Source organism: Humulus lupulus, chromosome 4, assembly GCF_963169125.1.
Source record: "Humulus lupulus chromosome 4, drHumLupu1.1, whole genome shotgun sequence".
Lineage (NCBI taxonomy): Eukaryota > Viridiplantae > Streptophyta > Magnoliopsida > Rosales > Cannabaceae > Humulus > Humulus lupulus.
In genome coordinates this window covers 39,752,751-39,896,929 of record NC_084796.1, presented here as the reverse complement: position 1 = coordinate 39,896,929, position 144,179 = coordinate 39,752,751, and the positions used below count along the sequence as shown (strand labels likewise).

The 144,179-nt window shown below is 39.0% G+C and overlaps 4 protein-coding genes and 1 long non-coding RNA gene across 5 annotated transcripts; 2 read left to right on the top strand and 3 right to left on the bottom strand.

Moving 5' to 3' along the window:
• The first annotated feature begins 89,680 nt into the window (after window positions 1-89,680).
• Window positions 89,681-90,451, top strand: LOC133832103 (uncharacterized). The gene has a single exon (XM_062262487.1). It carries the CDS (start codon window positions 89,681-89,683, stop codon window positions 90,449-90,451), a length of 771 nt encoding a protein of 256 aa, XP_062118471.1.
• A 3,347-nt stretch (window positions 90,452-93,798) lies between these two features.
• Window positions 93,799-96,761, top strand: LOC133832102 (uncharacterized). Its single transcript, XM_062262486.1, has 4 exons — window positions 93,799-94,593; window positions 95,156-95,881; window positions 96,108-96,248; window positions 96,579-96,761. Exons 1-4 carry the CDS (start codon window positions 93,799-93,801, stop codon window positions 96,759-96,761), a joined length of 1,845 nt encoding a protein of 614 aa, XP_062118470.1.
• Window positions 96,762-96,836: 75 nt separating this feature from the next.
• Window positions 96,837-97,982, bottom strand: LOC133832101 (uncharacterized). Its single transcript, XM_062262485.1, has one exon. The coding sequence runs from the start codon at window positions 97,980-97,982 to the stop codon at window positions 96,837-96,839; it is 1,146 nt and encodes a 381-aa protein (XP_062118469.1).
• A 14,640-nt stretch (window positions 97,983-112,622) lies between these two features.
• Window positions 112,623-114,020, bottom strand: LOC133828933 (uncharacterized). Its single transcript, XR_009891400.1, has 4 exons — window positions 113,692-114,020; window positions 113,294-113,504; window positions 112,951-113,088; window positions 112,623-112,859 (listed from the first exon to the last, which is right to left on the bottom strand). It is a non-coding gene; the product is annotated as an uncharacterized LOC133828933 (long non-coding RNA).
• Window positions 114,021-141,971: 27,951 nt separating this feature from the next.
• LOC133832100 (uncharacterized) lies at window positions 141,972-142,586 on the bottom strand. Its single transcript, XM_062262483.1, has 2 exons — window positions 142,520-142,586; window positions 141,972-142,297 (listed from the first exon to the last, which is right to left on the bottom strand). Exons 1-2 carry the CDS (start codon window positions 142,584-142,586, stop codon window positions 141,972-141,974), a joined length of 393 nt encoding a protein of 130 aa, XP_062118467.1.
• Window positions 142,587-144,179: the final 1,593 nt, after the last annotated feature.

Sequence of the window (144,179 nt, the reverse complement as noted above, 5' to 3'; positions counted from 1 at the left end):
ATTTATCACCTTGAACCAAACTAAAAGGAAACCATCGTTTCACTTATTCATCAGAAGCTATAGATGTTCATATCTATGATTAACACTCCCACTCAATTATACTACCGAGTTCCCAAAATGTAAGTATGGGCTAGTCCGTAGGGTAAGCTGGTAACGAACAAGTCAAAGAACTCAAATAATACAATCAGTTAGAATACTAACCACTCAGAATTGAGATTGAATTGACCTATGGCCAACTATATGATATGACTAGAATAGATAATAACGGTATGTTTACTTATCTTATCAACTGTCAATATCGGTCCTGTCCGATGTAACAAATACATATGATCTTATCTACTTTGCTAATGTTCTGGAAAGAACATAACACTGTAATGTGTAAGTAGATCATATCGTAGATTGGCAAGTCAGTGTAAATCCGGTGCACTGACTAATCTTAGGACTAACTTATTTTTGAACATATAATCATATTTATATTCCACTGTGATTACGTCACTATAAATAAGATTAGCTATATGCTCGGGATTTAATAGAAGTTTATATTAAACAAATAATCATGAAAATAAAACATGTGAGCAAAGTGATTGACCAAGTCAAAAAATGATTTCTATTCTTTTATTGATAATAAAATGAGATTACAAAGAATTTGGGTTTTAATTAGGGCATAAAACCCCAACATGTAATGTGTAAGTAGATCATGTCGTAGATTGGCAAGACAGTGTAAATCCGGTGCGCTGACTAATCTTAGGACTAACTTATTTTGAACATATAATCATATTTATATTCCACTGTGATTACGTCACTATAAATAAGATTAGCTATATGCTCGGGATTTAATAGAAGTTTATATTAAACAAATAATCATGAAAATAAAAACATGTGAGCAAAGTGATTGACCAAGTCAAAAAATGATTTATATTCTTTTATCGATAATAAACTGAGATTACAAAGAATTTGGATTTTAATTAGGGCATAAAACCCCAATAGGTCGAAGGCAAGAGGATAAAGGTGGAGGCAGGACTCCACCTCCCAGAGAAAACAGGCCCGTTAGCCATAACATCGGGGGGCAACCCAGGCAGAATAATGTGTTCAGCCGATTGGGAGCTAGCGAGTAGCGGCCTCGCGATGATGATTTGAGGGATGTACTCAATGATCGACGTAAGAAGCATGATGAGTACGCCCCCCCCCCCCCCCCCCCGGCGCCAGCTGCACCGGCAATCCCAGAGGTCGTGCAGGCCCAAATAGATGCCCTTAACAAAGCAGTGCAACAGCTGGTCGGGGGAAGAACATCTCATATCGAGTACGACAAGAGAAGGGGCACCTCTTTCATACAAAGGATCGCCATGGTTGAAACCCCCAGTAAGTTTAAAATGCCCACACTTCCAAACTTTGATGGGTATGGTGACCCGGTATCTCATGTCAACAAGTTTGAGATACAAATGGACATTTAGAAGGTGTTTGAAGATGCTCGATGCAGGATCTTCCCTGCAACACTTTCTGATGCTGCACAGGAGTGGTTCTTTAATTTCCCTCCTGCAAGTATAGTATCTTGGGAGATGTTCGTAAAGGAGTTTTACGGACAATTCTACGCGTGTCGTGTGCACCCCACCGAGGCAAACCTGCTGGTTGAGATAAGCAAGCAAGAAGGAGAACCACTGAAAGACTATGTCCAGTGTTTCATGCGAGCGACAGCTGGGGCCAAAACAGTGGGAGACGAAGGCAAAATGATAGCCCTAACTGCAGGAGTTAGGCATCGTACGCCCCTTTGGAGTAGCCTCAGGAAGCATGGGGTTAAAACTACCCAAGCGTTTTTGGATCGAGTTGATCGATACATCAAGCTCGATGATGCAATTTCTAGCGAGGGAAAGCCCCCAAATAAGGACAAAGGGACTGAAGACACCACCAAAGCCGCCAATGGGTCAAAGCCCAACGACAACGACAACGACAACGACAAAGGCAACGGGAATGGCAATGGCAAAAATGGGGGGAAACGGCCCCATAACTAACCCTCTACCTCCGAGAGTAAGCGCCCTAAGGGCAACCGTTATGAGCCAAGGTTCACCAACTATACTGCCCTTGTTGAGTCTCGAGCAGAGGTGTATCAGGCCACAAGTTTCAATGTACCCTACAAAAGACCCGCTCCCATTTGAAAGGATATTTCGAAAAGGGATACAACCAAGTTTTGTCGCTTTCACAACGACTATGGACACGATACGAATGAGTGTAACCAGCTGAAGGATGAAATTAAGTTCCTTATTAGACAAGGACACTTGAGGAAATACGTGCGAGCCGCGGGAGCTTCCCAACGAGAGGCTTCGGGTGGCAATGAGCAGGTGCCTGCACGCCAACGCTCGCCACGTTTACAGCCTGATCCCGTGGCAAGCACCTTACTCACCATCTGCGGAGGCCCGCACCTCGCGGGAAACAGCGGAAAGGCAAGGGAACGATACGCTCGGACCCTAACCATGACTCAGGACATCGAGATGATGACTGTGGAGGATTGGGCAGAGAAAAAGGCTCGAACAGAGGACGATGTAATAACTTTCTCTGATAATGATGCCCAACATGTCCAGTTCCCACATTCCGATCTGCTGGTCGTGGATGTTCAGATTGCCAATATCATGGTGAAAAGAGTATTGGTCGATACAGGAAGTTCAGTTAACATCCTGTATAAATCTTCGTTGGAATAGATGAAGTTTTCCACAAAGGACTTGGAGCCTTGCAACCAAACAATTTATGGTTTCTCTGGTGAGGGACTCGCTCCAACGGGGTCAATCAGGCTTCCAGTGACAGCAGGTACTGCGCCCGCCAGTAGGACATTACTCACTACTTTTATAGTAGTTGACTGTCCTTTGGCCTATAATGCAGTGATTGGAAGGCCAATACTGGTCGACCTTCGGGCCGCCACCTCTATATGGCACTTAGCCATGAAATTCCCAACAGACGCAGGGGTAGGATGCATATTGGGAAACCAGAGGGAAGCAAGGGAGTGCTAGCATGCCTCAATCACTAAGACCAAGAAGGGTATGTCGAGGAGTGCTCCCCCAAAAGAGTTGCAAATGGCCATTGATGTACAAGCCCAATCAGGTGATGAAGTCACCAAATAGGGTGTTGCCCAAAGTGAGGATAGAGACTTAGATCCTCGCTTTGGGGATTTTGAAGAGGATATATGACCTATTGAGGACCTTGAAGAGGTCTAACTCGACGAAGAGTATCCAACCAGAGTTGTGAAGGTCGGAAAAAACTTAGAGACAACAACCAAATACACACTGGTGGAATTTTTGAGGAAGAACTAGGAAGTTTTCGCCTGGTCGCATAAAGACATGGTTGGGATAGATCCTGCAGTTATCAGCCATGTCCTGAATGTTGACAAAAGCTTTCCACCCGTGCAACAGAAAAGAAGGTTGCTCGATAATGACAGATCAAAAGCCTTAAAGGAAGAAGTTGAAAAACTGAAGGAGAATGGGTTCATCAGGGTGGCGTTTTATCCATCATGGGTCTCTAATCTAGTGCTGGTTCCCAAGCCGAATGGAAAATGGCGGACCTGCGTGGATTTCACAAACCTTAACAAAGCCTGCCCTAAAGATTGCTTCCCACTCCCAAGGATCGACCAGCTGGTCGATGCAACTGCAAGCCATGAGATCCTCTCCTTCATGGATGCATACTCAGGGTACAATCAGATTAGTATGCATCCCCCTGATGAGGATCACACTAACTTTCGGACCGATACAGGGCTATACTGTTACATAGTAATGCCTTTCGAATTGAAAAACGCTGGTGCGACTTACCAGCGACTAGTTAACCACATGTTTAAGGAGCTGATTGGGATAAACATGGAGGTGTACATTGATGACATGCTGGTGAAGCCAAAAAAGGCAGAAGGACATGTGAAGGATTTACAAGAGTGTTTCAATGTTCTGAACAAATACCAGATGAAGCTAAATCCTCTCAAATGTTCCTTTGGAGTAGGATCATGGAAGTTCTTGGGGTTCATTGTCAATTCGAGAGGAATCGAAGCTAATCCCGAGAAAATCAAGGCCCTGATCGATATGAAATCGCTAATAAAGATAAAAGATGTGCAAAGTTTGACTGGAAGGATTGCCACACTCATTAGATTTATTTCAAAATCAACAAGTGCGTTCCTTTCTTCAATCTACTTAGAGGCAACAAGAAGTTCGAGTGGCCTGAAAACTGCGAACAGGCTTTCCAAGCCTTAAAAGCCCACATGGCGCAGCCTCTCGTCTTATCAAAGCCTATAGATGGGGAAACTTTGTTCATATACCTGTCGATCACCGAATATGCTGCTAGTACGGTGTTGGTAAGAGAAGAAGAAGGCGTACAAAAGGCGGTATACTATGTGAGCAAGAGGTTGATCGGAGCCGAATTGAGGTATCCCCCCATTGAAAGGTTAGCCTATTGTCTAATTTTGGCCTCAAGGAAGTTACGTCCTTACTTCTAAGCCCATCCAATCACAGTCTTAACTGACCAGCCCCTTCGGCAAGTTTTGCAAAAGCCGGAGGCTGCAGGTCGTTTGTTGAAATGGGCAGTCGAACTTGGGCAATTCGATATAACATACTCACCGCGAGCAGAAATAAAAGGACAAGTCTTGGCTGACTTCATTGCTGAATTCACTGAACTCCCAGATAACGAGCGGGGTGAAAAGCCTAATGTACCTGAGCCTCAAGTTGAAGCTCCTTCGTGGAAACTATTCACAGACGAATCATCCAACGAATCCCACGCAGGAGCAGGAGTGATATTGATAACACCAGAAGGGCATCGATTTCACTATGCAATTAGGTTTGATTTCACCGCTTCGAACAATGAAGCTGAATATGAAGCCCTACTCGCTAGATTAAGATTAGCCAAAGACATGAACATAAAAGTGATGGATATCTACAGTGATTCACAGCTGGTAGTGAATCAGGTCTTAGGGGAGTACCAAGCACGAGGCCTAAAAATGGTGGCTTATCTGAACAAAACAAAGGATATGTTGGCACAATTTGAAAAATATACCCTCCAGCAAATACCTCGAGATCAGAATTCAAACACGGATGCCTTAGCCAAACTCGCGAGTGCAAAAGATGTTGACACTTTAAATATAGTGCCAGTTGAGCGGCTATGCGCACCAAGCATACGAGCAGACGAAATCAGTATGATGATCCAGTTAGCAGATACATGGATGGCACCATACTTAGAGTATCTCACGAACGACACACTACCAACAGATAGAAACAAATCCTGAACTCTTCAGAGACAATCTACAAGGTATATCCTGGTCGATGGTATTTTATACCGAAGAGGATACTCAATGCCACTGCTCAGATGTGTTACACCAGAAAAGGCTAAAGAGCTGATGAAGAAGGTACATGAAGGCTTCTACGGAGACCACGCTGGGGGGCAAAGCCTATCGAAAAAGATTCGAAGGCAGGGATATTTCTGGCCAACGATGAATGAGGACTTGATGGAGTTCGTGCGAAAGTGTGATAAGTGTCAGCGGTTTTCCAAGATCCCACGAGCAGCTCCCAACGAGTTAAAGCAAATGCAAAGTCCATGGCCCTTCATAGTATGGGGTATAGATTTAATCGGGTCCTTGCCTACAGGGAAAGGTGGTGTGAAATATGCAGTGGTAGCTGTCGACTACTTCACAAAATGGGCCGAGGCTGAGCCGCTCGCAACCATAACGACAAAGAAAGTACTTGATTTTGTTATCAAAAACATTGTTTGTCGATATGGATTGCAAAGAAAGATTGTCTCGGACAATGGTACCCAGTTTGATAGTGACTTGTTCACAAACTTCTGCAAGAAGCATGGCATCATCAAGAGCTTTTCTTCAGTTGCTCACCCCCAAGAAAACGGGCAGGTCGAAGCAGTAAATAAAACATTGAAAGATACCCTGAAGAAAAGGCTCGAGGAAGCTAAAGGAGCATGGCCAGAACAGTTGCCTGAAGTCCTCTGGTCGTATAGAAAATCCCACTGAACAGCAACAGGTCATACCCCATTTTCCTTAGCATACGGGTACAATGCCATGTTGCCTGTCGAGTTAGATCCGCCCTCACATCATAGAATAACATACGACCAAGACCAAAATAGCCAATTGTTGATGGAGTCCCTAGACCTAGTCGAGGAGAAACAAGAAAAAGCCCAGCTCCGAGTAGCTGCGTACCAGCAAAAAGTCACTCGGTATTTTAACTCTAAAGTAAAAGAAAGAAAGTTCAACATCGGGGACTTGGTACTTCGAAGAGTTTTCTTAAACACCCGCGACCAAGTTGCCGGAGTACTCGGACCAAACTGGGAAGGGCCTTACCAGATTGAAGAAGTCCTTCATCCAGGCACTTACAAACTTGCATGCTTGAATGGAGATCTCGTTCCACGTTATTGGAATGGAGAACACATGCGCAAATATTATCAGTAAACATTCTTTCTTAAAGGACTAGCTTGTATTAATTTTTCTTTTTACAAGTTTTTGAAAAAAAAAAGGTTGGTCATGAGATATGGCTAATCACTTATAAGTGTAAGATCTTTTTTAAGATCACTCGTAAAGACATGTTTAGTCCATTTAATATGAGAATTATAAGGGACTGTGCGCAGCCAGTCATTCTTGCCAAACTTTGTAATTTTTTACAAGTATTTGCTCATTACGTGTGTTGTTTTGCTGTATTACAATTTTCATGTTTTATACCGAGCAGTAATGGTCGTACAGGTTTTGGTCAAGGCAAGTGACCAAGGACCTAAAGCTCCTCAATCACTTGGGGGGCATATAAGGTACATAGGAAGCAAAATATACCAAAAGGTATGTAAACACATGAGCAAAATAAGTGAAAGCATGCTATGGTACTTAGAATATTTTTCAAAATTTTATATTTTGTTAAGTCAAACCAAAGTACTATGCTAAGTTCGGTCATGCGAACAGATGTTATAATAAAGCAAAAATATTATAATATCAAAAGAATTCTTTTACACCGTGAGCAGTACTGCTCGTATGTAAATGTTAAGTTTAAAAGAAAAAACTGCCCGTGCAGCAATAAAAAAAAATATATTGTCTTTACATCACGACCCGTGGGTCGTGTAAGAAAAAGAAAAAGAAAAAAACTAACTAAGGGGCAGCAGGAGGATCTTGGGGAACATCTTGGTTGACCGCTTCTTCTACAGCTTCCCCTCCATCCATCCCCGTGGCCAGCAAAATTTCAGGGGAAGCAGGAACTCTGGCCCTTTCTTCGACAGCCAGGCGAGCAGCGCAGTGAGCCAATTCAGCTTTCCTAGCATCCTCTGGAAGGTAGTCGAAGTTGGCACTTTGGTTATGCTTCTTGAAATTGTAGAAGCATCGAAGTGTCGCGTTCTTGTACCTTTCCAGGTCTTTGGCGTTCGTGAGCTTGAGTTGCTCCACTTGGCTCTTTAAGCTGGCAATGCTTTTGTCTTTCGCGAGCTGTTCCCCCTCGAGCCTTTTGATTTCATGCCAGTGGATTCAGCTGGCCTCCTGGTACTCCTCTCTCTGTTTTCTAGCACTTTCGAGAGAGGCCTGTTTCTCCACCAGATCTGCGGCCAAAGAGTCCTTCTGTTGGGTCACCACTTCCAGCTCCCCTGCATGCCTTGCCTTCGCGACTTGAAGCTCCTCCATCAACTTCAACTCCCAAGCACAGGACTGTTCGATGCTGGCACCCAAGCGCAGACGGGCATCCGTTAAAGTCATCATGGCCTACGCAAAAAACAAATGTTAGACAGACTTCAGAAAAATCAGATTATAAGTAAAGAAAAGTAAGATGCTTACACTGGCTGTCTCGTTCAGGGCCCTGTTGATGATCTGATCGACCCCCATTTCCTCTGTCCCTGCCATGGCCTCTTTGCAGCGGTCATGTTTGAGGATTTTGGCTAGGCGGTCCTTGGTAGACCTCAGGGCACGGTGTGACAGTTCTGCCTCGGGAGAAGCCCCCCCAGCCTGTTGTGTTTGTTCGGTAGAGGTTGCATCAGAAATTATGTTGCATCAGAAAAGAAATAAAGAAAAATTGTAAAGTCCAATACCCGAGCTATTACTACTGGTCGCTATACTATTGACTCTACTAGTCATACACTCACTCTCTGGCATGAAGAAGTCTGGCCCTAGGTTTGGAGTATATGTAAAATTGTCGTCCCCGTCAAATAAGTGACAAGGAAGTGGCAAGCTATCTAGGAATGAAATAACTGTACCATTTTCATCCGAGGACTCATCTAAGTCTATGACGGGCTCGGTTGCCTTTTGTTTTCCCTTTCCTTGGGTGGCAGAAGACCTTTCTGCTGGGGGGGGGGGGGTGCCAACAAGTTCTGTAATGCCCCGGATTCCCTAATGTGGTTTAACGGCTGGATTTGTAGGCCGGGATGGCCATAATTTTTTAATTTTGCCATTTAACGTGTTTATGTATGTTTATGAGAATTATATTATAATATAATGTTAATTGTATGCATGTCGGTGATATATGTTGAGACCACATTATGATGTGGGTTTGTTCGAGCTGTTCGACATGAGACGATCGTAGATTATTGATTAGCGGTTTAGTCACAACAGGTTTAAGTGCCGGGACTTGGGTTGAGTCTCGGGGTGATTTTGATGATTAGAGCGTTACCGGGAGATAAAGGGTAACGGGATGTGAATTATTGGTGTTTATGATTTTTGAGAATAGCGGGAATTGGAGAGCGTTAATTATGATTAACGAATTAGGAGGGAAGTACCAAAAATGCCCTTGGGAGTCTTTAGAAACCATTAATTGACCTAGGGGTAAAATGGACATTTCACCCCTAGGATAGATATAACCTTATTTAGCTGAAAAAGGTGATGGAAAAACAGAGTATGTTTTAGAGTTCTCCCGTACCTTCTTCTCCTCACTGTTCTTTGTGGTTTATGAACCAATTTCGAGGATTCAAGCTTAGGAAGCAAGCCTTGGGAGTTTGGGAGTGTGTTCCATCATTGAAGAGCTTCATAAGCCGAGCTTTGGGTAAGTTTCTAACCATAGTTTCTCTGGTTTGCTCTGTTTTGGTTTTGTTTTGCAGCTGAAATGTTTAGGGTGAATTCATGGGCTTTGTTGGGAGTTTTGGCTAGGGTTCCCATGCTTGTGATGTTTGGGGTGTGTTGGGATGGTTTTTGGGTTCATTTGGCATCAAGAATAGGCTTTGGAAGCTTGGGAATCGAGTTAGAATCGAAGAAGATGAAGAAGGTCGGTTCAGGGGTGTTTTGGGCTGGAGGTAGCGCTACAGCGCCCACCCTAGGGCGCTATAGCGCTCCTCAGGAGACTTTGTGGCTTTTGGGAGGTTCTGAGTAGAGCGCTGTGGCGCTAGGGGTTGAGCGCTGTAGCGCTACCCTGTTCCTTCCAAACCCCGTTTTGAGTGTTTTTAAGGGTTTTGACTTGGGGTTTCAATCCTTAAGGCCCGGGATCGATTCTACTCACTGTGTGGGCATGTTTCAAGGTCCCGAGGGTGGTGCTTAGGTTAAGACCCTATTATTGTGGATTCTCATTAATGGAGGTTATAATTGGTTGTGATTAGGTAACCGCTAAGGAACTAAAAGACCGATCGTTCTCAGGGGTCATCTTTATCATACTTCTCGCTCGAACTTGAGGTAAGAAAACAGTGTATGGATACAGTTGCACCCTGTACAGGTATATGACATGCATGGTTTGATATTGAGGCTTGTTGGTTGATATATGTGAACGTGGATTGCATATTAAATGCTAATGAATGCTGATTACCGGTTTAAGACACTGACTAGTCAGGGACCGACTTTAAAGTCGATGATCACGCATTGAATGGCTCTATGGCATTAATACGGGACCGACCCTAAGCTCGAAGAACTTATAAGCGCTTGCCTGGTCTACGACCAGATGACTATAGCCAAGGTATATGACCCCGGTGACCGTTTGTCACGTGGCTAAGGGACGTTGTCCATAGTTTCGACTCTAGAGTCGTGAGGAAGGTTATGTTGGTGACCAATCACCATGCACCTGTCCTGAACAAACTTATGAACGAAACATTTATCGATTAAGCCCTGGTGACCCTATTGTCACATGGCTAGAGGGAGCGATGCTCATCACTGTGACTTTTGGCTATTGTCACCTATTCGTTGGACTGATAGTCCTGGATGATTATTATGATCGTTGTTGATATTATATCGTATTCTATTGTGTTTTCTTGCTGGGCCTTGGCTCATGGGTGCTATGTGGTGCAGGTAAAGGAAAGGAAAAGCTTGGCCAGTCTTGAGTGGAGAGCTTGGGCGATGTGATGTACATACGGGGCCGCTTGACCGCCACGGTCAAGGAGTTCTCAGAGGGACTAGGGGTTTACCCTATTTTTGCCGCTTAGGCCGGCGGAGTTTGTAAAATTGGAACTGTAGCGACTCTTTTGTATTACGAACTACTTGTAAATATTTTGAAAGGCTCATGAGCAGTTTATTTACTTAATGAAATGTACCCTTTCCTTTTTACTGGTTTTCTACCTTAACCTAATAATAACACTTAGATCACGTTTTTAACCAAAGGACTCGGGTAGCGGGTCAAATTTCCGGTTCATCGTTCTCCGTAACTGTTATGGGGTAGCCAGGGCGTTACAAGTTCCCTGATTGTAACCCCAGTTGGTCTTCGTCAAGGAGGAGACGCTGGCGGTTGCTGCTTAGGTTCTACCTCAGCAGTGGCACTACCTGCTGCGGATTCCCTCACATCCTGGTGAGGGGCCAGGAGGCCAACTAGCCTCAAGTTGGCCTCGGTGACCAGAGATTTAACGCTCTTCTCAACGTCCGTCATGCTGGCCAACATGGCAGACCTCAACACCATGTCTAGTGTTGGGTCTGGTCGCAACCATGGGCCTGAAAAACACAAGAAATTTAAGAAAAAATGCAAGGAAAAATGCTAAATAAAAACAGCGACCAGTGGAAAAAAACTTTTACCTCCTCGAGTGAAGGCCAGGTTATTCGCGACCATGTCGGTCGTGAGGAAATACTCCTGACTGTATTTCCCCACGTTTGAAATGTGGGTCGTGTCACTCAGAAAGGTTCGGCTAGACTCCTGGTGACAAAAGTGAAAGAACCCCGTACCAGACTGTTGGGGGTTGGACTTAAGGTCAAAAAGGTAATTAACCTCGTGAGGGGTAGGCTCGGGCCATTTTTTGTGATTATAAAGGATATAGAGTGCAGCAAGCATTCTATATCCATTTGGTGTGATTTGAAATGGGGCGACTCCAAAATAGTTCGCCACCCCCTGGAAGAATGGATGAAGAGGAAGGGTAGCCCCAGCCTCTATGTGATATCTCGACCAGGCACTCAAAATGCCTCTAGGAAAATTCACCCGCTCGTTCGCAGTAGGGAGTTTGAGGGTTACCCCAGAAAGGCCATATTTTCTGAAGTAGTTAGCTAGCATCATAGGGGTTACATGACTGAGTGGGGCAAGATACCAGTCGACGTCAGGAAGAACTGAATACCGAGGACGGGCTATGACTTGGATGCGAGGGTCAGGAGCATTATTATCTCGACCACTGGTCGAGGGAACCCCAGCCTGTGAGCCAGGCTGGGCTGGAGGATTTGAAGGATTTTTCTTCTTTTTGACGGTAGACTTGGCACGACCCATGCTGACAGGAGTTGGTTGAGGTCTTGGAGGGGGAATTCGCGAAAAGAGAATCTCTTGAATTTGCTGAGCTGGCTGCTCTTCACCCTCGAGCAGCTGTACAAGCAAGTCATCGTCTATCGACCTCTCACATCCCCACAAGTCTGGCATTAAAAGCTGCGAACAGAAAAAGGGGGAGGTGAGGAGGAAGAGTCTAAGAAGTTGGTTAGAATAACGTTGTTCGTATATAAAAGTCTAAGTTTTATACGACCAGCAACATTCTAACGAAAAATTGAAATTTTTATACGAACAGTTTGAAAAACAGATCAAAAAGTGAAAGTAAAAAGTTTTTTCTGAAAAAGCTTTTTCAACTCCAGTAAGGGCGGGAAAAACCCAATTTTTCAACTAGCCTAAAAATTGAATTTTTACTTCGATTTTACGTCCTAAACCAATGATCTCGACTATCAAACTAATTCATAACCCCTACAAAGAAAGTATGCTTTACCATATCTAACATCAATCGGCAAACGTCCAATTTTCCTATATTTTTACCCAGGAACACGACACTGTTTCAGAGTCTAAAAAGCTAGCATAAACAGACATGCACAACAAAATAAAGGGTACAAAAGTTCTGAAATTTACCTATACGAAGATTGAGAAGTCCTAGAGAAACTTCGATTCTAGGCGTGCGAGCAGCAGATTCCTGGAACAACGAAGGATGATCTTCGGAGAAATTTATGGATTCTGTCTTGGGAGTTCTTGGAGTGTTCTTGACAAAGAGATAGCTAATAAAAGATGAAAAATTAATTTTGAAGGCTATATATATATTGTCTGAGATATGTTAAAAAGAGGCAATCATAAGTTACCCTTTTTCGAAGCATGGGGAAGCGTGATAGCCGTCAAAAGTTTACTTGGGAACCAAAAAGGCATGATTGGACATGATTAGGCACTTTTTTCAAGGAGGCACGAAATACTCTGACGGATTTGGTGGGGTAATTGAAGGGTCATTTTCCTAAAGTTTATTTATTGCTGGTCGTAATAAATAAACTTGGGGGCAAATGTTATCCAAAATGCAGGTGTGGATGACGTGGAAAATATTTTCAACACGTGGTTGACACCTGGCAGAGGTTCTGTTCGACCATCGATCAGGGATGTTCCCCTGACATAGTATTTGAGTTTTATATACGACCAGACTGCTCGTATACTCCGTATATTTTTTAGTAATCTTGTAAAGTTGTAATCATATCCGAGATTATTTCCCTTTGTACTTGATTATCTGATTAATTAGGTAAACATATCTTTGATTGATTCATGTAACCCACCTTGAGCCTATAAATAGAGAAGAAGTAGCTCAAGGGAGGGACTTTTTGGCTAATTTTTGTTTGTGTTTTATAAGAGAGAGCAAGAGAACTTTGGCTATTATCTTTCGGTTGTATTATTCATCCCTCTAAGGATTGTGAAACTCAAGAACCCTAGTTCTTTGATCACCCCTTTGAGAATCAAGATCAATAATAGCCTAAGTGGACGTAGGTCATTACCAATTCTTGGGGCTGAACCACTATAAATTGTTGTGTTGTCTATTTTTCTTTCCATTAGATCTTATTCAATACTTTCGATCACATCAAGCATTTGACTCCGTGTCAGTTGGCCAAAACGAGGGTCAACAATGTTCATTACCGAAAGCCAAAACCCATCTGAGGGACAGGGAAAGGCAAGATCCCGGCAAGTTTTGTCATTTTCATAACGATATAGGGCACTACACCAATGAGTGTTGCCTACTCAAGGATGAGATCGAGAACCTCATCAAGTTGGGGCACCTTCACCAATAAGCTCGAAGCGAGCCTTGCCAACCTCCAACCCAAGTAGCAGGAATGCCTGTGCAACCTACTGCTCTTATATCTTCGAGCCCGGTGCCCATAGTGTTGGGAATAGTTCCCTTAAAGCAATTGTAGTTGACAAATGTTTTAAATGAAATAAATAATTGAATTGAATTATTATATATATAGACTATGTCCGATATTATATGATAATATTAAGTGAATATTAGAAAATTCCAAAGTTTATCTATGTGGTCTTAATCTCATATTGATATGAGATGATCGAGATTAAGATAATAAACTTAAAATAGTTCGCAATAAAATAAAGTTATAGAATCTTTAGATTGATTACTGCTCGTACGGTCCACTAGTATTATGAATACATGTGACCTAGATCCAGGTTACTAGTGTAGTAGGACACTTTAGTAGAAGTACTTTGCATGCTGAGAGTATGTAGAACTGGACCAGATGTGATTTGTTAATACTTGTTTAATCATTGTTTTATAGTATTAATCAAACACATCAAATGATAATCATATACACGATGATCTTAATCCTGAGGTTGCTATTAACTTCTATATATGTCATTTGATTCTTTGATTCATGCGTTAATGTTTGTCAGAATGATCAGGCTAAGAACAATTGTTTTGGGGACTCAATGATGTATATGGCTGGGGATGTAGTTTAATAGATATGGAACCTATACCTTTTTATAGATTGAATAATGGTTCCCTATTAGGTTGGCTTTTGGAACTGAAAAGGTTATGAGCGCTCACATCGCAAACTTATTGTGACACAACCTTCACTAGTAAAGTCAATGGTACTCTAGGAAAAATATATAGCTAAAAGGGTAAAACGATAACTTTATTCCCTTTTAATTACGAACCATTAGTAGAGGAACTCAGTAAATATATGTCTGTAATTATCAAGAATTCAATCTCATATTTATAGTGGAGTAATCATGAGATTAATAAATATGATTATTTAATCAAAGAGCTTTGATTAATAATCTAATATTTATTGGAGCTTGATATTATAAGTCCATAGGTCCCCCAGAGTGGCTATATCAACACTATAACAAGGTAAGAGTTGATACAAGGGTATAACTGTAATTTGGGAATTTGAGAGAATATGATTCTTCGGGTCAAGTATGCAATTATATGATAATTGAAGTTGAATAATTAATTATTAATTTTAAAAAATATATTTATTAACTTAAATATATAAATTATTGAATTTCATATATATAAATAAATAAATAAATTTTTAAATTAATTATTTTATTTGAGTGTGAGAAAATGAAACGGGTAGGTCAAAAATAAATTTTGATTTAGCTAATTTTAAAAGAGGATGATAATGATGATCATCAATTAGAATTTAGAATTTAAATTTTGAATTATGGTTGTCATCTTTTCCTTAAAAAGATTAACACATTATTTTGTGGGAGATTGATTTTAATTAAATAAAAAAATACAAAATTCCTGAAAAGGGAATAGTGGGTCATGAATTACATAGTCTAGAGACTGTGCCATGCGTGTACCACATATACTGATTTTGTATGAGTGTAGTTTTTATTTTATTTATTTAATTATTTAATAATTAAAAAAAAATCAAATTTGGTAAGTTAGATATTTACCTAAATCAAATCCTATCATTATTATGATATTTTACTATATTACTATTATTATTAGGAATAATAAGGTAATATAAATATCTATACATATGCTATAGAAGAAGAACAGAAAATACATAGAAACAAAAAGAAAAGTACAATACAATACAAAATTCAAAATAGTTCTTAGAGTTTTTGTCAGACAAAAACTTTTTCTTTTTCTTCTTTATTCTAACCATTCTCAGACCATAATCCAAGTTCTCATGTGTTGAGAAATACTTGTGGTTCCTAAAATTGCTAACCCATGTTCTCTATGTGCCCACACACATCTTGAGGTGTAGAGAACACTCCAGAAGATCGTGGTTAGAGTGCTTAAAGTTTTGGATAGGAAGATCGAAAAATATACCAAAAGACTCAAGGACACTTGATAGGCTTCAAGATGTCAAAATTCATATTCTTGTATGTTTATAAATTTATATGTCATATATAAATATATTGTATATTTATATATATGTTGCATGATTAATAATATTGTATGTTAATATTTCTGGATTATATTCTTGGTCATATAAATTGTTTGTATGAGTGATGAAATTTTTTTATTGTTGTTGTTCCTATAAACAATGGGTCCACCACGCTAATTTCGCTGCATGCTCTAAATGTTTTTCCAAAAATTGGTACCACATCACATCATTAATCTATACATATTATTAATTACTCTGTGAGATTATATGTATTTTTATATTATATGTGATATATGTTTGAATGGATTGATGTTTTTTTTCATGATGATATATTATTATTAAGGGTTGTTTATTATGGTGCTTTTGGGTTTAGGAATTGTTCTTAAAATTTCTAGATGAAATATGTAAGCCATTTTGGGGCATAGAAATTTTGTAGTTTTTTGTTTAAAAGTTCTAGGTAAAAAAATTCTGTTGGACCCTAAGCCCCGAGCTGCTGCCCAGCCAGCATGCGCTAGCTAGCCGCACGCCTTGCCTACTACCCAGTTCGTCCCTACGCGCTCAGGCACCGCGCCCCTGGCGCGAGCCTCCTCCACCTAGCTGAGCCTCACCACTGGACCACCTACTGCTGTCGCACCATTGGGACACACCTAGTGTGTTGTTATCATAAATATTTTTTTAATTATTCATTTAATTAGAAATTAGAAATTGAATTTAAATTGTTTTAATTTGGAATTTTTTTTAATAGAAATAATGTTGAGTATTTACCTTAATTAAAAATATTTTAATTGTTATCTTCCATAATTAAAATTGTTTTAATTAAAATATCCAAAATTAAAATTTTCTTGAATTTTAATTTATTAAAATTAAATTGTTTAATTTTATTTTTTTGAATTGAATTACCCAAATTAAAATTGGGCTTTAGAAACTTTTGGGAGTAAAATCCCAAAGTTTAATAATTTTAAAAGTTTGTTTAAAATAATTAAAATGTTGTATAATTCAAAATTGATATGGAAAAGGGTGGCATTGGCTCAACAAGACTACATCTCAAGGTTCAAGAACAAAGTGTTCTTAATCAAGCCTTAGTTAGTCTAGGTTACATTTTCATGTATATTTTTGCAAGTGTTGTAATTTTTCTAGAAATACCGAAAAGTTACCATACCCATTTTTATTTTATTTACTTATTATAAATGTTTGAATGTGATTAAAATGTTTAATATTTTTTCATGCATTATAACATGCCATTCATATACCCACACAATATGCAACTAACATGCATTACATTCGTGTAGAAACATGTCATTAGGAACGTTCTATATTTTTGTTATATGTCTATATTTGATAATTCATATAATAATAAATTTAATCTTAATTAGTTAAGATGGTAAATCAAAATTAAAGTTGTTTAATTTGTTGTTTTAATGAAATTTTTTTATTAAAATAAAAATGATATTCTCTTAGTTAAAGAAAAATTTGAATTAGAATTAAGGGCACAATTTTGTTTTGTTTTACTTAATTGGATTAGTAATTATTAGAATATCATTTGGTAAAAATAATTAAAATTATTTTTACAACTAAATTAAAAAATATAGATTTTGTGAAAAATATACTTTTGCAAATTAGTGAGTGGGAGAGAGAGTTATGACAATAAGTCTCATGGTCTCCATTATTGGTTGAATACCGAGAGGCATAGGAAGGGCCTCGTGTCGCCTCTGTTTGCGGGCTCCCTAAGGAAAGGCTTCTGAATATGTTTATTTTATCTCAAGGTTGACTTATTTTATGAGAATATAATAGTGATGTATTTCAAGTTTGACTGACCCTAAGGCACACTCTTGAGTTAAGTCATTGATTGTGGGTTACACTCCAAAGGTGTATCTAGGTTTTCGAGCACGACTAGTGCATCTTGACCAAACTAGCAGTAGTTCATAAGTCAAAAGAGAAAATGACGTTTTTAAGTTTTCACTTATGAAATTGAGATTTGTCTCAAAATTAATTTGGAGTTAGTCTGACCTACCCTAAGGCGGTCCATTAACTTTTCAAATTAATTTATCGTGGATTAGTATATATATTTTTATGTGTTTTTATATGTTGCATTCATGCATCATATTTACTTTTCTAAATAAAATATGATATTATTATATGTTTTAATTCATTATAATTTATTTATTTCCAGCAACAATGGTTAATTCTCTTAATCCTGATCATGTTCTTGAAATTTTGGGAAATCAAACCTACCTCATTGACAAACTCTTGGAAAAGATTCTATTTAATCTTAACCACATGAGAAGATGGTACGATGGGATTCTCATTATCTTCAAAACACAAAACATGTATGGAGCGATCTATGTTCTACCACCAGAGGAACCAAGTTTTTCATCTTGCTTCAATGAACATGAAAAATAAGGTGAATGGATGAGATCAAATCACCTGCCACGTCAATGCATGTTATCGATCATGCATGACAACATTAAAGAAAGATATATGATTATTGAAACTGCATACAAGATGTGGGCCATGATAAAGGATGATGCTATAGCACATGCTCAATTTTTGAAATATGGGGTAAATTTGATTTACTCAAAAACTCTTCTTTAATATTTTTTGAATGCTTGATTCAAAATTATGCCACTAATAATACTTTTCATATGTTCTTGTTTTCAGGGATGCAGAAGTCTTTTGAGAAAAAGAGTAGTTGCATTGAAACCAAAGCGAAGAGGAAATGATGAAGGCAATTGAATAAAGAAAAGATTAGTTTAGAAATTTATTTTGTTTAATTTAAAAAAATTTAAATTTTGTCATTTTGAAATAGTTGATTTTCATTATGAAAGAAATTAATAAGTTCTTTTTCTTTAAAGTCGTTGTTGACGGCAAGAACGTCAACGATATATGGATGGAAAACTCAAAGCTTGTTAAGAAAACAGCGTAAGTAGGACTTAGGAAAAACTTAAGAAAGAGAGATGCAGAACAACAATGGAGGAAAATATCGTATATTGCCTAACTATCTCTATTTACAATTAATCTTTCAAAGCCCCTCATTTAAGGGGTCGAAGCCTATTTATAGATGGGCTCTAATGGCCTCTGATACAAGGTGGTCCCAAGGGACAAGATCGTATGTTGGTACCCTGTCAAAGTAGTGGTGCATGGTGTAGAGGAGTAGAGGGTCATGGTGTCGGTTATCGGTACAGGGTCAGAGGTATGCAGGTCATGCCACCACTTCATGTACTGATTCGTACCACCATTACTTGTCGGGCACTGATGTCGGAACCACGCCCTTGCCTCCCTCAGGGTCGTACACCTCGTACCTGTTCACATGCCCCGTACTTGAAGGTCCTTCTCACACTTCCAAAATATATATTCTCTCATTTCCTTCTAATATTTTGCAGTGTTGGACACATTTACTAGTTCTCCTTCTCTACTTGGGAGGCTTGGGACATATGGTATGTGATGAGGAAATGAAGCCCTCACTACATGTAGCTCTCCTCCATGCCCTGGCATCATGGCAATGAGGCCCTTTGCATATTTTACATACGGGAAAAGTGTCTTCAGCTCATAGGCGGTGTCACCACATTATGAGCAACACGGTGAGGCACTTGGGTGTCACAAGGGGTGTGCGAGGCACTCGGCTGGCTGCAGCATGTGGGGCCTCGCTGTGCGAGGCACTTAGCATCGCGAGGGGTGCGTGAGGCACTTGGCTGGCTGCAGCATGTGAAGCCTCGCTGTGCGAGGCACTTGTGCGTCGCGATTGGTGCGCGAGGCACTCGGCTAGCTGCAGCATGTGGGGCCTCGCTGTGCGAGGCACTTGGCATCGCGAGGGGTGCGCACGGCACTTGGCTGGCTATAGCATGTGGGGCCTCGATGCATGAGGCACTTGGACTCTGCAAAGAGCTACACAAGACGCTTGGCTGACATTTAGGCAAGGCCCTCTACGTAGGCGAGGCCCTCTTCTCGGGCACCTTGCTTCTTCAATGAATTTCCCGTATTCACAGTAGTTCTAGAATTCTTTCTAGAAACTATGTTTTAGATTCTTTTATTTGATGAATGAACAAGTTTATTATTTCTTTTGAATAATAAATTCAATTGTTGTTTTTTGAAATATATTTGTTCTACCTATTTCATCAATGAGTGTAAATGATAATTATGAATTATTGTGCAAATCATAGATTTAATAAGACATCTTATTCCAACCACAATTAAGTGAAACATATATGTGAATTAATTTTGAGATTGACTTCTAATTAATTAGACACAAAAAATAAATAAAAGACAATCTTTTATTGCAACCATTCAATGGTTCTCTCCCTATTTATATAGTTTGTTAATTAAAGTTAACCAAAAGACTTTTCTCTAATAAAGGTTAAAAACTCACTTAATCGTTTAGCTAATACATAGAGATGTATGGTGAACCTTTTAATGTTCAAAGCTAAAAGAGATAATAAATAGTAAGTCAATATTGATTGACATTTATTTAAGATATGTTTAACTTTGATCAAATGCAAAGAAAATTTCTAGAAATTTTCATGCAACATTCAAAGTAAAGTCACTTAGAGACTTGTTTGATCTGATCAAAAGGAAATCTAAACTCGAATTTGGAATTCAAGTAATTTGCATGTGAACTTGGAATTCAAACTCAACTCACATACAACTAGAATGCTAAACAAAATTAGTATTTTAGAAAGGGAATATAATCATATTAGATAAGATTATATTCATGATGAGTAATCATTATCGTCTTTATTTATTCTATAATTTTAACACTTGTTATATTTTGTACATGGTTGATTGTACAACATCAAAGACTTAGAAGTTGGGATTCACAAGTGGTTATGTGAATAAATTGAAATTTTTCCATGAAGTCATTTAGTGAAACAATTTAATAATCATAAAATACTACAAAAGATTTTGTATCTCTTTAATGCTACTTTAATGAAGCATGATTATTATAATCACTATATTTTCCAGTTAAGTTAAAGTAGAAATAATGACTGCAAGTCAAGTAAGCAAGTTACTGATAACTTCATTTTAGAATGTGTTTTTGTGGTAATCTTGAGTCTTTTTGTGTGTTTTGTGAAAGATTACACGTTTGTTTGTCTTTGTTGTAGGTTGGTGTGAAGAATCACAAGAAAAATGCAAATAGAAGTTAAATGGTGGAAAAGCGAGGCTTTTGGTGGTTATTGGACTAAAAACGATACCAAGGTTGATTAGAAGACAGTTTGTGAGGAAGAGATGAGTTGAAGGACCAAATCTGAGAAAAATTGAATTAAAGTCGTGACTTGGACTTTAGTGTCTCGACTTGAGGGGAAGTCAGAGACGTATATGTTGTTGGAAAGAATTACTGTCACGACTTCGGCTTACAAGTCGCGACTCAAGAGGAAACAGAGGCTAAGCTCAGGAGAAAAAGTAGACACGGGTCGCGACTTGCCTAAGCTGAGTCGCGGCACCTGAAGCCTTTATACGAGAAGAAAAGGGCCGAAAATAGACACGGGCCGAGACCCAAAAAAGGCTAAGTCACGGCCCGCACAAGGAAAAATTAAGAAACTTGTATTTTTTTTTACTATAAATTCGTGATTAAGGTTTAATTGGGTCATTAGGTAAGTTTTTAATTAGTTTTTTAGAGACTAACAGTAGTTCTTAGGTTAAATATTCTGCAGTTTCATATTTTTATTTCTTCTTAAAGTTTATGAATTTTATGTTTATGAATAATTATTTGGTTGATTTAGTCATGTCTAATATGAACTAAACAATTTTTATCTAGGGTTTTATGTAGTCACTTGGAATTCTATCTAATTGAATTATGATATTCTTTTGATTTTTTTTCTCTATTCTAATCTATATAATGTGTGTTTAATACTAGTAAATACTTTATCACTATTTGCTTGAATTAATGATTTTGATTCAAAATTCGAAAGATGAGAATTGAATATGCTATCATTATATAGACATAGGTTGCATATTGGACGAAAGTACTTGTATGACTTGTGTAGTAATTAATGTTTCTATACTTAATGCCTTCTATATGTTTAAGTTTATCACAGATATATAGAAAACCTGTATATAGGCTGAGATCTTATATCTTGAAAAAGAATAAGAATCAATTTATGTTAACCTGCTATTAGAATAGAAAGAAAGAAATCTAGAATTGATTAATACAATTAGTAGAATGAAAAGTTGATGAAATTAACACCTTAGGTCTTTTTCATAGTGATTTAAATATTTTATTTAGTTGTTTTCTTGTTTAAAGTATTTTCATATTTAAAATTAAATTTAAGAGTCAAATTCTTAGTTGCAAGATAGAAATTTAAAGAACAATTAGTGGTACTTGGAAGATAGTCTTCGAGGGAACGATACTTTACTTATCATATATTACATGAATCGATTGCGTGCACTTGCGTATATATATTTTCACGATCAAGTTTTTGGCGCTGTTGTTGGGGACTTAATTTCCAATATCACAGTTAATTGTTATTTGTTCTAATTTGGTTTTATTGTTTTATTTTATTTTATTTCTATTTAACATTTATTCGGATCAAGGCTATATTGTGTTTCAGGAGCTGTTGGTATATCCGATGAAATAGACAAAGGGAGATTATACCAATAGATCTAGAAATTGAAAAAACGTGTAGACATAACCAAAATATTAAGAAAATGTTGGAATTCACCATGGTTGAAAACGTGAATAATGGTATGAACAACAATGCAAATATGGGTAATGTAGCTGAGGCAGATCCACCACTAAGGAATTATGTACTCCCTATTGTTACATGGATACGTTCAAGTATTCGACCTCCTAGTGTAGAGGCGAATAATTTTGAAATAAAGCCCTCAATTATTCAGATGGTACAAAACTGTGTTCAATTTGGAGGGTTACCAAATGAGGATCCAAATCTACATATCACAAAAATTTTGGAGTTATGTGCTACATTTAAGATGAATGGGGTTAGTAATGATGCTGTAAGATTGAGACTCTGTAACACCCTGGATAGTCAAGACCGTTACACACTGTGTGTTTATAAAGGTGCAAGACTTGCTAATCAAGTCGTTTAATTTGAAACGTGTCACTGAAACTATAGTTGAACTAGGGTTAAAAGATTTTGGCCTCAAAAGCTTCATTTCTTATAAACAAACATTTTCTTTACATGGGATCCCAAAAGTAGTAAAGTTAAAAGACAGTCTTCAAAATTTTAGAACTAAAATACAGTTATTAGCCACTCCAAGGCAAAACAGACAATTAAGCTTTTCTCGTCCTGTATCACTCCTCGGCCATGGCAGCTGATCAGCTGACTATGTACATTTAGCCCCGTAGCTCTCCATCTTAGAATTGGTCCAACTTGCCCTTGCCTTTACCTGCACCACGCAACACCCGTGAGCCAAGGCCCAGCAAGAAAACACAATAGCAGAGCATAATCATTAAGCAAACAACCAGATAACTCATACAATATAAACATATACTCAACAGTTCATACATTCATGTTGGTCAAGTATTCAGCATACCAAGTACATCATCTCAAATTATTAATCAATTCACATATGATACCTAGGGTTAACGCCCTTAGGCCGCACCCTCTACTTATCCCACTGACTCCGGCCCGCTTAAACCGAGCTCAGTGAATATTAAGCTGTCCTCGGCTACCAGTGGCCGAGTCGCGCCCTGTGCGCAAGTATTATTTACGGCACCCTTAGGTCATTTGTCACATGTCCCATGGCATAATACCATCTATGACATTATACAGATATAGGGAGCTCTTAGTCCCATCACAAACACATAACCGGGTGCAGTTTTCTTACCTTTAGATTTCGCTAGCTTTGTTCAATTTGATCCTCAAGCACGATCCCATCTGAGCCCTAGCATACACCTAGTCATAGCCATAGATCAGAATCATCACCAAACCTCAAATCCAAAACCTAGCCTCGGGACCAATCCCGAGCCCTCGGGAATCCCTAATTCCACCAAACGAGGTGGTGGAATCAAACCCCGAACTTCTGGGAAAAAACCCTTAGAAATAACCCAAAAACCCCTTTCTGGAAACAGGGTAGCGCTACAGCACCCTAAGGAGAGCGCTATAGCACTATAAGCAGAGCAAAAAGGCTCTGGAACTTCAGGGCCTAGCGCTGTAGCGCTAGTCACAACACAGCCTAGCACAGCTTTTTCTCCTTCGAACTTTCCCGAGCCAAACCTTCCCAAAACTCAACCAAACCTCAACCAAACTTCAAAAAAATCCTCCCAACATCCTCAACTCATCCTATAAGTCCCAACCACAAGAAATTCAATCACATGCACCCCAAAACACAAAATTCACCATGGCTGATCTTAGAGCTCAAAACTCAACAGAAATCAACTAAAATCACAGAACTTGAACTAGAGTTTCTTACCTTTGATGGATGAGATCAACCTAAGCTATCTTCCACACTTGCTTATCCTTCACCTCCTCAAAGCTTCAGCCTCAATTCCCTAGAATTCCAACCAAAACTCAGCTCAAAATACATGTTTACATAAAGACCAAAAACTGAAAAACAACCTTAGACCTTACCTCAAGTGGATGGACCTACTCTTGCTAACTCCTTGATAACTCCTCAATCCATACCAAGGACCCTAGCCTCAAGCTCTTTCCCAGACTCTCCCTAAATTTCAGCTCCAAATTCCTTGAAGAGATGTGGAAAAACCTAAACCGAGGGAGAGAAACTTCTATCTCCTTTTTCCTTCTTTCCTTCAGACCTCTACTGCCTTCTACACATTCCACTAAGGTATTAAGCTAAATAATAATTATCCCTACTGAACTCAAATGACCAATTTGCCCTCCCATTTAAAACTAGGCCTTTAAACCTCCTAAGGGCATTTTAGACATTTCACCCAATTCCCGCTAATTCCTCAATGTCTCTAATATTTTCCACTTTTTTCCCAATGCTTAACTAATCACCAATTATACTCCTCAATATCAAAATAGACTCCAATATGCTTAGGAATATGATTTAGGTCATCATTTGGATCGTTTGAGCTTTTCTTGCCAACCCTAATGTAACGACCCCAAATTCGGTATTAAGGCTTAGGGCCTGAGATAGCGTGCCTGGAGGGCATAATGGAATTCTGTGTGGGTCTTTAATGGGTTTTATGCATGATTATGATTTAGTGCACGTTTTATGATTATGTGATTAATTGTGGTGCATGATTATGTGAATTAATATGCATGTAGACCTGATTGAGCATATTTGTAATTTGGCCATGTTGGGCATGACTATGTTGATACCTGTGATCTATGACTCGAGACGATCCTAGAACGAGCAGGTTAGCGGAAAGTCAAAGCGGGAACCTGTACCAGGCTTGGGTTAAGCCTGGGGAGTTAATCGAGAATTTGGGAATATATTTGGTGATTTATTAGGTATTGGGTAGCGAACGGGAATTATTAGGAACACTTGAGGAATTAGTGGGAATTTGGGTAATATGACTAAAATGCCCTTTATGGACATAAAGGCTTAGAATTAGTATGAGAGGGTATTTTGGTCATTAGGCTGCAAGAGATAAAATAAAGAAGGCCTTTATACTTAGTGGATTTGGTAGAGAAAAATTATAGGCTGAAAAGAAAGAAAGAAAGAAGAGAAAAGAAAGAGAGGGAAAGCTGAAGGGTTGGCTTTGAAGATTTGGTTTGTGGTTCTCCCACCCTTTTTTTTTTATTTTCTTGAGGTGAAGCTCAGTGGTAAGCTAGGGTTGTGGATTTGCAAGGGATTAGCAAGATCATATCAGAGATTTGAGGTAAGTTCTTGAGGTTTTCGGTTTTAGGGTTTTGCTGGTTTTGAACTGTGTTTTTGAGCTAAATGGATGGGGTTCTTGGGGAAAGCAGGTCAAGGTTGTGTAGGTGCAAGCCAAGGAGGTCTAGGGTTCAGTTCAAGGTCGAAATTCCACCCACGGTATGATTTCTAAGACCCTATCCTTGTTGTTTGATTGATTTTTCTGGTTTTTGGGGTTCATTGGGTTAGATTTTGAGTTGTGGGTTGCTTGAGCTTGGGATTGAGTTCTTGGGGTGCTTGGGGTGAGTGTGTGGTGTATATATGTTTGTTTTTGGGCTTGGGAAAGAGTTGGACAAGTTTGGGTTCGAAATGGGGGAAGAAAATCGCAAGATGCGATTTTTGGTTTTGGTCTGCTGCAACTAGCGCTACAGCGCTAGGCAGGGGGCGCTGTAGCGCTAGCCCCTGTCTGGTGAGGGTGGTTCTGCTTGTAGCGCTACAGCGCTACCTTTTGAGCGCTGTAGCGCTGCACTGTTCACAGAGGGGATTTTTGGGCTTTTGTGAAGGGATTTTGACCTAGGGTTCGGGGCTCGATTCCGCCACTTTGTTTTGGGGATCTAGGACTTCCCGGGGGCTCGGGATTAGTCCCGAGGCTAGGTTTTGGACTTGAGGATTGGTGATGACTTTGACTTGTGGATTTTTCTTAGGTAAGCGCTAGGGCTCGGGTAAGATCGTGCTCAAGGAGTCAGGTTGATCAAGGCTACTTAATCTAAAGGTAAGAAAACTGTAACACCCGAGTTTAGGGCATGGCCCCACTGTGTGATTGTAGGGCATGGCCCCGGATTGTATTACGTGCAAATGCTTAACCTTAAATGAATCGTGATGTGTGTGAATGTTTATTTTGGATGTACTATATGTGTGATTATGATGAAACGAACGGCAAAGGCCGAGTACGGCATAGGCCGGGGCGGCCGTGGGGCCGAAAGTAACACACAGCACATGGGATGCTTATATTCAGGGTGGGACCCAAGGGATACATGAGTTATCCTCGCGGTGAGAACTGAAACTCCAGGCTTTGGTAAGGCCTTGGGAGCGGCATGGCCGTACTTGTTTATTTTGATGGTTTTCCCTTGTGTCAGTGAAGTATTGCCAGCTATTTGTTTTGCTTATGTTATGTACTATTTGGGTTTTCTTGCTGGGCTTCGGCTCACGGGTGCTCCGTGTGGCAGGTAAAAGCAAGGAGTCAGTCAACCGGCCATGAGTATGGAGAGCGTGGGGGTGGCGCGTACATGTTCGGCCTGCCCGACTGCTTTGGTTGGGGGCATTTTGTATATGGCTGTATTAAATCATTCTTTTGATAACTGATCAAGTGTAAACCTATTTTTGAGGTTTAAATATTTTGTAAACCTTATTTTGGGATCCCAGATGTTTTATATTTAACGTTTTAATGAAGTTAAACATTTTCAAAGAGTACAGCCTTAAATTTTGATTTATCCACACTTTTGGTTTTAGAAACCACTTAGAGTCAGTCAAAAGCACGATTTCTAATTTAAACTCACTAAGTAACGGCTCTAAGGTAGTAGGGCGTTACAACTTGGTATCAGAGCGAGCCAAGGTTTATTGGTTCTGGAGATTGACCGAACATGTACGCACGCTGCCATTGAAAAGCTCGACTCAGGGTGGTTTGGTATGGTCGATTGATATATTCATGAATATGTGTTTAATGCTTTGTGTGCCTGCCTAGATTGTTATGAGCATGATGATTGAAATAACATATGCATGATGCCAGGGCGAGGCCCGTTGTATGCTGCATGATATTTGTATGTCATTCTGGTCGATTGATCTTGGTTGTTGTTGAGATTGAGAGGTGGAAATTGGACCTTGTTATCATGCCTAATGAGCGGTGTCATTGATTGTAGGAATTTAGTTGCAATGCCTCGCCAATCATCGAGACTCCGCGGCATTCAGGCCGAGGATGATAACCAGGGGCAGGACCCTCCACCTGCTCCTCAGAACTGGCAACAGATTTTAGCAGAGATGGAGGCTAGGTTGAAGAAAACAGAGGATGAGCTTAGTCAGTACAGGCAACCAGCTCCTCCATCGGCCACTGTGATACCACCACCGCTTACTGTGGTACCGGCTCCGGTTCAACCTGTGACTGGGAACAGGTTCGAACCTCTATATGAAAGATTCAGAAAACAACAACCTCCTACCTTTGAGGGGGGAGCAGACCCACTGCAGGCTGAGCAGTGGATGAGTACAATGTCGGTAATCCTGGACTTCATGAGGGTTGAAGGAAGGGATAGGGTTGATTGTGCCAGTTATATGCTTAGACATGATGCATGAATATGGTGGGAGGTAGTGGGGCAGCGAAGGGATACTGCTATTATGACCTGGGAGGAATTCAAGAGCATTTTCAACGAGAAATACTACAGCGTAGCCGTTCGAGCAGCGAAGGTGGATGAGTTTAACAGTCTGACTCAGGGCAGGTTATCTGTCACTGAGTACGCCTTGGTATTTGATAGATTGGCGAAGTTTGCGCCAGAGCTTGTGCCGACTGATACGGCCAGAAGGGACAGATTTGTACGGGGATTAGGTGCAATGATCGCCCGTGACGTGAGTATTACAATGGCTCCAGAGACTACCTATGCGCAAGTGGTAGACAAGGCCCTCACTGATCAGCTGGAAGGATAACGCTGCTAGGCGTGATACCAGGAGGGTAGTGCCTTCTTCTTCTGGGCCTAGTCGGGGCAGCGACCCCAGTGAGCAGAAGAGGAGAGTACCAGACTCATTTACTCCCTATGGTTCTGACAGGAGGGTTCGCGGTTCTGTGGGTGGCCGCTAGGGCGGTAATGACAACTGGAGGAGTTATCCATGGTGTCCTCGATGCAGGCGACGGCATCAGGGCGAGTGCCGGTCCGTCTCTGGAGTGGGTGCCGGCATCAGGGCATGTTTTGTTTGTGGAAGCACCAGTCACTTGAAGAAAGATTGCCCGCAGGCTAAGAAGGAGGAGCCTAGGCAGGGAGACAGCCTCGCACCTGCTAGGGTCTTCACCTTGACTCAGACTGAGGCAGAGGCCAGTCCATCAGTGGTTACAGGTCAGATTTTTAGCGCTGGATCCTTGTTTACTGCATTGATTAATTCTGGTGCTACACACTCATTTGTTTCTGCTAGGGTGATTGATCAGCTGTGTAGACCTAGTATTTTGTATGCTAGGGGTTTTCAGACTATATTGCCTACAGGAGAGCTGGTAGTCTCTAGGAGGTGGGTTAGAGCCTTACCAGTAGTGGTAGACGGTAGAGAATTGTTTGTTGACCTGATTCAACTAGATATGGACGATTTTGACATAATACTAGGGATGGATTGGTTGACGCGGTATGGAGCAACAATTGATTGTAGGCGACGAATGGTGACCTTTGAACCGGAGGGCGAGGCACCCTTTGTGTTCGTGGGAACGGTGGATGGACCGCGGGTACCTGTGATCTCGGCACTAAAGGCTAGGGACCTGATGCAAGAGGGTTGCATAGGATTCCTAGCAAATGTAGTGGATTCCTCTAAGGTGGCGGAAGTGGGACCGAATGAAACCAGAGTCGTCTGTGAGTTTTCAGACTTGTTTCCAGCGGATCTACCGGGATTGCCGCCACAGCGGGAGATTGAGTTTGTCATAGAGTTGGCTCCGGGAGCAGAGCCAGTTTCCAAGGCACCTTACAGAATGGCTCCAGTAGAATTAAAGGAATTCAAGATTCAGCTACAGGAACTACTTGATTTGGGGTTTGTCAGACCGAGTTTCTCGCCGTGGGGTGCTCCAGTTTTATTTGTTAAGAAAAAGGATGGATCGCTCAGGATGTGCATCGATTACAGGGAGTTGAATAAGTTGACCATCAAGAACAAGTATCCATTGCCTAGGATCGACGATTTATTTGATCAGCTTCAAGGGAGTACAGTGTTTTCGAAGATTGATCTCCGATCAGGCTACTATCAGTTGAGGATCAGAGAAGAGGACATACCAAAGACTACATTTCGGACACGGTATGGGCATTATGAATTTCTGGTTATGTCCTTTTGATTAACCAATGCCCCAGCGGCATTTATGGATTTGATGAACAGAATTTTCAAGGATTACTTGGATAAGTTCGTGATTGTGTTTATTGATGATATCCTAGTATACTCCCAGTCAGAGTCAGAGCATGAGCATCATCTGCACCTGGTGTTGCATCGGTTAAGAAAGCATAAGTTATATGCTAAGTTTAGCAAATGCGAGTTCTGGTTATCGCAAGTTTCATTTCTAGGCCACATTATCAGTAAGGATGGGTTACTAGTCGACCCAAGCAAGACGGAAGCATAAGAGATTGGCCTAGACCCAGCAATGTTCCTGAAGTTAGAAGTTTCCTTGGACTAGCAGGTTACTACCGGCGGTTTGTAGAAGGGTTCTCCAGAATTGCTACTCCGTTGACAGAATTGACAAGGAAGAAGACCAAGTTTGTGTGGACAGATCGATGCGAGAATAGCTTCAAAGAGCTGAAGCGGCGGTTGATTACTGCACTAGTGCTGAGCCTGCCAACAGATAATGAGAAGTTTGTGGTCTACTGTGACGCTTCCAGACAGGGTCTGGGATGCGTGTTGATGCAGGCTGGGAAAGTGATAGCGTACGCATCAAGGCAATTAAAGGAGTACGAGCAGAGGTATCCCACGCATGACCTGGAATTAGCTGCAGTGGTATTCGCACTTAAGGTTTGGAGACACTATCTGTATGGAGAGAGGTGCGAGATATACACTGATCACAAGAGTCTAAAGTATTTCTTTACCCAGAAGGACTTGAACATGCGCCAGAGACGGTGGCTAGAGCTGGTAAAGGATTACGATTGTGATATCCTATACCATCCTGGGAAGGCTAATGTAGTGGCTGATGCATTGAGCCGGAGGGACCCAGGACAGCTGTATAGTTCGAGGCAGATATCTGACAGATTAGCTGGAGAGATGACCAGAGCAGGTATAGAGCTAATGGTTGGCAGGTTAGCCAACATTACTCTTCAGTCAATGCTCCTCGAGAGGATTAAGGAAGCACAGGGAAAGGACCCCCGGTTAGTTGAACGTAGAGAGAATGCCCTATCGGGAGCAGCTAAGGACTTCTCTATTTCTGAGATGGGTTTGTTGAAGTACAAAGGACGGATTTGTGTTCCGATTGATCCAGACATTCGGCGAGAGATTCTAGACGAGTCTCATACGACTCCCTACTCTTTACACCCAGGTTCTACGAAGATGTACCATGACCTGAAGGTTTTGTATTGGTGGTCAGGCATGAAGAGGGACGTGGTGGATTATGTGGCTAGATGCCTAACCTGTCAGCAGATTAAGGCAGAACACCAGAGGCCAGCAGGATTATTACAGCCTCTTGGGATTCCCGAGTGGAAATGGGAAGATATTGCCATGGACTTTGTGGTAGGATTGCCAAAGACCGTGGGTCAGCATGACTCGGTATGGGTGATTGTGGACAGGTATACGAAGTCCGCCCACTTCTTACCTGTGAAGACGACTTATACTGTGGAGCAGTATGCAGAGCTTTATGTTAAGGAGATTGTTCGACTTCATGGGGCTCCGAGGTCGATAGTATCCGACAGAGACCCCACTTTCACTTCCAAGTTTTGGAAGAGCCTGCAGAAGGCTATGGGCACGCAGCTTCGGTTTAGTACCGCTTATCATCCTCAGACGGATGGACAGTCTGAGAGGACAATTCAGGTACTGGAGGACATGTTACGAGCGTGTGTGTTGGATTTTGAGGGATCTTGGAGTAAGTATCTCCCTCTGATTGAGTTCTCGTACAATAATAGTTATCAGGCGACTATCGGAGTGGCTCCGTATGAGATGCTGTATGGAAGAAAGTGCAGATCACCGATTCACTGGGAGGAGGCAGGGGAGAAAAGGTATTTAGGTCCTGAGATGGTTCAGAGGACCAATGAGGCACTTGAGAAAATTAGAGCTCGTATGCTCGCCTCCCAGAGTCGCCAGAAGAGTTATTCAGATCTGAAACGCAGGAACGTGGAATTTCAGGTTGGTGACCATGTATTCCTCAGGGTTTCACCCCTGAGAGGAGTAAAACGATTTGGCGTTCGGGGCAAGCTGAGTCCCAGGTTTGTTGGTCCATTTGAAGTTCTAGAGCGAGTTGGGGAGGTGGCTTACAAGTTAGCAATGCCTCCAGCTCTATCAGGGGTTCATGACGTGTTTCATGTATCCATGCTTCGGAAGTATGTTTCGGACACTACTCATGTGTTGAGCTATGAGAACTTGGAGTTGGATCGGGATTTATCGTACGAAGAAAAGCCTGTTCAGATCCTTGATAGGAAGGACAAGGTCTTGAGGAGCAAGACAATCGCCTTGGTTAAAGTACTGTGGAGGAATAGCAAGGTCGAAGAGGCGACGTGGGAACTGGAATCGGATATGCGGGAGCGGTATCCCGAGTTATTCAGGTAAATTTCGAGGACGAAATTTTCATGAGGAGGGGATAGTTGTAACGACCCCAAATTCGGTATTAAGGCTTAGGGCCTGAGATAGCGTGCCTGGAGGGCATAATGGAATTCTGTGTGGGTCTTTAATGGGTTTTATGCATGATTATGATTTAGTGCACGTTTTATGATTATGTGATTAATTGTGGTGCATGATTATGTGAATTAATATGCATGTAGACCTGATTGAGCATATTTTTAATTTGGCCATGTTGGGCATGACTATGTTGATACCTGTGATCTATGACTCGAGACGATCCTAGAACGAGCGGGTTAGCGGAAAGTCAAAGCGGGAACCTGTACCAGGCTTGGGTTAAGCCTGGGGAGTTAATCGAGAATTTGGGAATATATTTGGTGATTTATTAGGTATTGGGTAGCGAACGGGAATTATTAGGAACACTTGAGGAATTAGTGGGAATTTGGGTAATATGACTAAAATGCCCTTTATGGACATAAAGGCTTAGAATTAGTATGAGAGGGTATTTTGGTCATTAGGCTGCAAGAGATAAAATAAAGAAGGCCTTTATACTTAGTGGATTTGGTAGAGAAAAATTATAGGCTGAAAAGAAAGAAAGAAAGAAGAGAAAAGAAAGAGAGGGAAAGCTGAAGGGTTGGCTTTGAAGATTTGGTTTGTGGTTCTCCCACCCTTTTTCTTTGATTTTCTTGAGGTGAAGCTCAGTGGTAAGCTAGGGTTGTGGATTTGCAAGGGATTAGCAAGATCATATCAGAGATTTGAGGTAAGTTCTTGAGGTTTTCGGTTTTAGGGTTTTGCTGGTTTTGAACTGTGTTTTTGAGCTAAATGGATGGGGTTCTTGGGGAAAACAGGTCAAGGTTGTGTAGGTGCAAGCCAAGGAGGTCTAGGGTTCAGTTCAAGGTCGAAATTCCACCCACGGTATGATTTCTAAGACCCTATCCTTGTTGTTTGATTGATTTTTCTGGTTTTTGGGTTTCATTGGGTTAGATTTTGAGTTGTGGGTTGCTTGAGCTTGGGATTGAGTTCTTGGGGTGCTTGGGGTGAGTGTGTGGTGTATATATGTTTGTTTTTGGGCTTGGGAAAGAGTTGGACAAGTTTGGGTTCGAAATGGGGGAAGAAAATCGCAAGATGCGATTTTTGGTTTTGGTCTGCTGCAACTAGCGCTACAGCGCTAGGTAGGGGGCGCTGTAGCGCTAGCCCCTGTCTGGTGAGGGTGGTTCTGCTTGTAGCGCTACAGCGCTACCTTTTGAGCGTTGTAGCGCTGCACTGTTCACAGAGGGGATTTTTGGGCTTTTGTGAAGGGATTTTGACCTAGGGTTCGGGGCTCGATTCCGCCACTTTGTTTTTTGGATCTAGGACTTCCCGGGGGCTCGGGATTAGTCCCGAGGCTAGGTTTTGGACTTGAGGATTGGTGATGACTTTGACTTGTGGATTTTGCTTAGGTAAGCGCTAGGGCTCGGGTAAGATCGTGCTCAAGGTGTCAGGTTGATCAAGGCTATTTAATCTAAAGGTAAGAAAACCGTAACACCCGAGTTTAGGGCATGGCCCCACTGTGTGATTGTAGGGCATGGCCCCGGATTGTATTACGTGCAAATGCTTAACCTTAAATGAACCGTGATGTGTGTGAATGTTTATTTTGGATGTACTATATGTGTGATTATGATGAAACGAACGGCAAAGGCCGGGTACGGCGTAGGCCGGGGCGGCCGTGGGGCCGAAAGTAACACACAGCACATGGGATGCTTATATTCAGGGTGGGACCCAAGGGATACATGAGTTATCCTCGCGGTGAGAACCGAAACTCCAGGCTTTGGTAAGGCCTTGGGAGCGGCATGGCCGTACTTGTTTATTTTGATGGTTTTCCCTTGTGTCAGTGAATTATTGCCAGCTATTTGTTTTGCTTATGTTATGTACTATTTGGGTTTTCTTGCTGGGCTTCGGCTCACGGGTGCTCCGTGTGGCAGGTAAAAGCAAGGAGTCAGTCAACCGGCCATGAGTATGGAGAGCGTGGGGGTGGCGCGTACATGTTCGGCCTGCCCGACTGCTTTGGTTGGGGGCATTTTGTATATGGCTGTATTAAATCATTCTTTTGATAACTGATCAAGTGTAAACCTATTTTTGAGGTGTAAATATTTTGTAAACCTTATTTTGGGATCCCAGATGTTTTATATTTAACGTTTTAATGAAGTTAAACATTTTCAAAGAGTACAGCCTTAAATTCTGATTTATCCACACTTTTGGTTTTAGAAACCACTTAGAGTCAGTCAAAAGCACGATTTCTAATTTAAACTCACTAAGTAACGACTCTAAGGTAGTAGGGCGTTACACCTAAATTACTTAATCCTTTGGTTACTCTTTTTTAGCCTAATTTTGTATTTTTTTTGTTCTAAAGCCATCATTTAAGCCTAATACTTACCATTGGTTATATCCATCCCTAATATACTATGAGCATATAATTGAGAAATGGTGATGATGAGTGATGTGTAATGGGGTTTAATGGTGATTTGAGTGGGTTTAGAAAGTGAAAAAAAATATCTAGAGAGAATATATATTGAATATTTATATAAAGAAAAAAAAATGGTGAGCATAATTGATTTCAAATTCATTTATTTAATAATCATGAGTTGATAATCCAAAATGTTAGTAGACTAAGGTGTGTTGATGGAGTATTTTGATCAAAATTCTTGATTGAATAATTGTTGAGTAGTTTTCTGAAAAATTATATGATTAACATTCATGATTTTGAGGCATAATTGTTGTTGTTGGTATAGTTCATGTTGTTAGAGTTTAGGTTTGTTTTGAGTCCTTTGTTCAAGGTTGAACAAAGAGTAAGTTTGGAGGAGTTTGATAACTTCATTTTAGGTTCATTTTAGAATGTGTTTTTGTGGTAATCTTGAGTCTTCTGTGTGTTTTGTGCAAGATTACGCGTTTGTTTGTCTTCGTTGTAGGTTGGTGTGAAGAATCACGAGAAAAATGCAAATAGTAGTTAAATGGTGGAAAAGCTAGGCTTTTGGCAGTTATTGGACTAAAAATGATACCAATGTTGATTAGAAGACGGTTTGTGAGGAAGAGATGAGCTAAAGGATCAAATTTGAGAAAAACTGAATTAAAGTCGCGACTTGGACTTTAGAGTCGCGACTTGGACTTACAAGTCGTGACTCAAGAGGAAATAGAGGCTAAGCTTAGGAGAAAAAGAAGACACGGGCCGCGACTTGCCTAAGCTGAGTCACGGCGCCTGAAGTCTTTATACGAGAAGAAAAGGGCCAAAAATAGACACAGGCCGCGACCCGCACAAGGAAAAATTAAGAAAATTGTATTTTTTTTACTATAAATTCGTGTTTAAGGTTTAATTAGGTCATTAGGTCAATTTTTAATTACGTTTTTTAGAGACTAATAGTAGTTCTTAGGTTAAATATTTTGCAGTTTCATATTTTTATTGTTAGGAGTGTGTCCTAAAAGCATGTAAGGACATTTGTTTTTCTGTGAATAAATAAATACAATGGTTTATTATTATTGTCATATTTAGATTGTTAAATTATTGTTTTAATAATTTTGTAAATATCAGAAAAATTCCATATTCATTATTGAGGATGTGATCTTGTATTAGTACGAGAGAATTAAGATCACATGAATGAATAAAAATAGTCAACAACAACAAATTAAAGTTATGGAATTCTTTAATTGGAGTTGTAAGTATGGTTTACTGAGTATCATAATGATACAAATAATCTAGATTCAGATTATTGATGTGGAAAGACATCTCGGTAAATATGCTTGATATAATATGATTATATAAGACATGGACCGAAATGAATTAAAGTCTTTATCCAAAAATCATTTAATAATAAAGACTTGTAATTCATATCATAACTGGTGATCATTTATAGATCAACCTAAATCCTGAGTGTTCATGAACTCCTGTTCATGTTTATTAAATCTTTTGATTCATTCGTTAAGGTCTCTTCAAAGAATGAGGCTAATGACTGTTGTTTTGGAGATTTAATATCATGGATGGCTGGGAACATGTATCAACAATACGGAATCTAATCTTTCCTAACAGATCGTATATTAGTTCCCTTAAGGGTTAATTTTGGAACGGAATGATTTTGAGCTCAAATCTATAATTAGATTATAGATTAATTATTCACTAGTGAATTAATGGTACTTAAGGAATAAGAAGTAAATTAGAAAGGTAAAATGGTAATTCTTCCATTCTAATTTATGAACTAATTAATTAGAGGGTTGAACTATTGTAAGATGGTTATATCAATGGACGACTTAAGAAAAAGATTTCTGTAAAAGTATATCTATAACATAAAGAGTGCAATTCTGAATTTATAGTGGAGTAATATCAGAATTAATAAATTAACTATTATAATTAAAGAGTTTAATTATTTAGTTTCAATTTATTGGAGCTTAATGTTATAGGTCCATAGTCCCCGAAATGGCTCAAACAAACACTGACAAAGGTAAATACAAAAATGGGCGAAAAAGACTTATGTGATAAGTAAAATATTTTTCTATGTATCAAACATAATTATTGCTTAATTATGTGTAATTAATTAATTATTTGATTTAACAAAAATATAATTAATTTTGAATTAATTTATTTTTGGGATTTTTGGTATTTAAATAATAATAAAAAATAGGAAAAATCATATGCCATCACATGCATGTGGTACACGTGTGGCACAGTGCACAGGCACTGTGCTACACGCATAAGAGAGTGTACTCAGTCTCTTGATTCCACAAGTTTAGTTATTTAAATATTAAATAAATAATGAGATATTTTAATATGATTAAAATATTATTATTTAAACAAAAATCTGATAACTGATTAGTTATTTTGAATTTGTTTAAAATAACAAATATTTTAATATATAGGATATATTAAATATAGGATATCAGTTTTTTCAAAGAACGTAATTTTTTAGGGATAGAAAAATATCTAGGAATCTCTCTCAGAGAAAGAGAACAGTGACATAAACAAAAGTCATTGTTCTTCACAAAACCTAGGTCCAAAACTTTATCAGATCTCATGTGTTGAGAACATTTGATAAATAGTTTATTGCCTATTATTTGTATAGCGAGCCCACACTCGTTCTTTGTGTGCCTGAGAACATTTTGGAAGATCTTGGTGTGAGATCTCGAGGATTTAGCCATACGAAAAGATAGCAGCAAGGAAGGACTTGAGGTAATTTTTCTATTCATGTCCTTGATTCAATATATATATATATGCATGTGAAGAAATAGATCTAGAAATCTTATGGGATTAATCTAACAATTTGATTGTTGTTCCGCTGCGTATAATCTCTGATTTGATCAATAAAAACCAACAAATGGTACCAAAGCCATCTTCACAGATATATGTATTGAGTCTGTGTGGGTTTAATTTTATGCATTTATTTATTTTGATGAATGGATGGATAGCTTAATGTGATTGAATGCGTGGGAATGTTGAATCGTTAATTGTGTGGTGTTTTTGGGTTAGGATTTGTTTATGATTAGATCATTGTGTAAGTCATTAAAAGGCATAGGATTTATGTAATTTTATTTGGTTTTTGACACCATAAAATTGTAATTCCGATCACACAAAAGTCAGAACGGAGCCCGGTATTCAGATTTCAGGCACCGATCCTCCGAGGCCGACCTCCAAGCCGAAGCCGGGATGTCATACGGACGCCGCACGGACGGGTCCGTATGGATCCGTACAGTCCAGCCCCGACGACCTCGTTTTGACGCCACGTGTCCCCGCCTGACTGGTCTAGAATTTTTTTTATTTTTTTTCTGAAATTAATCTGTTATTTTTTTTAAAATTTTAAAATGTTCAAATATCTTATTTTTGAAATTTGATATTTAAATAATAAGATATTTTTGTTATCTTAACAATTTTTTTTTAATATCTTATTTAAAATTTATTTTTTCAAAATAACAGATTTTAATTTAAATTCATTTCAGTTTTAATTAAAAAGAAAAATATAAATAATGATTATTTAAAAGTTTGTTTTAATTAATCAAAATAATTTGAAAATTGTTTTTTTATTATTATTCTGGACCAACAATGTCACATATCCTACCGACAGTAAAGTAAAGAAGCCCGATGGAGATCAAGGCTGTTTTTATTTTATTATTTTTATTTTATAAACTGGTTGTAAAATTAGAAATACCCAAAAGCACCCGGTTCAACATTTATTGTTTATTTATTTATTTAAATAATTATTTTCATGTGGTTAATGTGATTGATAACATGTTCATGCATTGTATGCCATACATGAAAACCCACACAGTCATAATCATGCATCTCATTAGTAGAAACATGATTATTAGGATTGTCCTATATATTTATATGAATTGTTTTGTGAAATCAATTGCATGTAAATTACTTAGTTTTATTTTGAAAACTTGGTAAAATATCACACCAAATTTTAAGTCTTTATGACTTAATTTCTTTAAACCAACTTTATTTTAAACAGTGTTTTTTTAGTAAAGTCTAGATGAACATGATTGGTAATTTAAAATTGGATATGCACCTAGAAACTCGCTTTCTTTCCAATTTTAATTATGTTCATAAAGTTTAAAGAAACTGTAATTAATTTGGAATTAATTAGGTTTAAAACACTTATTTTAAAATAGTGAGTGGGAGAGGGTTGATATCTCAAACATAACCCATGGTCTACATTATTAATATAACATCGTGAGATATGAATAGCGCCTCGCGACGGCTTTGTTTTCGTCCCCCTAAGGAAGGTGTCTGGACATATCAATAGCAAGGTTGTATTTCTTACATAGATAGGAACTAATGATGTATTTTAGGCTTGACCGACCCTAAGGCGGCATGTCCTAAGTTAAGTCATGAACTCTGAAATAATGGGTTACACTCACAAAGTCATGATTAAGCTCGTGCAGTGGATAATCATAACTTGACCAAACTAAGCGGTACTTTAATGTTTAAAAGAGAAAATAAAGAGTTATTTTAAGTATTAAACAATAAAGATAAGAATGTCTTATAAATTCTCTAAAATTAATTTGATCGACCCTAAGGCGGCACTTTAATTGTTAGAAAATTTTATCGTGGAAATTAATCTTTATTTTATGTGTTTTAATTGTGCTCATGCATCACGTTTAATTTCCGAAAACGTTGATATTTATTTTTCTAAATATAATAATAATAATATATTTGTATCTTTTATTTTTTATTCAGAATATGTCTATCTCTGGAAATCCCAACACTGCTTTGATTGCACAAGAAAAATTAACTGGTGATAACTTCATAAAATGGAAATCAAATATGAATCTGTTGTTGGTTAGTGAAAACCACAAGTTTGTCCTAAATGAGGAATGTCATGAAGAACCTGGCGCCAATGCCCCGAAACATGTTCAGGAAAAATTTGATGCATGGATTCAATCCAATAACAAAGCCAAGTGCTATATGCTTGTAAGCATGAGTGATGTCTTACGAACAAAGCATGAATCCATGGAAACTACATTTGAGATACTAGAATCTCTTAAGGAAATGTTTGGGCGCCCATCTGATCAAAGTCGTCATGAGGCTACTAGAACCTACATGAATGCTAAGATGAAGAAAGGTCAATCTGTGCGTGAGCATGTTTTGAACATGCTTAGTGTACTTCATGAAGTTGAGACGCATGGAGCAGTAATGGATGAAAAAACACAAGTAAGCATTATACTTGAGTCTTTAACTCATGCCTTTTCTGCATTCACAACAAATTATGTCATGAACAAATTAGATTTTAACATGATACAATTGCTGAATGAATTATAAACTTTTGAGTCTTTGAATAAGACCATCTCAAGTCAGGCTGAAGAAAGTGTTGTTGAAGCAAATGTTGCTGAAGCAAAACCATCTTCTTCAAAGAAGAAAAGAAAAGGCAATAACAATGACAGCAAACCTAAAAAGGACAATCCGAAAAAGGCAAAGAAGTCATCCAAGGTGCCCGAGAACAAAAAGAACAATGACCCCAAACAAAAGGCACCAAAAGGAAAGTGTTTCCATTGTAATGTAAATGGTCATTGGAAGAGAAACTATCCAAAGTATCTCGCCGAGCTAAAAGAGAAAAAGAAAGGTAAATCAGATTTACTTGTACTCGAAGCTTGTATGGTGGAACAAGATAAATTATCATGGATAGTTGATTCTGGTTCCACTAACCATGTTTGTTCTTGTTTGCAGATGCATGAGTCCGCAAAGCAGTTGGAGCAAGGAGAGATGACTATGAGTGTGGGAAGTGGAGCGCTTGTTTCAGCTAAAGCATGTGGAACAGTCAGTTTAAATTTCAAGAACAATTTTCTAGTTTTGAATAATGTGTTATTTCTTCCTGAAATTACTAGAAACATTATTTCTTTTTCTTTGTTACATGAATTTTTTTTTAATATTTCTTTTAATAATAATATGATTTTTATTTCAAGGAATGGGAACAATATTTTTCATGCAAAACAAAAGAACAGACTGTACATGCTTAATCCAATAGAAAAATCGCTCAATAATTCTGAATTGTTTAAAGTAGCTGTTCTGCAAAGTAACAAAAGACAAAAGGTTTCTAAAGAAAATGGCACGTATCTATGGCACTTAAGAATAGGTCATATCAGTCTAGATAGGATAATCCGGTTAACTAAAAATGGACCTCTAAGGGAACTAACAGTTGGAACCCTACCAGTTTGTGAATCCTGTTTAGAAGGAAAATTGACTAAACGACCTTTCACTTCGAAGGGAAATAGAGCCATAGAACCACTAAAGCTAATACATAGTGATGTATGTGGTCCAATTAACATTCAAGCTTGAGGTGGTTATGAATATATTTTCACATTTACTGACGACTATTCTAGATACGGTCATGTGTACCTAATGCTTAAGAAGTCATAAACTTTTGATAGGTTTAAAGAATTCAAAGCTTTAGCTGAGAAGCAATTAGGAAAATCTTTAAAAACACTCCGATCTGATCGTGGTGGTGAATATTTGGATTCTGAATTCAAATATTTCTTGCTGGAGCATGGAATTCTATCCCAACTCACAGCACCTGGAACGCCACAACAAAACGAAGTTTCAGAGAGAAGAAACCGGACTCTGTTGGACATGGTCAGGTCTATGTTAAGCTACTCTTCACTTCCCTTATCGTTTTGGGGATATGCACTTCAAACAGATAACTACATTTTGAATGCAGTTCCATCCAAAGCTGTGAAAAAGACACCTCTGGAACTATGGAATGGAAATAAACCTAGTTTACGACATTTCCATATTTGGGGTTGTCCTGCTCATGTGCTAAGACCTAAATCTGGAAAACTGGACTCTAGGACTGAAGTGTGTATATTCGTGGGCTATGCTCTAGAAACAAGGGGTGGATATTTCTATAGCCCAAGTGATCAAAAGGTATTTGTTTCAACAAATGCAATCTTTTTAGAACACGACTATATGAATGATTTTAAACCTAGGAGCAAAGTAGTTTTAGAGGAACTAATGACAGATAATATTTCATCTCCATTCTCTTCATCAGTTAATGATAAAACAACCAAAGAAACCACATTTCCTAAAAAGGAAAAACCAGTGCAACATCGTAGTGGGAGGATTGTGAGACAACCTATTCGTTACGAACATGAGGCAGACGTTCTTGTATCAGATACTGAAAAGGACGATCCATTGACTTTTAAATAAGCAATGGAAGACCCTGATGTTGATAAATGGAAAGAAGCCATGAATCAAGAAATGGAATCAATGTATTCCAATTCAGTCTGGGAACTTGTAGATCTGCTTGACAATGTTAATGCCATTGGATGCAAATGGATCTAGAGAAGAAAAGGGGTGCAGATGGAAAGGTAGAAACCTATAAAGCAAGGCTTGTGGTCAAAGGCTACACACAAAGAGAGGATGTGGACTATGAAGAAACATTTTCTCATGTGGCCATGCTTAAGTCCATTCGCATACTCTTATCCATAGCTGCCATCTATAATTATGAGATATGGCAAATGGACGTCAAGACAACTTTTCTGAATGGCCACCTTGATGAAACCATTTATATGGAACAACTAGAAGGGTTTATAAAGAAGGATCGAGATCAAAAGGTATGCAAATTGTTGAAATCCATATACGGATTGAAACAAGCATCAAGATCTTGGAACTTAACATTTGATGAAACTATTAAAACATATGGTTTCGAACAAAATGTTGACGAAGCATGTGCATATAAATACATCAAAGGAAAAATTGTGGTTTTCTTAGTTCTTTACGTTGATGATATCCTACTCATTGGGAATGATGTAGAGACATTATCAAATGTAAAGAAATGGTTGGCTGACAAATTCCAAATGAAAGATTTGGGAGAAGCGAGCTATAACTAGGCATTAAATTCTAAGAGATAGAAAGAACAAGCTCCTAGCACTTTCACAAGCAAATTATATTGATAAAGTGCTTGAAAGATTCTCTATAGAGAATTCCAAATTCCAAAAAGGGTCAATTGCCGACCAGACATGGAATTACTCTTTGCAAAGATCAGTGTCCAAAGACACCACAAGAGCAAGAGGATATGAGAAAGTATCCCTATGCATCAGCTGTAGGGAGCCTAATGTATGCAATGTTATGTACTAGACCTGACATATGTTATGCAGTAGGGATTGTCAGTCGTTATCAATCAAATCCAGGTTTGGAACACTAGATTGCGGTGAAACATATTCTCAAGTATCTTAGGAGAACGAGAGACTATATGCTAGTATATTTGGGTAGTGACCTCGAACCTACTAGATACACTGACTCAGATTTTCAATCTGACAAGGATAGTAGAAAGTCTACTTCTAGGTCAGTATTCACTCTTGGTGGTGGAGCAGTTGTCTAGAGAAGCATTAAGCAATCCAGTATAGCTGATTCAACCATGGAAGCTGAATACATAGCAGCTTGTGAAGCAGCTAAGGAAGCAGTTTGGCTGAAAAATTTCTACACAGATTTGGAAGTAGTTCCAGAAGTGGAGAAACCACTTGTTCTTTACTATGACAACAGTGGAGCAGTGGCCAATTCTAAAGAACCAAGAAGCCATAAGAGGGGAAAACATATAGAGCACAAATACCACTTAGTCAGAGAAATCGTACATAGAGGAGAAGTGACCATTCTGAAAATCGTATCAGAACACAACCTGGCAGACTCATTCACAAAGACGCTTCCAGCAAAGCAATTCGAGGGTCATGTACGTAATATGGGATTGAGAGAAATGACTCACTTGCTTTAAGTACAAGTGGGAGATTGTTAGGAGTGTGTCTTAAAAGCATGTAAAGACATTTGTTTTTCTGTGAATAAATAAATACAATGGTTTATTATTATTGTCATATTTAGATTGTTAAATTATTGTTTGAATAATTTTGTAAATATCAGAAAATTCCATATTCATTATTGAGGATGTGATCTTGTATTAGTACGAGAGAATTAAGATCACATGAATGAATAAAAATAGTCAACAACAACAAATTAAATTTATGGAATTCTTTAATTGGAGTTGTAAGTACGATTTACTGAGTATCATAACGATACAAATAATCTAGATTCTAATTATTGATGTGGAAAGACATCTCGGTAAATGTGCTTTATATAATATGATTATATATGACATGGACCGATATGAATTATAGTCTTTATCCAAAAACCATTTAATAATAAAGACTTATAATTCATATCATAACTGATGATCATTTATAGATCAACCTAAATCATGAGTATTCATGAACTCCTGTTCATGTTTATTAAATCTTTTGATTCATTCGTTAAGGTCTCTTCAAAGAATGAGGCTAATGACTTTTGTTTTGGAGATTTAATATCATGGATGGCTGGGAACATGTATCAACAATACGGAATCTAATCTTTCCTAACGGATCGTATATTAGTTCCCTTAAGGGTTAGTTCTGGAATAGAATGATTTTGAGCTCAAATCTATAATTAGATTATAGATTAATTATTCACTAGTGAATTAATGGTACTTAAGGAATAAGAAGTAAATTAGAAAGGTAAAATGGTAATTCTTCCATTCTAATTTATGAACAAATTAATTAGAGGGTTGAACTATTGTAAGATGGTTATATCAATGGACGACTTAAGAAAAAGATTTCTGTAAAAGTATATCTATAACATAAAGAGTGCAATTCTGAATTTATAGTGGAGTAATATCAGAATTAATAAATTAACTATTATAATTAAAGAGTTTAACTATTTAGTTTCAATTTATTGGAGCTTAATGTTATAGGTCCATGGTCCCCGAAATGGCTCAAACAAACACTGAGAAAGGTAAATACAAAAATGGGCGAAAAGGACTTATGTGATAAGTAAAATATTTTTCTATGTATCAAACATAATTATTGCTTAATTATGTGTAATTAATTAATTATTTATTTTATTTAACAAAAATATAATTAATTTTGAATTAATTTATTTTTGGGATTTTTGGTATTTAAATAATAATAAAAATTGGGAAAAATCACATGCAATCACAGGCATGTGGTACACGTGTGGCACAGTGCACAGGCACTGTGCTACATGCATAAGAGAGTGTACTCAGTCTCTTGATTCCATAATTTTAGTTATTTAAATATTAAATAAATAATGAGATATTTTAATATGATTAAAATATTATTATTTAAACAAAAATCTCATAACTGATCAGTTATTTTGAATTTGTTTAAAATAACAAATATTTTAATATATAGGATATATTAAATATAGGATATCAATTTTTTCAAAGAACGTAATTTTTCAGGGATAGAAAAATATCTAGGAATCTCTCTCAGAGAAAGAGAACAGTGACATAAACAAAAGTCATTGTTCTTCACAAAACCTAGGTCCAAAACTTTATCAGATCTCATGTGTTGAGAACATATGATAAATAGTTTATTGCCTATTATTTGTATAGCGAGCCCACACTCATTCTTTGTGTGCCTGAGAACATTTTGGAAGATCTTGGTGTGAGATCTCGAGGATTTAGCCATACGAAAAGATAGCAGCAAGGAAGGACCTGAGGTAATTTTTCTATTCATGTCCTTGATTCAATATATATATGCATGTGAAGAAGTAGATCTAGAAATCTTATGGGATTAATCTAACAATTTGATTGTTGTTCCGTTGCGTATAATCTCTGATTTGATCAATAAAAACCAACATTTATTTCTTCTTCAAGTTTATGAATTTTAAGTTTATGAATAAGTATTTGGTTGATTTAGTCATGTCTCATGTGAACTAAACAATTTTTATCTAGGGTTTAATGTAGTCACTTGGATTTCTATCTAATTGAATTATGATATTCTTTTGATTTTTCTTCTCTGTTCTAATCTATATAATGTGTGTTTAATGCTAGTAAATAATTGATCGCTATTTTCTTGAATTAATGATTTTGATTCAAAATTCGAAAGAAGAGAACTGAATATGCTATCATTATATAGACATAGGTTGCACATTGGATGAAAGTACCTGTATAACTTGTGTAGTAATTAAGGTTTCTATACTTAATGTCTTCTATATGTTTAAGTTTATCACATATATGTAGAAAACCTGCATATAGGCTGAGATCTTATATCTTGAAAAAGAATAGGAATCGATTTATGTTAACCTGCTATTAGAATAGAAAGAAAGAAATCTATAATTGATTAATACAATTAGTAGAATGAAAAGTTGATGAAATTAACACCCTAGGTCTTTTTCATAGTGATTTAAATCTTTTATTTAGTTGTTTTCTTGTTTAAAGTATTTTTATATTTAAAATAAAATTTAAGAGTCAAATTCTTAGTTGTCAGAAAGAAATTTAAAGAACAATTAGTGGTACTTGGAAGATAGTCTTCGAGGGAACGATACTTTACTTATCATATATTACTTGAATCGATTGCGTGCACTTGCGTATATATATTTTCACGATCAGTTAGTGGTAATTAAACATTGATAAAACCAATGAATATCACAAATTCTGTAGAGTATTGTTGTAGTGGAAGCGTTAGTTAGTAATTACTCCATTACAAATGTAAAGATAGTTAAATTGTGTGTAACACAATTTAACAATACTTCATTCACATACTAGTATATGAAATGAAAAAGGTTTTTACAGAAAACCATGGTTGAAACACCATGAATCTAGAAATGAAATTCGGAATTCTATGTCATCTAGATTCTTGAACATCCAACTAAAGTTCATTGAACTTCAGTTTGAAATAGGATATTCAAGATGAAGAGGAGAACAGAGGAAAGTATAGACTTTTCAAAGTTAGGATTAATAGCCTAAGGCTATGAACAGAAAGAATAATTTATTACTTGAATAAACATCATCTACTGAAACAAAACTTGAATATGTTTACATACTCTTATCCATTGCTTTATGCATGGATTATGAGATTAATTTAAATGAATGTCTAAGTAGTTTTTGCAGAATGGCTGGCATGACAAAATCATTTGAAGATCTCTATCAGAAAGATTATTTTGTGATTCTTATTCTTAATGTTGACAATGTTTTAATCATTGGGAATGATGTAGAGAAATCCTCAATAGAAAAGAAATTGTTAGCTGAACATTTCTAAATATTAGATTTAAAAAAGTCGAGAATGTTCTGTACATTCAATTCTATAAAGATTGAAAGAACAATCCTTAGGCTCTGTCTGAAGCAACTTATATAGATAAGAAGCTTAAATTCTTAGTTTACAAAAATCCAAGAAAGGCTTTTTGCCTTCCTAGTAAGGAGGATATATTATCTAAATAATAAAAGTCCATTTAGTCTTTTACTAGAAAAGAGGACATGAGACAGTATTCCTACAACTCAGTGATAGGCTGTTTAATGTATCGAATGTTATATTTTCGAATTGACATTTGCTAAACGGTGGGAATAGTCAGCAGTTGTCAATCCATTATGGATTGAGTCATTGAATAATTATAAGGAATTAATTTTGATTATCTTAAATATAATAGAGATTATATGTATGTGCATTTAGGCAGAGACCTAAAATCCCAAAGGATGAACTTATTTTAAACCAGATATTAAATCTTCAAAGATTGATATCAGAATCAACTTCCATAATTGTGGAGAAGACACATTAATCTGGAAATGTACTAGACATTTCAGATTTGTGTGTTTCACCGCAAAAGTCAAAATGTAACAGCTACGAGCAGTTAAAAAGGCTATTTGATTTAGTTGAGTTCTTTGTCATTCTGGAAAGGGTTTCAAACTAGAATAAACAACTAGTGTCTCATTGCGAAAGCAATGAAGATACAACTATTCTAGAAGACGTAGAAATCTTGAGAGGGTAAAGCACATGAAATGAAGTGTCATTTAATACAAGACAATTTTACATAATTGATGTAATAATCTTAAAGATAACTTCAAAACAGTTTCTTACAAAACTGTTATAAAGAATATGTTATAAAATTCGGCCAAGAGAATATGATTGACATATGGTAAGAGATGCCTCAATTTGCTATAGGGAAAGAGGGAGATTATTGGGAATAGTGCCTTTAAAGCAATTGTAGTTCACAAATATTTTAAATGAAATAAATAATTGAATTGAATTATTATATATATATATAGACTATGTCCGATATTATATGATAATATTAAGTGAATATCATAAAATTTCAAAGTTTATCTATGTGGTCTTAATCTCATATTGGTATGAGAGGGTCGAGATTAAGATAATAAACTTAAAATAGTTCGCAGTAAAATAAAGTTATGGAATCTTTAGATTGATTATTGCGAGTACGGTCCACTAGTATTATGAATACATGTGACCTAGATCCAGGTTATTAGTGTAGTAGGAAACTTTAGTGGATGTACTTTGCATGCTGAGAGTAAGTAGAACTGGACCATACGTGATTAGTTAATACTTATTTAAACACAATTTCATATACACGATGATCTTAATTCTGAGATTGCTATGAACTCTTATATATGTCATTTGATCCTTTGATTCACGTGTTAAGGTTTGTTAGAATGACCAGGCTAAGAACAATTGTTTTGGAGACTCAATGATGTATATGGCTGTGGACATAATTTAACAGATATTGAACCTATACCTTCTTATATATTGAATAATGGTTCCCTATTGGGCTGGCTTATGGAACTGAAAAGGTTATGAGCGCTCATATCGCAAACTTTTTGTGACACAACCTTCACTAGTAAAGGCAATGATACTCTAGGAACAGGAAATAGCTAAAAGGGTAAAACAATAATTTTATTCCCTTTTAATTATGAACCATTAATAGAGGAACTCAGTAAATATATGTCTGTAATTATCAAGAGTTCAATCTCATAATTATAGTGGAGTAATCGTGAGATTAATAAATATTATTATTTAATCAAAGAGCTTTGATTAATAATCTAATATTTATTGGAGCTTGATATTATAGGTCCATAGGCCCCCAGGGTGGCTCTATCAACACCATACCATGTTAAGAGTTGATACAATGGTATAACTGTAATTTAGGAATTTGAGAAGAATTTTATTCTTCGGGTCAAGTATGCAATTATATGATGATTGAGGTTGAATAATTAATTATTAATTTTTGAAAACATATTTATTAACTTAAATATATAAATTTTCAAATTTCATACATATAAATAAATAAATAAAATTTTAAAATTAATTATTTTATTTGAGTGGGAGAAAATGAAATGGGTAAGTCAAAAATAGTTTTTGATTTATTTAATTTTAAAATATGATGATAATGATGATCATCAATTTGAATTTAGAATTTAAATTTAAAAGATTAACACCTTATTTTGTGGGAGATTGATTTTAATTAAATAATTAAATAAAAGAAAAATACAAAATTCTTGAAAAGGGAATAATGGGTCACGCATGACACAGTCCAGAGATTGTGCCATGTGTGTACCACATATACTCATATTTAATAATTCAAATTTTTTTCTTCAAATTTGGTAAGTTAGATATTTACCTAAATCAAATCCTATCATCATTATGATATTTTATGATATTACTATTATTATTAGGAATAATAAGGTAATATAAATTTATATATATATATATATATGATATAGAAGAAGAAGAAGAGAAAATACACAAAAACAGAAAGAACAATACAATACAATACAAAATTCTGAATAGTTCTTAGAGTTTTTGTCAGACAAATTTTTTTTTTTCTCTTTATTCTAGCCATTCTTAGACCATAATCAAAGTTCTCATGTGTTGAGAAATACTTGTGATTCCTAAAATTGCTAACCCATGTTCTCTATGTGCCCACACACATCTTGAGGTGTAGAGAACACTCTAGAAGATCGTTGTTTGAGTGCTAAAAGCTTTGGATAGGAAGCTCGAAAATTATACGAAAAGACTCATGGAGACTCGATAGGCTTCAACAGGTAAAAGTTCATGTTCTTGTATGTTTGTATATTTATATGTTATATATAAATATATTGTATATTTATATATATATGTTGCATGATTAATAATATTGTATGTTAATGTTTCTAGATTGTTTTCTTGGTCATATAAATTGTTTATATGAGTGATGACTTTTTTTTTATTGTTGTTGTTTCTATAAACAATGGGCCCACCACGCCAATTTCGTGTCATGCTGTGAATGTTTTCCCAACACATAGCTCCACTACAGCTGATAGCAAACAGGTGAATGACAGAGTGGGGACCATTTCGAGAGTACCCCACTTTGGGGGCACTTTTAGAGGCTCACAGGATAGGTATGTGTAGGCCTTAAACCACGATGATGAGGTGTTAGCCTTTACTCAACTGCTAGTCTAGATGCCGCGAATGACTGACCAAGTCATCACATTCTCCAAAGACGATGCTCGGAGAGTTCACTTCCCACACCACGACTCTTTAGTGATCGAGAGCTAGGTGTCCAAAAAGATGGTGGCTATGATCCTGGTGGACAGTGGGAGTTCAGTGAATCTCTTTTTTAAGTCCACTTTCGAGAAGATCGGGCTTACCACAAGCGACCTGTCCCCATGCACCTTGACTCTTTATGGATTCTCGGGAGATGATCTCATACTAATGGGCCAAATCAAGTTACTTGTGACACTGGGGGAAAGAGCCTCACCAGGCCTTCAAGTATTGCACTTTCATGGTGGTGGACTATCCCTCTGTGTATAATGCCATTTAGGGCGTCCGACCTTAGTGGAGTTTGGAGCTGTCACCTCAATTCAACATCTATGCCTGAAATTCCCACGGAGTCAGGATTGGTACTATCCGAGGAGACCAGAAGGAGGCAAGGAAATGCTATAAGGTCTCCCTTTGGCGGCTAGTAATGGTAGTCGAGACAATGGACCACGAATAGTCTCTTCTCGAGAATGCGGAAATGATAGCGGTACTAGATGAAGAGGCATATGAGCTAGACCCACGAGTTCAAGAGGAGAGGGCAGTTGGGCCGATGGAGGAAGTCGAGGAGTTGGCTCTTGACGCTGCTACTCTTGATAGAAGAACCAAGATTGGGAAGAATCTAGAGGAGAAAGTTTGAAACTTGCTCCTAGCCTTCCTTCGGGAAAACCAGGATGTCTTCATCTGGTCTCACTCCGACATGGCAGTCATTGATCCAAATATCATTTGCCATGCCTTGAATTTTGATCCAAAAGTCGCTCCAATCCAACAGAAGTAGAGGACATTTGACCAGACTAGAGCAGAAGCTCTAAAGGCAGAGGTTGACAAACTGCTTACGAACGGTTTCATGTGGAGTGCATAGTATCCCACGTGGGTATCCAATCCAGTCCTCATGCCTAAGCCAAATGACACCTGGAGGACTTGCATAGACTTCTCCGACCTGAATAAGGCCTGCCCTAAGGACTGCTTCACACTACCAAAGATCGATTAGATGGTCGATGCCACCTCCAGGTATGAGCTTTTGCCCTTCATGAATGCGTACTAGGGATATAACTAGATTTCCCTGCATGTCACGGACCAAGAGCACACCAGCTTCCAAATGGACAAGGGAATTTACTACTATAGGGTGATGCCCTTCGGGCTAAAGAATGTTGGTGCCATCAACCAAGGCTCGTGAACCAAATGTTCAAAGAGTAGTTGGGGCGGAATATGGAAGTATACATCGATGACATGCTTGTGAAGTCCCAAATAGCTCCCAGCCACATGAGGGACCTTGCGGAGGTGTTCTCGGTGCTTTGCAAGTTCGGGATGAAGCTAAGTCCCCAGAAGTGCACTTTTAGCATTGCCTTGGGAAAATTCTTGGGCTTCATCGTTAGTGCTCGGAGAATAGAGGAAAACCCAAAAAATATTAATGCCTTGATCGACATGCCATCCCCCAGAAGGCATAAGGATGTCCATAGCCTCACTGGAAGGAACGCCGATTTGAGTCGTTTTGTTTCCAAGGTGATGGACAAGTGCATCCCGTTCTTTAACATCCTCTGGGGAGGACAAAGGTTTGAATGGATGGAGGATGTGAGCAAGCATTCCAACAACCGAAGGTTGATATGGCAAACCCTCCTATCCTATCAAATCCCGTGGACAAGGAACCCCTATTACTCTAAATGGTTGTTTATGAGAATGCCATCAGTGTTGCCTTAGTCTGCGAGGAAGGTCATGTCCAGCATCCCGTGTATTATGTGAGCAAGAGGCTCCTCAGAGCAGAGTCCAAATACCCGCTCATGGAAAAGTTAACCATTTGTATGATGGTGGCTTCTCGGAAGCTAAGGCTCTACTTCCAGGCATATCCCATCAAAGTCCTCACGAACCACCCCTTGCGGCAAGTCCTTCAAAACTTGGAGTCATATGGGAGACTCCTGAAGAGGGCTGTCAAAATCAGCCAGTTTGACATCGCCCATCTCCCGAGGACGGTCGTAAAGGGGCAGGCACTGACAGATTTCATTGTCGAGTTCACGAGAAATCATGAGGGACCTATGGACGCCCTGATACAAGGGCACGTGGAAGCTGTATGTCGATGGGTTTTCGAATGAAAATGGGGTCGGGGCATGTCTCATTTTAGTATCCCCCGAAGGGCACATGGTCCACAACGCCCTAAGATTTGGGTTCAACGCCTCCAACAATGAAGCAGAGTATGAGGCGTTGATCCCTGGGCTTCGAGTTGCACTCAGGCTTAAAGCCGAGGGCCTCGAGTTTCAGTTACTCGCATCTAGTAGTTAATCAGGTACTCGGGGAGTACTCAGCCAGAGGAACGAAAATGGCAGCTTACCTAGGAACCGAAGAGATACTGGATGGCTTTAGAATTAACTACTTGACAAGTACCGCGGGAACAGAATTCAAACGCTGACACCTTGGCCAAGCTAACAACCACCAAGGACGCTTAACTGATCAATGTAGTCCCCATTGACTGGTTGTCTTCTTCGAGCATCTCAGCACTCGAGGAAGTGGAGGCAATCCAGCCTCAGGACAGGTGGATGGACCCCATAATTAAATATCTAGTCTCAAGTGAATTTCCACAGGACAAAAAAGTAGCTCGGAAGCTATTCTACCAGGCGCCCCGGTACATTATCATGGATGGCAAGTTGTACAGGCGAGGGTGTTCGTTGCCTCTTCTATGTTGCGTGTCCAAGCAAGAAGCTAGCATGATACTCTAAGAGATGTATGAGGGCTTTTGGGGTGACCACGCTGGGGGCAAAGCCTCGCCAAGAAAATCTTAAGGCAGGGATACTTCTGGCCCACCATGAACAGAGATGCGTCAAGAAATGTGACAAGTGCCAACGTTTTGTGAACATACCTCAAGCTCCTCCGAATGAGCTCACTCAGATGACGATTCCTTGGCCCTTCGTGGTCTGGGGGATTGACCTTATCGGGTCGCTGCCCACGGGAAAAGGAGTAATGAGGTATGCGATAGTGGCGGTCGACTACTTCAAGAAGTGGGTTGAGGCTGAGCCACTCGCTACTATCACTTCTTAGAAGGCTCTAGGTTTGGTCATCAAGAACATTGTTTGCCGCTATGGGCTCCCAAGGAAGACAGTCTTTGACAACGGTCTGCAGTTCAACAATGAGGTATTCATAAATTTTTTTCAGAGACACAGAGTCATGAAAAGTTTTTCTTCCGTCACCCACCTACAGGAAATCAAGCAGGTGGAAGCAGTCAACAAGACACTCAAAGCCACTTTAAAGAAAATTATTGAGCAGGTGAAAGGTGTTGGGCCTGAGGAACTGCCTAGGGCATTTTGGAGCTATCGCACCACTGCCAGGACCTCCACTGGCCACTCGCCATTCTCAATGGCCTATGGGTATGAGGCCATGCTCCTAGTTGAGGCAGCAATCTCCACGCACCAACGGGATACATATGACCTGAGCACAAACCACACTTTACTCTGAGAATCTTTGGACCTAGTGGAGGAGCTCCGTGAAGCTTCTCAGCTTCAAGTAGCATCCTACCAGCAAAAGGTGGCCAGGTATTTCAACTCTAAGGAGAAGGATATAAAGTTTGGGGTCGGAGATTTGGTGTTGCAAAGGGTTTTCTTAGGCACCCGAGACCCCAGTGTAGGAGTGTTAAGACCTAACTGAGAAGACCCATACCAAGTCAAGAGCGTTGTATGTCCAGGAACATACAAATTGGCCCAACTAAATGGGGATTTGATAACCCGTACTTGAACATCGAGCATCTTCGCCGATATTACCAGTAATATGAGTAGTGAAATTTGTTAATTTTTGTAATCTCCCTTGTAGCCTTCGGGCACATTTAATGGAAACCGTGTCTATAAAGCACAGTAAAAAATAAATTTGTTTATCTACCTATATTGTTTTGGTTTCCTTTATTCTATTAATGCTATGTATAAGAGCACCCGCTCGCTGACCTGGACAAGTGAACACAGACTAGTCTCTGATCACTTGGGGGGAATGGAGTTGGGGTAGCATCACGCCTTGAGGGGAACGACCTAGGAAACTAAACTTGTCAAAAGAAGAGTAAGCCTAGTGTCACTACCCCGATAATAGAAAAACCTGGGAAACCAGTCAAGTCTGGCCTAAGAGGCAGCTGGTTCCAAGTAAAGTAGGGCTTAGCATCTAGAGACTAGACAAAGAATCTTAGTAGTGCGAGAATGAACCTGCGCCACCTCCTGTGGACATTGCGCCCGAGGAGCTCTAATCAAGTCCTTTCATCTCGAGACGCGAACAAAAGACCGAGTACTCTATACTTGGTCCCAGGGTAGACTTGGGATGCCTCCCATGGCCATTGTGTCCGAGGAGTTATGCTTAAGTCCTCCATATGCCTTGAACATTGTAGTGTTGGGAAGTCCATGACATTGGGAGCTTGGCTAGTCGACCAGTGAAGCACCTCTAGTGTCATGGGATCCCATTGCTAAGTGGCCTGACAGAAATGCAATGCCAAAAACATCCAAGTAATGCAAGATTTGATTTAGCATATTCTCCTTAGGACAGCGCACGCGTAGGGAGAAGTAAACAAATCCCATTCCTCGAGATGTGAATGGAAGCTTGAGTCGTCGGTACTCGGGCACTGGCAGAAGTCACCATAAGACTTGAGCAGAATGCTCTGTGAATATAGACTGAGGTTACCTCCCGAGGACACTACGCCCGAGGAGCAGTGACTCAGTCCTATGATATCGAGATGCGAACAGAGGCTTGAGATGTTGGAACTCGGGGCTAGACCTCAAGCGCTTAAAATTGAGTCTCGGTAGACCTAGTCAAGTGACGGGAAACTCAACCTCCTAGGCTTGGGATAATGAGTTCACGACTTCTAAGTGATTAGGTTCCGAGTTGTGTACTCGGGGGGCAAATCAAGAATCCCCCCCTAAAGCCCTGAGTCATAAGGACTCGAGGATACGAGATGACATTAAAGTTACTTTCAAGGACATTGAGCCTAGAAGGCAACACTAAATGTCAAGCACTAAGGAATAAACCTACAATACATGACCTCCTAAAGCCCGAGTCGTTGGAACTCGAGGGTGTAGGATAGTCGAGTGCCCTCACTTGACACCACGTCAAAGTTACTCTTATGACCTCGAGCCTAAGATGATACACTAGATGCTCAAGTGTCTAAATACTAGCAGGAGAATTTGCAAGCTTTAAGTACCACAGGCAGCCCCCATCCTAAGCTGTTGGAACTCAGGGACGTAGGCCCGCATCAAGTAACAAATTAGCCTAGCATTAAAGTTACTCTCGAGGATTGTGAACCTATAAAGCAACAATAAACACATGAAAATTGTCTAAGTACTAAGAGAAGTCGATAAAAACTCAAATTTTCAAGTTGAGTTAGCGAAGTCCATGTTGCATATTTGTTAAAGGCTAAATTTGGCAATAATAATGCAATCACGGTAGTAAAGTACTGCAGGTTTCATAAGTTTAAATGGAAAATAGTTACAACAGTGCTCGGGGGCATGAGCATTGATTTTCTATACCCTAATAAACTATGGCATGCAGGCCTAATTATCTAAACAAAATTATACAGGACAAAATTACTGAGGCCCTTGGCCTGGGGGCACCTCCACCACCATCTCGATCACAGGATTGACTTCAGGAATGCGATCCTCGGACACGGTCTCCTTCTTCTAGGCTTCCCTGGCCTTTTCCGCCTCAAGATGCGCCTAGAGATTTGTCTTCATGTCGGGATCCTTGGTGAATGGGAGATCCATGTCTCTGTTGCTCTGCCATGCTATATAGATTGTATCATTGACCATCACATCAGGGTTCTTCTCTAGTTCTTCAGCTCGGTGATGATGGTCTTCAACAAATTTTCTTGGTTTTCTCCAGCTCCTTGGCATGGGCTAGAGACTCTGCCCGACTCAACTGAAGCTCTTCGCAGGCTTTGGTTAGCTCCTCCTCCATGGCCCGGGTGTGGCCTGCAGCATCTTCTAGTAACTTAGAGGAAGTTTCCTCCAAAGTGGATAGCTTCGACCGCTCGGTGGCCAATAGGTCATCCACCTCGCAGACACGAGCCCTTGTGTCCTCCACTTATTTTTGGAGCCACGAGTGTTCCTCCAAGGGGATCGCGGTATCTTGGAGCTGAGCTAGTTCTTCCTAGCCTTGGGCTAGCTCCTCCCAAGCCTTCTTTAGCTCAAAGGATTGCATCAGCACGATGTCCCCGAGCCGTTGGTTGAGGGTTGCAGTCTGTCAAATCAGAGTATCAAATTAGCCAAAAAGATAGAGAAATAAACACTTAATTGAGGTCAAAATTAGGAGACTTACCCTTGAGGAAGAATGGCGGCTGGTGGCTATTAGCAAAACCTCATTGTCATTACCACAGCGGGCATCTTGTATAAGGAGCCCACTAACCCTTGCAAGAGCTCTACGCCAAGCGGAACGACCCTATCTCCTATTCTCCATGCAAGGAGAAACTCCAACTCCTCGTGGCAAGGAGGAATTATGAGAACTTTTGGGCAGTCCTCGCACAGAAACTCAGCAAGGAATTTGAATTCCCTGTTGCCCTCCTCAATGTGGGCATTGTAGTACTCAACGAACTACATGTGAACCCTCGACTCCTCCCCGTCATAGTGTTCCATGAAGACTATCAACCAAGGTACGTTCACTGGAGGGAATTCGGGCACGTTGGAAGGGATTTCTTTACCCTTCCCAGAGAATCCACCATCTTCAGTGGAGGAAGCCTCAAGGTCAATGACCTCATCGGGAGTCATCGTGCTCAGGGTGAGGACTGGTGGAGAAGCCGCAGAGGATGCCTGGGCAAATATGTCTGGGGCTGCAGCAAACGTGGATGTGGGATCAGTGGTTGATGTCGTCGGGACGTCTATCAAAGAGGGTCCCGACATCCTCTGATGCTCCAACCTAACCAGGTCAGACAGGCCCATGCTTTCTTCATAAAGGAAACAAATTGATTAGTCCCTCATAAGGAAAGGAAAACAAAAAAAAAAAAAAAATACGTGCCAGACCAATTATAAATCTCCTTGGGAGCCCCGCCATGATAAGGTCCTAGAAGTGGAGGACAAAATGGGTGAATTTTCGGATGAGTTGACCCATCTCCTGCATCAGATTAGTCTCGTACTGACAAAACCACATGGCATGCATGGTCGTCATCTCGCCAAGAGGCACAAAACGTTGAGGATGTCTCTTCCTCTTCGGATTGTGGAGGAACACATCGTTGAGGTCCTAGTAGTCTTGATACTCCTCCTTGGACCAGCGACACCCCGAGACTTACTCTCACTAAAGAAACGAGGGAGAAACTGATGAATGGTCGAGACTAGTTCCCTCCCATACATGCTTAGCATAATGAAGGACAATTGGGGATTCACCCTGAGGCATGGAAGACAATTCAATCCCTGCCTCGAGCTCTTCATCTTCCTTCGCCTCTGCGGCTGCCTTGATGGAGAGGATGCTCTTTGCGTGCTCCTCAAGAAGGCGCTTCATATATTGAAATTGCGCCTTGGCTGCCACATAGTCTGTGTGGAGCCTCGCCACCTGCCGAGATTTCTTGGAGTCCCAACATTTGGTAAGGACCACTGGGCTTATGCTCTGCCCCGCCTGCAGTAGCCCATACTGTCGGATATGGGCATCGGTGACGAGGAAAGGGAGTTCAAACTCCTCATCAAAAAGGTTTTTCATTGCCCGAAGTCTTTCCTCAAAGGAGTCAACGAAAGGGGTGCAGCAATAGGGACCTGATAAGAGATGTTTTTAAAATCAAGGATCAGTTACGAACCGAATACTGTCATATGAAATCATGCGTGGAAAAAGGTTCTTACCAACTATGGCAAAGTCTAGGAGTAGGGTGGGATTGGTCCTCGTCGAGAACCCATTGGCCCAGAAGAATTGATCCTGGTAGTTCTGATCATGATTCTCGTTACTGCTCGGAGCTTTGTAGCTTCTCCTGGGCATCGTGTGCTTCATTAGGGTATAGTACCCACCTTTTCCCCCTTTCTTTGAACACTGCCGAAAGTTGTAGACGTACAATATTTCAGCGACAGATGGGGTGGGTCAATTCTACCTCTTGTACAAAATGTAGAGTCAAGCCAGTACCCGATATCCATTCTTGACAACTGAAAGGGAGCTATGCCGACGAACTTGAGGAAGTCGACATAGTACTGGTGCAATGGCAGGGTTGCACCAGCTAGGAGATGGGAGGCACTCCATGGCCCGAGCCTATGAATATTCTCGTACACCCTCTCATCCTCTCGGGATAGGTGCACTAGCATCTTACGGGCATTCACCTCGTAGTGGTCAAGAATCTTCTCCAAGGCACCTCGATGTCGTAGCTTGCTGGGGATGTCCTTCGCCTCAAACCCTGCGGTAGGGTAGGGTGTTGTCCAATGGCGTTGGTCCAACATTGGCCTCTTCCTCTGAGAGGCTGGCTCAAAGAGGTCTTGTCGACACTGAGTCGGAGCCCTCTCATACTACGGGGCTTAACTGCTACGAGCCACTTATTTCCCTTTCTCGGGGTGTTGTCCTTCTTCTCGGGCCATTTGGAGGACCTCAGCGTCAAAGGCGTAAATCCTTGTTTATGTAATTGGTGAAGTTCCTCATACATCTTAAAAAACAAACCAAGAATCTAGCACGTTGTCCTGAAGAAAGATGGTTCAAAGAGAGAATCCCTAAGACTATTGCTTGGGGATGAGAAGAAAGAATTTCTAAAGGCTTGGAATGTCCTCGGGGCTGAAAAATTAGCATCGAAGAACATGACCGGAACTTATGAACACTGCCAGAATCTGGAGATTTTCCAGATTCTGGTCAAGTGTCCAGAAAGGGAAAAGTTCCCCAAGGTGGGCAATAGGCCATTTTGGCCACTCCTAATGCCAAAATGTGCCTAAAAAGACTTGTAAATGGTCAAAAATCCCCATAAAAATACCACAAAAAGTCCATTCCTAAGCATGCATCTGAACTCCCAAATTAAACCCCATGAAAACACGAAACTGTTAAATACTTACTTTACATATAGTGATGGTAAGTGCTTAAACAGTTATGACTCTGAAGAATTACTTATCATTCGCTTAGAAGTACGATGACTCTTGCCAATTGTCCAAACTTGCAGAAGAAACTCTGGAACGGTTGAAGGAATGGGAAGATTAAGGATAAAGAGAGAGTGTTGGGGGTTTCAAATTTCGAATGGTAAATGTGTTTGCTAAAAGGCAGTTATCGAGTTTTATACTCAGAACTTAGAGGGGAAGCAGCTACACCCCGACCATCAAATTACCCATGACGTGGGCACTCGAGAGTAATCCAACGATCAGATCCTAAAAGGCATGGATCGTGATCATTGGCCCTGGGAAATAAAGTCTTGGGTATGGAGCGAAAAGACACCTATGGTACGGAGTAGACGTTTTGAGCAGTGGAATGGAGTTCTCATTAACTGCATGGATTGATGGGCCCAACAATAGGGACTCAACACGTGGCGTGTACTTTTCAGAAAATTCAGAAGAAGCCCAAACGTTACCTCCTGAAGACCTTCTTGAATTACTCATCAATCTAAGTCTCCACTGTCCGGGGATGAGTGAAGACTTAGGGGAAAATGTTGTCCATGTTTTGATCATCCAACACGTGGCAATTGGAAGTAATTAGCGACAGGCCATGGAGTCCTTGGGATGCAAGTTCCTTGATGTGATCCAGTCTGACCAAATTGAGGATATTTGTAGATGAGGCTATGTCCTGAGGTCTTCTCTCAGGTGAGAGTGTCTTCCAGTGAGACCACGTTTCAGGCTAGTCTCTGAAGCATGAATACCCATATGTGAGGCCATGACCCGAGGTCTTCCCTTGAGGAGAGGATGTCTCCAAGTGAGGTCACGCCCCGAGGGCCCCTTTTCTCTCGACCATTCTCCAAGTCAAGGACTTCGATCCTCGGGCCTAGGAGTAATGCTAGGTGTCAATCACTTCAGGTGTGGGCCTCAAAAGGTTCATGTGACAACTTTTGGTGATCCACGATTAATGGTGTCGAGTTTGTACACTCGACAATTGGTATTTCCCACAACGTCGCCTGACATGGGAAAACGTGCTCTGCACCCTGAAAGTCACAGATATGTTCCCCATAAAGTTGGTGTGTGACTTTCTGCAATGGACCCCATAGAATCCGCGTGGGCCATAGTCTTTATTGTAACACAACCGTTTGTTTATTAATTTAACATTAATACCCTAATATTTATGAGAGTTGATTAGCATTAATAACCCCAACCTCTATAAATAGGGATAGGGTATCTCCTTGTAAAATTTTGAAGAGAGAGAAACTGTGTACTCGGTGCAATATATATGCTGCCTGAGAATCACCATTGAAGCTTGCTATCACAAGCTTTAAGCTCACTAAATAATAGAGACTCGTGGACTAGGGTTCTTTTATAACCTGAACCACATAAAACCTTGTATCTTTCCTTGTTTATCCTTTAATCTCTCAGATTAAGTTGGCAGCGATAAAGGTAGTCAACAAAGTTCATATATTAAAAAAAAATGTTTACACGCCCTTGTTTCTTTTTATCACATTCAACACTATTAGTTTCACCTTTTGAATCACTAAGTGATGATTATTCATCAGTATATCTTCAATGTCTAATTCATGTTGAACATGATTATTATGATATTTTCGAAGGTCAATCAACAACCCATCACTTTCAACTAGTTCAATATCTTCTAAAATAGGAATATCATCAATGTTTGTTCAATTAAATATAATATGAACATCACTCGAAGCTCCTCTTTAACATGCTTCATGATCAATGATAGCATGGTTTGCATAACCAACTTTTTTGTCGTGTTAAAATAGATGTAATATATATACTTCTCAGATTCATCAATGACATTGTAAAAATCACAAAGGTTTTCATTATATTCTGCCTTAGCTTGAATTCCAAAACCTTGAGTAATGCATCTTCGATAAGGTTAGACCTGATATAGCTCATGCTTTAAGAATTTTAAGTAAGTATGTCAAAACCAAGTCTAGAGTTGTTGGTATAGATTTTCACCAATAAGGAAAATAAGATAGATTGTTGAATTGATGGTGATGTTTTAGGTGTTTGGAGAATAAAAGTGTGGCCAAAATAATATGACACACAATATTTTATAGTAATTTGGCCAATTATTTTGACCAATGTCCACTATGATTATTTTATTTCTCTCTAACTAAGTTTTGTTTCAGTACAAAAATGGTTCTCTCTGGAAGAAAAAATGATATGTGCATAATTGTTATATAAATTTTGTGATTTTCCCCTTATAATTATTCTTTATTTAATTCATAAACCGTTTATTAGTGTGATTTTGATATGTCAGGATGTTCGGAGACTAATCATGTGGTTGGAATCATTTGGAAAGAATTTGGAAGGTTTTCGTGGAATTTAGATGCTTCGAATGACCAAAAGAGCTGAAATATGCTGAAAAATAATCAGGCGCTAATGAAATTCTGGGTTGCAGACAAAAGTCCAAGTGCCTAGGCGCCATTCATTAAGCATCGTTGCTGAGGAATATTTTCATTTATATTTATTATTTAATTTTTTTATATACTAACTTATTATTTCATTTATTGTTTGCTCTCAGGATTACATGCCAAGAGAATTGGATGAAAGAATACGAAAGCTCAAATTATGCCATGAGTCGCTAATATTAAACCATCTCAACAAGATTTTACTTCTCCCAGAGTAAGCCAATCGTAACAATGAATTGTTTCGCAGCCAGTAAATTTAAAAATTGAAGACGATTTTGAGTATTCAATTGAATATCCAATAAACATGGCATAGTGGAATAGTACTCTAAAGGAGTTGGTCGCACCTGTCTTTGACCAACAAAATTTATGTATCCAGTATCTGACTCTTGAGGTGAGTTTTGAGTTGAAATCTAGTCTTATTCACCTATTTCAACTTTCCATGGACTTACCAGTGAATACCCTAACAAGCATCTCAAGGAAATTCATGTGGTTTTTTCTACATTGAAGCATCAAGGAATTTCAGAGGAATAAGTCAATTTGTGAGCCTTTCCTTTCTCTTTAGCATACTCTGCTAAGAAATGGATTTATTATCTACCTCTTGACACTATGGATACGTAGACTGAGATGAAGAGGTTATTTTTTGAGAGATACTTTCCAACATCTATGGTTGGGAGTATACGGAAGGAAATTTGTAGGATCGATCAGTGCAATGGTGAGACTCTTTATGAATATTGCAAGCGATTTAAGAGAATGTGTGCTAGTTACCCCCATCACCAAATAATTGACCAACTCATTATTTAATATTTTTATGAAGGATTGTTGCCAATGGAAAATAGTATGATTGATGCAACCAGTGGGGGGAACACTAGTAGATAAAACAGTTGATGCTGCAAGGACTTTGATATCTAACATGGCAGCCAATTCGCACCAATTCGAGGCAAGACAATAATCGTCACCACAATCTCCTCAAAATTTTAATGAAATGAGCACTCCGATAAAGCAATAATTAGCTCAACTCACTACCATGGTGCAAAAATTGTCTTTAGGACAATAGGTCCAACCATGTGGTATTTGTATGATGATAGGACATCCTACTGATATGTGTCCTACTTTGCAAGCAGGAGTCCAAGAACAGCTGATACAGAATTATGAACCTTACTACATGTGGAGCTCAAGCAAGGCCTTCTAAGGCCTAACGGTCAGATCCTAAGATCCACTTGAAGAGAAAAATGTCCAACATGAGCTTTAGGCTATTGATCTTCCACCAACATCACATCATCTAGCAAAATGAGTCTATTTATCGACATAATACACACATTGTAACGCCCTGTATAGCCAAGATCGTTACATTGTGTATTTTAAATAATGCTAGGCTCGCTAATCGAATCATTTGGCCATAAACGTGAAACTAAACGTGATTAACAACTTAGGGTTAAAATTTTTGGATGAAAGGAATAGTCTTTTCATTAAAATATTAAGTGCGTACATGTGATCCCAAAATAAATGTTTACAATGTTCCTTACAGTTCCAAAAAGGTAATTACAACCACAAACAGCCGACCTAAGCGGCAAAATAGTGTTTGACCCTAGTTCCTCTGAGAAACCCTGACTGTGGTGGTCAAGCAGGCGCATATGTACACATCGCCATCGAAGCTCTCCAAATTATGGCTGGTCCAGCTTTCCTTTCCCTTTACCTGCACCGCATAGCACCCGTGAGCCAAGGCTCAACAAGAAAACTTAAACATGCTCATAAGCAGTTAATAACATATTACAGAATCATCATAAGCATGCCTAGCAGTAATAACCCTACTCATGCATACGTTCTATGCAGATAAATGACTACAACATTATATCAGGGCACGTTGCCCTAAATAGCTGACTAATAAGTCATACTGGGGCCTAGTGCCCTAAGATATGGGACCATGGAGTCACCCCGGGGCCCATTTCCCTATCCCTGTATAACTAGCCTTGGAGCTGGACCAGTGTACCTGGCGCTTTAATTTTCCAAAGACTATAGGGTCGGTCAAGCGTATAATACGCTCCTGATTAGGCCTAACCATATCGACCAATGCTCAGCATGCTACTGCTGCCCTTGACTTATAAGTCAATTCTTTTCAATCAGATAATGCAAATAAGCAAACACCATTTAACAATCATCCAGATACAAATCATTCAAGCATGCATACAAATATACAATTACACCCTCAACGGGCCAAATTACCAAAATACCCTTGTCATGAAATGTGGACCCACATGCATGTTAGGAGTGTGTCCTAAAAGCATGTAAAAGACATTTGTTATTTCTATGAATAAGTAAATACAATGGTCTATTATTGTTATATTTAGATTATTAAATTATTGTTTGAATAATTTTGTAAATATCAGAAAAATTCCATATTCATTATTGAGGATGTGAACTTGTATTAGTACGAGAGAATTAAGATCATATGAATGAATAAAAATAGTTATGGAATTCTTTAATTGGGGTTGTAAGTACGGTTTGCTGAGTATCATGTTGATACAAATAATCTAGATTCGGATTATTGATGTGGTAAGACATCTCGGTAAAGGTGCTTTATATAATATGATTATATATGACATGGACAGATATGAATTAAAGTATTTATCCAAAAACCATTTAAAAATAAATACTTGTAATTCATATCATAACTGATGATCATTTATAGATCAACCTAAATCCTAAGTGTTCATGAACTCCTGTTCATGTTTATTAAATCTTTGATTCATTTGTTAAGGTCTCTTCATAGAATGAGGCGAATGACTTTTGTTTTGGAGATTTAATATCATGGATGGCTGGGAACATGCATCAACAATATGGAATCTAATCTTTCCTAATGGATCGTATATTAGTTCCCTTAAGGGTTAATTTTGGAACTCAATGATTTTGAGCACAAATCTATAATTGGATTATAGATTAATTATTCACTAGTGAATTAATGGTACTTAATAAGAAGTAAATTAGAAAGGGAAAATGGCATTTCTTCCATTCTAATTTATGAACTAATTAATTAGAGGGTTGAACTATTGTAAGATAGTTATATCTATGGACGACTTAAGATAAGATTTCTGTAAAAGTATATCTATAACATAAAGAGTGCAATTCTGAATTTATGGTGGAGAAATATCATAATTAATAAATTAACTATTATAATTAAAGAGTTTAATTAAATAGTTATAATTTATTGGAGCTTAATGTTATAGGACCATGGTCCACAAAATGGCTCAAACAAACACTGACAAAGGTAAATACAAAAATGTGCAAATTGTTAAACAAACATTGTGCTACACGCATAAGAGACTTTTGGTAATTTCTTGGTTCCACAATTTTAGTTAAATATTAAATAAATAATGAGATATTATAATATGATTAAAATATTATTATTTAAACATAATCTGATAACTGATTAGTTATTTTCAAATTGTTTAAAATAACTAATATTTTATTTTTAATATATTGGATATATTAAATATAGAATATCAGTTTTTCAAAATGATACTTTTAGGGATAGAAAAATATCATGAAATTTCTGTGAGAGAAAAAGATAGCAGCAAGGAAGGACCTGAGGTAATTTTCTATTCATGTCTTTGATCCAATATATATAAGTATGGGAAGAAGTAGATCTAGAAATCTTGTGGGATTAAATTAACAATTTTGATTGTTGTTCCGCTGCGTATAATCTTTGATTTGATCTATAAAAACCAACAAATGGTACCAAAGCCATCTTCACACACACATATATATATATTGAATTTGTGTGGATTTGATCTATGATTGAATGCATGGGAATGTTGAATCGTTACTTGTATGGTGTTTCAGGTTAGGATTTGTTTATGATTAGATCATTGTGTAAGCCATTAAAGGGCATAGGATTTATGTAATTTTATTTGGTTTTTGACACCATAAAATTGTAATTCCGATCACACAAAAGTCAGAACGGAGCCCGGGATTCAGAATTCAGCCACCGTTCCTCTGAGGCCGCCCTCTGAGCTGCTGCCAGGGATGTCGTACGGACTATACGAACGGGTCCGTACAGATCCGTACGATTCTGTACAAAACACCCCGGCAGCCCCATTTGACGCCATGTGTCCCTGTCTTGCTAGTCCATAATTTTTTTTTATTTTTCTGAAATTATCTTGTCATTTTTTTTAAAATTTGAAAATGTTAAATATCCTATTTATTAGAAATTTGATATTTAAATGATGTGATAATTTTTTTATCCTAACAAACTTTTTTGAAAATCTTATTTCAAAATTTAATTTTAAAAATAACAGATTTTAATTAAATATTTCAGTTTCTTGTTTTAATTAAAAGTTGTTTTAATTAAAAAGGAAAATAAAAATAATGATTATTTAAAAGCTTTGTTTTAATTAATAAAGATAATTAGAAATTTTTTTTCTTATTATTATTTTGGACCAACAACAAATCATATCCTGCCGAAAGTAAAGTAAAGAAGCCCGATGGAGATCAAGGCGGTTTTTTTTTTTTTTAATTTAATAAAGTGGTTGTAAAATTAGAAATACCCAAAAGCACCCAGTTCAACATTTATTGTTTATTTATTTAAATAATTATTTTCATGTGATTGATAACTTGTTAATGCATTTTGTGCCATACATAAAAACACACATAGTCATAATCATGCATCTCATTAGTAGAAACATGATTATTACGATTGTCCTATATGTTTATATGAATTGTTTTGCGAAACCAATTGCATATAAATTACATAGTTTTATTTTTGAAAACTTGGTAAAATATCACACCAAATTTTAAGTCTTTATGACTTAATTTCTTTAGACCAACTTTATTTAAAAAAAAATTAGTAAAGTTTAGATGAACATAATTGGTAATTTAAAATTGGATCTGGACCTAGAAACTCGCTTTCTTTCCAATTTTAATTATGTTCATAAGGTTTAAAGATATTATAATTTTGAATTAATTAGGTTAAAAACACTTCTTGCAAAATAGTGAGTGGGAGAGGGTTGATAACTCAACATAACCCATGGTCTCCATTATTAATATAACACTGTGAGATATGAATAACGCCTCGCGACGACTTTGTTTTCGTCCCCCTAAGGAAGGTGTCTAGACATATCAATAGCAAGGTTATATTTCTTACAAAGATAGGTACTAATGATGTATTTTAGGTTTGACCGACCCTAAGGCGGCATGTCCTAAGTTAAGTCATGAACTCCGAAATAATGGGTAACACTCACAAAGTTATGATTAAGCTTTTTCAATGGATAATCATAACTTGACCTAACTAAGCGGTACTTTAATGTTTAAAAGAGAAAATAAAGAGTTATTTTAAGTTTTAAACAATAAAGATAAGAATATCTTATAAATACTCTAAGATTAATTTGACCGACCTTAAGGCGGCACTTTAATTGTTAAAAATTTTATCGTGGAAATTAATCTTTATTTTATGTGTTTTAATTGTGCTCATGCATCACGTTTAGTTTCCAAAACTTTGATATTTATTATAAATATAATAATATTTGTATTTATTTATTCACGTCAAAGATGTCTATTGGTGAATTACACACCGATGCTTTACTCAAATCCTTTGTTTTTGAACCTAAAAATATGCAACACTGGTTTCGAGGCATGTTGACCATTTTTTCTTATAAGAAGTTGATGTCAAAGTCTATGAAAAACCTCCAACAGAACCACCTCTGGCTACTAGCTATGAAGCAAAAGAAAAATATGCAAACTGGATGAAATCTGATCTGTTGACACGTTATTGCATGCTTTCAACCATGCCTGATGAAACTAAGGAAAAATATATACACTATGACTCAACACATGAGATGTGGCGAACAATGACAAAGGAAGTCTTTTTTGAGTGTCATCGTTTATATCAAACGAAAAAGGTAAATAAGATTCACATATATTTTTTCAATTTTGAATAATAGATTCAAATACTATGAATATCATATTCAAATTTTTGGATAGTAGATTAAAAAATATATGCCACTAATCTATTTTTCTTTTTGTTTTTCCTTTACAAAATCAGAACCCTGAAAATGAGGAAGAGACTGATGAGGATTTGAATAGCGTAAAGAGCTGGAGAAGTTGGAGAGTAGTTTTAATTAAGTTTTTTTATTGTTAGTTGAACAATTTTAATTTCTTTATTTTTTTTTAGAAATTTTAGATTTCTTTAAATAAAGAAAACTACAGTCCAGAAACCTAGTTTATTATTAATAATTTTGATTATTAATGTTTGGAAACTTATTTCTAATTGTTTGCATAACATTTATTTCTTTTATTAATAAAGTAGTTATTATTTAAAGAAATTATCTATTTACTTGTTATGCAAATGCTTTGGGATAAACAAAGTTTACATACTTATAATGAATGACAAACTTTTATAATTCTGAATTATTTAAAAACAGCTAATCCTAAATCTATTAAACTGATTCTGATAGTGAAACATATCTGTAGCACTTGAGATTGGGTCATATTGGTCTAGACAGAATAAATAGGCTTGTAAAGGATAGTCCTTTAAGATAACTATCTATTGGATCTCTCCCTATTTATGAATCCTGTCTAGAAAAAAAATGACCAAGAGACCTTTCTCTACTAAAGGTTCAAGAGCCACAAAACCACTTCAGCTAGTACATATGGATGTTAGCGGTCCACTTAATGTACATGCAAGAGGAGGTTATGAATATTTCGTCACTTTCATTGACAATTATTCAAGATATGGTTACCTATACTTGATGCAAAGAAAATCTGAAACTTTTGGAAAGTTCAAAGAATTTCAAGCACAGGCTAAAAAGAAATTATGTAAATCACTAAAAGCACTTCGATCTGATCGAGGAGGAGAGTACTTGAATTTTGAATTTGAGGACCATTTACGTGAGCATGACATTCAATTCCAACTCACTGCATCTAAAAAGCCACAGTGAAATGGTGTTTCAGAAAGACGGAACAAAACGTTATTAGATATGGTTAGATCAATGATGAGTTTCTCATCATTACCATTGTCATTCTGGGGCTATGCGATTCAATGTGTTCTATACATATTGAATGTTGTTCCATCTAAGTCTATCCAAAAGACACCAATAGAATTATAAAGTGGTTATAAACCTAGTTTACACTATTTTTTAATTTAGGGGTGTCCTGCATGTGTCCTTAAAGGAAAAACCGGGAAGTTGGAATCATGTTCTAAAAGTGTGAATGTTTGTGGGATATTCCAAAGAGACTAGAGGTGGAATTTTATATAGTCCAAAAGAAAATAAAACATTTCTATCGACAAATGCAACTTTTCTTGAAAATGACTATGTTAATAATCACAAACCTCTCAGTAAGGTTGTTCTAGAGGAGAAGGTCTCAAATGAAGTCGCAAAGTCACCAGAAACAGTTAATGATAAAACAACCATAGAAACCACAATTCCTGAAAAGGAAAAACTAGTGCAACGTCGTAGTAAGAGGATTGTGAGACAACCTATTCGCTACGAACATGAGGCACACGTTCTTGTATTGGATACTGAAAAGGACGATCCATTGACTTTTCAAGAAGCAGTGGAAGACCCTGATGTTGATAAGTGGCAAGCTGCCATGAATCAAGAAATGGAATCAATGTATTCCAATTCAGTCTGGCAACTTGTAGATCTGCCTGACAATGTTAATGCCATTGGATGTAAATGGATCTACAAGAAGAAAAGGGGTACAGATGGAAAGGTAGAGACCTATAAAGCAAGGCTAGTGGCCAAAGGCTACACACAGAGAGAGGGTGTAGACTATGAAGAAACATTTTCTCCTATGACCATGCATAAGTCCATTCGCATAATTTTATCCATAGCTGCCATCTATGATTACGAGATATGGAAAATGGACGTCAAGACAACCTTTCTGAATGGCCACCTTGATGAAACCATTTATATGGATCAACCATAAGGGTTTATTAAGAATGATCAAGATCAAAAGGTATGCAAGTTGTTGAAATCCATATATGGATTGAAACAAGCATCAAGATCTTGGAACTTAACATTTGATGAAACTATTAAAACAAATGGTTTCGAACAAAATGTTGACAAAGCATGTGTTTATAAATACATCAAAGGGAAACTTGTGGTTTTCTTAGTTCTTTATGTTGATGATATCCTACTCATTGGGAATGATGTAGAGACATTATCAAATGTAAAGAAATGGTTGGCTGACAAATTCCAAATGAAAGATTTGGGAGAACCGAGCTATGTTCTAGGCATTAAAATTCTAAGAGATAGAAAGAACAAGCTCCTGGCACTTTCACAAGCAAATTATATTGATAAAGTGCTTGAAAGATTCTCTATGGAAAATTCCAAAAAGGGTCAATTTCCGACCAGACATGGAATTACTCTTTGCAAAGATCAGTGTCCAAAGACACCACAAGAGCAAGAGGACATGAGAAAGTATTCCTATGCATCAGCTGTAGGGAGCCTAATGTATGCAATGTTATGTACTAGACCTGACATATGTTATGAAGTAGGGATTGTTAGTCATCATCAATCAAATCCAGGTTTGAAACACTGGATTGCGGTAAAACATATTCTCAAGTATCTCTAGAGAACGAGGAACTATATGCTAGTATATTACGGGTAGTGACCTTGAACCTACTGGATACACTGACTCAGATTTTCAATCTGACAAGGATAGTAGAAAGTCTACTTTTGGGTCAGTATTCACTCTTGGTGGTGGAGCAGTTGTCTGGAGAAGCATTAAGCAATCCAATATAGTTGATTCAACCATGGAAGTTGAATACATAGCAGCATGTGAAGCAGCTAAAGAAGCAATTTGGCTGAAAAAGTTCTACAATGATTTGGAAGTGGTTCCAGAAGTGGAGAAACCACTTGTTCTTTACTGTGAAAACAGTGGAGCAGTGGCCAGTTGTAAAGAACCAAGAAGCCACAAGAGGGGAAATCATACAGAGCACAAATACCACTTGGTCAGAGAAATCCTACATAGAGGAGATGTGTCCATTCTGAAAATCGCATCAGAACACAACCTGGCAGACCCATTCACGAAGACGCTTCTGGCAAAGCAATTCGAGGGTCATGTACGTAATATGGGATTGAGAGAAATGCCACACTTTAAAAGCATGCAAAATACATTTGTTATTTCTATGAATAAATAAACATAGTGGTCTATTATTGTCATATTTATATTATTAAATTATTGTTTGAATAATTTTGTAATATCAGAAAAATTCCATATTCATTATTGAGGATGTGATCTTGTATTAGTACGAGAGAATTAAGATAACATAAATAAATAAAAATAGTCAACAACAACAAATTAAAGTTATGGAATTCTTTAATTGGGGTTGTAAGTACGGTTTGCTGAGTATCATGTTGATACAAATAATCTAGATTCAGATTATTGATGTGGTAAGACATCTCGGTAAAGGTGCTTTATATAATATGATTATATATGACATGGACCGATATGAATTAAAGTCTTTATCCAAAAACCATTTAACAATAAAGACTTGTAATTCATATCATAACTGATGATCATTTATAGATCAACCTAAATCCTAAGTGTTCATGAACTCCTGTTCATGTTTATTAAATCTTTTATTCATTTGTTAAGGTCTCTTAATAGAATGAGGCTAATGACTTTTGTTTTGGAGATTTAATATCATGGATGGCTGAGAATATGTATCAACAATATGGAATCTAATCTTTCCTAACGGATCCTATATTAGTTCCCTTAAGGGTTAATTCTGGAATTGAATGATTTTGAGCTCAAATCTATAATTGGATTATAGATTAATTATTCACTAGTGAATTAATGGTACTTAATTAGAAGTAAATTAGAAAGGTAAAATGGTAATTCTTCCATTCTAATTTATGAACTAATTAATTAGAGGGTTGAACTATTGTAAGATGGTTATATCAATGGACGACTTAAGATAAGATTTCTGTAAAAGTATATCTATAACAGAAAGAGTGCAATTCTGAATTTATAGTGGAGAAATATCATAATTAATAAATTAACTATTACAATTAAAGAGTTTAATTATTTAGTTACAATTTATTGGAGCTTAATGTTATAGGTCCATGGTCCCCAAAATGTCTCAAACAAACACTAACAAAGGTAAATAAAAAAATGGGCAAAATGACTTATTTGATAAGTAAAATATCTTTTTATGCATCAAACATAAGTATTGTATAATTATGTGTAATTAATTAATTCATTATTTGATTTAACAAAAATATAATTAATTTTCAATTGATTTATTTTTGGGAATTTTTTGTATTTAAATAATAATTTAAAATTTGGAAAAATCGCATGCCTTCCCTGGCATGTGGTACACGTGCAACACAGTGCACAGTCACTGTGCTACACGCATAAGAGACTCTTGGTAGTTTCTTGGTTCCACAATTTTAGTTATTTAAATATTAAATAAATAATGAGATATTGTAATATGATTAAAATATTATTATTTAAACATAATCTGATAACTTATTAGTTATTTTCAAATTGTTTAAAATAACCAATATTTTATTTTTAATATATTGGATATATTAAATATAGGATATCAGTTTTTCAGAACGATACTTTTAGGAATAGAAAAATATCGTGAAATCTCTCTAAGAGAAAAAAGAATAGTGATACAAGCATAGGTCACTGTTCTTCACAAACTTAGGTCCAAACTTTATCATATCTCATGTGTTGAGAACATCTGATAAATAGATTTTGCCTATTATTTTGTATAGCGAGCCCACACTCGTTCTTTGTGTGCTGAGAACATTTTGGAAGATCTTGGTGTGAAATCTCAACGATTTTTGCCATACAAAAAGATAGCAGCAAGGAAGGACGTGAGGTAATTTTCTATTCATGTCTTTGATTCAATATATATATATATGTATGTGAAGAAGTAGATCTAGAAATGTTGTGGGATTAAATTAACAATTTTGATTGTTGTTCTGCTGCGTATAATCTCTGATTTGATCTATAAAAACCAACAATGCATGCATTTAACATCATATTATAATATAATTCACATAAACATGCATATAATAGTTTAATGGCATAATAAGTCAATTATGGCCCTTCCGGCCTACTAATCTGACCATTAAAGCACATTTGGGATTTTGGGGCATTACAACTATCCCCTCCTTACAGAAATTTCGTCCTCGAAATTTACCTGAACAGCTCGGGATGTTGACTTCGCATATCTGACTCCAACTCCCAAGTCGTTTCCTCGACCTTGTTGTTCCTCCACAATACCTTAACCAAAGGTATCGTCTTATTTCTGAGGACCTTTCCTTCCTCTCAAGTATCTGGACTGGCTGTTCCTCATATCTACATAACTCAAAACATGAGTCACATCAGATACATACCTTCGAAGAGCTGAAATGTGAAACACGTTATGCACAGCTGACAATGTCGGAGGCAAGGCTAATCTGTAAGCCACCTGACCAATCCTCTCCAAGATCTCAAATAGACCTACAAATCTAGGGCTCAGCTTGCCCTTCTTCCTAAACCTTCTCACCCCTTTCCATGGTGAGACTCTAAGGAAGACGTAGTCCCCCACTTGGAACTCCACGTTCCTGCACTTAGGATCTGCATAGCTCTTCTGTCTACTCTGAGAAGCGAGCATCCGAGCTCTAATCTTCTCAATGGCCTCACTGTTCCTCTGCACTGCCTCGGGACCCAAGTATCTACTTTCACCTGTCTCATCGCAATGAATGGGAGATCTGCATTTCCTACCATACAACATCTCATAAGGTGCAACTCCAATGGTAGACCGATAACTGTTGTTGTAGGAAAATTCTATCAAAGGTAGGTAGAACTTACTCCAAGATCGACCAAAGTCTAGCACACATGCTCGCAGCATGTCTTCCAATATTTGGATCGTCCTCTCAGATTGCCCATCTGCCTGAGGATGATAAGCGGTATTGAATTTCAACTGTGTTCCCATGGCTTTTTGTAGACTCCCCCAGAACTTGGAAGTAAAAGTAGAGTCCCAATCTGACACGATTGACCTAGGCGCTACATGGAGGTGCACGATCTCTCTCACATAGAGATCTGCATACTGATCAACTATATATGTAGTCCTCACTGGCAAGAAGTGAGCTGACTTGGTATAGCAATCCACTATAACCCAGATAGAATCATGCTGACCAACAGTCCTGGGTAATCCCACCACAAAATCCATGGTGATGTCCTCCCATTTCCACTCTAGAATATCCAGAGGCTGTAATAACCCTACCGATCTCTGATGCTCAGCCTTGACCTGCTGACATGTCAGGCACTTAGCCACATATTCCACTACATCCCTCTTCATCCTCGACCACCAATACAATGATCTCACATCCTGATACATCTTCGTGGTGCCTGGATGCATAGTGTAAGGTGTATTATGAGATTCATCCAGAATCTCTCGTCTCAGAGAAGTGTCTAACGGAACACATATCCGCCCCTTGTATCTCAACAGGCCCAAATCAGACACTGTATAATCTCTATATGCTCCAGCCAAATCATCCTCTCTGATCAACTGTGGATCACTCAACTGACCCTCTTTGATCATTTCCAACAGTGTAGACTGTAGCGTAATATTGGCCAACTGGACCACCAGCAACTCTATACCAACTCTGGTCATATCATCTGCTAACTCTCTGGCTATCATCCTCGCACCATAAATCTGTCTCGGACCCTTCTGGCTTAAAGCATTAGCTACCACGTTGGCTTTTCCTGGATGATACAAAATCTCACAATCATAATCTTTTACTAACTCCAGCCAACACCTTTGTCTCATATTCAAATCTTTCTGGGTGAAGAAGTATTTTAGGCTCTTGTGGTCTATATACATCTCACACATCTCCCCATAAAGATAATGCCTCCATACCTTTAAAGCAAAGACCACAGCCGCCAACTCTAAATCATGAATGGGATATCTCTTTTCATACTCCTTCAACTGTCGTGAGGCATAAGCAATTAGCCTTTCTGACTGCTTCAAAACACAGCCCAAACCTTGATGTGAAGCATCACAGTAATTCTCCTGATCTGTTGAAAGACTCAGAATCAGAGCTGTAATCAATCTCTACTTCAGTTCCTGGAAGTTGTTGTCATACTTGTCTGACCACACAAATTTCTGATTCTTCCGTGTCAGCTCGGTCAATGCAGTAGTAATCTTTGAGAACCCTTCCACGAAATGCCTATAATAACCTGTCAATCCAAGGAAACTTCTAACCTCAAAAGCATTCTTTGGCCTTGGCCAATCTCTGACTACCTTAATCTTCGCTGGATCTACCTTAATCCCCTCCTTACCGACAATGTGCCTAAGAAAGGATACCTGAGATAACCATAACTCACATTTCTTGAACTTTGCAAACAATCTATGCTCCCTCAGTCTCTGTAGAACCAACCTCAGATGCTGCTCATGCTCTGACTCTGACTGAGAATAAACCAGGATGTCATCGATGAAGACAATCACAAACTGGTCTAGATAATCCTTGAACACTCTTTTCATCGGATCCATAAAAGCAGCTAGGGCATTAGTCAATCAAAAAGACATGACTAAGAACTCATAATGCCCATACCTGGTACGAAAAGCAGTCTTTGGTATGTATCCCTCCTTGACCCTCAACTGATGGTAACCACAACGAAGGTTAATCTTTGAGAATACATTTTTACGTTGCAACTGATCAAACAAATCATATATCCTTGGCAAAGGATACTTGTTCTTGATTGTTAACTTATTCAGTTCTCTGTAATCAATGCACATCCTTAGAGAACCATCTTTCTTCTTCACAAATAGAACTGGCGCACCCCAAGGTGAGAAACTAGGTCTGATAAAACCCAAATCCAACAGCTCTTGCAACTGTACTTTCAATTCTTTTAACTCAGCTGGGGCCATACTGTAAGGTGCTCTATACATTGGCTCTGTCCCTGGTGCCAGTTCTATCACGAACTCTATCTCTCTGTGTGGTGGCAAGCCTGACATATCTTTTGGAAATACATCTAGGAATTCATAGACTAATCTGGTATCTTTCGATCTCACCGGCACGACCTAAGTGGTGTCAACCACACCAGCTAAGAATCCAATGCAACCTCCATGCAGTAGATCTCTAGCCCTTAATACAGAAATCATAGGTATGCGAGGTCCATGCACAATACAAACAAACACAAAAGGATCCTCACCTTCAGGCTCAAAGGTGACCATCTTCCTTCTGCAATGAATGGTTGCCCCATACTTCACTAACTAGTCCATACCCAAAATCATGTCAGATCAATCATAACTAACTCTATCAAATCCACTGAAAACTCTCTGCCCTCCACTGTCACTGGCAAAGATCTGACCCATCTCCTGGATACCACTAATTCCCCGGTGGGTAACAAAGTTCCAAACCCCATAGCATAAAAATCAAAGGGTCTACACAGTCTATCAATAATTCTACTAGCAACAAAAGAATGTGTAGCACCAGAATCAATCAATACATTATAAGGGGTTCCATCACTAAGAAGCTGACCTGTAACCACTGAGGGAGAAGCATTAGCTTCTGCTTGAGTCAATGCGAACACTCGAGCTGGGGTTGAGCTGTCCGCTACCCTGGGGTCTTCTTTCCTTGCCTCAAGGCAATCCTTTCTAAGATGACCCACTGCTCCACATGAGAAGCAGGCCCTTGCGCTACACTCTCCCAAATGACACCTCTTGCATATAGGGCATTGAGGATAAGACTTCCAAGCCTCACTACCACCCTGACGACCCATTGAAATACCACGAGGTCGCCTATCAGGACTTGGAACTGGGAAGGTGTCAGGAACCTTCCTCTTTTGATCACTGAGGCCTCCATCCCTACCAGAACCCATAAATGGAGAACCTATTCTCTTGAACTCTTTTCTGGCTGCATTCTCTTGCCATATCTTATTCTCTGCACTCTCAGCTGTGAGTGCCTTCTCAACCACCTGTGCATAGGTAGTAACCCCTGCCAAAGTGGTAATGCGCACATCTCAGGCTAATCTAGGTTGTAGCCCCTGGAGAAATCTCTCCCTCCTGGTCACATCAGTGGGCACCAACTCAATGGAAAACTTGGCCAATCGATCAAACTTCAGGGCATACTCAGTCAGTGATAAAATTCCCTGAAGTAATTTGATAAACTCATCAACTTTTACTGCCTTGATGGCATCATTGTTGTACTTCTAATTAAACAGGGTCTGAAACTCTTCCCAACTCAGGGCATTAACATTTCTAGTCTGGGATATAACCTCCCACCAAATTCGAGCATCCTTCCGAAACATATATGTGGCACATGCCACCCTTTCATTACCAGTCACCCTCATTAAGTCCAGGATGGTGGTAATCATGCTCATCCACTGCTCAGTTTTTCAGGATCTGCACTGCCCTAAAATATTGGAGGTTGTTGTTTTCTGAACCTTTGATAGAGAGGCTCCCATTTGTTACCAACCTCTGCCAGCTTCTCAGCGGCTGTCACCGATGCAGGAGGTGCCTCAGATACAGTGTCCATGGCAGGAACCTACTGTTGTCTCAGGAGGCGGAGTTCTTCTCCCTATCTCAACATTGTTGCCTGCAAATCATTAAATAACTGCTGCCAGTTCGCAGGAGCTGGCTGTGGAATCTACCCCTGGTCATTCTCCTGACCTTGATTATTATTCTGGCCTTAATCACTCTGGCCAGCTGATGTATCTGTCTGTCCTGGATTCATTCTTATCAACTTATATTGTGCTGCAATAGTCAATACAGCCAGACAGGTAGTAATAGCTAAACCACTTGCCGCCTTATGGTACAAGAACAAGCAGATAATTATCATATTCCACAGTCATACAAATATACAAATAGATACATGGTCATAGCATTTAGAACCTAGCATGTATCAGATAATAGTTCATAATCCATAATACTAATAAGTATGGGCCAACAATATCAGTACTAATTAGCACACTGTTGCTGAAGATGCAATATTCAGGGCACAGGTTTAACATGGTGTCTCATGTATACAGGTAAAGCATTTATAATATATTTAAGCAATTAAATATATAACCACATAATACATTTAAGTCTATCATGACTTCAGTATCGAGTGTACATGCCCAGCCAGTCTACAGGAACCCTAAACCTAGCTTTGATACCAAGTTGTAACGCCTTGGTTACCCTAAGACAGTTACGGTGAACTTTGAACCGTGAATTTAACTCGCTAACTGAGTTCTTTAGTTAAAAACATGCTTCTAGGTGTTATTAATAGGTTAAGGTGGAAAACCAATCAAAAGGAAAGGATATATTTTATTTAAAACATAAAACTATTCATGGGCCCATAAAAACTTTTATAAGTCATTTACAATGTACAATGGTCATTATTGTATAAAATTTACAACCCGCCGGTCTAAGCGGCAAAAATAGGGTAAACCCCCTAGTTCCCTTGAGAACTCCTTGGTCGTGGTGGTCAAGCAGCCGCATATGTACACATCACCACCTAAGCTCTCCACTCAAGGTTGGGTGAGCTTTTCCTTCCCTTTACCTACACCACATAGCACCCATGAGCCAAAGCCCAGCAAGAAAAATCAATACTGCATGGATATAATATCAACAATGATCATAATAATCATTCAAGAATTTTATTCCAAAATAGAGGAGTGATAGTTGTAAGAGTCACTAAGGTGGGTTCTATACCCTTTACAGATAAGTGATCATTTCACTAGCTTAAACGAGGTAGGTATCTGATGAATAGTCACCAACATAAACCTACCGAGTGACCATAGAGTCACAACTGTGGGATTCCGCTCCCTTATCCATGTCACAAATAGTCACCTAGGCCTTTGGCCCTGGCTCTGAGTAACTAGTCATAGACTAGGCAAGCGCTTATAATTTTCATCAAACTCAGGGTCGGTCCAGCACTAATACCCCTTATGAGTCATTCAATGCTGATGTCGATTAGATCTAATCTTTTATCGGCTCTGCGTTCTTGACGCTTATGCCGTTTCTGACTCTTAGGTCAATAACACACGACCAGTGCCGATTCTGATTAGTCAGTGCCATACACAAGTAAACAAGATTTGCTAAGCATTTAATATGCAATCACTGTCCACATTTAACAATCAACATGACTCTATAATAACCACGCATGTCATAAACACAGGGTGCAGTTTTCTTACATTGGGTTTGAGCAAGAAATAATAAAAGAACGACTCTTGAGAATGATCTACCCTTTAGTCCCTTAGCGGTCACCTAGTCATAACCAATTGGAATCCATTAATAAAGTAGATCAATAAGAGGTTTACAATCTAAAACCTCACTCTCGGGACTCCCAATCCACCCAAATAGGGTAAAGGAACCCATCCCCGAGCCTTAAAAGTCACCCCGAGCCCTAAAATAGGCTTGCTGGAAAATGGACCAGCGTTGGGGCGTTGCTAGGTGGCGCTGGGGCGCTGTCCCAAGTAAATGAGACCCAACTCTCTGCCCTGCTTAGCACTGGGGCGCCATCTGCAGACCAGAATTTTTATGGTTTCCTTCCTTGCGACCTCCCCTCAAAACTAAGCTTCCAAACCAATCCCAAACATCACCCAAACATCAAATTCAACCCCTAAACTTCATTCATACCTCAACCTCATCAAAACCCAATCAACCCTACTCAAAAACTTCCATTGATTCCCAACTACACACTTCAAATTCCTCAACTGAAAAACCATAAGAAAAATAGAGTACAACTAAAATTCATGGATGAATTCTTACCTCAAGTGGGATTTGAGTCCTCTTCAAAGGATGAACTAAGGCTCTAAGCTCCAAACTTTGATTCCCTAGCTTGGTTCTTCAAATTGGGATCAAAAACTCCAAAGGAGGAAGGAGGAAAGTGATGAACGTGAGAAAGGAAACTTGCTCTATTTTTCTCCAGTTCTTTCTATAGCATACTAGAATCCCATATATCCCTTTCCAAATGACCATATTGCCCCTAGGTTAAATAAAACTCTATAAAGGCTAGCAAGGGCAAGAATGTCATTTATCCTCAAAACCCACTAATCATAACTAACATTCTCCAATTCTCGTTATTCTCAATATTCTCAAATACCAATAATTCATATCATGTTACCCTTTAATTCCCGGCAATGCTCTAATCATTAAATCACCCCGAGACTCACCCCGAGCCTCGAACTTAATCCCGTTATGACCAAACTGCTAATTACACTCAAAGATCATCTTATGCCGAATAGCTCACAAAAATCCACATTATAATGTGGCCTCAACAATAAATCACCGACATGCATACAAATAAACAATTGCATCCCTCAATGAGCCAAATTACCAAAATACCCCTGTCATGAAATGTGGACCCACATGCATGCATTTAACATCATATTATAATATAATTCACATAAACATGCATATAATAGTTTAATGGCATAATAAGTCAATTATGGCCCTTCCGGCCTACTAATATGACCATTAAACCACATTAGGGATTTTGCGGCATTACAACTATCCCCTCCTTACAGAAATTTCATCCTCAAAATTTACCTGAACATCTCAGGATGCTGACTTCGCATATCTGACTCTAACTCCCAGGTCACTTCCTCGACCTTGTTGTTCCTCCACAATACCTTAACCAAAGGTATCATCTTATTTCTGAGGACTTTGTCCTTCCTGTCAAGTATCTGGACTGGCTGTTTCTCATAGGAGAGATCTGCCTCGAGCTCCAGATCTTCATAACTCAAAACATGAGTCACATCAGACACATACCTCCGAAGAGCTGAAATGTGAAACACGTTATGCACAACTGACAATGCCGGAGGCAAGGCTAATCTGTAAACCACCTGACCAATCCTCTCCAAGATCTCAAATGGACCTACAAATCTAGGGCTCAGCTTGCCCTTCTTCCCAAACCTTCTCACCCCTTTCCATGGCGAGACTCTAAGGAAGACGTAGTCCCCCACTTGGAACTCCACGTTCCTGCGCTTGGGATCTGCATAGCTCTTCTGTCTACTCTGAGAAGCGAGCATCTGAGCTCTAATCTTCTCAATGGTCTCTCCTATGAGGTACACCAGGGGGTCATTGCACCAGATGGTCAGATAGGTACACTAGGGGGTCATTGGACCAGGGGGTCCGATAGGTACACCAGGGGAAAATGCACACCCCACGTGTCTTCTTCGTTGAAGGTTGCTGAGTCATTTTCCTTTTTAATGTTTTTTGGGGGTCGTTGTTCTAGACTTAGAATGCATGAGGGTGGGCTTTGTCTGGCTTCCTTGGCATACCTATCTCGCCCTTTTCCCGATTCTCCTCTGAATCCTGGTCCTCCAAAGATCATCCTCACCTCTCCTTGTACTTCTGGTGCTACATCTAGCGCTCGTGGAAAGGGTGGTCTATCATCTAGTCTTTCTTTATCTCTTCAGATGTATCTACCCTAGTGCCCCCTGCGTATGAGTTCCTCTATTTCCACTTTTAAATGAGTGCATTCCGCGGTGGTGTGTCCAATGTCTTTATGATACTGACAATACTTTCCAAGGTCTGTCTTTGACTGATCTCTCTTCATTGGCAGGGGCCTCCTAAAAGGGACCTGATTCTCATTTTCTATGAAGATATGCTCCCTAGCATGCGTCAGGTCGGTGTAGAAGGTGTGGGATGTTTGCCTAGGGTTGCCTCCGTGTTTGTGCTTCCTCTGGTGGTAGTCTCTTGGGCCTTCATATACCCTTTTCATTTTCTCGTCATTCGAACTTTCAGGGGCTGAGTACTTGACAAATGATGCCTTTAAGTTCTCATGGCCGTCTTCGACACGAATCTACTTTTGTGCCCGCTCGTAGAAATCATCTAAGTCTGTGACCACCCTTTTGAGCATGTTATCCCAAAGCTTACTGCCCAAGCGCACTCCGTCCACGATCGCCATCTTGAGTTTTCCCCTAGTCAGGCTTCCCACTTTAGCCGCCTCCATGTTGAACCTATGGATGTAGCTCTTCAAGCTCTCTCCTTCACCTTGATTTATATTAGCAAGGCTAGTGTCGGATAGGGCATAATCGTGTACGGCATGATGTTGTTGGAGAAACTCGTCGAAAAATTGTTGCCATGACCTAATAGATCCTGGTCAGAGTCTTTTGAACCATTTGTAAACAAGTCCTTTTAACGTGACAGCGAAGCAGTGGCACCTGGCCGTGCTATTAATTCCTCTCAGCTTCATTAGGTCATTGAACGCGTCTAGAAGGTATTTGGGGTTTGTATTTCCCTCATAAGGGGTCATATGAGGTTCTTTAAAGTTAGCCGGGAGTCTTTCTAGCTGGATTTCTCACGTGAAGGGTGACTCGTAGTTGAACTCTTCATCGGTAGTGCGCCCTCCAGACACCGTGACGATCTTGCTTTGAGGCTCCTCATCTCGGTGTCTAGCTCTTATCACCTCATATTCAAGGAGTCCCTCTGCTCGGTAAGGTCAGCCTTTCTCTTTTCTCTACCCTTCGGAGGGGCCACAGGAGGTGTTGTCCTTACTTTTGACCTCCTTCTATTGAGCTTTTCTCTTAGGTCAGGTGATGCTTCTCTAGAGGTGACTTCGGCTTCATTAGGAGGGTTAGCGTTGTTCTTTTGCTCTGGCATCTGGGGCTGCTTCACCTTCCCAAGATGTTCACATTGCTTTGTCCAAGGGGTATTACTGGTGGAGAGCCGAGTCCTCCCATCATCTACAGGGACCGTGGTTTCTCCACCCTCTGGTCCTTTTTCCTTTCGTCTAGGAAGGGTCACGCTTGATTTTCCTTGTAGTAGGCCATTCAACACCCCTTGTATATTTTCTAAGGTGGTTTATAGCCTTTGGTTCTTTCGGTGTAACTTGCGTATCTCCTTTTTGTAGAATTGAGACCTAGAGCTCGAGCTTATAGAATGCACTTGGTGACTCTTGTCCGACCTGTGTGTTGTTGGACCCGGATCTTGCTGGCCGAAGTTCGGCACCCGTGGTAGCCTTGGGGGTGGAAGCTCTCCGTCATCTCTAGGTGGAGCAACTGTGGAATGCGACTGGTTCTCATCAGGCTGGACAGCTAGGGATAAAGCCTCCATTTCATCCCTAGGAACCGTGGGCTCCTTTGGGGCATCCACACTTTTGGGTGGCAGAGGATTCTTCATGGAGGCTTTTAGCTGATCTCTGTCAAGGTGGACCTCCACCTCTTGTGGCTTTCTCAGTCGCTTAGAGCGTCTTGGCATCTTTTCCTGCCGGAATCAATGGAAGAATAGTGGCTTGTCACTTATCCTTCCCACAGACGGTGCCAAACCATTGACGATAAGAACTCATCAACGAAATATGGATGGAAAACTCAAAAACATAAATCAATATATAATGAACACAAATGAACTTATAGAAACATGAAGGAAAATTGCAAGTAGGAAATAGAAAGAAAACTCGTATTTTACTCTTAGATTAATCTGTTCTTACAAGAATTTTTCAACCCCTTCGTTTGAAGGGTCAAGATCAATTTATAGTGGGCTCTAATGGCTTATGATACTTGTGGTCCTGGGGAACCATATGGTACATAGGTACATCGTTAGTGTGGTGGCATAAGTAGTAGTGGTGTAGAAAGTTGTGGTGTCGGCTCTGGTACATAGTAAGGGTCTGTGGGGATGCCTCCACTACTTATTTAGTGTGAGTGTCAGAGAAGTGGCACCATACGTAGTGGCACAAGTGGTTGTGGTGTCGACTCTGATATATGGTCAGAGACATGCAGGCCATGACACCACTCCTCGTACTTCCACCACTTGCCATAGATGGATGTCAGGGTTACGCATATGTGCTCCCCATGGTCGTACAAACTGTTCCCGTACGCCTACCTTTTACGTGAAGGTTTCCCTCGTATATCCAAGATACACCCTTGTTCCAAGCCCATTTTTACTTTACTAAATATAAGAGGATTTATAGCCTTGAGTGAGATAAGCATGTGGAAGTCGCGCCCCGCTGGTGACACCTTAATTAGAAAATAAAGGAGGGCCACTTCAGTGGGGCATATACTTATATCATAGAGGTGTGGTCTCGTGAGAAGGGGCATGGGCCTGGGCACCTAGGCGCGGTCGAGGCGTGGCCTTGCAAAATGCGAGAGGGTGCGCGTCCCTGGGCACTTGGGGGAGACCTGCGAGGCATGGCCTCATGAGATGGGATGGTGCGCGAGGCCCTCCTACGAAGCATGCGAGCGAGGCACGCGGCTGGTGGTGCAATGCCCTTATGTGGAGCAGGCGAGCAAGGCACGCGGCTGGTGGCACGAGGCCCTCATGTGGAGCACGCGAGCGAGGCACGCGACTGGTGGCTCGAGGCCCTCATGTGGAGCATGCGAGGGAGGCACACGGCTGGTGGCGCAAGGCCCTCATTTGGAGCATGCGAGCGAGGCACACGGCTATTGGCACGAGGCCCTCATTTGGAGCATGCGAGCAAGGCACGCGACTGGTGGCGCGAGGCCCTCATTTGGAACACGCGAGCGAGGCACGCAGTTGGTGATCTGAGGCCCTCATGTGGAGCACGCGAGTGAGGAACGCGGCTGGTGGCACGAGGCCCTCATATGGAGCACACGAACGAGGCACGCGGTTGGCAGCGCGAGGCCCTCATTTGGAGCACGCGAGTGAGGCACGCGACTGGTGGCGCGAGGCCCTCATTTGGAGCTCGCGAACAAGACATGCGGCTGGTGGCGCGAGGCCCTCATGTGGAGCATGCGAGAAAGGCATGCAGCTGGTGGCGCCAGGCCCTCATTTGGAGCACGCGAGCGAGGCATGCAGATGGTGGTGCAAGTCCCTCAAGTGGGGCACGCGAGTGAGGCATGCAGCTGGTGGCACGAGGCCCTCATGTGGAGCAAGCGATCGAGGCACACGGATGGTGGCACGAGGCCCTCATTTGGAGCACGCGAGCGGGGCATGCGGCTGGTGGTGCGAGGCCCTCATTTGGAGCACACGAGGGAGGCACGCAGCTGGTGGCGCGAGGTCCTCATTTGGAGCACACGAGCGAGTCACGTGGCTGGTGGCGCGAGGCCCTCATTTGGTGCACACGAGCAAGGCATGCGGCTGGTGGCACGAGGCCCTCATGTGGAGCACGCGAGTGAGGCATATGGCTTATGGTGCGAGGCCCTCATTTGGAGCATGCGAGCGAGGCATGCGGCTGGTGGCACAAGGCCCTCATTTGGAGCACGCGAGTGAGGAACGCGGCTGGTGGCGCGAGGCCCTCATTTGCAGCACAGGAGAGAGGCAAGCGGCTTGTGGCACGAGGCCCTCCTTTGGAGCACGCGAGACAAAGTGTGCCTGGGCTTCACGTGGGGTGAGACGGGTCAGTCTTGCGAAGACCTTGTGTGAGGCTTGGGCCTTTCAGGATCATGTCCAATTTACGGTGTTCACATGTATTTATTGCTTAGATGCACCTATATATATTGAACTTGATGCTTTCATTAAATTAAATATTTGGTGTGTGTCTTTAGGTTGTTTAGTGAATAGATATAATTAGGAGTGTATTTTAATTAATTATATTAGAAGATTAGGTAATGACGATTTTTTATTATCTACTATTTGTAATTTCGTAGGGAATATTATTCAATTGGGTTATTAATTGATTAAATGATTGTTTAGTGGTGGTGAATGATCTCTTAACTACCTTAATCATTATATTTTTCATCCATTGTCTGTGTTGTTAATTTTATTTCTTTTTTCTTTATCACATCGTAAAACCCTTATTCGATAACTTTTTATTGAATTGGATAATAAACAAATTTGATAGTCCTCAAGAGTTTGACTCTTGCTATTGCTATACTGATGTAGGTGGTAAAATCTTAAATAAATAATTGTTAAATTTGATACGAAAAACGACACACATCAAAAAATAAAAATACGTTTTCTAAATTACCACAGGAAAATCCTCATTTTTTGTAGAGAAAAATGAGTGAAAGTTTCCTAAAAATCTAAGATAATCAATCTCTTGATTGGTGTAATTGATTCAGATTGTACAATAGAATCGATGGCTAATCTCCTAGAGTTTACAAGATGTATCTCCTTTTATAGATTGATTTTTGACAATTATTGCAATGATTCAAGTGAGATTCGTCTAAATTTTGACTTGGGTCAGTGAGTTGTCATTTCGTGAACTATACTTCACCTGGGCTGGACACTACTCATGGGGTGATTGTTTCTTTTCTGATAGGGAAATTTAACTATTTATTCTTAATAATCTCTACTAATACCAAAAAATACCATCATTATTCACTCTTTCATTTTGATGGAAACATTCCCCATCTACCCAAAATACCCCTCCCATTATATCAAGAGCACCAAAACCCTCTCCTCATCACTCTTCTCTCTCTCTCTCTCTCACACAAAACAATCACCAAAACCCACGGTTTGTGCCAAATTTCTTGCTGAAATTGTTGTTAAACATTTCTATAGTCTATATAAAGATCACAATATCAAATGCAACATCCATATAGAGGGATTTTGTAGGAGAAAAATCATAGGTAAGAAAATTTCTCTTTTTTTTGTGTTGGGTATTGTTTGTTTACTTTTTTTTTTGGATATTTCGAACAGATATGAGCACATATTAGTGTCTTTTTTTGGGTTTGTTAGAGATATTTCGTGATATGCGGTTTTCTTGGTTTTCTGCATTTTCTGCAACATTTTTGCTCGATAGAAGCTCGATAACAGCTCGAAATGTGCTCAATACTATGTAAAAGACGGTTAAGTTGTGAGATCGATGATGTTCGATAGTGGCTCGATGATAGCTCGATAGGTATAGAATTTATTTCTCAATGGTGCTCGATATGGGTTCGATTGGACCCTAGAATATTTGGTTTAGTAATTTCTCGATATGTGCTCGATAGGGGATTGATAATATGTAGATGGTGTAGGCTGCTTGATATATGGTGATCAATGGTGCTCAATTAGTGCTTGAAAGGGGCTCGATGAAATGTTTGGTTAGGGGTTATGAAACGTAACATACTTGCAACTTCTTGAAAAATTCCACAAGGAACGTCGTGTTGATAAAAAGATGTATGAATTGAAATTGGAGGTTTCTTACACATGCGACGACCAATCGTTTACACCCGTTCATGTTGAAAGTGATCTTGGTGTCTGTGCAATCTTAGGTGTAATAGCAAAAGAAAGGATTTCCTTGTGTGTCACTCCTGTTAAGAAGATTGTCATTCCAGATCCATATTCCACTCCCATTCCCAATGTTAATAAAGTTCGTAGTGAGGTGGGCACTTTTGTTCTAGAAAGAGGTCTTGTGGGAGATCCTATGGGTATTGTTGGTGTTGATCATGTGGGCAATGTTGGACCTGAGGGAAATCTTGTGGGAGGTCCTATTGGTGACCTGAGGGACAACCAGTATGAATACAACCCCTATGTGAATGACGATCCAGTAGTTGAGTTTGATGAGGGGTCGGGGTATGATTCTGAAGCATATTATAAGGCAGAAGTGTCGATTGACATGTCTGATAATTTGCAAGTTGAACAAGTACAAGAACGGGGCAGTACGTCCTATTGCACGGGCGAATCTACCAAGTCAAGGACTCCGGACACCTAGGACCATCTCTAGTCGTCCTGGTGGAACGTAAGATAACATTACAGGGAACGCTCTAATATTTTCAACAGAAGTTCACAGATTATGAAGTTCTCCCATGATTACGAAAAAAAAATATTATGGCCTCTGCTCGATCACATACCTCCTATTTTGGTGCACCGTTGGGAGAAATACACCTGGGGAAGACTTTTGAGAACAAGATGGATTTGAAAACCAAACAGGTTCTCTTTCCAATGAAGAATAATTTTGAGTTTGTGGTGAAGAAGTCTGGTACTGATGTGTGGTATATCACCTACAAGGATCCTGATTGTGGTTGGAGATTAAGGGGGAAAAAGTAGTGCGATTTTCCATGTTTGAGATCACTGTTTACAACAGTGTACATACGTGCTCATTAGAAGTGTGACCAAAAGACCACCGTCAAGCAGCACCTTGGGTCATTGGGCACCTTATCAAGAACAAATATGCTACTGATGGCACTAGCTACATGGAAAACAACATAAAGGAGGATATGACGAAATATTTTGGGATCGATATGAGTTATATGAAGGCATGGAGATGCAGAGAGAAGGCAATCGGTATGTCAGGGGGACACCTGAAGAATCCTACTCCAAGTTACCTTATTACTTGCACATGTTGCAGCAAAAGAATCCAGGTATAATAACTGATTTTATCACAGAGGATGATTGCTTTCTTTACTGCTTCTTCTCACTTAGAGTTTGTAGAAGGGGATTTACATCATGTTTTCCTGTGATATGTGTGGATGACACTTTCTTAAAGACTAGGTATGGTGGCCACATGTTGTGTGTTGTTGCATTGGATGCAAATAGGTGCATTTATCCAATTGCATTCGCGTTGGTGGCCAGTGAGAATCACAATTATTGGAAGTATTTCATGATGAAATTGAAGGAAGCCATTGGATTTGTTTATAATATGGCTTTTGTACCAAACAGGCGTGCTAGCATTATTCAACGCTTGAGGTCATCTTCCCTGATGCCTACCACAGTGCATGCTATCATCAAATAAGTATGAATGTAATTACTAAGCTCAAGACTAATCACTGTCACACGAAGATGTGGAATGCGGCATATGCATTTCAAAAGTCAAAATTTCACAGGTTCTTTAACAATATAAAGCAAATGGATCCTGCCGTAGGCCAATATCTCGAGGGTATTGGCTTCAATAAGTGGACTTGTGTTTACTTTCCTGGGAATCGATACAATATAATGACAAGCAACTACGCTGAAAGCTTCAACAACAATACCAGAGACACAAGAACCTTCGCAATCACTACTATTGTGGAATTCATTCGTTTCATACTTCAGTCATGGTTTGATGGGCATCGTGATGAGGTAGAGAAGTGCACATCCAAATTATCACCACTAATGGAGAAAGATGTGGCAGGTATTGAAGTTGGTGCAAGGTACTTGAAATTCCACGCTCTTGGACTATTCGAATTTCATGTGGTTGACCCAGATGGTGATGGTAAGGTGAATTTGATGACTAAATCATGCTCATGTAGCATGTTTCAGATTATTGGGATACCTTGTGTTCATGCAGTGCTTGCAACCATCAACTCTGTTGTTAACATTTACTCACTGCGTTCCCCATTCTACACTACTGAGATGTGGAGGGAGTCATATAAAGAAACAATCTACCCTACTGGAAACGAGGACGAGTGGACAGTTCCCGAGGACACAAATAATATGCAAGTTGGGGTACCCATTGAGAAACAACCAGTTGGTCAGACGAAGAAGAAAAAGGTAGGAAGAATGAAGAGAAAACGTTATCCATCGACAGGCAAAGTGTTTCACAAAGAGCGTAAGTGCAGTATGTGTGGTGGTCTTGGCCACAACAGAGCTTCATGCAAAGCTAGACAATAAACTATTTGTATCAAATTGGATGCGTTTTTATTATTAACTTTGCTTGGTTTCCCTTGTTTTTTCTTTTTCTTTTTTCAAAATTATGTGTAGCTCAATGTAAAATCGAGATGTTTCAATAATAGCTCGATATGGGCTCAATAGCAGCTCGATGACAAACTTGTTAAAATGAATTTTAAACCTGACTATTTTCTTAGCTCAATGGATTCTCGATATAAGCTCGATGGCTGCTTGATAATAGCGTATTAAATTAAATTTAAAGTTGAATATGTATGTTGCTCGATTACAGATCTATATAGCTCGATAACAGCTCGATAGAGTTCGATAACAACTATATAATACCTTTACAACAATTATATTTCTATAGTTATCACCAAAAAAAAAAAAAAACACAAACACAAACAGAACATGTAAAAAACCTATATATATATACAATCATCATAAAAAAATGAAGAGCCTATCACAATCGCTCTTGTAAAATATGTCCAATAAAAAAAAAATATACAAGTATCTGATGGTGTGGAAGCCAGTCAAGGTTACACATTCTGATACCACAAGTCTGTCGTCCACTTGTTCCTGAACAACTCTATATTTTCATGGCAAATGGTTTCCAATGGAAGGCCAGAAATGAGATGTTCCATATGCCTGATAGCATACACACCACAATCTCCACTGTAAAAAACTTATAAACATTAAATGTACAGTACTATAAATTTCCTTATAAATTGATATAGTATAAAGATGATGTTATTTAGAGGTTTTTTTTTTATTTCGACTGAATTTTATTTTAGGCGTACGGTTTCTCTCTAGCTGCTCCATGGCGAGACGTAAGAGAGTCCACCAGAAGCCTGCTTCGATTGACAAGGGTAGGGAAGAGTTAGGGTCTGAGGAAGTGGGTGGGGAATCGCTGGCGGCAGTTGATGATGAAGAACCTTCAACTGAGATGAAGGAAATTTTTAAGGACACGATGACTGACTTCCAAGAGATTGGAGGTTCGTTGAAAGGGGATCTGAACGTGGATAGGTTGGGCGTTTCTCAGTCCGGTTTGAAATGGAGTGAGCAAGAAGAATTCAACAACGATTTCATCAATCAAGCCAAGGATAAGTGGTCATCATTTAAAGATTTGTTGCCGAACCAAGGAGGTGCTCGTCTACAATTTGAGGAGCCATTAATTCAATATGGCCATCGGATTGCTCAAGTGGATTTGGAAGAAATTGTTGTTGAAGCTTCTATCTGGAACTCAGCCGTAGTATGTATGGTGTTAGGAGCTAATCCCCCTTTTGCAGTTTTTGAAGGATTCATAAAGAGAATGTGGGGAAAACTGGGTATCGAGAGGATTGCGAGATTAAATGCAGGCCATACTCTGGTTAAATTCAGAGATGAAGCGACTAGAGACTTGGTGTTAGAAAATGGGGTTTTGCATTTTGAGAGAAAACCAGTCATAGTAAGACCATGAACCACTGAATTAGATCATATGAGGATGATTAAATCGGTACCGGTGTGGGTGAGACTACCTGGATTGGGGTTACAGTATTGGGGAACCAAGTGTTTGAGTGCTTTATTTAGCATTCTTGGGAAACCAATTCTTGTTGATAAGGTTACAAAGGATAGATCTATGATGCAATTTGCAAGGGTTTTAGTGGAGATTGACATAGCTGATGAGGTCTCGAAATCTATTCAGTTTTTGAATGAAAGAGAGCAATTAATGGAGCAATTTGTTGAGTTTGAATGGCTGCCCACACAGTGTAAGATCTGCAAGGTGTTTGGCCATACTGAATCTTCTTGTAATAAGAAAAAAGAGGTGGTTTGGAGACCAAAAGAACAGAACGCTAATGGAGTTAACGTAGACAAATCTATTGAAGAAGCAAATCTGGGCAAATTTAAGATGCAGAAGGATGCAAGTTCTTCAGAGCAAAATAATGAAGCTGGTTTCAAGACTAAACCGTCTGACAGTACTATGGAGATTTCACATGTTCAGCCGAAAACAGATGTTATTGAGGTAGCTACTAATCAAGGATCTAAGGTTGATCAGGTGGCTGGTGACAGAGAAGTTTCAGACAGCAAATTAGATCATGAGGGGGAATGGGTCACACCTAGGAAAGTGGGTGGGAGGAAGTTGGTGGCTTCTAAGGCTCAGAACAAGTTGAAAAATGCATATAATGTCTTACTAGACAAGAGATTGGAGGGTTCGAAATTGGATTTCAATGCAAACAAAAAATCAAATGGGGGAGTTCCAAATTCTTAGCTGGAATGTTCGTGGTTTGAATAAGAGGGAAAAACAGAGGCCCCTTAGTGTTTTTTGTAGGATTAATAAAATTGGTTTGGGTGCTTTTCTTGAGACCAAATTACAGGGTGAGAAAGTGGAGGATATGATGGGCAGATTTTTTGATGGTTGGAGCTATTATAAGGGTTCTCATAATGAGGGTAGAATCTTGCTGGTTTGGAAGAGTAATATTTTGTTAGTGGATATTATTCAAGAGAGTGACCAATATTGTAATGCCCCAAATTTCCTAATAAGGTTTAGGACCTTGATTAGGAGGCCGGGAGGGCCATAATTGATTTATTATGGTATTTAATGATTATATGCATGATTACGTAAATTATATTATTATATGATGGTGAATGCATGCATATGGGAGTATTTATTATTATAAGGGTATTTTGGTAATTTGGCCGCTGTGGGCGTAATTGTGTATTTTGGGTGCATGGTTGTGATTAATTAATATAGCCACATTATATGGTGGATTGGTGCGAGCTATTCGGCATGAGACGATCATGAGATGTAAGTGTTCGGTCTAGTCATAACGGGTTTAAGTTCGGGGCTCGGGGTGAGTCTCGGGGTCATTTTGATGACTAGAACATTACCGGGAATTAAAGGGTAATGGGATATGATTTATTGGTATGTGAGAATATTGAGAATAGCGGGAATTGGAGAGCGTTAATTATAATTAACGAGACAGGCAGGAAATGACGATTTTACCCTCAGAAGCCTTTAGAGGGATTTATTTGGCCTAGGGGCATTATGGTCTTTTGAACTTAAGGATTTATATCAGCTCATTTAGTTTAGAAGGCTGTGAAAAGTGTAAAACAGAGCATCATCCTCATCTCTTTCTCTCCCTCCCGTACATGTTCTTCTCTCCATCTTCCTTTCAGTTTTTGAGAGCCAACTTGAGGTAACATGCTAGGAGATCAAAGGTGGGGGCTTAGGACTTTGGTTCAATCATTGAAGGGGGTCTAAATCCAACTTGAGGTAAGGTTTCATCCAAGAACTTAAGTTATACCCTATTTTTCTATTAAGTTTTCAGTTGATGATTTTGATGTGTTAGCTAAGAATTAATGGAAGTTCTTGAGTTTGGTTGCTTGGGTTTTGATGAGGGTGTGATGTAGATGAGGTTTGGGGGTTGAGTTTGATGTTTTGATGATGTTTGGGATTGATTTGGAGGTTTGTTTTTCAAGGGAAATCGCAGGGGAGAAGACCAGAAAAGTTTATGGTCTGCTGATGGCGCCCCAGTGCCATTCCTGGCGCCCCAGTGCTAGGCAGGGCTCTCTGACTTTGGGGTAGCGCCCCAGCGCCATTAGGTAGTGCCCCAGCGCTAGTGTATTTTCCAGCAAGCATATTTTAGGGCTCGGGAGGACTTTTAAGGCTCAGGGGTTGGTTCCTTTACCCGGTTTAGGTAGATTGAGAGTCCCGAGAGTGTGGGATGAACCCCGGGAGTGAGGTTTTAGATTATAAACCTTCTTATGATTTATTTTATTGATGGGATTCCATATTTGGTTATGATTAGGTGACCGCTAAAGGACTAAAAGTTGATCATTCTCAAGGGTCGTTCTTTTAATCATTCTAGCTCGACTTTGAGGTAAGAAAACTGCACCCCATGCATGACATGCATGGTTATGTTTGATGCATGTTGGATGTTTAAATGTAAACATTGATAGCATAATGAATGCTTGGAAATCTTGCCCATTTGCATATGATTGTCATTGAGGCATGCTGGGTGATTAAATGTGATGCATGTGATGCACGAGAAACATGTGATTAGGGCACGCCATGAACGAGGAATATGAGATTGGACAGGGCTTAAGTTTCTGTCTTTGTGCATGATCATGATTATGCTAGCAACTGTTTAGTAAGAATGTTGAATGCCCTATTCTTGGATAATTGGCATATGATACATATTGATAGCATTGCTTACTTGTGCATTGTACTGGCTAATTAGTCAGATTTGGCAAAGGTGCTAGTATCAACTGTGAAGCTGTGATTTATTAGTTAGGTTTGGCAGTGGTACTGGGCACTGGTCACGTTGCACTGACTTATTAGTCAGAACGGCCTTAGCGTGTATCACGCAAGCCAACAGAGATTAGATCTAATCGACTATCAGCATTGAATGACTAAAAGACCATTAAAGCCAGACCGACCCCGAGGGTTGATGATTGAAATAAGCGCTTGGAGGCTAGTGGCTTACCTAGCAGCCACTCTCCCACTTGAAACAGTGACATGCTTGTCAGTCACTCAATATGGTTTACCAGAACCTGTTGAAGGCTAGTGGCTTACCTAGCAGCCACTCTTCCATTTGAATTAGTGACTTGCTTGTCAGTCACTCAGTATGGTTTATCAGGACCTCGTGTGGTGTTCACTCATTGGTTTGAAAGCTTTATGCTCAGTGTGATTGTAATGATAATCATTTGATAATATTTATGTATAGTGTTATGTTTTCTTGCTGGGCTTCAGCTCACGGGTGCTGTGTGGTGCAGGTAAAGGCAAAAGAAAGCTGGACCATCCTTGAGTTGGAGAGCTTAGATGATGATGTGTACATATGCAGCTGCTCGTCCTCCACGACCGAGGTTTAAAGTGGAACTAGGGTTGAACCCTGTTTTGCCGCTTAGAACGGCCTGTTGTAAATAGTTTTCTGTAATAGACTCTGAAATTGTATTTTTGGGATCCCAATGTATATATTAAATATTCTAATGAAACGTTACATCTTAACCAAAAATTTTAATCCCTAAACCGCTAATCATACTTAGATCACGATTTTGGCCAAATGACTCGATTAGCAAGTTTAGCACTGTTTACAAGGCACACCGTAATGGTCCCTGGAGTTGGGGCGTTAAAAATATGTTCATACTCTTATTAAGGAGTCACAATCAAAAGGGGAGTATTGTGTGACATTTGTTTATGGGAGAAACACAGTTCTTGAAAGAGTTCAGTTATGGCATGATTTATCTTGCCTTAAATTTCCTGTTGCTCCTTGGTTAATGGCAGGAGACTTCAACTCAGTTTTTGAGTATGATCACAGATGTGGGGGTCGTCCAGTTGCTACCACTGAAGTGATCAATGCTCAAAGATTGAAAGCGTATGGGTTGGCTGATGAACTTAGATTGATTGGTTCTCACTTTACATGGACTAATAACCATTCTGATGGGGCTAGAATTTACTCCAAATTAGATCGTGTTTTTAAAAATGAAGAGTGAATTGACCTTTTTCCAGCCTCGGTTGTTGTTAAACAATGGGACATATTTTCAGATCATTGCTACTGCCTTATTAAGGGAATCCAGGAGGTAAATTTTGGATTTAAACCTTTTAGATTTTACAACATGTGGATGGAACATGAAAGGTTCAAAGTTACTGTTATGCAAAGTTGGACTAGACCAGTGGCTGTTCGGGGATTTGATGGTATTTTGGTGAAGCTTAAGAGACTTAGCCACATTTTGAGGCAATTTAATAAATCTGAAATTGGTGATGTTGAGCGTAATTTTCAGATGGCTAAGGAAAATTATAACCAGGCTCAAGTTCAACTTCAGCAAGATCCTCATTCTTCAGAATTTCAAGCTGAGGAAAAGCAAGCATTAGATAATCTTGTTCAGAATTCCAGATTGTATGATAGTTTCCTGAGGCAAAAAAGCAAAGTCAATTGGCTCAAATTTGGGGATGATAATACAACGTTTTTCCATGCTTGTTTGAAACAGCAGAAGGAAGTTAATCGAATAGCCTCGTTTGTTTCTGATAATGGCCAGTTAGTGGAGAATTATGAGGAGGCTGTGGCTCACTTTTTATTTCATTTTATAAGTGTTTTGGGCAGTCAAAGTAAGGCTTCGGGTTCTATTCATAAGGATTGCTTTGTTCATGGAAATATCCTTTCTTTAGAGCATCAGCTGGCTTTAATAAAACCATTCACTAAGAAGGATGTTAAGAATGCTATGTTTAGCATTGGGTCTATCAAGAGTCCGGGTCCCGATGGGTATGGTTCGGGTTTCTTCAAATCAATGTGGAATGAGATTGGTGATGATATTTCAGCTGCTGTTTTGAGTTTCTTTCAGCATGGTATTCTTCTTAAAGGCCTAAATAATTCTTTGTTGTCTTTGATTCCTAAAGTTGCAAATCCAACTAAGGCAATGGATTATAGGCCCATCGCTTGCTGCAATACATTGTATAAATGTATTTCTAAGATGATGTGTGAGAGATTAAAAGTGGTCCTTCCTTTGTTAATACGCCAAAATCAAGGGGCTTTTATTAAGGATAGACTTTTAGCTCATAACACACTTATTTTTCAGGATATTCTTAAAGGTTACAAGAGGAAGCATATTTCCCCTAGATGTGTGATGAAAATTGATCTAAGCAAGGCTTATGATTCCATTGATTGGCACTGTTTAGAGGAGATTCTTGCTACTTTTTGTGTCTCGAACCAGTTTATTAATTGGATTATGTTGTGTTTAAAAGATTCATCTTATTCAATTTTGATGAATGGTAGAGTGTAGGGCTGTTTTACTGGTAGGAGGGGGCTGAGACAAGGGGATGCGATTTCCCTTCTATTATTTGTTCTGGTTATGGAGTTTTTTACTAGGATGCTCATTCATGCCAATCAGAATAAAGATTTTAAATTTCATCCTAGGTGTAAAAAATTTGAATTTGGTGAGTCTTTGCTTTGCGGATGACTTGGTGATTTTTTGCAAGGGAAATAATACTTCTGTTCAGATTATTCAGCAGTGTTTTCAAGCATTTAGTGTTGTTTCTGGTTTAACAGCGAAATTGGAGAAATCCCGAGTGTACTTTGGTGGTTTAACTGAGACAGAGACCAAAGATATTCTAAAGGATTTGCATTTTGTTGAAGGTGAATTCCCTCTAAATCTTGGTATCCCACTGAGACCTCCAAAATGGAGAGCAGGGGACTACGCTAATATAATTCAGAAGATTCAATTGAAGCTACATCATTGGTCTAATCTTCATCTCTCATTTGCTGGAAAAACTCAACTTATACACTCTGTTTTGTTGGGAATTAGAGCGTTTTGGATGAGTATTTTTCTTCTCCCTAAGAGTGTAATTACTGAGATTGATCACTTATGCAGGAGATTTTTGTGGGGGACCAGCGGGTGGAATGAAAACAGAAGTAAACTTCACCTCACGGCTTGGGATCAAGTTTGCCTTCCTAAGCATTTGGGGGGGATTGGTTTTAGGGAAGGGGCCAAATGGAATATGGTGCTTCTTGCAAAATATATCTGGGCTGTTTCTACTAAACAGGATATTCTTTGGGTTAAATGGATTGATGCCATTTATCTTAAAGGGCAATCTATTTGGGAGTACAATCTTCAGACTGATGTGAGCTGGTATTGGCGTAAACTAATTAAATTGAAGTCAGTCATCAATGGTGAGATGTTAGATAAAGCAATGGTGAATAACAAGGTGAAGACCAGCAAACTTTATATTTAGTTGGTTAATAAGGAAAGAGTTCCTTTTGCTCATGTTGTTTGGTGCAATTTGACCCTGCCCAAGCATAGATTTGTACTTTGGCAAGCTTCTTTGAGGCATTTGTTAACTAGGGACAATTTATTAAGGTGTCATGAACACTTGTGAGTTACACCAGGAGTGTCATGAACACTTGTTTTTTCAGTGCCATTTTTCTCAACAGGTGAGAAATCGAGTAGCTGGTTGGCTGGGTAGAGATGTCTGGCCTGTGCATTATCATGGCTGGGTTGAGTGGATGGTGGGGAAGTCGAAGGGTATTCAGCAGAAAGTCTTAGCTGCTGGTTTAGCAGCTTCAGTTTATCTGGTATGGTGGAATAGAAACCAGTGTTTGTTTAATTACTTTTCTGTTTCTGTTAACAAGGCTGTTTTTTTTATGAATAAGCCATTGTATTACTCAAACAAACCAATACAGCCAAGTCTTGAACACCCAATACATATACAATAACCCAAAACTAACCCAAACCGGGTTATCAGACCAGGACAACTAACCCCTATAAAATCTGTACATTTCTGTTCAAATCAATCTAGTAAAAAAATCTCTATCTTCCCTAGAGGCTTTACAAGGAAACACACTAAGTAAGAGAAATTTACAATCATTTTGAATTCTACTAACTGTATGGTGAACTTGCCACAGCTTGTGGTTCCAAAGCGCATCATTTCTTACTCGCCAGAGATGGTACACTGTCACAGCAAGAAAGGAAAAAAACATGCTTTTATATGTATTCGACACATGCTTGGCATGAGAAATCCAATGCAGGAGACGATTAAGATTGATGGATTATGCATTCCAATGAATCCAGCTTTTGATAGCCTCTAAACACCTCTTACTGTATGTACACTTGAAAAAGAGATGGTCAATGTCTTCATTCTCTACCCCACACAGCAAACAGACCTAATCAATATTGGAATTATATCTAACTATTCGATCCTTTGTGTGCAGACGTTCCCACATGACTAACCACATGATAAATCGATGCTTGGGAATAATAAATCTATCCCAAACAAATTTCCTCCATGGCACTCTAGGTTCTTGAGAAACCAGCAGATTTACACCGATTTTGATATTATATCTCTGAGACAAGAAGGAATCATAAGAGATTTTTGCTTTAAAACAGTCCTTCACAGAAACTAAACGCTTCCAATACCAACTACAATCCGTGGGACACTTGTAATCCCACCAATTCTGATCCAGTAGATAGACACTATTAATCCACTTGAGAAAAATGTTATCTTTCTTCTTTGCAATTGCCCAAACATACTTTCCCATGGCAACCAAATTCCAGTCATGTAGTCTCCGAAAGCCCAAGCCACCAGCCGTCCTTAATGAACAAATATACTCCCAAGCAATCAACCCTGGTATATGAGAGTCTGAGATACCTTTCCAAAGAAAGGCCCTACAAATTGCTTCAACATCTTTGAGCAATTTCTTTGGTAGAATCATTATCTGAGCCCAATATGAATGTATCGAGATAAGGACTGAGTTGATCAAAGTCACTCTCCCCATATAAGATAGATTATGAGTGCTCCAAGTTCGAATCCTACTAGTCATCTTCTCCAAAATACATTTACAATCTGCAGTAGAAATTCTTTTTGAACAGATAGGTATACCGAGATACCTGAACGGGAGGTGGCTGCGAGAAAAACCAGAAGCTGCCAGAACTCGATCTACTATAGCATCAGGCATTCCATGACAGTAAATTGCAGATTTCTCAGAGTTAGGGAGCAAACCCGAAGAAGAAGAGAATAACTTCAAGCCCCTCAACATCAGCATAATTGAAACAAAATCTCCATTGCAAAAAATAAGCAGGTCGTCCGCAAAACATAAGTGATTCAACTTCAAATTTGAGCATTTATTATGGTACTTGAACCCAGGTAAAGACCCCACCTTACGCATAATTCGGGACAAGTATTCCAATCCAAGAACAAACAACAAGGGGGAAATGGGATCCCCTTGTCTAAGTCCTCTTTTTGATGCAAAGAACCCCTGTAACGAACCATTGAGAAGAAAGGAAAACATGGGAGTTGTTACACACGCCATTATTAAATCTGAAAAGGTTTGAGGAAAATCAAAAGCCTTGAGCATCTCTTCAATGAACCCCCATTCTATTGTGTCATATTCTTTCCTTAAGTCAATCTTTATCATACAGCTAGATTTGCAATTGCTCCGTCCATATAATCTCACCAAATCCTAACACACCATGATATTATGGGCAATGTATCTTCCATGTACAAAACCCCCTGGTTTTCAGCAATTAAATCAGGCAAAACTTGTCTCAATCTCGAGCAAATCACTTTCGATGCAGCCTTATAAATCACATTGCAACACGAGATGGGCCGAAAATCACTTACACTTCGCGGACAACTGCTCTTAGGAATAAGTGTAATGGTAGTCGTATTAATTGCCTTAAGAATTCTTCCTGAGCTCAGAAAAGACAGAACATCAGATACCACATCAGATCCAACCAAATCCCAGTTGTCTTGGTAAAAACAACTTCCAAAACCATCCGGGCCTGGAGACTTCAAATCAGGGATAGAGAATATAGCTTCTTTGATCTCCTGAGCTGTGTACTCGGTTTCAAGTCTGCTGGAATACAACTCAGAAATTTTTGGCCCAAGATTGATAATACATTTCTTCACCCGGTGTCTGTTCTGCATCTTAGAGCCAAGGAGCTGCTGGTAATACTGTAAAAAAGCTTGCTGAACAGTATGAGGTGTATCACACCAGATCCCCTGCGCATCTTCTATTGAATATATTATGTTCTGAAGTCTCCTTGCCCTCAGAGAAGCATGAAAGATTGCTGTGTTTTCATCACCATTTTTAGCCCAAGAAATCTTTGCTTTCTGAGCTAAGAAAAGAGAATAAGCCTTGTATACTTTAGCATATCTGTCCCGAGCCAATTGTTCCTCAATCAGTAAACGAGAATCCTGGGGGTCCTTATTCACTTTTTCCTGCAAAACCACCAGTTCCTCCTTAGCAATCATTTCTGCTTTGTGAATCTCATGAAATCCTTCTTTATTAATGCACTTAAGAATTTGCTTCAAACGCTTAAGTTTTACTGTCAGCTTATACATATTCGTGCCATAAGCTCCTTCCTGCCCACTCTTAGCAATTCGTTCACCAAATTCATCTGCATCCTTCCACATTCGAAAGTATCGAAAAGGTTTTCTGCCACTAATCACATCCTGGTATAGAGAGACCAAGATGGGACTGTGATCAAAGCATCCCTCAGGTAAGAAGTTGGCCTCCGAAAACTGAAAACAGTCTGTCCATTGAGAATTAACTAAGGCTCGATCTAGTTTAGAGAAAACTCGATCCTATGGCTTTTGCTTATTATTCCAGGTATAAAAAATCCCAGAATATTTCAGGTCTTCCAATTTGCACTTTTCCACACAATCTCGAAAATCTTGAGTAGGACTTTTAGTACATCTTTTCCCCACTCTTTCATTACTAAATAGAATATCATTAAAATCCCCCATAACTATCCAAGGCCCCTGTATTTGCATTGAAATCTCCTCCAACTCAATCCAAAGTTGAGCTCTCTTCTTATCTTCATTAAATCCATACACAAATGTAACATCAAATCTGTCTTGTTTCTGTCTTGGGTGCACAACACAGTGAATTAATTGAGCTGTACATAAGCTAATATTAACAGTAAACAAGCTTGGCAGCCATGCAACAACTATCCTCCCTTTATCAAGCCAAGGATTATTATTTGTAAAACACCAATTCGGAAAAAGATTAGAGTATAGAGTACCCATGCTTTTATTCTTTACCTTAGTTTCAAGGAGACTCACTAGCCCAACTTTTTTTGAAAAAATCAAATGCTTGATTTCTTGATGCTTTTCATGGCTATTGATCCCCCTAACATTCCAACACAGTATTTTATCCATTAGAAGTAGAGGGATCTCCCCCCTCTTCCCTATGACACATTAAAGTCTCCTGCTCCTGACTATTTAGCAGATCAAATCTATTAGCCACCTTAGTCATAACTGGAACAACTTCCTTTTCTACTCTTTTCCCTTTCTCAACTCTTTGAAAACCATCCTTATCCACAGTTGGTACCAATTTCTCCATCTTATTCACTTTTAATTTAGGAACCCATTGTTGCTTCTCTGTTTCCTTCTCTATGGGCTTGTTCCTACACAGCTTAGTCTCATGTCCCAAACCTGAACAACTTTAACAAACAAGAGGCAGCCATTCATATTTCACTTCCAAATCAATATCCCGATCAAACTCGTTTGTAAATGAAATTGAGGCAGGAAATTCTTGAGGAAAGTTAACCTATATTAACACACGAGGGTACAGCAGCCTATCCTTGTGCTTGGTGATATTGTCAAATTGTAGAGGTTTGCCAATCTGCCCAACAATCTTGAATAAGGATTTTTCCCCCCAATACTTGATGTCCAATCCTTTTAATTGTATCCAAGTCGGCACACTAGTAATCTCATCTTTAGAGAAATCATCTATCGGGTTCCAAGGTTTCATAACCACTGGTTTCTGATCAAAGAATATATATCATCCCTGTAAGACCTGATCTCTCTGCTCCATATTCTGGAATCTAATGATAAAGATCCCCCGAGCAATCAAACCCACCTTAACCACAGCCTCTTTCCACATTCTTCTAGCAAAACCATCAAGTATATGAAGTGGTGGATTGACTCCCATTACAAAACAGACTATTGATGGCTGCCAATAGTTTACCTCTTCAGCAATATCATCAAAGCTAATTTTCACTTTAGGGGCAGTACCTCGCTGCAGATCACCAACACTACCAGATAAATTCAGACAATCACCTTGTTTTTTCAGCGGCCCCATACCATTCTCACAAGCAATAAACTCTTGACCGTCACCCAGCTCCTTTGACGGTCCAACAAAGCAAGATTCCAAATTCTTAACAATGTTAGATCGCAAGATTGGAGGAGAGGCTTTCTTACCCGAATTTACATTCTGTGCCATGCGATTCGCTATTGTTACCCAGTCAGAGAAGTTTTGTCGAATCTAACTTCGTTTCCTGAAAATCTCCTCCGTCTCTTCTGGAGAGTATAGTGTTTCCACCCATTGTTCATCCGTCTCCTTCTCGTCATCAACTTCCAGCTCTTTCACTCCCAGTACGTCATCCATTGATCTTGTTTTGATGATCCTATCAGAAGAAGATGGACCAGTTTTCTTAGATTTCGGCTTCGATTTGGTTTTTCCAGCTGCCTTCGCTCCTTTCGCCATAGCTCCGGTGAAAAAACCGAAGGAGAGAGAGAGAGAAAGAAAAACCTTAACAAGGCTGTTACTCAGGTGCAAAAATTTTTAAAAGCTAGAGTTTCTAATGTGTCTAAAGCTAAGCTGAAAAGTACAGACTTAGTTTTTCTTGAAAATCTTAATCTCTTGTAATTCTCGGATTGAGTGGCTCTCTTTGAGATGGTTTTTGTAACTGTTTTTGTGTGTTAATATAATTCTTTGTTCATCAAAAAAAGATGATGTTGTTTACCTTCACTTGGACTGAGTGAGCTCGTGTCGCTGTAGGCAGCGCCGTATGAACTGATGTGGCTCAACATCAAGCTATATCCTTAAACAGTTTACTCTGTAGCAATAAATAAGGAAACAACATGCACCATGTATTTTTTATTTCCTCCATCGTTGCGTCACTAATCACTGAGATGTCTGAATCATATATGGTGAATGTCCAACTATAAATAGAACCCTCAATGGCAAACCAATGAGACTGTTGATAGTACTGGCACTAATATACATCCTGAGCTCCTGACCAAGACGCTAGAAACTGTTGCTCGAGGCCAGTCACCAAGGAAATGATGTCAGCATCCCAGAGGTACCTTTCTTTGTTAGTACTGTTCTTGTACTGATCATATCTGGTAGGTATCACTTGTAAGAACATCAAGTTCATCACAACAACACTCAAGCAATATGAAGCATGTGTTGTGCCGAATCCATATGCTACAAAGAGAAGACATAAGAAAAAACAATCAGCATAAAAGGCTGAAATGTAGTTTGAAAAGCATGCATCAAGCACATCTCGAGCAGCTATCGAACCCTATCGAGACATATCGAGCACCTATCAAGTTCATATCGAGCATATATTGTAACGCCCTACTACTCAGGGATCGTTACACTGTGTATTTTAAATAGTGCTAAACTCATGAAACGAGACATTTGTCCATATTCATGTAACTAAACGTGATTAACGGTTTAGGGTTAAAAAATTTGGTCAAATGTACCATCGTTTCACTAAAACGTTTACTTCATACATGGGATCCCAAAATACATTTAAAAGGTTAATTATATTGAAAAAGTTACAACCTGTCGACCTAAGCGGAAAAATAGGGTTTGACCCTAGTTCCTCTTTAAACCCTCGGCCATGATGGTCGAGCAACCGCATATGTACACATCGTCACCTAAGCTCTCAAACTCATGGATGGTCCAGCTTTCTTTTCCCTTTACCTGCACCACAAAGCACCCGTGAGCAAAAGCTCAGCAAGAAAACTTAAACATGCTCATAAGCATATAATAACATATTACCAAATCATAATAAGCATGCCTAGCAGTAATAACCCTACTCATGCATGCATACCATTCATATAAACGACTACAGTGCCATAAGGTCCAATAGCCCAGGATAAACGATCAATGAATCATGTCGGGGTCCAATGCTCAAAATACATGATTATGGAATCATACTAGGGCCAATGCCCTAATACATGATTAATAAATTATATTGGGGCTCGGCGCCCTAGGATATAGGACTAATGAGTCACCCCAGAGCCCTTTGCCCTATCCTCTATATAACCAGCCTTGAAGCTAGCCAAGCGTACTTGGTGCTCTAGTTTTCTCACGACGAAAAGGTCGTTCAAGCGTATATCACGCTCCTGATTAATTATAACCATATCGACCAACTCTTAGCACGCTATTGCCATCCTTGACTCATAAGTGAATGCTTTTCGACCAGCACTCAGCATGCTAACGTCGTCCTTGACTAATAAGTCATTGCTTTACTACTAGTACTCAACGTGCAAATGTCGTCCTTAACTAATAAGTCAATGCTTTACGAACAGCACTCAACGTGTTAAGGTCGTCCTTGACTAATAAGTCAATCCTTGGCCCAGCCGTAGCATATGAGACTAATAAGTCACCCCGGGGCCCATTGCCCCATCCTCTATATAACCAGCCTTGGAGCTGGCCCAGCGTACCTGGCACTGCATTTTCCATGACCATTGGGTCGGACAAGCGTATGATGCACTCCTGGTTAGCCTAACCAAAACAACCAGCGTTCAGCGCGCTACTGTCGTCCTTGACTCATAAGTCAAACCTTTCTCAATAAGATAATGCACACATGCATATATCATATATCAGATATCAAAATACAAAGCATTCAACATGCTTAATCAACAATCACAAGTATAATCACAATCATGCACATTCTCAGGTATTCATGCCTTATTCATATTCATGTTCAATAATTCGGGCCAAGCCATCATCACATGTATCACATACTGGGTGCGGTTTTCTTACATTTGGTACGAGCACAAGTTATATATAAACGACCCCTTGAACACGATCCTGCCCTGAGCCCTAGCGGTAATCTAATCACAACCATAAGCGGTGTTTCAATGAGTTTAATTTCCAAAATTCAATCCCAGAACCAATCTCGCGCTCTCGGGACCTCTAATCCCACAAAACACTGTGGTGGAATCGTCCCCCGAGCACTTGGGCCGAAACCCCAAAAGGTACAAAAATTCATGCCCTGAAAAACAGTACGACTCCAACTACCAGGCGCAACGACGCCAAAGTCAAAAACAAGAACCTGACAATCTGACTTGCGCTGTAGCGCCATCTACTGGGTGCTACAGCACCAATGACAAAGACCCAATGGCGTTGTAGCACCACCTACTGGGCACTATAGCATCAAAGACAGAGAACCCAATTTCTGGGTTTTCTCTTCGTGTTCTCCTAGTCTTAATCCTCAAAATGGTTCCCAAACCGTCCCAATCCCATAAACGGACCACATAGCAGCTATAGTACCTCAAACATAGCTCAAAAACTCAATCATCCAACAAAAATCATCACTAACACTCAAAATCACTACTTGAGTTTTTGAAACTCAAGAACACCAAGAACTTCAGCAACGAATAAGAGAACTCATAGAGAATTAAAGGTTGAAATCATTACATTTATAGCTAACAAGGCTTCCTAGCTTTACCCTGGCAATTTCCTAGCTTAATTCTTTCAAAAACCAAAGCTTTTCCTCAAAGAAATCCATAGAGGGGGAAGAGAGAGAGAGAGAGAGAGAGTAACCAAGAGATAAGAAAGAGAGAGAGTTTATGTTTGGGTTTCCTTTGGCTAAAGAAATCTATTAGTTAATTCATCATATTGGAATAATGACCAAAATGCCCCTTGGTCCAATATAACCTCTTAATTTGCCACTTAATGCCCTTAAGCCTATTTTAGTCTTTTACCACCACAATTCACCATTTCTTTAAATGAATCTCAACTATCTCTAAATAAAATTCCCATTACCCAAAAATTCTAGGTAATGCTCTAAATTACCCCTAGGCTCACGCCGAGCCCGATTTTTAACCCCGTTATGACCAAACCTCTACTTTGCTTAGTAGGACCATCTCGTGCCGAATAATCCAAATATATCCACATAATATTGTGGTCTCATCATTTATCACACATATATAATCATATATTCAAATACACCCCTAACGAGTCAAAATTACAAAAATGTCCTTCTAATAAGAAATGACCTACACGCATATTTAATATGCTTAAACATGCAATATTAGTCATATAATAATATAACTCACATAATCAAGCATATTATCACACAATAATACTATAAACCAATTATTGCCCTCCTGGCCCTCCAATTAAAGCACTAAGCCATATTAGGGGATTTGGGACGTTACAACTATCCCCTCCTTACATAAATTTTGTCCTCGAAATTTTATCTGACAAGCTCGGGATATAGATCCCACATATCTGGTTCCAATTCCCAGGTCGCTCCCTCGACCTTACTGTTTCTATATAATACCTTAACCAGAGGTATAGTTTTGTTCCTCAGAACATTATCCTTTGTGCCTCACATCTAGAATAGTTGTTCCTCACAGGATAACTCAGCGTCTAATTCCAGATCCTCATAACTCAACACACGAGTCTCATCTAATACAGTTTCCTCAACATGGAAATATGAAATACATTGTGTCCGGCCAACAATGCCGATAGTATGGCCAATCTATAGGCCACTTGACTGATCCTCTCCAGGATCTCAAACGGTCCTACAAATCTAGGGCTCAACTTGCCCTTTTTCCAAAATCTCCTCACCACTTACCATGGTGAGACTCTAAGGAAGACATAGTCTTCCACTAGGAATTCCATGTTCCTTCATTTCAAATTAACATAACTTTTCATTCTATTATGAGAAGCGAGCATCTGAGCTCTAATCTTTTCAATAGCCTTAGTGGTCCTCTGAAATACCTCAGGACCCAAACATTTCCTCTCACCCATCTCATCCCAGTGAATGAGTGATCTACACTTCCTACCATACAGCATCTCATAGGGTGCCACTCCAATAATCAACTGGTATCTATCAATATAAGAAGATCCTATTAGAGGAAAATATTTATTATAGGACCCTTCAAAGTCCAATACACATGCTCTCAGCATTTTCTCTAATATTATGATAATTCTCTTTAATTTACCATCAGTCTGAGGATGATAAGCAGTACTGAATTTTACCTGTGTACTCATCACCTTCTGTAACCTTCCCCAAAACTTGGAAGTAAAGATAGGTCCCTATCCAATAGGATATATCTTGAAGTCCCATGAAGGTGTGCTATCTCTCTCACACAGAGATCTGCATACTGGTCAACTATATTGCTCGTCTTGACTGATAATAGTGAACTGACTTTGTATACCGGTCCATAAAGACCCAGACTGAATCATACTGGCCCACTATCCTGGCAATCCCACTAAGAAATCCATCGTGAGGTCCTCTTACTTTCACTATGGAATATACAAAGGCTTTAATGGCCTTACTGGTTTCTGATACTCTACCTTGACCTGCTAACATGTTAGGCACTTTGTCACGTGCTCAATTATGTCCCTCTCCATCCCAGACCACCAATATAAAGCTTTTAGATCCTGGTACACATTCATGGTGCCTAGATGAAGAGAATAAGGGGTTGTATGAGATTCATCCATCTAATCCCAAGTCCATCGGTACATAATTCCGATCTTTATACCTTAATAAACGCATGCCTGACACTGTATAGTACTTAGCTAATCCAGCTAAGACATCCCCTCTAATCTTTCTCATCTATGGGTCACTCAATTGTTTTTTTTTCTTTACTCCTCTCTAAAAGAGTAAACCACAACATAATGTTGGCCAACTGGCCCACCAGTAACTTTACTCTAGTTCTGGTCATATCCTTCAACTAACATGATGCGTAGGAAATCACCTTTTATATCTGTATAAGGACACAATTTACATCATAAAATTATTCTGATCTGTAGGAAGACTCAGAACTTGAGTTATCATCAATCATTATCTCAGTTCCTGGAAGTTGTTCTCACTCTTATCTGACCATGCAAACTTCTGATTTTGTGTGTCAACTCTATCAATGAAATAGCAATCATTGAGAAATCTTCCACAACATGGATGTAATATTCTGTCAATCCAAGGTAACTCCTGATCTCTAAGGCACTCCTTGGCCTTGGCCAATCTCTGACTAAGAGTATACCAAACTATTGTCAATAAAGACGATCACAAACCAGTTTAGATAATCTTTGAACACCCTGTTCATCTGATCCATAAAAACAACTGGGGCATTAGTCAAACCAAAAGACATGACTAAGAACTCATAATCCCCATATCTGATACAAAAAGCAGTCTTCTGCGTAATCCTTCTTTCCGATCCTCAACTGGTGATAAGCAGATCAAAGATCTACCTTGGAGAATACCATCTTATCCTATAACTGAACATTTAGTTCCTTTATTTTATGCTGAAGCCGTTCCATACGGTGCCCTAAATACTGGTTCCATCCCTAGCACCAAAATAATCACCATTCCATCTCTAAGGGTAGAGATAACCCTGACAAATCCTCTGGAAACACATCCAGAAACTCACAGACTATTTTAATCTGTTCTGGTCCCACTGGCACAACCTGAGTGGTATCCACCACACTAGCTAAGAATCCTATGCATCCTTCCTGCAATAGGTCTTTAGTTCTAAATACAGATGTCATAAATATATGGGATTCATGCATAGTGCCAACAAATACAAAGGGTTTCTCACCCTCAAGCTCAAGGGTTACCATCTTTTTCCTGAAACCTATCATTGCCCCATACTTGGCTAACCAATCCATAACCAAGATCATATCAAAGTCAGTCATAACCAACTCTATCATGTCAACTGATGAATATTTTTCCACAATAATCCAACCCATCTCTTAAAATTACCAATAGGGTACCAAATTATCATCACATCATAACCACATAATCTTCATATCAAATCTATGCCTCTCTAGATGCAACAAACAAGGAACAACACGACACCAAAACCAATCAGCATAATACAAGAATCAGAACTAGGAAGCTGACCTGCCACTACTGAGGAACCAACCTCAGTCTCAGTCTCTGAGTTGGAGTCGAGCTATCCACCCCCTTTAGTTCATCCTTCCTTAGCCCTAGGCAATCCCTCCTGAGGTGCCCAACCATCCCACATAAGAAACATGTCGTTTCTCAGCATTCTCCCAAATGGCGCCTCCTGCACCAATTGCATTCCAGGTAGAGTTTCCAATCCTTATCCTCGCCTTGATGTCCTATCTCAACATTTCGGAACCCCTTATCTAGTCCAGGGGTACTGAGAATGATTTCAACTTTTCTTTTCTGATCACTAGGGCCTCTTCCCCTGGTTGATCCAATAAATGAAGGTATCACTACATGAACTCCGCGCTCTCTGGCACTCTCCCTCCAAGTCTCATTTCCTGTGGTCTCAACAACAAGAGCCTTACCTACCACCTGAGCATAGGTAGAGATCTCATGTACTAGGGCAATTCTAACTGCCTGAGCTATTTTGGAATTCAATCCCTGAATAAATCGCTCCTTCCGAGCCACATCTGTGGGTATCGTATCAGAAGCAAACTTGGCCAACCCATTGAATTTGTTAACATACTCTATTACTATTGTATTTCCCTGAACCAGGTTCAGAAACTAATTTGTCTTTGCAGTCTTAACTACATCACAATAATATCTCTAATTAAAAAACTGCCTAATTTTTTCCTAATTCATTGCAGTGGTATTCTCAACCATAGGCTAAGCCAATATTGGTGCCACTCCTGGCATAACAAAGGAAGAGGTGTTCCTTGACAGAACCTACTGTTTTAAACACCTAATCTCTTCCTCTTGTCTCTGCAATCATAATGGCATATATGTAAACACATGTTGGCAATTCTGAGGGGAAGGTGGAGGGCTCAGGCCCTAGCTGTAATTCTCAGCCTCAATATAAACACCATCGAGTCACATAAACTGCCTTGGGTACAAAACCTCTGATTTAGTCTGCAGTCAATAACTTGACCCATTAAGCATGATGAGCACATTCAAAAGCCTTCCCCATGAGAAAAATCACACAACACCACATTCGTATACCACTACAGTGCTAAATACATGCCTATAAAATCCATGCATCAATCAATAACCCCTGCTCTTGCCAAAAAAATATCATGCTCTTTACTCTAGCATGAACATAGCACATTCATATATTCACTGAGCAGGTAATCACATAATCATATCAATAGTCAAGGGCCAGGCCCTATCAGAATATCTCATGCTTCCTAATAAGGCATGTAGGTAAAATATTTATATCTTATTTAAGCAGTTAAACACATAACCACATAAATAGTCACCATACCCTAAGTGGAGCTTGTCTTTGGTGACGAGTGTACATGCCCAACTTGTCTTCGGGAACCCTTAACATTGGCATGCTCTGATACCAAGTTGTAATTCCCTACTACTCGAGGACCGTTACAATGTGTATTTTAAATAGTGCTAAACTCGCTAAACGAGTCATTTGGCCATAATCGTGTAACTAAACATGATTAATGGTTTAGGGTTAAAAATTTTGGTCAAAGGTACAATCGTTTCACTAAAACGTTTACTTCATACATGGGATCCCAAAATACATTTAAAAGGTTAATTATATTGAAAAAGTTACATCGTGCCGACCTAAGTGGCAAAATAGGGTTTGACCCTAGTTCCGCTTTAAACCCTTAGCCGTGGTGGTTGGACAGCCGCATATGTACACATCGTCACCTAAGCTCTCCCACTCAAGGACGGTCCAGCTTTCTTTTCCCTTTACCTGCACCACAAAGCACCCGTGAGCCAAAGCTTAGGAAGAAAACATACACATGCTCATAAGCAGTTAATAAAATATTAACAAATCATAATGAGCATGCCTAGAAGTAATAACCCTAATCATGCATGCATACCATTCATATAAATGACTACAGTGTGACCACTATAAAAACGGGCTTTCCCGAAAAATTTAACTGTCTCTATTGAGCCATGACGATAGTCAACTAACTATCGTATTTTCTTATGCTGTCGTAGGGGTAGCTACGCCAACAGTTGATAAGTGTCGTCGTTATTGGCTACGCCGACAGTTAATAGGTGTCGCTGTTGATGGCAACGCCGACAGTTAATATGTGTTGCCGCTGCTGGCAACACTGACAGTTAATACGTGTCGCTGTTGCTGGCAACGCCGACAGTTAATACGTGTCACCGTTGCTGGCAAAGCCGGCAGTCAATAGATGTCGCCGTAACATTAAATTTATATATATAAATTATAATTTTTTGATAAATATATTTTTTTAAAACTTTTAATTATATTTCTAAAAATTGAAGTTTGCTATAAATTTAAATAAAAAAATTACTCACATAATTAATTATTATTACCATAACTTGTAAAAAAAATTATATTTATCATAATAAAAATTCATATACATACAACATTTATTTATATAATTGAAATGTAAATAATACATCAAATCCTTAAGAGACTAAATAATTCTTAATAAAAATTCATTATTCTCAATAGAAATAATACATCAAATGCTCACTATACATAATTCTTACAAGCAAGAAAGAAAATAATACCCAACAACTTGAAGAAGAATTTCTCGTTGTCTTGGTTCTCTTAAATATCCAAGTAAAGTTTTAGCCTACAATACAGAATAAACACAATTAAAGTCGAACCAAAACTAAAATAATACTCAACAACATATATATACACATATAAAGACATGCACTGTGTAGATAATATGCATCAGATTCTAAATCCATAGTACTTAGCAAGAAAAGAAAAGGTAATATAGTTATAAATAAGAGCACCGAGAACATAAATATAATAGATCATTAATATGTAACACAAGCATACCAGATGACATTTTTTAAAGTAACACAACGAGCATACCAGACAAAGTTGTTAAAGTAACACAACGAGTTGTGAATAAACCTAATCCAAATTTCTAAATCTTCATGTAAGGACCTATATAGTTTGAAGTCACCCAGGACCATGAGAGCTTTTGAGATACAGATATAATTAAATGATGAACTCTATAAACAGTGACATTCAACCTTGGTTTGTAGCACATTAATACATTTTTACAAGTTAAACAAGATCAAAATCCCATGTTTTTTTTTTCCAAGTTAACAGTTTGGACTTGACTTTGCCATGTTTGATGTGCCTTATTGAATACTCCCAATTGGTAAAGAGAAGAAGAAAGGCAACTCCACAAGCCACAACGGGATTTGATGTTGTTCGCCAAAAGCAAAATTGAAAGACCAAAGAGTGAAAGACATCATAAGACTGAAGAGCAAAGTCGAGAAGGATTCCAATGAAGGCAACACCAGCATCAAGAGATAAAGAAGTTGAACTGAAAAATACCAACTGCACCCTATGTGTTGATGTAGTTCTCTGCTCTAAGAACATATAGACAGAAAAATATAAGAAAAATAGATGATCGATGCAAATGTATTTAGTAGCAGCAAAACCTTAAGTAGGTATGAGTCATTCAAAGAAAAGTATACATATTATACCCCTTATATATGGTTTTATCTTATGCATGACTACATCTATGAGGATTGGTTTATATGTAGAAATTTAGAAAGATTACAAAAATACTGCCTTTCTCATTGGCCAAATACTCTACAAACCAAAAATAAATATTTTTCATATTTCCTTGTAAGAAAAGTAAAACTAAACAACAAGGATCATAATATTTTCATCTCATAAATAATGCCTTTCTCATTGGCCAAATATTTGTTACCAAGATATTCCTCTGCCATAAGTGAGGGCTCTCAATGTTATTGAGCAGAGGTCAGTCTTTGACCTCTGTCTCTTTTTCAAAAAAAAAAAATATATTTGGTCAAGAAAAGACTTTATGATAATTAAAAAAAGACTTTCGTCAAAATTGTATTTTCATAACAAAATTATGTTAAAGAACCATATATAACATTCTCATCTCATTCATAATGTAAAATTATCAGTCATTTCTACATCTTGGATGATAAATTAGGAAAGAAAATCTTAGGGGAAACTAGTAAAAGGATTACTCCTTTGTCAAACGTATTATATAGTAATATACATATATAAAACAATTGAAGAGGTTTGTTTACAAAGCCATCTCTGTGTCAACAGACAAAATATTGTCATTAGAAAACTTTAGAATTATAGCAAAATAAATCAGCATAACTATGTTTACAATAGAATACTATTGCATCTCTAAAAGAAAACTATGGAAACACTAACACATTTAAGTTATAGGTTTTCAGATACAATAAATGAAATGATCATAAAGATTACAACACTCACATTCTCACCCACAAAACATTATGAAATTAAGAAAGATAATTCCAAGCTATTATGTTCTACAGCCAATCTCAGTCACAAGTCATAACTCTGTTATAGTAGCAGCAAAGGAAGAAATACCAACCAAATTAAAGAAGGATCACTTGTATATAATATATATATATATATATATATATATAGGCCACAATGTTGAGAGATGGAATTGATCCATTTGTTGAAATCCTTGAGACTCAATCACAATTGTCACTTATCGTTGCATGATGTATCCATCCTCCTCTGCAAGTATATTTGTTAGTATTATTTAGAATATAATCTCAGAAAATCAGTGATAAAGAATAACTTTTCAAAATTAAAAGAAAGTAATATATTTATTTGTACAATTGCAAGTACATAAGTTTCAAATGCTCATATTAAATTGAAATCTGAAAAAAAAAAAAAAAAAAAAAAGCTATACCTCACAGAGACGTTAGCCCCACTTAATATTCTGAGTGAATCAATTTTAACCCCAGAATGTGGTAGCATGTGATGAGTGAATCAATTGTTCCATATGTGTGCTTTTCTTGGAACAGCTTAACATCAAGAAATATATATATGTAATTATATGATGTATTACATTAATTAATTTATCTAGTATTTTGATCAATCATTAGCCAATTCATATTCAAGTAGGTAAGTTTCATAATGCCTTTTCAGTGTATTTCCTATACCCTACAATAACAATGGTGATAGTTAGAGGAGATTCATTGTCCAGATTCAAATTTATTGCAATAAATAATCTTTTCATTCTTGCCCACATTATAAATGTTTCCCATAATCTCTCTAATGCATATTTTATAATCTAAATATCACCTCTTCCAAGGCCATAATCACACTTATTTTGGTCATCCTTATTGTCATAAGATAACTAAAGTGGTATTACATCAAAGAGTTCTGTACATACAGTCATTCTATTGGTCATGGTGTAATTGCTCATCTTAGAGAATATCTGTCCTTTCCAGTTAATGCCATTACCAACATGAAAGCCACCTCTGGTAACCACCTAAAAGGCATCAGTACCAAAAAAAATCAATTCAAGAGTTCCTACACTTAAATTGAATGAAACAAGTCAGAGCCCAAGAAAAAGAGCTCACCTCTTTGAACAAATTGTAGAGGTCAACACGCTTTCCATTGAGTATGGCATCCAGAAACTCAGTAATCCCACTTTGAGGGATAAGTCGGGTATGTCCTCGAAGCATTAGAAACTGCATCACATCCTTCAAAAACTCCTCCTGCAGGTGAATGAGTGATTATGGGAGAAACAAGATAACCAAACACTTACCACTGGGGGAAAATTCGGGTATGTAAATTAATTCATTAATAATAAAATGAAAACCATATACTTGTACAGTAATAGAAGGTGACACCCAAGCTTTTCGTTGTCCATATTTTAAATACCAAAAACTCAATTCAAACTCTGAGCAGAACATAACTAACCTCTGAACAAGCATGTATTGGGCTTCTACCACAGCCATGTTTCTTCAAAGGCAAAGGATTCAAGGAAATAATTTGTTAGCCTGTGATGAGCTTGAGAATGATTTACGCTAAGTGGAAGGAGTTAATCCTACTATGCTGAGCTTAGTGGGGGGAGCAATTGGAATATTTGCCTTAACTTGGCTTCCATCCTGCCCATCTGCCTCAGAAGTTCCTGAAAAGGGTGCCATTTTTGGCCGACGAACATGAACAAATATATTCTGTCATTTTTCTCTGTGTTCTCTCAATCTAAAACAATTCCAACATAAACAAATATATACATACTGATTATGTTCAAAACATTTTCTTGATATTAATTTGAAATCTGAAAAGAAAAAATATAAATATACGAGCGGGGTTACCTGGTTCTTGCTTCGGCAGTGTTGTGGTCGTGTGCGCTTCAACGGCTCAACAGAAGAGAGTGGTGAGAAACTAAAGACTTCAGTAGGCCTGCTTATGGTGTTCTTCGGTCGGATTTCAGTATACATAGAGAGAGAGAGAGCGGATGTCATAGAGAGAGATTAGGGATTCAATTTTTTTTTCATTTTTTTTTATTTTCTCACTTTTATTTGGTGCCTAATTACTTTCATTTGCCGCTTAATAATCTTTCTTTGTTTTGGACTTACAAAATGTCGTGTCCTTTGTTTTTAATGTAATATTATATGTAATATTTTGCTTTTTTTTTAATGAAATAACTCAATTTTATTTAATTCTAATGTTATAAATATGTTACAAATAAATTATTATTGTTTCTATCATAATTTGAATTTAAACATATACATTATTATATAAACATATAAATACAAAAGTATATAACATTACAAAAATAAAAGAAAATCATGTTTTAAAAGTTCTTAATTAATAATATGAAAATTTTAGAAAAAAATATGTACTTTTAAAAGTATTTAATAAATACATAATTTTAATAAATACATATTTACATAATTTAGTTTATTTTTAAAATTTTATTATTCATTAATTGTAATTTTTTAATATAAAAATTGTTATAAATACAAAAGTTAATAATATAAAAATTTTAAGATTTTAATAAATACATAATTTTTATAAATATATATTTACATAAATAATTTTATTTTAAAAATTAAATTATTCAATAATTATATTTTAGATTTTTTTTATTTGAGTTTTTGCGACATTTTAATAAATACATAATTTATATATATATTTATATAATTTAGTTTATTTTTAAAATTGTAATATTCATTAATTTTTTTCCAATATTTTTCCAATTAATAAAACAACTCTTTTTTAACTAATACAAATTTTATAAATGTGTTAAAGAATAATATAGTTAATTTTATAAATATGTTAAAGAATAATAAATTTAAATTTTGATATAAAAATTTATATGAATACAAAAGTTAATAATATAAAAAATTTAGAAACAAAAAAAAATCTAGTTTTAAAAGTTTTTAGTAAATACATAATTTTTATAAATATATATTTACATAATTTAGTTTATTTTTAAGATTATACTATTCATTAATTTTCTTACAATATTTTTTCAATTAATAAAACAACTATGTTTTAACTAATACAAATTTTATAAATATGTTAAAGAATAATGTAGTTAATTTTATAAATATGTTAAAGAATAATAAATTTAAATTTTGATTTAATAATTATTATAAATACAAAAGTTAATAATATGAAAATTTTAGAAACAAAAAAAAATATAGTTTTAAAAATTTTTAATAAATACATAATTTAGTTTATTTTTAAAATTATAGTATTCATTAATTATAATTTTTTATTTGAATTTTGGCGACAATTTATGACTGTCGGCATTGGGGTCAATAGCGACACATTTTAACTGTCGGCATTGGTCTCGAATTAACTATCAGCGTTGGGGTCAATAACGACACATTTTAGCTGTTGGCATTGGTCTCGAATTAATTGTCGACGTTGGGGTCAATAGCGACACATTTTAACTGTCGGCATTGGTCTAGAATTAACTGTCGACGTTGGGGTCAATAGCGACAGTCAAAAGCAACAGTGACAGTTATTAGCTATCGGCATTGGTTTATATGCCTATAATTTTTAACTGTCGGCGTAGAGTCCCGCTAAGCAATTATGATAGTCAACAGAGTTGACTGTCGTGCTTGGGTGTCGGGAAAGCCCAATTTTGTAGTAGTGTGTCATAAAGGCCAATAGCCCAGGATAAATGATCAATGAATGATGTCGGGGGCCATTGCTCAAATTACATGATTACAGAATCATACTAGGGCTCAACGCCCTAATACATGATTAATAAATCATACTGGGGCTTGGCCCCCTTGGATATAGGACAAATGAGTCACCCCGGGGCCCTTTGCCTTATCCTCTATATAACTAGCCTTGGAGCTGACCCAGTGTACCTGGCACTCTAGTTTTCTCATGACTAATAGGTAGGTCAAATGTATATCACGCTCTAGATTAATTATAACCATACCAACCATCGCTCAACCTGCTATTGCCATCCTTGACTCATAAGTCAATGCATTTCGACCAGCACTCACCGTGCTAAGGTCGTCCTTGACTAATAAGTCAATGCTTTACTTCCAACATTCAGTGTGCTAAGGTCGTCCTTGACTAATAGGTCGATTCTTTACGACCAGCACTTAACTTGCTAAGGTTGTCCTTGACAAATAACTCAATGCTGGGCCCAGCCCTAGAATATGAGACTAATAAGTCACACATGGGCTCATTGCCCTATCCTCTATATAACCAGCCTTGGAGCTGGCCCAGTGTACATGGCGCTGCATTTTCCATGACCATTGGGTCGGACAAGCATATGATGCGCTCCTGGTTAGCCTAACCAAAATGACCAGTGCTCAGCGCACTATTGTCGTCCTTGACTCATAAATCAAGCCTTTCTCAATAAGATAATGCAGACATGAATATATCATATATCAAATATCCAAATAAGAAACATTCAACATGCTTAATCAACAATCAAAAGCATAATCATAATCATGCACATTCTCAGGCGTTCATGCCCTATTCATATTCCTGTTCAATAATTCAGGCCAAGCCATAATCACATGTATCACATATTGGGCGGAGTTTTCTTACCTTTGGTCTGAGCACAAGTTATATATAAACGACCCCTTGAGCACGATCTTGTCCCGAGCCCTAGCAGTAACCTAGTCACAACCATAAACGGTGTTTCAATGAGTTTAATTTCCAAATTCAATCCTAGGACCAATCCCACGCTCTCGAGACCTCCAAATCCACCAAACAGGGTGGTGGAATCGTCCCCCAAGCCCTTTGGACAAAACCCCTAAAAGTACAAAAATTTATGCCCTGAAAAATAGTACGGCGCTACAGCGCCAAAGTGAAAAACGCCAACCTGACAGCTCAACCCGCGCTGTAGCACCATCTACTGGGCGCTATAGCGCCAATGACAGAGACCAAATGGCGTTGTAGCGCCACCTACTGGGCGCTATAGCGCCAAAGACAGAGAACCCAATTTCTGGGCTTTACTCTTCGTGTTCTCTGAGTCTCAAAACTCAAAATGGTTCCCAAATCTGTCCCAATCCCAGAAACAGACCACAAAGCAGATATAGAACATCAAACATAGCTCAAAAACACAACCATCCAACAAAAATCATTACTAACACTCAAAATCACTACTTGGGGTTTTGAAACTCAAGAACACCAAGAACTTTAGCAGAGAATCAGAGAACTCAGAGAGAATTAAAGGTTGGAATCATTACCTTTATAGCTAACAAGGCTTCCTAGATTTACCCTAGCAATTTCCTAGCCTAATTCTTCTAAAAACCAAAGCTTTTCCTCAAAAAATCCAAAGAGAGGGAAAAGAGAGAGAAAGAGAGTAACCGAGAGGTAAGAAAGAGAGAGCTTATGTTTGGGGTTCCTTTGGCTAAAGAAATCTATTAGTTAAGTCATCATATTGGAATAATGACCAAAATGCCCCTTGGTCTAATATAACCCCTTAATTTGCTACTTAATGCCTTTAAGGTTATTTTGGTCTTTTACCCCCAAAATTCACCATTTCTTTAAATAAATCTCAACTACCTCCAAATAAAATTCCCATTACCCAAAAATTCTTAGTAATGCGCTACATTACCAAATTACCCCTAGGCTTGCCCCGAGCCCGGTTTTTAACCGCGTTATGGCTAAACTGCTACTTTGCTCACTAGGATCGTCTCATGCCGAATAATCCAAATATATCTACATAATAATTTTGTCTCATCATATATCACAAATATATAATCATATATTCAAATATACCTCTAACGGGTCAAAATTACAAAAATGCCCTTCTAATAAGAAACGACCCACACGCGAATACACTTAAACATGCAATATTAGTCATATAATAATATAACTCACATAACCATGCACATTATCACATAATAATACCATAAACCAATTATTGCCCTCTTGTCCCTCTAATCAAGGCATTAAGACATATTAGGGAATTTGGGACATTACACATATCTAGCCAGTTCAGAAATTTAACCTCAAAACCTACCTTGTTACCCCATCGAACCCCTATCGAGCTCCCATCAAGCTCATATCGAGCTCATACAACCCCCCATCAAGCTCATATGCCAATTCACACATTTAACCTCAAAACCTACCTTGTTCCCCCATCAAGCCCCTATCAAGCTCATACAACCACCCATCGAGCTGATATCGAGCTCATACAACCACCCATAGAGCTCATATCGAGCCATATCGAGCCATGTCGAGCTCATATCTATACAGCTCACACATTTAACCTAAAAACTGACCTTGTACCCCCATTAAGCCCCTATCAAGCTCATATCCAGCTCATACAACTCCCCATCGAGCTCTTATTGAACCATATCGAGCTAGTCAAAACAGAACTAATTTTTTTTAAAACATGATAGAATTTGTTAACATTTTAAATAAATAACTTACCCCATCATCGAGCCACAACAAGGGTGTCTTCCACGTTAGAAACCATGCTGGATCGAGACACCTTGTCTTCACATCCCTCAGAGTCTTATTGGGGATGTCTCCAAGCATCCACTTGCAAAGTGTCCTATATTGTTTGACATCTAGCTTCTTGAAAGGGTCGAGCACCAATGCCTCCTCTCTATCTGCAGCTGCATGAGTGTGAGGTCTTTTCCTCGTTGGATCAGTGTAGTCCTCAATCCATTCTGGCCTGCATCTTCTCCTCTTAAAACCTCATGCACCTCCTCAAGGTTGACAATAGAGACTCCCGGAGTCACAGCATCAGGTGTCACAACAATGGTGGGACACCTGATTGGATCAAGTTCAAAGTCATCTGGAATATCCAGTGACTTTGAGTCTGAATCTGTCGTGGAGTCCCTTGGTCGTTCCTTAATAAATGTCAGGATTTGACTGACTGCGTCCATGATCACTGACTGCTAATTCAGGAGGGTCTCCTTTTGACCCTCGACTCTCTCCAACCGCTACATCACCTTTTTTATATAGGCTAGAACGGGGGTAGGGACTGTAGAAGGGGCAGCAGGAGGGGTGGGACCTACAACCTTCTCCGTCTCGGCCACTTTCTAAAAATCCATGGCCGCCTCCTCCTCCCCATTAAACTCCTGAGGATCCTTGCCGAGCCTGAGATATAGGGGAACATCTCCCGGAGTCAAGGAGCTGTAATAATCGACCTCTGATGGTTAGAGCTTCAACAATATAAGGACAATCAATTGCAAACAACATAAAGCAATGATTTAGCTTAAATAATCATAAAAGATAAACATATAGCTAAACATAATTGCTTAACATCAATCAAATATAACCTATAGTGCTCTTCGGTAACATCAGCGAGAGGACAGACTTGGTGAAATTTCTATTCTTCTGGTGCGACCAACTAAGCATCCTCGGGACCATATTTCCCAAGCTCACAATAAACTCCATCGCAAGCTGTTGAATGGCCTCTTCTTCTCAATACTGCAACATTGTGGCATAACCTTAAAAATTGTACTTTGACTCCTATTGCACCTTGGCATCCTTCTTCTTTTCATAGTTAGTATTCTGGCGCTGGGTGTCTTTCTTAAAAGAATTTAAAAGCCTCTTGTAAGAGAACTTCCCCCATGGATAGTTGAAGAAGTAGTATGTGTCCTCAACCATCTTTAGTATATCTCACCATATATTCAAATTTCCCTCAATGATATTTAAACCCCCCTCAACGAATAAACAGAGACCCAACTTGTACACATCTTCGACCACAATACATGTTTTGAAAGCATCTCCAATTGTAGGAGCTTTACTTTCTGAGCATCATTCAAATACTCATTTATCAAGCGGTCACTAGTCAGACACTCATCCAAATCTTCTTGTGATGGTGCAGAATTGAAATTCAACCATGTCATCAAAGCAAACTCTCCCACGCCGAATCTACATGAATTCGAGCCCAAAAAGAAATGCACCTCATCTTCTTTTTTACTAGCGATTTTCCTCAACATTAGCTCATGTACCAAAACTCCTGAAAAATGAAACTCTGGAGCCAAGAAGAACTGCTTGAAAGGGGATTCCTTAGCCCTTTCTATCAGTTCGAGCTCCACAAACCTTCTCTTAATATCAACCAAAGTCTGGTCACCCCTATATGTGACTCAACCAAGAAAGTGATCTTGAAGCAGAACAATCAACTTCAGCATCTGCATTGACACGGGAAATCAATTGGTAAAAAAAATGTTAAACATAATCGGGCAAAAAAAAAAAAAAACTGAAGTAAACACTGTCATCGAGCTCTATCATGCTCTATCGAGCTATCCTCGAGCTACAACATAACCTTATCTAGCCACTATCGAGAAACTACCAAGCCTATCGAGAAAATCATAATTTTTCTACATAAAGAACCATCGAGCTACAATCGAGCCTATATAGCAAAATCATCCCTAAAATTATCGAGACTATCAAGCCACTGTCGAGCCTATAGAGAAAAGCATAATTTGTCTCCATGAAGAACCATCAAGCATGCATCGAGCTACAATTGAGCCCATCAAGTAACAATATCCCTAAAACTATAGAGACTATCAAACCCATTTTATCTAAGACCACAAACCCATCGAGAAATTTATACTCATCCTATCAAGCTCATATCGAGCTCCTATCGAGCTTCTATCCAAGCATCCATACTAGCCTATCAAGCATACTATCGAGCTACCATCAAACCTATCGATCCACTGGTTCAAACCCGCAAAAAAACCACAAAATTGATGAACCCATTCCACATATCACAAATTCAACATGCATTTCGCTTAATATAGATTTGGGTTCGAGATCTAACCTTTTCTTGTCTCTGTGGGAGGAAAAATGCAACGTGGGTCTTGGGTTCGAAGGGAATGAGTCACCGTGGGTGGGGCTCTTCGGAAAAGGGATTTCTTGTTAGGTCCAAGAGAGAGAAAGAGAGAAACCATGAGTGTAGTGAGAGAAATGAGAGGTTCAATTTTTGGGGGGTGTAAAAATGAGAGGGGTATTTTTGGTAGTTGGAGAATGTTAGCATCAAATTAAAAGAGTGAATAGTGGTGGTATTTTTTTGTAATAAGAGAGACTAGTATGCATAATATGTGACATTTCCCTTCTGATATTTATCCTCGTAAATTTATTCGGTCTTTACTTTTTCTCCTAGCTAATTCCTTCTTCTGACTTGAAGTTGACGTGATTCTTGTGCACTTTTAGTTTATTGTTTTATTTTCCTTTTTCAAAGCAACCAAGTTTTTGCCTTTATTGTTCTTAGTTTTTTTATGCGTGTTGTCCTCTAATGAAAAGGTTCTGCCTGAGAAGGTGTCGTAAGTTGTCGTTTTGCTCAGGATTTGAATATAACAAGAGCATTGACAAGCTCTAAAACGGTTATTAAGATACATTAAAGGAACTGCCACTTACGATCTCATCTATGAAAAGCAAACTGAAAAAGTAATGTTGGAAGGCTATGTAGACTCGGACTATGCTTCAAGCAAACAATGATAGAGGGGTGTTATCATGAGTGGATGATAAAGCCCCACCTAAAATGTTTACTTATTTAAAATATTAATAAAATTTTAATTAAATATTGCAATAAAATTAAAGAAAATAGCATATAAACCCTCACTCAAAGAATAATTACATACAAGCCCCACCTCAAACAAAAAGTTGGCTCCATCACTTCAAGCAGGGATACAAGAAGATCAACTACCTCATATGTTTCATGACAAATCAAAATTGTGTGTGTTGGAATTCTCAACTGCAGTAAATTGTGGCTTTGTCCACCATAAAAGTTGAGTTTATGGCAACTATAGAAGCATTCAAGAAAGCCATTAGGATCCCAGGGTTGCTTCAATAATTAAAAATGATTAGAGGGAATTCAACTGTGTATTTGGATAGCCAATCATCTATATATTTGTGCAAGAACCCCATTTACCATGAGAAAAGTAAACACATAGACATTGCCTATTTTGGATTATAGAGAAGATAGAAGACAAAGTATTGGAGCTAGAAAAGGTGGCAATTAAGGAAAATCATGCTGGCTTCAGAACTAAAGCCTTGACCTTCAGCAGGCCAAAACATTGTCTAAGGTTGTTGAGCATTAGTGATCACTAATGCATATAGTATACCAGCACAAGTTCAGTTTGTAGGTTTTTTGGTCAAGATTTAAAGAAATAAGGTAGAATTTGTATAGGTGTCATTTCTCCAAACCCTAACCTTTTTCTTTATTTAGTAAACTAACAATCTTTTCATATGTCAGTTAGCCTTCTATTGTAAAGAGTCTATACTTATATGTAGAGGATGTTATTCCATTCGTGACACATTATATTGCTTTTTTTAAGATGTGAGTAACCTAGAGGAAAAAGAGAACAATTGTGATAGAGAGCTTTCAAGACTGGGAGAAATTGAGAGATTTGGGTGTTACGAGTACAAGAGCAAGTAAGTTTGAGTGAGCTTTGTCAAGAGAGATTGTCTTGTTTTTCTCAACTATTGTGAGGGTGCACATTCTTGGTGTTAATTCATTAATGGAAGCTTGTGGTGGTGCTCTAAATTGGAAGTAGGACATATTGGTCCGAACCAGCATAAAATTCCTGTGTCATCTTTATTCTCTGTGTTCTTAGTTTTATACTTGAGTTGTGCTATTGATTTCATTATTCTATTGCAGCTGCATTTTCTGTTCTAGCCATCTTTGCATGTGAATTTTGAAGGGTGGTGTTGATGACAACAAAATTGCACTTAATCAAATTTTGAGAAAACACATTTCCTTGTCTTGTTTGTATACATCAATATATATTTATTCTTTCGTATGTAAACTATTTTAGTTTAAAATTAGAAAGTTAAAGATCTACTAAATAAATATCTAAATTAATTAAGGTCATTTTACTAATAGCCCTTACCATCTCCGGCCCCAACTTGTGGTTTATAAGCAAAGCTTTAATCCTTAATCTGTGTTTTCATATGATATATATAATTGACCCTACGGACTATTACAAAAGTGAAAAAGTATTGCACTAGTCGTTCACTACTATAGTTTTAAATGCATTTGCTTTGTCATGCATTGAAGATCTTGTTTAGACATGCATTTGCATGTTATCATACTAGAAACTCAGTTTGATAAACTTGTCTATTTCGTATTCTTTTCTGAATCTTGTGTTAAGACATGCTTTTGAATGATGAGACATCAGAAACACTGAACGCGTGATTTTAATTTAGCACATGACTTGATGAGCTGTCTTTCCTTTTTTGTGCCCTAGCATTTATAATTTCTTTGTCTGAGTTTTCCCTACCTTTTTTTAGCAGCCAAAAAGTGTCTTCTCCAAGAAATATTCTCTGCAAAAAGATCTGAAGCATTCAAAGCTTCATTGTACATTGGCCCATGAAGTTTTGATGATTTTCCACCATTCATCTTTAAAATTCGGGTGCAAAGCTTGAAGGGAGTTCAAGCTAAGTCTCAAGGGGAGCTTGAGCAGTAGCTGGAGGGAGTCCAGCAAGAACATAATACCAGTGGGAGGTTGATTGCTTGAAGATCTTCACAAAAATAGGGAGTTATTTGTTGTTTGTAAAACAAATTAAAAAGGAGTTTTAAATTGTTTTACTGTTTTGTAACGTGTAACAACTATGAGTATTTTTAGTGAATTTGCTTCACCTCTGGACTAGGTCCCATGAAGTAGGTTGTGAGAAATCATGGTTGAACCATGTAAAAATGATTGTGTTATTTTCATTTTTCTGCTCTCATCCTTGAACTAAATCTGAGTTTTATTTGTTAATCTAAATGGGTAATTAAGTGTTTGTGGTAAACTAACTTTCATTTGGTACCAGAGCTTGTGTAGTGATCCTTGCTTGTCTTTTATTAGTTTATTTTCTCCTACTCTAGTTAACATGACTGGTTGGTTCCCTAGGGGCTGAGTGTGTTTGTTTTTTTTGTATATTTCTTGTTTTTTTTTCTGCTGCTACTTTTTTTTCTTATTTTTGATGGATTGCTTCAAAGAAAAGGGTCAACTACTAGACCCCCAATGCTTGATGGAACCAACTATTCTTGTTGGAATGCTCGGATGAGAGCTTTTCTCAAAGCTATGGATGAACGTGTTTGGAGTGTCATGGTTGACGACTGAACCCCACCTACCATCAAGGATGGTGAGGACACTAAACAAAAGGTTATGTCGGAATGGACTACGACTGAGATTGAAAAGGCTAATTGGAACTCTAAAGGAGTTCATGCTCTCTTTAATGCAGTTTCTGCAAGTCAAATGAAGCTGTAGAAAATTTTGAAATAGCCAAGGATGCTTGAGAGAAGTTGCAAACTAAAAATGAAGGAACAAAAAATGTCAAAAAATCTAGATTGAGATCTCTCGCTACTAAATTTGAAAATTTAACGATGAGAGATGATGAATTTATTATTCAGTTTCATGCTAGATTATGTGAAATTACTAATAAATCGTTTACTATAGGTGAAACTTATTCAGACTCCATGCTTGTGAGGAAGGTGCTCAGAGCTATCTCGAGAAAGTTCAAGTCAAAAGTAACTTCCATTGAGGAATGTCATGATGTTGATACCCTTGATTTGGATGAGCTAATTGGATCATTGCAGAACTATGAACTCACTATGAAAAGCTAGTCCAAAGAAGAGAAAGATAAGAAAGTTTCTAGAGGAGTTGCCTTGTCTCACAAAGTTGCCAAAAATCTTTTTGTTGGACATTCTCTTGAGAATTTAGATGAGGAGAAGGTTGCACTGCTCGCCAAAAATTATGCTAAGTTTCTGAGGAACAATATGACTAAGCTCTTGTCAAAGACGACCAATCTCTTCAGCTTGTGCTTGATTAATTCCCAACAGCGTAGCTGGATCCATGGTTGCATTTCTTAGGTTTAAGTTATCTGGTGCCTGAGCCCTATTTACTCCTCCTCGTCCAGCTCTTCATGGCGGCATTGCAAATCGTTCGAAATCCTAGAGCCAAACAGTTTAAACCACGAACAATAAATCTTCTAAGTATTCAGAAAAAGACCTAACACATTCTAATCAGAACTCAAAAGAAAATAACAATAATATAAACTGAGTTTCAAACCTAACATACTTCATAACAATGTATAATAAAATGAAAAGGCCAGAACAACTTGTCATTAATATTACTTCAAGCTTAATACATGATTTTGATACATAAGTAATCAACTGCAAATAAATGAAATACAACAATCTAACATTATAAAAACCATGCAAACATAAATTAGAATAAGGACAGGACCCCCCATTCACTCACTGACTGAAAATGTATGGGAATAACTTTTAAACCCTAATTCTAGTCCTAGGCTGACTTCTGTTGGTGTCATAGACTATTACATGAACTGGGAATGAATCCACATATTCTTTATTAATTTCTGGAGGTAACCCCCTAATCACTATCCTAGGTAGTTTAGGGGTTCCTTATAACCGTCCTTTCTTACTATGGTTTACTTTCTTGATCCCTATAGGGTTAAACCTAACTCTCTTGGCAATGTTCTCAACATAGATCCTAAGAAATCTCTCCCCCATAGCGAAATATCGGTCTGGGGCTTGACCTTCCAAGTGAGCTACCTCGCTCAAAGCTCGGTTAAGAGCATCCCTAACACTCTGCCAAGAGATTCAGCTCATTAGCACCTCAAAACACTCTGGACACTTAAGTAAACCCCCCATCCACTTAATCTTCTGGATGGCATAATTTACTACCATGATGTGCCTAATCAGCCTTTCGAAGTCATCATAGCTAACCTCAGGGCTCATTTTCAGCTCCCTAGTCTTTTGGACCCAATACTCTCAGTTTTCCTTAGCCCCTCGTCCACAGCCGGACCTTACTCTTCTCTTCATCACCACCATTATCTGGTCATCATGAAACCCACAATTCTGGTTAGAATCAAAAGTACTCATAAAACTTGGAAATAAACTTGCAATGTAGTAGTTGGGTCCCTACTGATCTTCATATGCTTATTGTGAGGGTCTATAGGAGCCTAAGCAACCTGGCTCAGATACCAAGTGTAGCTTCCCAAATTTTCTTAACTAGACCCATTGAAAAACGACTATGACTTTCCGGAGTCCACTGGACCCTTACGGTCAACTTTTGTAAAAAATTGAACGTTAAAAACTAAATAAACTTAAAGCAAACTTTAGAAAATCTTACATTAGAGTACTTTGAAATAAAACAGTGTTGGGATGGGATCCCATAGTTTTAAAAACAAAACATAGTTAAACGTAACTTTAAGAAATTGTTTGTGGCCATGGGAGCTTCTTTAAATAAAACTAGTAAACATAGAGTTTATAAACTGTTACTGGACTCAGCGAAAGACTTAAGAGAACCCAGAAAACCCTACAGGTCGGTTGTTTCACAATATGCATACTTCAGACAGATTCTCCTCCAGCTCATTGCACTGCTCCTTAAGCTTTACCCTTACCTACACACACAAAGTAACTGATGAGCTACAACGCTCAATAAGGAGGGTAGCTACAACTTATAATTTTTCTAACCAAACAACTTTGCACACAGTAATGCACATCTGAACACTATAAAATGAGAAACACGTCTAGAACACTCATATAAGTCAAAGTATTGCGTAATATACTATAAACATATAACAGAGACATCGAATTATCTATGGGGTCATGATCCCCGTGTGGCCTCCATGGCCTAGAGAATACTTACCTCCCGTACCAAAGGGGTACACTCTGCTAAATCATGATAACTTTACCGGCTTGGTGGTTAACCCTACTGTACGACCATGTGGGACCCACTCTCACAAGGTTTCCCTTAGCAAACACAAATATCTCACATTTGCATTCACGATAACTTTACTGTACTAAGTGCATTCAACCCCGACAGATGGGTACTATTATGCTCATCCAGCCATATAATCATAAGTATATAGCAACTAGAATTTTACTGGCAACACACAAACATGCAAGCAATTCACTAAAATCACAAACAAACTAAGTTACTCTAGGTGTATACTTCCTTACCTCTTGTCCTTAGCTTTTGTGAATTATGTCTTTGTAAGTATTTCTGATCGCGTTTAGACCCTATAATCATATTGGGACAATATGTCTTAGTTAATGCTTTACTAAGATTTTAAATATATATAAGGGAATTTAAAATCAAAAACTGAAATTTCTGACCCTTGCCCAAACCCGAGCCCTTGGAGTAAAATGACCATAATACCCCTCTCAAAATCTCAAACTCGATTTAGAAAATTATTATTTCCAATAATAATTTTATCCTGGACTACACCTGAAATTTCAAGTCAAAACTCTAATTATTTCTTAAATTCCATTTTCCGATGCTGAAGTCCAATTTATGAGCCCCGACCCCACTTCTTGATCTTAAGACTTAAAAGAGGTAATGTTGTACTTCCTAAAATATTTTCTAAGTCCTTGAAAATATTTCGTAGGTTCTAAGCCATCAAATATAAACTTTGGAACTAATTCTTGAGCCTAGAATTTTCTTGAAGCATATGTAATAATTTCCGAGCCTTGCTCATAAATTATTAAACTTGGATATTACTTAGATAAATTTTCTAACCCCGACTCTCAAAATCAAATCCTAGGCTTTGGTGTACCTAATCTCGAGCCTCGCGACAAAATTCTAAACTTTTGGGACCAACTAACATTTTGGTCCCTTTGGTTACCAACTTGTAACCATTAGTAACCAACTGATTGCATGCATGAGCATGCACGTGACCACCTAAATATTGTCTCCCTCACACATGGCCAGCCTCCATAGACCAACCCGAACCTTTCTTGGACCCAAGGTTCCTTACCATGGCAGCCATGGTGTCACCCCCTACACCACCACTTCGGCCACCACTACCACCACCATCACCACCACCGGCCTTCCCCACCCAACGCCAACCATGAAGCCTACCTTCCATAACCACCCTTACCAATCATTAACCACCACCAAAACAACCCAAACCTCAAAACCTATCATATTAAACCATCCCCAACACCTTAATGAGTGTTTCTAGTCCCAAAACACTGATTAAAACCGTGCAAAACAGCCCAAATTTTTTAACCAATCCTAAGAAACGAAAATGAGAAATCGGAACTGTAAAACTACGAAGGAAATGTACGGGTTTGTACCTCTTACTTTTGCTGGTTCTTTGTGGTTTCTTCTTCTCTTTCCTTTAGTCCCCAATGCCATGAACACAACCAAACTATTCCACATGAGTTTCACAATCAAAATATAAGAGAAAAACAACAGGACAGTAAACACCTACACACATTTTTTGTTCGGACCACTCTTGCTGAAACTTCCAAGAACAACACCAGTTTCCTTTGCTTCCTTCTACAAGAGATTGAGAGACTCTAAGAACTTGTTCAAGGGTTGTAACTCAATGGAAACCCAAAGAAATCACTCACCTTGCTCCCTTCTCCTTGGACCTGAACTGTACGAACACCTCAAGAACACCAAGTGTTCTTCTTCTTCTCTCTCTCGGTCTCTCTCTCAAGTTTGGATATAGCTGATGCAAATGAGAGAAAATGGCTCTAACTCCCTCTCATCCAACCCCTAATAACTACCCATGATCATTCAAAATATTTTCCCACCAAGTATGTGTGTGTGTGTAGCCTGACACACTAAACACTTATCCAAAATAATGTATTAGACCATAGCTAAAAATGATTAAATATAAGCTATGGTGAAAACACCAAATAGTGCCACTTTAGTTTAAACTTATGTTTATGATTTTATATGAGTCATTTCAACATAAAATAATGACTTTAATCTCATAAAATTCCACCTGAATTATTTATAATTTATTAGTGAATAAATTACAAAATCATAGTCTAAAATGATTCTATGATTTTATGTGGGTCCCAAACACATAAAATCATATACTAAAATTCATTAAAAAAATTCAAAATTCTTTTGTGGCCCAAATTAAAATTCTAAGATTATTCTAGGTTTTTTCTATAATTATTCTACCCAAATCTAGATAGTAAAATAAATATTTCTCACTTTATATTTATTTCACATATTAGTCCCCAAACTATGATCTAAAGCGATCAACTCACATTTCGTTAATTAAAAAAAAATTCACCAATTAATATTTTAATTATTTCTTTTACCCTTAAATAAAATTAATTCACAAATAATTTTACATAAAATAAACTAAATAAAATATTTTAAAAAAAATTCTGGGTTATTACACCCTTCCCACCTTAAAAGAATTTCGTCTTCAAAATTTACTTACCCAAATATCCCAGGATACTTCTCGCGAATGTCATCCTTTAGCTCCCAAGTTGCATCTTCAACCGCATTGTTGCTCCATAAGACTTTAACTGCGGGTATCATTTTAGTTCTCAACTCTGTGAAACCCATTCCAGTATTTTAACTGGTTTAACTTCATAACTTAAGTCTGGTTGTAGCTCCAGGTTCTTAACTAAGTACGTGGGACTGATCGGACACATACTTTCTGAGCATGGAGATATGAAACACATTGTGGGTACTGGCCAATGCGGCAGGTAATGCTAAGTGGTAAGCCACTGATCCTCTTCTCTTAAGAATCTCAAAAGGACCTACATATCTAGGGCTTTTTCCCAAACCTCTTGACACCTTTCGTTGGCAAGACTTTGAAGAAAACTTTGTCTCCCACCTCGAACAAGATGTCCTACCTCCTGGCATTGGCATAGCTTTGTTGTTTGCTTTGCACTGTGAGCATATGCTTCCTTATCCTTTCTATAGCACCTGTAGCCTCAAGCACCAGTTCTGGCCCAGCTAGTCACATTTCTCCTATCTCATCCCAATGTAAAGGAAAGTGACACTTCCTGCCATAGAGCATCTCATATGGGACAATTTTGATGGTTTCTTGGTAACTATTGTTGTACGCAAATTCCATATGCTACAATTACTCTTTCCAAGAACATTTAAATTCTAAGGCGTACGCTCGCAACATATCTTCCAGTATCTGGATGGTTCTTTATGACTGTCCATCAGTTTGCGGGTGAAAGGTTGTGCTGAGCTTCAACTATGTACCCATTGCCTCTTGCAGGCTTTCCCAAAAACCTGATGTGAACCTCGGGTCTCTGTATGAAACTATTGATACTGGTACACCATGGAGTTTGATTATCTTTTTCATGTATATCTTTGCAAACTGATCCATAGTGTACGTCATTTTCACAAGAATAAAATGAGTTGACTTAGTAAGGCAATCCACTACCACCCAAATTGCATCGTCACGCTCTGTAGTCACTGGTAGGCCAACCACGAGGTCCATAGCGATCTCTTCCCATTTCCATACTGATATTGATAGCGGTTGCAGTAAACCACCAGGTTTTTGGTGTTTTTCTTTCACCTGTTGACACACCAAGCATTTGGCTACGTACTCGGCTATGTCCCTCTTCATTCCCGGCCACCAATACATGGACTTAACATATTGGTACATCTTTGTTGTACCTGGATGCAACAAATAAGGCATTGTGTGCGCTTCTTCAAGAATCCTATCCTTGATCTCCTAATCACTAGGCACACAAACCCTGCCTTTGTACTTTAATATTTGGCCTACTGACATTGTGAAATTTCTATTTTTCTCCTCTTGTAGTAAGGCTTCTTGATTAACTATATTGTTATCCAATTTATGCTATTCTTTAATTGCTTCCAAGAAATTTGACTGCAATGTGAGACTGGCAAGCTTGCCTGTAACTATTTCTATCCCGACTCTCACTATCTATTTCTGTAATGGCACTTCCATCAATCCTAGAGCTGCAACGATGCCATGACTTCGCCTGCTTAAAACATCAGCTACCACGTTTTCCTTTCTAAATGATATAGTATCTCGCAATCATAATCTTTAACGAGCTCGAGCCACCTCTTTTGCCTCATGTTTAACTCATTCTGAGTGTAGAAGTACTTAAGGCTTTTGTGATCCGTGTATATTTCACATTTGTCCCCGTAGAGAGAATGTCTCCATATTTTCAAGTCATAAACCACAGCAGCCAACTCCAAGTCGTGTGTTGGGTATCTCTGTTCGAAATCTTGTAGTTGTCTAGACGCATAAACCACCACCTTCCCGGCTTGCATCTGTACACATCCTAACCCCATCTTGGAGACGTCACAGTAGACTACGAAATTTTTGTCCCTTTTTGGCACACACAACACTGAAGTAGTGATTAATCTTTTCTTTAGCTCTTGAAAACTTTGTTCGGATTTATCAGTCCATACGAACTTCTACTGCTTGCGATTAAGGTTGGTTAGTGGCATTGCCAATTTGGAGAATCCTTCAACGAATCTCCTATAAAAACCTGCTAGACCAAGAAAACTTCTTACATCAGTGGAATTCTTTGATCTTGGCCAATCCCTAACAGCCTAAATCTTAATTGGGTCCACTACCACTCCGTTCTTGGCTACTATGTGGCCTAGAAATGCCACCTCCTCTACCCAAAACTCTCACTTCTTCACAATGGCATATAATTGGTGTTCTTTGAGCCTCTGGAGAATCTTCCTCAAATGATCATCATACTCCTCCTTTGTCTTGGAATAGATCAAAATATCATCAATAAAGACGATTACAAACTTGTCCAAATACTCTTTGAACACCCTGTTCATTAAATCCATGAATGTCACAGGGGCAATCGTTAGACCGAATTACATTACTAAAATCTCATAATGTCTGTACCGGGTCCTAAAAGCGGTTTTGGGTTTATAACTATCCTTGATCTTAAGCTGATGATATCCCGATCTCAAATCTGTCTTAGAGAATACCATTTCCCCTTGTTATTGGTCAAAAAAATTGTCGATTCTAGGTAACGGATACTTGTTCTTTATCGTCATCTTTTTCAGCTCTCTATACTCAATACACATCCTCATCGATCCATCCTTCTTCTTAACAAATAGCACTGAAGCTCCCCATGGCGAGTAACTTGGTCTAATGAATCCCTTATCAAGCAGCTCTTGCAGCTGATCTTTCAACTCCTTCAATTCAGAGGGTGCCATCATATACGGTGCTTTCGAAATAAGGGTTGTCTCTGGTGCTAACTCGATCACGAACTCGATTTGGGGGTAATCCTGGTAGATCTTCTAGGAACACCTCGGGGTACTCACACACCACTCAAACGTCCTCAGGCCTTTGTGGTGTATTTTTAGTTGTGTCCACTATACTATCCAGGAATGCTTGGCACCTCTTTCCCATCATCCTCTTTTCCTTGAGCGCTAAGATGATTGGTGTCTTGGGTTCCATACTTTCTCCCTTGAACACGAACTTCTCTCCCCCCTCGGTTTGGAACACTACGATCTTCTTTCTGCAATCAATGTTTGCACTATACTTGGAGAGCCAATCCATTCCAAGTTTCACGTCATAATCATGCATAGCCAGCTCAATCAAGTCAGCATAGAGTTCTCGTCCATCTACTGTCATCGGCATCGCGTGTACCCATCTTCTAGACATCATCGTCTCTCCAGACTACAACATCGTACTAAAGCCTATCAAAAATACCTCTCCAGGTATTCCTATTTTCTCTATCATGCACGTTGATATAAAATAATGGGTAGCACCCGAATCAACTAACACATTGCATAAGAGGTTGGCTATAGGAATCAAACCTGTGACCACTCAGGTACTGGCTTCAGCTTCCTTTTGAGTCAGCACGAAGACCCGTGCCGATACAAACTTGTCATCCTGTTCTGGCTCGGCTTCCTTGATCACCTTGCCTTTGGGGCAATCTTTCTTGTAGTGGCCCTCCTGTCCACAATTGTAGCAGCTTCTGGTGTGAGCCTTGCACTCCCCCGGGTGCTTCATGTTACACTTACTACAACACATATACTCTTTCCTTGGTCCTGACTGAGCTAGTCGATTCTAGAATCCTGACTTAGTCTTCTTCTCGAGCTGACTGTTGTTTCCCGAACCTTCTGGGGTCTTCTTCTTGTGGTCATTATTCTGATGATTAGGTTTGTGGGCTTCCCTTCTTACTGCACTATCTTTCCAAATCTCGTCCTCCATTCTTTCTGCTTTCAGTGCTCGCTTCAATTCTTGAGCATAAGTGATCCTCTCGGTACTAGACATTTCTATATCTCTGTCAATCATTGGCTTGAGCCGTCTCATGAACTTTTTGACCTTAGCTTCCTCATTGGCCACTAAATTTCTAGCCAACTTAGCCAACTTGTTGAACTATTGCGCATACTGAGCTATAGTGGTATCTCCTTGAATCAGGTTCACAAATTCATCAACCTTAGAAGCTCTAATAGTCTCATTGTAAAACTGTTTGTTGAAAGCTTGAATGAACTTTTCCCATGTGATAGCTCTAACATCCTGAATGAGCTTCAAGTTCTCCCACCAGATGCGAGTGTTCTTCTTCAGCATATACGTAGCACATGAGACTTTAGCTCCGTCTTCCAACTGCATTAGTTCAAAAATGGATTCAATAGAACTCATCCATTCCTCAGTGTCCATAGGATCCATGCGTCCTTCGAAGGGTGGAGGATGTAGCTTTCAAAAATGTTCGTATACTGGGTTTGGTTGAGCAATTAGTTGTGGCCTCACTTCCACAACTTTTTGGGCTGGTGGCCTTCAAACCCAAGGTGCCTAACTAAGCTCTTGTCAAAGATGAGCATTCTCTTCAGCTTGTTCCTGATTAATTCCCAACAGCGTAGCTAGATCCATGTTGGCATTTATTGGGTTCAGTTTTCTAGTGCCTGAGCCCTATTTACTCCTCGCCGTCCAGCTCTTCGTGGAGGCATCGTGAATCGTTCAAAATCCTAGAGCCAAATAATTTAAACTGCGAACGATATCTTCTAACTATTAAGAAAAAGACCTAACCCATTCTAATCAGAACTTGAAAGAAAGTAACAATAATATAAACTGAGTTTCAAATCTAACATACTTCATAACAATGTATAATAAAATGAAAAGGCCAGAACAACTTGTCATTAATATTACTTCGAGCTTAATACATGATTTTGATACATAAGTATTCAATTGAAAATAAATGAAATACAACAGTCTAACATCATAAAAACATGCAAACATAAACTAGAATATGGATAGGACCCCCCATTCACTCACTGACTGGAAACCTATGGGAATAGCTTTCAAACCCCAATTCTAGTCTTAGGCTGACTTCTGCTGGTGTCATAGACTACTACATGAACTGGGAATGAATCCTCGTATTCTTTATTAAGTTCTAGAGGCAACTCCCTAGTGACTCTTCTGGGTAGTTTAGGGGTTCCTTGTAACCACCCGTTCTTACTATGTTTTACTTTCTTGATCCCTAAAGGGTTAAACCAAACTCTCTTGGCCACGTTCTCAATGTAGAGCCTAGGAAATCTCTCCCCATAGCCGAATATTGGTCTAGGGCTTGACCTTCCAAGTGAGCTACCTTGCTCCAAGCCTGGTTAAGAGCATCCCTAACACTCTGCCAAGAGATTGTGCTCATTAACACCTCAAAACACTCTGGATACTTAAGTAAAACCCCCATCCACTTAATCTCCTAGATGGCATAACTCACTACCATGATGTGCCTAATCAGCCTTTCGAAGTCATCATAGCTAAACTCAGGGCTCATTTTCAGCTCTCTATTCTTTGGATCGAATACTCTTAGGATTCCTTAGCCCCTTGTCCTCAGCCGGACCTAACTCTTCTTTTCATCACCACCATTATCTGGTCATCATGAAACCCACAATTCTGGTTAGACTCAAAATTACTCACAAAACATGGAAATATACTTACAGTGCAGTAGTTGGGTCCTTTCTGATCTTCATATACATATTGTGAGGGTCTAAAGGAGCATAAGCAACCTGGATCTGATACCAAGTGTAACGTTGGAATTTTCTCAACTGGACCCATCAAAATACGACTATGACTTTCCGGAGTCCATTGGACCCTTCCGGTCAACTTTGGAAAAAAATCGGACGTCAAGAACTAAATAAAATTAAAGCAAACTTTAGAAAATCTTATATTAGAGTAGTTTGAAATAAAACAGTGTTTGGATGGGATCCCATAGTTCTAAAAAAAAAACATAGTTAAATGTAACTTTACGAAATTTTTTGTAGCCATAGGGCCTTCTTTAAATAAAACTAGTAAACATAGAATTTATAAACTGTTACTGGCTCAGCGAAAGACTTAAGAGAACCCTAACAACCCTGCAGGTCGGTTGTTTCACAGTATGCATACTTCAGACAGAATCCCCTCCAGCTCTTTGCACTGCTCCTTAAGCTTTACTCTTACCTACACACACAAAGTAACTGATGAGCTACAATGCTCAGTAAGGAAGCTAGCTAAAACTTATAATTTTGCTAACTAAACATGTTTGCATAACAGTAATGCACAACTGAAAACTGTAAATTGAGCAACACGTCTATAACATTCATATAAGTCAAAGTATTGGGTAATATATTAAGAACATATAACTGACACATCAAATTATCTATGGCCTCCACAGACCAAAGAATACTTACCTCCCGTACCAAAGGGGTACACTCTGCTAAAACACGATGACTTTCCGGCTTGGTGGTTAACTCCACTGTATGACCGTATGGCACCCAATCTCATAAGGTTTCCTTTGGAAAACACAAATATCTCACATATTGCATTCACGATAACTTTACTGAAATAAGTGCATTCAACCCCGATAGATGGGTACTATTATGCACATCTGGCCATATAATCACACGTATATAGCAACTAGAATTTAACTGGCAACACACAAACCTGCAAGAAATTCACTAAAATAAAAAACTAACTAATTACTCTTGGTGTATTCTTCCTTCTAATCGCATTTAGACCCTATAACCATATTGGGGAAATTTTTCTTAGTTAATGCTTTACTAAGATTTTAAATATCTATAAGGGAATTTAAGACAAATACTGAAATTTCCGACCCTAGCCCAAACCCGTGCCCTTGGGGTAAAATGACCATAATACCCCTCTCAAAATCTCGAACTCAACTAAAAATTATTAATTCCAATAATAATTTTATCCTAGACTACACTTGAAATTTCATGTCAAAACTCCAATTATTTTTAAAAATTCCATTTTTCGATGCTCAAGTCCAATTTACGAGCCCTGACCCCACTTCTTGATCTTAATACTTATAAGAGGTAATATTGTACTTCCTAAAATATTTTCTAAGTCCTTGAAAATGTTTCGTAGGTTCTAAGCCATCAAATCTAAACTTTGGAATTAATTCCTGAGCCTAGAATTTTCTTGAAGATTAAGTAATAATTTCCAAGCCTTGCTCATAATTTATTAAACTTTGATATTACTTAGATAAATTTTCTAATCCCGACTCCTAAAATCAGTTCTTAGACTTTGGGGTACCTAATCCCGAGCCTCGCGACAAAATTCTAAAGTGTTGGGACCAACTACCATATTGGTCCCTTTGGTTACCAACTTGTAACCATTAGTAACTACTTGATTACATGCATGAACATGCACGTGACACCTATTGATGGTCTCCCTCACGCACGGCAAGCCTCCATAAGCCAACCCGAGCCTTGCTTTGACCCAAGGTTCCTCACCATGGCAGCCATGGTGTAACCCCCTACACCACCATGACCACCACTACGACCACCACTACGACCACCATCACCACCACCGGCCTTCCCCACCCAACGCCGGCCATGAAGCCTACCTTCCATAATAGCCCCTACCAATCACTAACCACTACCAAAACATCCCAAAACTCAATACCTATCATATTAAACCATCCCCAAAACCTTAATGAGTGTTTCTAGTCCCAAAATGATGATTAAAACCATGCAAAACAGCCAATAATTTTTTACCAATCCTAAGAAACAAAAATGAAAAATTGGAACCATAAAACTACGAAGGAAATGTATGGGTTTGTACCTCTTACTTTTGTTGGTTCTTGGTGGTTTCTTCTCCTCTTTCCTTTAGTCCCCAATTGCATGAACACAACCAAACTGTTCCACATGAGTTTCGCACTCAAAATCTAAGAGAAAAACAACAAAAAATTAGACACTTACACACGTTTATTTGTTCTGACCGCTCTTCCTAAACTTCCAAGAACAACACTTGTTTCCTTTGCTTCCTTCTGCAAGAGATTAAGAGACTCTAAGAACTTGTTCAAGGTCTGTAACTCAATGGAAACCCAAAGAAATCACTCACCTTGCTCCCTTCTCCTTGGACTCAAACCGTATAAACACCTCAAGAACACCAAGTGTTCTTCTTCTTCTCTTTCTCGGTCTCTCTTTCAAGTTTGGATATGGCTAATGCAAATGAGAGAAAATGGCTCTAACTCCCTCTCATCCAACCCCTAATAACTACCCTTGACCATTCAAAATATTTTCCCACTATTTGTGTGTGTGTACGGCCAAACACACTAAACACTTTTCCAAAATAATTGTATTAAACCATAGCTAAAAATGATTAAATATAAGCTATGGTCTAAACACCAAATAGTGCCACTTTAGTTTAAACTTATGGCTATGATTTTATGTGAGTCTTTTCAACATAAAATCATGACTTTAATCTCATTAAATTTCACTTGAATTATTTATAGACTCTTAGTGAATAAATCACAAAATCATAGTCTAAAATGATTCTTTGATTTTATGTGTGTCCCAAACACATAAAATCATATACTAAAATTCTTTAAAAATTTCTCAAAATTCTCTTGTTGCCCAAATTAAAATTCTAAGATTATTCTAGGGTTTTTCTATAATTATTTCACCCAAATCTAGATATTAAAATAAATATTTCTCAGTTTATATTTATTTCACATCTAATTCCCCAAACTATGGTCTAAAGCGATCAACTCACATTTCGTTAATTAAAATAATATTCACCAATTATTATTTTAATTATTTATTTTACCCTTAAATAAAATTAATTCACAAATAATTTTTCCTAAAAAAATTCCGAGTTATTACAAAAAGTCTGGAGGTTAAAGTGGGAGAGCTCGAAGAAGAAATGAGAAACTTGTTATGAAATGTTGAATTTTTACTTTGGACATTAAAGACATGATGGGAATTGGTTAGTTTGCTAGAGAAAAGCATGGTATCAGTTTCAATCAACCATTGGTTGGGAAAAAGAATGATCTTCCAAGTTCATCTCAAGAAGTGCCTCACATTCGCCATTCTCATCTTACTGCTCATACAAAACCTCCAGCCACAAGAAAATTTATTCCTATCTGTCACTTCTGTGGAAAAAAAGGGCCATATTCGTCAAAGGTGTTAATAGTTGAACTTTTACTTGTCTCGGCTCATAAAAACCTCTAAAGACAAGCCACTTGTCTCTCTTGTTGGAAGAAAATAATGAAGGCCGAAGAATGCTCAAACTAATGCTCTAGGGGTTCATACCTCTCTACTTGCAGGCAACAATGATCAATGGTACTTTGACAGTGGGTGTTCTCACCACATGACGGGAAACAAACCTCTCCTCACTAATATTTTGTCTCATGTTGAGGGATATGTCATTTTTGGAGATGGAAGTAAAGGAAGAATTATCGAAAGAGGAAAGCTATGTTTACAAGGTCTACCTCCTCTGGAAAATGTTCTCTATGTTGAAGGTTTGAAAGCTAACTTGATAAGTGTTAGTCAAATCTGTGATGAAGGGTGCACGATTCTATTCTCCTAGACTGATTGTACTGTTGTTTCAACATTTGGTTCACATGTCTTAACAAGAATGAGATCGAGTGAAAATTTCTATCTTTTGAGTTCTAGCTTGGTGTGTAATGCAACAAAGACGGATGATACTGAATTATGGCACTACAAGTTAGGTCATCTGAACTATAGAGTTCTCAGCACTCTTGTAAAATTGAGAGGAGTTAGGGGTGTTCCAAATTTACCCCCTTTGATAGACCAAGTGTGTGTTCCTTGTCAACTCGGTAAACAAGTCAAGAGTAGCCACCCTCCTTTGAATTTTCTGGTTACTTCTCAAGTTTTTGAGCTGCTTCATGTTGATTTGATGGGTCCCATGCAAACAGAAAGTCTCAGTGGAAAAATATATGCTATGGTATGCGTGGATGATTATTCTCGATTTTCTCGGGTTAGATTTCTTATAGAAAAATCTGACTCCTTTGAGAATATCAAAGGATTATGTATCTCTTTGCAAGCTGAAAAAGGTGAAAGGGTCAAGAAAGTGATTCGTCTTCAAAGTTACCATGGCAAGGAATTTGAAAACAACATCTTCGCCAATTTTTGCAATCTAGAAGGGATAGCTCATGAGTTCTCAGCGCCCAAAACTCCTCAACAAAATGAAGTTGTGGAAAGAAAAAATTGAACTCTTCAAGAGATGGCACATGTTATGTTGAATGCAAAGAAATTATCCAAAAGACTTTGGGCTGAAGAGTTGAACACAACTTGCTACATTAGCATTAGGGTGCACCTTCGTCTTGGCACTAAACAAACCTCTTATGAGTTGTGGAAAGGAAAAATACCCAATTTGGCTTATCTTCATGTGTCTGGTTGCAAGTGCTACATTCTCAATGATAGAGAAAAGCTTGGCAAGTTTGACGCCAAGAGTGATGAAGGAGTGTTTTTAGGGTACTCTACCAATAGTCATGCTTACAGAGTCTACAACATGAGAACAAAGGCAGTTATGGAATCCATCAATGTGGTGTTTAGTGACTTGGAAGACTTTTCTCGCTACTCAGAAGAAGAAGAAATACACTCTTATCGACACATCTATCCTGCCTGTTGCATCACAAACTACAAATGAACTAAGCAGGTCCAAAATTGAGGAAATTTATGCTACCACTAAAACCTCTGAAGCTTTTGATGTGTCTTCCATTCCAAAGAATGTTGTTCCTTCAGATACAGAAATGCATAAGAAAAATGGACCACCCACATGGATTCCCAAAGTTCATCATTTATCCTCCATTGTTGGAAATCCAAATGAGGTAATGGTCACTCGAAAGAAACTTGATAATGAGATTGCTAATGCTTGTTATCTTTCTTTAGTGGAGCCAAAATCAGTCAAGGACACCCATAAAGATGAGCATTGGATATCTGCCATGCAAGATGAGCTTCAACAATTTGAGAGAAATGAAAACTGGACTCTTGTTTCTCGTCCTTTGGGTGCCAACACCATTGCTACAAAGTGGATATTCATAAATAAGACTGATGAAGTAGGAAATGTGGTGAGCAATAAAGCAAGATTAGTTGCTCATGGGTATACATAGATTGAGGGAGTGGATTTTGAGGAAACATTTGCTCCGGTGGCTAGATTGGAATCCATAACACTTTTGTTGGCTGTGGCGTGCTACATGAAGTTCAAGTTGTATCAAATGGATGTCAAGAGTGCTTTCTTGAATGGAATCCTTGTGGAAGAGGCTTATGTATCACAACCTCTTAGATTTGAGGACCCCCATCATTGAGACCATGTCTTCAAACTGAACAAGGAATTGTATGGGCTTAAGCAAGCTCCTCGAGCATGGTATGATCGTCTCACCACCTACTTGCTTGAAAATGGGTATACTAGAGGTAATGTTGATCAAAATTTGTTTATTAAACCTCTGAATCGTGGTATTGTTTGTGCCCAAATCTATGTAGATGACATAGTATTTGGATCCATTTGTGATGCACACACTCACTCGTTTGTTCAACTAATGACTATCGAATTTGAAATGAGCATGGTTGGTGAACTAATTTACTTCCTTCGTTTTCAAATTAAACAACTCGACAATGGAGTTTTTTTGTCTCGATCAAAATATGCCAAAAACATGCTCAAAAATTTTGGTTTAGAAAATGCAAAACATGCACGCACACCTATGGGCACCATTGCCAAGCTAATCAGAGACGAGACAGGTAAAAAGGTTGATGCAACACTGTATAGAATTATGAAAGACATTTTAGTTTACATTATCGCAAGTCCACCTGATACTTGTTTCAATGTTGGAGTTTGTGCTAGATATCAATCTGCCCCCACTGAATTGCATCTTACTACTGTGAAAGGAATTCTAAAATACATGGCTGGTACCATTGACTTTGTTCTTTGGTACTCTTGTAATACTAATATTTCCTTGGCTGGTTTTAGTTATTTTGATTGGGCAGGTAATCTTGATGATAGAAAAAGTACTTCAGGTGGTTGTTTTTATGTGACGAAGAACCTGGTTTCTTGGCATAGCAAAAAGCAAAACTCCATCTCGCTTTCCACTGGTGAAGCAGAGTACATTGCTGCAGGAATTTGTTGCACTCAACTTCTTTGGATGAAACAAATGTTGCATGATTATGGCATTTGTCTTGACACTCTGACCATCTATTGTGACAATACCAGTGCCATCAATCTCTCCAAAAACCATGTCCAACATTCTCGCACCAAACACATCGACATCTGCCACCACTTCCTTCGTGAGTTAGTTGAGTCTAAAACCATTGTATTATCTCATGTTGCATCTGCAAGTCAACTAGCTAATTTGTTTACTAAGGCTTTGAGTTCACAAACTTTTGTTCACTTGATAAAGTCAATAGGAGTTTGTATGTTTGAGTAATAACATGTAGCATTCGAAAATAAGAAATATAGTCTAAGATTTCATCATCTAACTTGACTATTTGCATATGTGAGACTTTCTTCAACTTGCTTTTCACAGTCATGTCTTGAAGTAATGTAGGCTTGCTGATGTTTTCTTGTAGTCTTACTTGATGCATGATTTCACATCCTTGGTAATTGCATTGATTTGTCTCCCCTATTAGAGATGCCTTTATTGTTTAGTGTGAAAGCTACCATTGGGTCACTTTGCTTTGTGTATTTTTCTCCTTCACTTAGGACTGTGTGCCTATAGCAGGCAGCTCATAAGGACACTTCACACACTAATGGAGATTGACTTTCTTTGCTTCTGCCTCATTGAGTTCTATCTTGTGTCATGTTAGACCTTATTTTTGCATTTGTCAGGTTTATGTTACAACATGTTATATGTCTATTTCAACAATGTGAAGAAAGTCTTTCATTTTTCTTTATGTCTTTTTGTCTGATGGTTATCTTTTTCTTTATTGTGCTTAGTTTCATGCTATATGTTTTAACTCCAATGTCCTTACTCTTGTTTTGTTCTCCTGTCTTCATTTAAAAAAAAAAACAAATCTAAAATCAGTTTTTTTTCTTGCCTCTCTCTCGTTAGTTTAGTTGCTTGTCGTTTTTCTTTGTTTCAATTTAAAAAAAATCTCAAAATTAAAAAAAAAAATTCTCAAAACAGTGTCCTTTTTTTGTTCAGTTTTTTTTTTCTATAAGTTTTTTCCTCCCAAACGTCTCTCTCTCTACCCCGTCCCTCTTCTTACCCAATGCCGATACTCAATGCCAACTACCTCTATGCCCTCTGTCGCCATAATCCACCACCATCTTCCTCCTCAGAGTCCTCCCCTCCTCCAACCCCTGCCTCAGTCCCACCTCCGTCCTCCATCCCCGAATACTCCCCACCTCCACCACTTCCGATTGCCTCATCTCCACCCCGCGACCCATCTCCACCTCCACCACCACCCAAAGCACCATCACCACCCTGTGACCCATCTCTCCCTCCACAACCATCGAGCGCACCCTCTCCACCCCGCGACCCATCCCCTCCTCCTCCCCGAGCACCATCTTCGCCTACACTACCTCCCAGTGACCTCTCACCAACCAACACCCTCCCACCCCCTAGAGGTATTACCACCCACACCAAAAATCGCACACAACTCACTGCCCTCCCTCTGCCTGCTCCACCTAAAACCTTTGTTCGTGTCAAGACCCTTTCTTAGAAGCGAAAGGTTGTCTATATGCCATTTCCAGCGTCATCATTGCCTAAGATTGCTCCCAATAAGCCCAAACCTGTTGCCAAGCCTTCTACTCAAAAGCTCATGTCTGCTCCTCCAGTTGCACCATCGTCTTCTCCTGCCAAAGGCAAAGGAAAGGCCTCCACTTCCACTTCTGCAAAATTGGGTAACATCTTTCTCAATAAGAATAGACAGTCTAAGTTTAATTCTCGCATTTCCCTGCGTAAATTTCTTCCAAAACGATTACTGGATGTGGATGCCGAAAATCCACCAAATAAGAAAAACACACAAAAGAAGTTTCTAGTCCCTTAAAGAAGTAAATAGCTAAGGGGCACCAAGGGCGCCAAGTACGCAATGAAGGCAGAAGGTAATTATAGGCCATCGAAGTGTTAGACACTCGCAGAGCTCTAGGCCTCATGAGGTCATTCCAGGCCTCCAAGCTGCATCACCCTGTTAGACGTGTTTGTCATGCACACATGGCCCTTATCCGTGCCCCTCGAAGTTAAGGCCCCAGCCTCGCGAACACCACTCCAGCAGCACCCCGCGCATGCCAACACCTCATGCGCCTAGCCTTGCCCCGAGGTGTCCCACACCAAGGACCTCACGCCAAGAAGACATTTCGCACCTAGGATGTATCCTATGTCTCATCAAGGCATGCGCCTCGCGCCCCGCGCGCACCAGGGGCCTCGCGCCCATGCGCCTCGCACCCCGCGTGCACCAGGGGCCTCGTGCCCGTGCACATCAGGGGCCTCGCGCCCGCGCGCCCATGCGCCTCGCGCCCCGCGCGCACCAGGGGCCTCGCGCCCCGCGCGCACCAAGGGCCTCGCGCCCGCGCGCCCATGCGCCACGCGCCCTGCGCGCACCAGGGGTCTCGCGCCCGCGCATGCGCCTCGCGCCCCGCGCACACCAGGGGCCTCGCGCCCCGCGCGTCCATGCGCCTCGCGCCCCGCGCGCACCAGGGGCCTCGCGCCCCGCGCGCACCAAGGGCCTCGCGCCCGCGCGCCCATGCGCCTCGCGCCCCGCGCGCACCAGGGGTCTCGCGCCCGCGCATGCGCCTTGCACCCCGCGCGCCCATGCGCCTCGCGCCCCATGCGCACCAGGGGCCTCGCGCCCCGCGCGCCCATGCGCCTCGCGCCCCGCGCGCACCAGGGGCTCGCAATGAGGTATGGCCTTGCCCATGGCCTCTCCCATGGCCTCAACCATGGCCTCGTCCATGGCTTCACCCATGGCCTCGCCCATGGCCTCGCCCATGGCCTCGCCCATGGCCTCGTCCATGGCCTCTCCCATGGCCTCGCCCATGGCCTCGCCCATGGCCTCGCCCATGGCCTCGCCCATGGCCTCGCCCATGGCCTCGCCCATGGCCTCTCCCATGGCCTCGCCCATGGCCTTGGAGGTGAGAATACTCACAAAGGGCAAGGTACATGCATGAATATGGAATGTGCCTACAAACCTAAAGAAGTCAGAGTACGGATATAGTACCCTTACCAGACAAGTAGTGGGAATGCCAGGAGTGGTTATGCAAGAATAGGAGTTATGGTTCGTACGTCTACGGCCATGGGTCAGAGCCGACACCACTACCTCCTGCGCCACTACGCCTGCCACCACGCATTAGACATGGGTACCGACAAGTAGTGGAGACATCCTCCTGACACCTGCTTCTGTACAGGGTGTACGACCACAACCTCTGAAGCCACTCCCATGACACAGTACGTATGTACCACTTGGTCCCCTGGACCACTATGTGTCTAAGGCCATTAGAGCCTACT

Excerpts from the sequence above, each read along its gene's own strand:
- LOC133832103 (XM_062262487.1), top strand. The coding sequence starts at position 89,681 with ATGAGGATGATTAAATCGGTACCGGTGTGGGTGAGACTACCTGGATTG.
- LOC133832102 (XM_062262486.1), top strand. The coding sequence starts at position 93,799 with ATGTGGATGGAACATGAAAGGTTCAAAGTTACTGTTATGCAAAGTTGG. Across the intron at positions 94,594-95,155 it reads AAGTTGCAAATCCAACTAAG|GGAAATAATACTTCTGTTCA; the intron begins GCAATGGATTAT and ends ATTTTTTGCAAG. Across the intron at positions 95,882-96,107 it reads AAGCAATGGTGAATAACAAG|GTGAGAAATCGAGTAGCTGG; the intron begins GTGAAGACCAGC and ends TTTTCTCAACAG.
- LOC133832101 (XM_062262485.1), bottom strand. The coding sequence starts at position 97,982 with ATGGCGTGTGTAACAACTCCCATGTTTTCCTTTCTTCTCAATGGTTCG.
- LOC133832100 (XM_062262483.1), bottom strand. The coding sequence starts at position 142,586 with ATGTTACCCAATTTTGCAGAAGTGGAAGTGGAGGCCTTTCCTTTGCCT. Across the intron at positions 142,298-142,519 it reads TTTGGCAGGAGAAGACGATG|GGGGTGGGAGGGTGTTGGTT; the intron begins GTGCAACTGGAG and ends TAATACCTCTAG.